This window comes from Palaemon carinicauda, chromosome 10 (assembly GCF_036898095.1).
Source record: "Palaemon carinicauda isolate YSFRI2023 chromosome 10, ASM3689809v2, whole genome shotgun sequence".
Classification (NCBI taxonomy): Eukaryota; Metazoa; Arthropoda; class Malacostraca; order Decapoda; family Palaemonidae; genus Palaemon; species Palaemon carinicauda.
Window position 1 is genome coordinate 81,143,460 of NC_090734.1, and position 125,568 is coordinate 81,269,027.

At 44.7% G+C, this 125,568-nt stretch overlaps 1 protein-coding gene across 1 annotated transcript; it reads right to left on the reverse strand.

Moving 5' to 3' along the window:
- Nucleotides 1-42,036: 42,036 nt before the first annotated feature.
- Nucleotides 42,037-117,844, reverse strand: LOC137648657 (S-adenosylmethionine-dependent nucleotide dehydratase RSAD2-like). The gene is made up of 8 exons (XM_068381661.1): nucleotides 117,710-117,844; nucleotides 105,099-105,282; nucleotides 104,400-104,503; nucleotides 82,659-82,820; nucleotides 73,259-73,395; nucleotides 70,727-70,819; nucleotides 46,372-46,554; nucleotides 42,037-43,133 (listed from the first exon to the last, which is right to left on the reverse strand). The coding sequence occupies exons 1-8, from the start codon at nucleotides 117,774-117,776 to the stop codon at nucleotides 42,975-42,977; spliced, it is 1,089 nt and encodes a 362-aa protein (XP_068237762.1). The 5' UTR covers nucleotides 117,777-117,844; the 3' UTR covers nucleotides 42,037-42,974.
- Between the last annotated feature and the right edge of the window lie 7,724 nt (nucleotides 117,845-125,568).

Below are 125,568 nucleotides of genomic sequence, written 5' to 3' on the forward strand. Positions count from 1 at the left end.
CCTTTCCCTCTGTTTAAACCTTAGGCTTAACTCTAGTGGTTTGTTTGAATTAATTTTCAAATATATCTATGCTGGAGTAGTGCTGTACCTTCCCGTTCCAACTGAATTGGTTCAGAGGGGGACAGTACAACAGTGTTTAGTCTGAGTCCGGGTTGGTCTGGCATGGGGCAGAGTCTCCCTTGCTGACTGACACGGGCATAAGGGGTTTATTCCCCTTGGTCCACCTTGTTGGGTTCCAGTAGTGATCCCTTCGCTCGGTGACCCCTCAGACTTGTCCTCTTGCCGTTCCGGATTCGGGATATGTTCCCTTTTCTGGAATAGCAATTCCTTCCTTGCCGTGGTTTTAGGGAGGCAGCCAGTAGTGCCGGCCTCCCCCTTGGGTTTTTCTCTGGCTGAGATGAGCTGTCTTAGTTGGGATGACCCTTAACCAAGGCAAGGTTGGATAGGACCCTCTGTCCTTCCCTTCTATTTTCCGTTTCTTTGTGTCAGTCGTCCGCATCCGTACCTAGCCTAGGTTAGGATGGGGAACTGACGTGGTCCCCTGTTGGCTGGCAGAGTGTGCCGACTGGCAGAGACCCTTTCTTTGAGTGCTGCCCGGTCCTTTCTTGGTCCCTCCACCGCTGCCGTCTGTAGATTCAGTAAGCAGCGGTTAGGAAGCCTGACTTAGTGTCTCCCCTTCCTTTCGGCACTCTTTCGGGTGCCGGGCACAGAGGCTCATAGCCTCTTAGCCCGGCACTCATTCTGTTGTCTTCGTATGTGTTGTCCTTGCCGTCTGCCGGCCTACAGGCCGGCCGCCGGTGGGGGGGGTGTTCTCCAATTCTCTTGCTGTCGGTCGGCGATGGTTATATACCTTTGCCGGCCGGTCTCTTGCTCATCTGCCGGCCACTATAAGTGGGGCCGGCAGCCGAGCGCTACCTGGTGAGGAGGCCAGCCAGCAGGGTTTGCTTACTGCTGCCGGCCGGCCTGCTACACTGCCCGGTTAGCTGGCCACTAAGAATGATGGCCGGCAACGCAGTGCAAACCGGGTGGCTGCGGACCGGCAACCACTGCCGGCCGGTTCAGGCATGGGATCTGGAGTTCTCCCCAATAGGGGTGATCTGATGTTGTGTACTTGAGATCTACCTTTCGATAAACGGGGGGGGGGTGCTGACCGGCAATAGCCGGCCGGCACACCACCCTCAGGTACTGTATCAGTCCTTTCTTTGGTGGTGTATCCAACCAAGGGAGTCCATGATATAGTAGGTTACAACACTGTCTTTTCTAACTTACTTGTGTTACTTGTGCAATCACTTGGTGTCGCCTTACAAGGATAAAAGAGAATTCTTTTCATCCCTGGCCGGAATGGTAAAATTCTACCTTAGGTGTGAGCTACACCTAATTTCCTTTGGAAATATGCTCTCTGGTTATTCTAGTAAAGACTAACTACGTGACTTTGGCTGGTGGGCTTCCACAGGTGTTTGTGTGGGTTTCACAAGTAGGTGTCTTTCCCTTATTCTTGGTGAATACTCATTTTTACATGTGAATTGAAATTCACTTGATATTCATGGAAAATTTCTTCTTTTACAGGAGGAGCATCCGAAGTGTGATAGTGTCTTCTGCAATGTCCGCAGTAAGAACTTTTGCGGACATGTCTCGTGTAGGAGGCACGCGGCTTGCGCAGCCTCCAATGATGACCATCGCTACTGGGATCCGCAGGTATGTGCTGTATGTACTAACCTGCTTTCAGAGGCTTTTGAATCCCCTAGGTCGGCGGAGTCAAGAGATGCAGCGAGGGAGAAGCTTCGCTTATGGGTAAGGGGTTTTCAGAAAAACACCACTGGACCTTATCTTCCTAATGAGAAGATGAGGGCATACCTTTTTCCCAAGGCTTCCATTGACGCTGTTGTTCCCCAGCCTCGGCCGGAGATCCCTCTCGTCCAGATCCCAGTGGAGGAGGATGTTGCTGATGCCATGCAGGACATTCAGTTGGATGACAAGATGTCTGACTTGTCCGATCGTGCGGAACAGGATCTCCTCGCAGAAGGTGAGGAGGAGGATCGAGATCTTATTGCCGTGGAGGAAGAGGTTCCCGTATCTTCAGACGTGCCGGTTCAGATCCCTGAACCTATCCCCTCTACCTCGTCCGCTCTTCCAGCAGAGCTAGGACAGGCTCTCTCTTCCATCGTTGGTATGATCCAACAGATGCAGAGGGAGAATAATCAGAAGGCCGCTACTTTGGAGCTCCAGATGCAGAAGATCACAGCATCACGTGGACCCCCAAAGAAGCTCAACGTGAAGGACCTTCCTCTGTGCTCGGATGCCAACCCGTGGAGATATGCCGAGCACATGCCGATGACGATCGGGAAGATCGTCATGTCGGAGAAACTGGGCTCAGTCCCCCTTGAGGAGGTGGAATTCTGGCCCAGTAGAGGGGCCTACCCGGACTGTTATGTTCGTTTGAAGAAGGAGCCGGCCTCGAAGGAGGAGACGGAACCGAAGGAGGTGATTATCCTGGATCACTCCAAGGCTCAAGCTACTCTAACAGCTGCATTGAAGGAGAGGGGGTTCTCAAACTCTAAAGTTGCCGCTTTGAGTAAGAAGCACCCCTCCTTTGTATCCTCCCCGGCTAGGGCCTTCCCCTTTATGCAGAAGGGGTTCGCGGCCGTCTTGAAGGCGGTTGAAGCTGGCAAACCGTGTCCATCTCTGGAGGAATGCAAACCTCTGTCGTTGGCCTTGCCGCTGGACAATAAGGACTGGAAGGAGGTGCACCTCACTTTCTCGGTTGGGAAGTTGGACGCCGACATTGCAGGTCAGCAGTTCGGCGAAAACCTTCCCAAGTTGTCGGAATTCCTCCTACGGAGGGAATTGGACACAAAGGAGCGCCTGGCAGCCTCGATGTCTCTCCAGACCAACATGGAGACGATGGCTAGCGACCCCAAGATGCCGGAGATGTTCATGGTAATGGCCAAGATCCATCTGGCCACGGTGACTAAGGACCTCTATTGCTTTGTTAAAGCAAGGAGGGCCTGTAGAGAGTTTGTTTTCGTCTCGGCCACAGTGAGGCATGAACCCAAGAGGCTCATTTCATCCAGCATCTGGGGTAAAGATCTCTTTCCCAAAGACGTGGTCAAAGAGGTGGTGGACAAGGCAGCCACTGAGAACCGTAATCTTCTCCTGAAGTGGGGCCTGTCCCTTAAGAGGAAGTCTTCTCCGGATGAGGGCCCTCAGCCGAAAGGAAAGGCGAAGAAATCAAGGTTTTCCTCCGGTCCAGCCAAGCCTTTCAAACCACAAAGACAGCAGCAGCAGCAGCCAGCTTTGCCTCCGGTACCACAACTGGTAGCCCAGACCCCGACCACCTTCCAATGGGTACCCCAAGCCGTGTCATCAGCTTCCCCGGCATTCAATCCAGTGTTCGAGGGACAATCGACCACGTTTCGTGCAAAGCCCAGAGGTGCAGCCAGAGGTTCGGCGAGAAGCCCCTCTAGGGGACGAGGATTCAGAGGTGGTCGCGGCCAGGGAGGCAAGACTGCAGGGCAGTCTAAGTGAAGTGTCGCCGGTAGGTGGGAGACTTCAGTATTTCCGGGATCGCTGGACCTTCGATCCCTGGGCCCACAGCCTTCTCAAAAATGGACTGGGTTGGAGTTGGTACAGTACTCCGCCCCAGTGCCCTCAATTTTTCCAACACTCCACCCCCGTTTTGGAGGAGTACATCCAAGATCTGTTGGAGAAAAAGGTGATCCGGAGGGTAAAGTCCATCAAGTTTCAAGGGAGGCTGTTTTGTGTTCCCAAGAAAGACTCGGGGAAACTCAGAGTCATTCTGGACTTGTCACCACTCAACAAGTTCATAGTGAACCACAAGTTCAAGATGTTAACGTTACAACACATAAGGGCCTTACTGCCCAAGAGGGCATATACCGTCTCCATCGATTTGTCAGACGCATATTGGCACGTTCCAATAAGTCGCCGTCTCTCCCCCTACCTAGGATTCAAGCTACAACAAAAACTTTATGCTTTCAGAGCGATGCCCTTCGGGCTAAACATAGCCCCAAGGATCTTTACGAAGCTTGCGAGCGCAGCGCTCAAACAGTTACGCCTAAAAGGGTTCCAAGTAGTAGCCTACCTGGACGATTGGTTGGTGTGGGCAGCATCCAGAGCAGAATGCTTGCAAGCTTCCCTACAAGTGATTCAGTTCCTGGAATATCTAGGTTTCATGATCAACAGAAAGAAGTCTCGTCTTTCTCCAGCTCAGAGGTTCCAGTGGTTGGGAATTCACTGGGATCTAGTGTCACACCGTTTTTCCATTCCGATGTCGAAAAGGAAGGAAATAGCGGGGTCTGTCAGGAGACTTCTAGGTTCCGAGAGGATATCAAGACGCGAACAAGAGAGGGTTTTGGGCTCTCTTCAGTTTGCATCAGTAACAGACCCAGTGCTAAGAGCACAGCTAAAAGATGCAGCGGGAGTATGGAGAACCTTTGCATCGAAAGAGCGAAGGGACTTGAAGAGACCGGTCCCACTTCGACTACGTTCTCTTCTCAGACCGTGGTCTCAAGCCAGTCGTCTAAAGAGGTCTCTACCTCTTCAGCCATCCCCCCCGTCAGTGACAATCCACACAGACGCCTCAAAGGTAGGGTGGGGGGGTCACTCCCATCGGAAAAAAGTGCAAGGGACCTGGTCCAAGCTATTTGGGACTTTTCACATAAACTTTCTAGAAGCTATGGCAGTGCTTCTTACCCTGAAGAAAGTATCCCCACGTCACTCGATCCATGTAAGGTTGGTACTGGACAGCGAGGTGGTAGTGAAATGTCTGAATTGGCGGGGATCGAGATCCCCACCTCTCAACCAGGTAATGTTAGCCATATTTCGACTGGCGGAGAAGAAGAAGTGGCACCTGTCAGCAGTTCACCTTCAAGGAGTCCGGAATGTGACCGCGGACGCTCTATCCAGGGTTACACCGATAGAGTCAGAATGGTCCCTAGACGCAGGATCATTCTCCTTCATCTTGAGACAAGTCCCAGAACTGCAGATAGACCTCTTCGCGACGAAGGACAACAAGAAGCTACCGAAATATGTGTCCCCATACGTGGACCCATTGGCGGAAGCAGTAGATGCGATGTCCCTCGATTGGAACAGATGGTCCAGGATCTACCTGTTTCCCCCTCACAATCTGATGTTGAGGGTCCTCAACAAACTGAGATCCTTCAAGGGAGTAGCAGCAATAGTGGCCCACAAGTGGCCGAACAGTGTATGGTTCCCTCTAGCTCTGGAACTACAACTGAAGTTTCTACCACTCCCGGACCCAGTTCTGTCCCAGCAAGTCCAGAAGTCGACTGTCTACGCTTCATTACAGAAAACCCGGACCCTGCAGCTCATGATTTTCTCTCCCTACCGGTGAAGAAACGGTTCGGAATCTCGAAAGGTAGCATCGACTTCCTGGAAGAATACAAGTGTAAGTCTACTAGGAGGCAGTACGAATCAGCATGGAAGAAATGGGTAGCCTTTGTCAAAGACAAGAACCCGCAAGAGATTTCTACGGAGTTCTGCCTATCCTTCTTCATCCACCTCCACGGACAGGGGCTGGCGGCTAACACGATTTCTACATGTAAGTCAGCTCTGACAAGACCCATTCTATATGCCTTCCAGGTAGACCTCGCTAACGAGATGTTTAATAAGATCCCGAAGGCCTGTGCTAGGCTTAGACCATCAGCTCCTCCAAAGCCTATTTCATGGTCTTTAGACAAAGTCCTTCATTTTGCCTCATTACTGGATAATGAGGAGTGTGCACTGAAGGATCTGACTCAAAAAGTGATCTTCCTTTTTGCCCTTGCTTCTGGGGCCAGAGTTAGTGAGATTGTGGCCCTCTCGAGAGAGGAGGGCCGGGTTCAGTTCCTGGATGGGGGAGAACTGAACCTGTTTCCGGACCCTACGTTTCTCGCTAAGAACGAGTTGCCCACCAACAGGTGGGGTCCCTGGAGAATCTGCCCTCTGAAAGAAGATGCATCTCTATGTCCCGTAGAATGCCTAAAGGTCTATCTTCGTAGAACTTCAGACTTCCATGGGGGCCAACTATTCAGAGGAGAAACATCGGGCTCGAATTTATCTTTAAATCAGCTTAGGGCGAAAATTACATATTTTATTCGCAGAGCGGATCCTGACAGTTCACCCGCATGTCATGATCCGAGGAAAGTTGCTTCATCCTTAAACTTCTTTAACTTTATGGATTTTGAACACCTTCGTTCATACACTGGCTGGAAGTCTTCCAGGGTATTCTTTCGCCACTATGCTAAGCAAGTGGAGCAGCTAAAGAGGTCTGTGGTAGCAGTTGGTTGCGTCGTTAACCCTGCTGTTTAACTCTGCGAGGAACAGTGGAATTATTTGGGACTTTGATTCTTGGGTGAGTGGTTAGTTATATGCGTTGATATAACTAGTAGTGAAGGCTCTGAGAGCCCACAGTGACTGTTCCAGCGTTATGGTGATGGTAGCACAAGTACAGACAGGTGTGCCGAGCGTTGCTAACGCTATTGTCAACAAAGTAGTAACATGGACGTTAACTTTGATGCCTTGGTATGCGGCAAGTGACCTAATTGTTTTCTTTCAGATAACCATTCATCCATGCACTACGGTACTTGTGTAAATTGTTGGTCATCCACCTATCATATGTATATATTTATGGTGACCATGTCTATTTATTGTTACTCAATAAACTTGTTCTCGGGAACCTTGCGTCTCCTTCACCTATATTGATTTCATGTTATTTATTGAGCATTTAGCCTATGTATATTAATCGGGGATATCTATAATAGCCTATTCCTTAATGCAAAGCCTTGTTGCACTGGTTTATACTTTCCTTAGCATAAAGGACTTCACCCCTCTCTGAGGACGGTGGCGGCAGCAAGTTTAATCCTACGCAGATATAACCTTTTTGTCTAATTTTACTTCGACCAGGGTGCTGGTCGGGATTTTTTCCCTTGGATGCTGTAGTTCCGTAAGACTATGCTTTACTTCATATAGAGTGAGACCACTATATTGTACTGGCTGGCGAGTGATTCATACATAGGTATATGTACTCTTCGTTCGTTTCTAGAGTCTAGTAGGACTCCTCCCTGTAGGGGGCAGGAAGCGCTTTCATGGCTTATGATTAGTGAAAAGATGTATAACGGTAACATCTTAGGTCTTTCAGTCGAGTTAACTAAGAAACATTCCTGAGGAGTACGGCACGTATTGAGAATCCACAGATACAGTAATGCTCTGGTATACTTCCATCAGGACGACATGGCTTGAGCCCAAAAAACGGATTTTGAACGAAGCGAAAAATCTATTTTTGGGTAAGATGGCCATGTCGTCCTGATGGACCCGGCCTGTTCCTTTTCAAAAAAAAAAAAAAAAAAAAAAGTGAAAAGGGTTGTAGGACCCCTCCCTACATACAGTATCTGTAGCACCTCGTGTATCGCTACAAGGAATACAGATGGCGCCGCGAGCGGCGCAGGGCACGCTTTCGAAACGGGGAGGAGAGATGCCTTACGAACGGCTCCCCCCTTTCTTATCGTTTTCGTTTTCTTGCCATTTGACCCCTACGAAGTGTTAACTCTATTCGGGGTATAGATTGCTATGAGGCGTGTCAAGAATACGTCCACTGATATTTACGATATCCCTAAGGTCTTTTTTAGGGATACTCGCTCCAGGGGTTAGAATTCTGGGTACCTGAAGGTAAATTCTCTGGGAATATCGCCGTAGTTGTAATATACCCTAGGAAGCTGCCTTTAAGGAACTTCCATCAGGACGACATGGCCATCTTACCCAAAAATAGATTTTTCGCTTCGCTCAAAATCCGTTTTATATATATATATATATATATATATATATATATATATATATATATATATATATATATATATATATATACATATATATATATATATATATATATATATATATATATATATATATATATGCGTATATAATCAACCACTATCCTCTTCATAATCTTTGGAGTCCAGAGGCATTTTCAAACTCCACCCCCCCTCCCCCCTTATACACTGCTGATTAAGCAGAATGGTTTTAGGACGTTTGGTCATGTTGAGAGAATGGGTGATGAACAGTTAGCGAAAATAATAGATAATTTGGAGCAGTTTGGAGGAAAGCTTTTAGGCGATCAAGAAAATGCTGGCAAGGTAATTTCTTGATATAAAAAAAAAACTTGAATTACTAGAAAAATAGAGAAAAGTTTATGGTGCTTTTAGTGTGCAAGGGTAAACGTGGTGCTGAAGAGCAATCAGAATAGACATGTGAATCAACAGTTTTAGGGAAGTTTTCTGCACAGGATATTCATCCTTGTTTCATCCGTCAGGGTACGATTGTGTCATCGAGTTATTTTAAGACTTTTGTAGCGACACCTTCAACAGAAAACAGTTATTAGTGAGCATATCTATCTAATTAATTACACACACACACACACATACATACATACATACATACATATATATATATATATATATATATATATATATATATATATATATATATATATATATTCAGTCTTTCTGCCGGCGGCAGAACTACAGGGTGAGTAGTCACTCCCCTGCCGGCTTATAGCCCCCGGCATAGGAGGCTAAGCCTCCTTAGGCCGCACCTGAAGTGGTAGTATGAAGCCGCCACCTACTCCCCTGCGGTCTAGAAGACTAATCCTGTGTTGGCAGATCCTAGGCTGAAGAATAGACATTCTTCTGCCACCTAGGACGGCGCCGACACTGAAACGATGTTTCTCTTGTGTTGAGAGGCGGCAGCAGGATTGACACTGCCTTTTAACACCACTTCTGCAGACCCAAGGCTGAAGAATAGACATTCTTCTGCCGCCTAGAATGGCGCCAATATCGAAACCAAGTTTCTGCCTTGTGTGGTAGGGGCGGCAATCTTGCCCCCTTCTTCCACACTTTATACAGGACCCTTTTCCCTGTCCCCTGTCCTTTAGCGATAACTTCGCCATCGCATTCCATGTGGCCGCCGTCCTGCAATCTCACCGCTTGCCGAGGGGTTGCGGGGCCGGCCGGGCTCCTACATAAGCAGCTGTTAGCCACTCAGTCTTTCCCTTATGGACATAAGGATCCGGGAAGGTTGTGCCGGCTATGGCGGCTGCCGGTGGGAGACCCCTCTGCTGGTGAAGGTTCTTCAGTCCTCCCTTGGACTGCCATCCACAGTCCTGCAACCAGCAATGCCGGCAATGGACTTTGTGGCTGGATGGAAGCTTGAATGATGCATTCTCCCCTTCCCTTTGAACCTTCTTTCTGGAGGAAGGCAGTAAGATTATATACTTACATCCTTATTTACTGTTAACATACATTGTAATAAGGCAGTCTTTCACTCCATGCTTTCTTTCTCTCTATCAGCTAGTGCCACCAGCTACTAACCCGGCCGGCAGCATGCTGGCTGGGACGGTGCCGTCAGGTACTTACTCAGTCGGCGGCATGCCGACTGTACCAGTGCCGCCAGGTACTAACTAGCCGGCTATATGCTGGCAGGACTGCGCCGCCAGGTACTAGCTCTGCCGGCAATATGCCAGCTGAACTACAGTATATGATTATACAGTAGCCAGTATATTTGCAGTATATACTGCAGATAGAAAACTGTTGTATTTATTATGCAGTAGTTATTTCCAACATAGTGTATCCTTGCCCAGTCTTTTGCTGAGACCAATCCTATATTGAAAGAATATAATTCCTTCAATATTCTGATTAAAAATCAGTTTACAATTTACCCTACAATATTAAATATTTTAGAAGGGTCAGTGGTAGTACTTTTCTATCCCTAAAGGTTAGAACCCTTATCTTTGAGTTTCCCTGATCAGGACACTCTATAGTTTTAATACTGGAAGGGAAGGTCACAGCAATTGGCTGGGTGGGATACACAAGTATGTGTCTTTTCTAATTTCTAGTCCAGTTGGTGACATGCCGGCCGGACCGTGCCGCCAGGTGCTAGCCATGCTGGCAACACACCGGCTGAACTACAGTATATGATTATACAGTAGCTAGTATATTTGCAATATAGTATATACTGTAAACAGAGAACTATAGTATTCTTATACAGTAGTTAATTTCTAACATATCTTGTGTACCCTTGTACAGGCTTTAGCTGAGACCGAACCTATATTGAAAGAATAGAATTCCTTCAATACTCTGATTGGAAATCAGTTAATACTTACCCCACAATATTAAATAATTAGAAAGGTCAGTGGCAGTGTATACTGTTTCTATCCCTAGAGGTTAGAACCCTTCTCTTTTGAGTTGCCGTGATAAAGGAAACTCTTTATCTTTAATATTGGGGGGAGGTTACAGCCATTGGCTGGGAGGGATACACAAGTATGTGTCTTTCCCTATTTCTTTCTAGCTTACTATCCTAAGCTATAATGATTAAAATATGAATAATTGCATATCTGTTTATCATGTGAGATAAACAATCGTAACCTCATTTTGTTTTCCTTTCTTTACAGGAGGAACCCCAGATGAAATGCAATGCGATCTTCTGCAATCTTAGGAGTAAGTACTTCTACGGTCATAAAGCATGCAGGTCTCATGCCCCCTGCACTATTATTACCGAATCCCTGCAATATTGGTCCCCAAAGTCTGCAATATCTGGCGGACCTTAGTGACCGAAGGTTTTGATGACCCCAAGTCAATGGAGTCTAGAGATGAGGCACGTAAAAAGCTACGCAAATGGGTAAGAGGGTTCCAGAAGAACAGGCAGAGTTCCTTACAAGAAACGACAGCTCTAGTGGCTCGTAAATAGCCCAAGAGCAAAAGGTTCCCTCTATTGAGGGAACTGAGGCTGAGGCTGGCCCTTATACCAAACCCAGCACTATCTCAACGGGTTCAGAAGTTAGCTGTCTTCGATTCATCACAGAAAACCCAATACCTTCATCTCATGATTTTCTCAACCTAGCGGTTAAGAAAAGATTAGGGATCTCAAAAGGCATTATAGACTTCTTAGAAGAATACAAGTCTAAGTCAACTAGAAGACAATATGAATCATCTTGGAAAAAGTGGGTTTCTTTTGTTAAAGCAAAAGGACCGAAATAAATTTCAATAGACTTCCGTCTGTCCTTCTTTATCCACCTTCATAATCAAGGTCTGGCATCTAACACGATAACTACGTGTAAGTCAGCCTTGACTAGACCTCTTCTATATGCCTTTCAAGTGGATCTGACGAACGAAATCTTTAACAAGATCCCGAAGGCATGCGCTAGACTTAGGCCTGTAGCTCCTCCGAAGCCAATTTTATGGTCTTTGGACAAGGTCCTACATTATGCTTCATCGGTGAACAATGAAGATTGTTCTCATAAGGATCTAACCCAGAAGGTTATTTTCCTGTTCGCTATAGCCTCAGGGGCTAGAGTTAGTGAAATAGTAGCCCTGTTAAGAGATGAGGGCCACATTCAGTTCACAGAAGTGGGAGAACTGAATCTTTCCTGATCCAATCTTTCTCGCCAAGAACGAGCTACCCACTAGGAGATGGGGTCCCTGGAGAATCTGCCCTCTGAAGGAAGATGTCTCTCTATGTCCAGTAGAGTGTCTAAAGGTCTATCTTCGAAGAACTTCAGACTTCAGGGCAGGACAGCTCTTCAAAGGAGAAACCTCAGGATCAAATTTATCCCTAAAACAACTGAGGGCGAAGCTCACCTACTTCATTCGCAGAGCAGATCCTGACAGTACACTCGCAGGTCATGATCCGAGGGAAATTGCTTCATCACTGAACTTTTTTCAGTATATGGACTTTGAGCGTCTTCGCTCATATACTGGATGGAAATCATCCAGTGTTCTACAAACACTACGCTAAGCAAGTCCACAAATTGAAGCATTATGTGGTGGCGGCAGGTAGTGTATTAAAACCTGTCGTCTAATGCTGCGATGAACAGTTAATTGATTGGGACTATCAATCAGGGTGAAAAGGTGTTGACACTTCCAGTGCGATACCTTTTAAGTGAGTGTCACCATTGTGACACTAAGACTGTTCAAAATCTCAGGTGTGGGATTATACAGATAACACTTGTGCCTTGTGTACATAGTACAGTGTTTATAGTAGACAACACTTACAGAATTTATATTGGGAAAATTTATCAAAATTTTCAACTTTAGAGTGGCACTCATTATTTCTTCCCTTTCAGGGAGGAAAAATATTTTCTGTATACGTTGCAAGTATAATTCCTTTAACACATTACATTCTTTACACTCGTTTTCCATTTCGTCATTTATTCGAAATAAATGTCTATTAGAATGTAATCGCATCCTATTTCGCCCTGCAATTTGCACATTAAATATGCCAGAGTTCTCTTACTTATTAATTTAAGTAAACCTCATATCATTGTATGCTTACAAACAATAATATATACAAACTGCGAGACCGTTTGTATATCTGGTGGATACTTATGTTTTTTCATACAATATATGTTAACCTTGAGATCCCTTTTCTACTGTCTAGTATGACTCTTCCCTGCAGGGGGCAGGAAGCACCAACATTGTCTATGATTAGTGGTAATGACGGATAACGGTAACATCATTTGTCTCAATGGTCCAGATGACCATAGAAAAATTATCCTAAGGTTAAGGCACCTATGAAAATCCACAGATACAGTACTTTAATTCTCTGGTAAACTTCCATCAGGACGACATGGCTTGAGCCCAAAAACCGGATATTGAGCAAAGAGAAAAATCTATTTTTGGGTGAGATAGCCATGTCGTCCGGGTGGAAGTTTACCAGAGAATTACAAGAAAGTACTGTATCTGTGGATTTTCATTGGGTGCCTTAACCTTAGGACAATTTTTCTATGGTCATCTGGACCATTGAGGTTAATGACGTTACCGTTATCCGTCATTACCACTAATCATAGACAATGTTAGTGCTTCAAGATGGCGGTTATTCCTTGTAGCATTGAGCATGGTGCAACAGATATAGTAGTTTCGGGAGGGATACTGCCAAAGCCTTTTCTATAGAAAAGGAGGGCGGGTCCATCAGGACGACATGGCTTGAGCCCAAAAACCGGATTTTGAGCAAAGCGAAAAATCTATTTTTGTGCGAGATAGCCATGTCGTCCTGATGGATCCGCCCTCCTTTTCTATAGAAAAGGCCTTAGTAGGATCCCTCCCAAAACTACTACATCTGTAGCACCATGCTCAATGCTACAAGGAATAACCGCCATCTTGATACTCAATAGTAGTATGGGAAATAGGGTAACCTTGATAACCGCTCCCCTTTTATTTTTGCCACTCATCCCCCCCGAGGCAAAAACGCTATTCGGGGTGAAGATCGCTGTGTGTCGTATCAAGCATATGTCCCCTGATTATGCGATATCCGTAAGAGAAATTTTAAGGATATTTGCGCCAGGAGTTAGAATTCTGGAGACCTAAAGGTAAATTCTCTGCGAATATCACTGTAGTTCAAATATCCCATGGAAGCTACTTATAGGAACCTTCCATCAGGACGACATGGCTTTCTCACTCAAAAATAGATTTTTCGCTTCGCTCAAAATCCGTTATAAAAGCCAACCATGTTAAAAGTACAAAAAAAAAGGGTAGATAAAAAAAGGTAGGGCAAAATAGAGGGAAATAAGAAAATATAACATTTATTAAAGAAAAGAGATAATGAGATTTCAAAGATTATATAAAACAGGCATGAAAATTATGAGTAAATTTAGACCTGAACTCTCAGTCATTACACATTATTTGAAAAGGTATCTACTTCATTTTTTCATCATGACAGGAAAATCATTTTCATAAAAGATTCAAATTTGTTATAATTTTAGGTTTGAACAGTCAAATTTACAAATAATTTTTACCTTTTTTCTTAGAAAGAAATTCACAGAACCTAAAAAAAAAGGGGAGTTCTTAAGTCACAGATTCCAATAATTTTCTTTGCCTATCACACAAAAATTTGGCCAATCAAATTTTCAACTAGTTCAGACTTGCATTTGTGATAGTTGTGTCAACTCGAATCTGTCATGATCAGCAAAAGAGGCAGCATTTCCTGGCGGAAGTACTACTGTAATTGCTCATTCAAAAAATTACCAAGGACTCGGGTAAAAATATGGGACACTTAATTATGTGGTATGCACTGTTAACTCTAATGAAGATTACTACAATATTGGTGATGGAGCACAAGTATGGGTGTCAGAAGTATGGACAAGATCAGGGTGAGGCCTAATACAGTGTCATCCATACATTCCACATAAAATGAGATTCAAGCAGGATGGCAAGCCACAGCTGCATCACAAACCATAGCCTTTGTTGTAAGAAACTCACAAACTTGAAATGTGGAGAGCAATTAACTACATTAATAAATTCAATGTGAACAACAAATTAAAAAGTACTATATAAAGCATGAACTATAGATTCAAACCATGCCTAAATGGCATTTTACAATGAACAATCCTTACAATTAATATTGCACTGTGTATTAATGCCCTAATTGCTGGTGTTAGTTCCACAGGTTTCTTATAGGTTTCACATACAGTACCTACATATTGTTACTGAGATTCCATACAAAGTACAGGGTAGGACATTGATAGTAACTAGAGATGTGCCAATACCACTTTGGAGGCCGATACCAATAAGCAATTTCTTTCTAGGCCGATACCGATACCAGAGAAATAACCGATACCAATACTAGCCGATACTACGATATTTTGGAAATTCTTTGTGATGATTACAATAAGAGTACAATATTGATTTGATGAGTGACTTTTCAACCTCTTCAGTATGTGCAATGCAGTGTGTGAGACATCATTAAGCCTATTCAGTAAAGAGTACAGGCCAAGCACTTTGTGGTACCTATACGACATAAAAATGTTATTTTTATTAGTAAAATAAATTTTTGAATATACTTACCCGATAATCATGTAGCTGTCAACTCCGTTGCCCGACAGAATTCTATGGAAGGATACGCCAGCTATCACAATACTAGAAGGGGGTGTACTTACCAGCGCCACCTGTGGCCAGGTACTCAAGTACTTCTTGTTGACACCTCCTCAATTATTCCTCGGTCCACTGGTTCTCTATGGGGAGGAAGGGAGGGTCGATTAAATCATGATTATCGGGTAAGTATATTCAAAAATTTATTTTACTAATAAAAATAACATTTTTCAATATTAAACTTACCCGATAATCATGTAGCTGATTCACACCCAGGGGGGTGGGTGAAAACCAGTGTACAAGATTAAAGGATAGCTAAGTATCCCATATTTCATATAACAGTTATCTCAAATAACAATGAAATAATAAGTACCTGGTAAGGAAGTCGAATTGAACCGTTACTCTGCCTCTTTTTTAAGTTCGTCTTCCTTACTGAGCGCAGCGTTCCTCTTGGAGGCTGAATCAACCCAAAGGTGCCAAAGTATATGGGGTTGCAACCCCTACTAAAGGACCTCTACAAAACCTCTAACCCAGGCGCTTCTCAAGAATGAATAGACCACCCGCCAAATCAAAAGGATGCGGAAGGCTTCTTAGCCTACCGTAACAACCATAAAAACAACAATAAAAGCATTCAAGAGAAAGGTTAAAAAAGGTTATGGGATTAAGGGAATGTAGTGGCTGAGCCCTCACCTACTACTGCACTCGCTGCTACGAATGGTCCCAGGGTGTAGCAGTTCTCGTAAAGAGACTGGACATCTTTAAGGTAAAATGATGCAAACACTGACTTGCTCCTCCAATAGGTTGCATCCATTATGCTCTGCAGAGAACGGTTTTTATTAAAGGCCATCGAAGTAGCTACGGCTCTTACTTCGTGGGTCCTTACCTTCAGCAATGCAAGGTCTTCCTCCTTTAAGTGAGAATGGGCTTCTCTAATCAGAAGCCTTATATAATATGAAACCCCATTCTTGGACATGGGCCTCGAAGGTTTCTTGATGGCACACCATAAGGCTTCTGACTGTCCTCGAAGAGGTTTAGACCTCTTAAGATAGAATTTGAGAGCTCTGACAGGGCAAAGAACTCTCTCTAGTTCGTTACCTACCATGTTGGAGAGGCTAGGTATTTCAAACGATCTAGGCCAAGGACGTGAAGGAAGTTCGTTCTTTGCTAGGAATCCGAGCTGAAAAGAACATGTTGCAGATTCGGTCGTGAAACCAATGTTCTTGCTGAAGGCATGAACCTCACTGACTCTCTTAGCTGTTGCAAGGCAGACGAGAAAAAGAGTCTTGAGGGTAAGGTCCTTGAAGGAAGCTGACTGGAGAGGTTCGAACCTAGGTGACATAAGGAACCTTAAGACTACGTCTAGGTTCCAGCCTGGAGTGGATAGACGACGCTCTTTAGACGTCTCAAAAGACTTAAGAATGTCTTGAAGGTCCTTGTTGGAAGAAAGGTCCAAACCTCTGTGGCGGAGAACTGAAGCCAACATACTCCTATACCCTTTAATCGTAGGGGCTGAAAGGGATCTCTCATTCCTAAGATGTAGAAGGAAGTCAGCTATTTGGGTCACAGAGGTATTGGTAGAGGATATTGAATTGGCTCTACACCAGCTTCGGAAGACCTCCCACTTAGACTGGTAGACTCTACGAGTGGAAACCCTTCTCGCTCTGGCAATCGCACTGGCTGCCTCCTTCGAAAAGCCTCTAGCTCTAGCGAATCTTTCGACAGTCTGAAGGCAGTCAGCCGAAGAGCGTGGAGGTTTGGGTGCAACCTGTCTACGTGAGGTTGACGTAGAAGGTCCACTCTTAGAGGTAGAGTCCTGGGGATGTCGACTAGCCATTGAAGTACCTCTGTGAACCATTCTCTTGCAGGCCAAAGGGGAGCAACCAGCGTCAGCCGTGTCCCTTCGTGCGAGATGAATTTCTGCAGAACTTTGTTTATTATCTTGAACGGTGGGAATGCGTACAGGTCGAGATGGGACCAGTTCAGTAGAAAAGCATCCACATGAACTGCTGCAGGGTCTGGAACAGGGGAACAGAACAGCGGAAGTCTCTTGGTTATGGAGGTGGCAAACAGATCTATGGTAGGTTGACCCCACAAGGTCCAAAGTCTGTTGCACACACTCTTGTGGAGGGTCCATTCCGTGGGAATGACCTGATTCCTTCTGCTTAGGCGATCTGCTGAGACGTTCATATCGCCCTGAATGAACCTCGTGACCAGAGTGAGGTTTAGACCTCTTGACCAAATGAGGAGGTCCCTTGCGATCTCGTATAGGCTCCTCGAATGGGTCCCTCCTTGCTTGGAGATGTAAGCCAAGGCTGTGGTATTGTCTGAGTTCACCTCCACCACTTTGCCTAGCAGGAGGGACTTGAAGTTCAACAGGGCTAAATGAACTGCTAGTAGCTCCTTGCAGTTGATGTGGAGTAATCCCTGTTCTTCGTTCCACGTTCCCGAGCATTCCCGTCCGTTCAAGGTCGCACCCCAGCCCGAGTCCGATGCATCTGAGAAGAGATGAAGATTGGGGGTCTGAATAGCCAACGATAGACCCTCCCTGAGAAGGAGGTTGTGCTTCCACCACAGGAGAGTGGTCTTCATCTCTTGGGTGATTGGGATAGAGACTGCTTCGAGAGTCGAACCCTTGTCCCAATGAGCTGCAAGATGGAATTGAAGAGGGCGGAGGTGGAGTCTCCCTAGCTCGACGAACAGGGCCAGTGATGAAAGGGTCCCTGTGAGACTCATCCACTGTCTCACCGAGCAACTGCTCCTCTTCAGCATGCTCATGATGCACTCTAGGGCTTGGCTTATCCTGGGGGCCGATGGAAAAGCCCGAAAATCCTGACTCCGAATCTCCATTCCCAGGTACACAATGGATTGGGAGGGAATGAGTTGAGACTTTTCTATGTTGACTAATAGACCCAGTTCTCTGATTAAGTCTAAAGTCCAATTGAGATTCTCCAGACAGCGACGACTCGTGGAGGCTCTCAACAGCCAGTCGTCTAAGTAGAGGGAGGCTCTGATGTCCGATAGGTGTAGGAATTTTGCTATATTCCTCATCAGATGAGTAAAGACCATAGGAGCTGTGCTTAGGCCAAAACACAGGGCTTGGAATTGGTAGACAACCTTTCCGAAAACGAATCTCAGGAAAGGTTGGGAGTCTGGATGAATAGGAACGTGAAAGTAGGCATCTTTCAAGTCCAACGAGACCATCCAGTCCTCCTGCCTGACCGCTGCTAAGACCGACTTCGTCGTCTCCATCGTGAACGTCTGCTTGGTGACATACGCGTTGAGCGCGCTGACGTCCAGCACCGGTCTCCAACCTCCTGTCTTCTTGGCCACAAGAAAGAGACGGTTGTAGAAGCCCGGGGATTGATGGTCCCGGACTATAACCACTGCCTTCTTCTGCACAAGTAGCGACACCTCCTGGTGCAATGCTAGCCTCTTGTCCTCTTCTTTGTAGTTGGGAGAGAGGTTGATGGGCGATGTGGTCAGAGGTGGTTTGAGGCAGAATGGAATCCTGTAACCGTTCCTCAGCCAACTGACAGACTGAGCGTCTGCACCTCTCTTCTCCCAGGCTCGCCAGAAGATCTTGAGTCTGGCTCCTACTGCTGTCTGGAGATGCGGAGAGTCAGTTTTTTCCTTTAGATGTCCTGGAGCCTTTCCTGGACTTGCTCCTGTAAGAGTCTGGACGGGAGCTTCCTCGGCTGGGGGCTCTACCACGAAAGGGCGGTATGAACCTCGTAGCAGGGGTATCAGCCACTGGGGAGCGATAAGTTTTGGGGACTGAGGTAGCAACCTTAGACTTACGAGCCGATGAGGCTACAAGATCGTGTGTGTCCTTTTGTATCAGGGCAGCAGACAAGTCCTTAACCAGCTCTTCGGGGAAGAGGAACTTCGAGAGCGGAGCAAAAAGGAGTTGTGACCTTTGGCAAGGTGTAATGCTGGAGGAAAGGAAGGTACACAGCTGTTCCCTTTTCTTCAAAACCCCTGATACAAACATCGACGCAAGCTCACCAGATCCATCCCTAATGGCCTTATCCATGCAGGACATTAATAGCATGGCAGAATCCTTGTCCGCAGGAGAGGTCTTCTTGCTGAGGGCCCCCAGGCACCAGTCAAGAAAGTTGAACATCTCAAATGCTCTAAACAGTCCTTTCAGTAAGTGATCAAGGTCTGAGAAGGTCCAGCAAACCTTAGAGCGCCTCATTGCAGTTCTCCGAGGCGAGTCTACCAGACTTGAGAAGTCAGCCTGGGCAGAGGCAGGTACTCCCAAGCCTGGTGCTTCTCCTGTGGCATACCAAACACTCGCTTTCGAAGTGAGCTTAGTTGGCAGGAACATGAAAGAAGTTTTGCCAAGGTGTTGCTTAGTCTGCAGCCACTCCCCTAAGATCCTTAATGCTCTCTTAGAGGACCTTGCTAGGACTAGCTTAGTATAGGAGGACTTAGCATGTTGTATGCCCAGCGAAAACTCAGATGGCGGAGAGCGGGGAATAGCAGAGACAAAGTGGTCTGGGTAAACCTCCCTAAGCAGAGCCAAGACCTTACGAAAGTCAATAGACTGTGGAGAAGGCTTGGATTCATCCACGTCTGACGAGGGATCCAGGTGTGCCTCCTCATCATCAGACGCCTCATCACCAGAGTGTAGCGAAGATATCGGACAAGAATGCTGAACAGCAGAGTCAGAACGAGTAGGAACAACATAGGTGGTTTCCTCTTCAAGTAACTGTTGAGGGAGAACCTGAGGCTCAGACTGCAAAGGCTGAATAACAGACGAAGCAGAAGGAAGGCGCATGGGTGGAGGAGGCTGACTCCTAGCATGAGTGGTTGAACCCAAGGGTTGCGCTTGCTGAGCGGTTGGTGGAAGCGGAGTAGCAAGTTCCTGTTCCTGTGGTGTGAGCGGAGCGTGATGAGGTTGAGGCTGCGCAGAACAAGGTAAATGTCTCGCAAGCTGAGGCTCCTGAGGCGCAAGGCCAAGGTGTAGTGGAGCTTGCCTTGTGGATGGTTGAGCTCGCTGCAGCGAGAGCTGAGGAGACTGACTCATGGACGGGAGAGGTTGTTGTACCTCAGCCGAGAGTTGCACCACTGGTGGAGCAGCAAGGGGAGGCGGAGGAAGAGAGGTATAATCCTCCTGATCCCATAGCAAAGGTTGCCTTAAAGAAGGCGGAGGCTGAACACCACTGGGAACAGCAAACTCAGACCGTGGCTCAACATCGTACGCCTGGCAGGTGGTACTGCGATCAGGCGGAGGAAGCGCAGGCGGAGCGAGCGCAGGCGGAGGGAGTGTAGGCGGAGGCGGAGGCGCAACACTCTCAGCCCGACACTCACGCATCAAGTCCGAAAGCTGTGCTTGCATGGACTGTAGTAGAGTCCACTTAGGGTCGGCAGAAACTACAGTAGGCTGAGGTAAAGCCTTAACAGTCGAGCTCTGTTGTGGCAGAACCTTACTCCTCTTGGGCGGAGTGCAGTCGACAGATGACTGCGGCGAGTCAGAGCTGAGCCAATGACTGCAACCTGGCTGAGCACTCGCGGACTGGACTCTGCGTTTAAGTGGTCTCGAGACCTGAGACCAACGTTTCTTCCCTGACAGATGATCAGCGGACGAGAAAAAGACGGGCTCAATCGTCTGCAGGTGGGAGTGACGGTCTTTGGAAGACACGCCCGCAACCACCGAGGATACTTCTGTACGCCTAACAAGGCCTGCCGAACCCTTATGCCCTTCGACATTGCTTCTCCCCTGGGCTTGGGAGCTTGCAAGAGGTCCCGGACTGGGAGGACGACTGGCTCGCACAGAAGTATCCTCACGCACCACACTGGCACTGACACTAGCACTTGGCACTGCACTGACACTAGCACTCGTCACAGCACTGGCACTAATTCCACCCACTGCACTCTTGACCTTAAGTTCCTTGACTTCGGCCATCAGAGACTTATGGTCACTTACCACTGACTCTACTTTATCGCCTAAGGCCTGAATAGCACGCAAAACAACAGACATATCAGGCGGAGGGCAAACAGTAGGTTCGGGGGTAGCCACTACAGGGGTAGGAAAAGGTAGGGGATCATGAGGTGAGGAAAACAGTGAAGAGTGAGAAGAACTCCTCCTAACTCTACCTCTCTCTAACTTAGATGAATATTTTAAAAGACGGACAAATTCCAGTTCCGAAAGTCCGGCGCATTCCTCACATCGATTTTCTAACTGACAGGGCCTGTCCCTACAGTCAGAACAAGCGGTGTGAGGATCTACCGAGGCCTTCGGAATACGCCTATTGCAAGACCTACATCGTCTATGGGAGGGGGCTTGCGAAATGTCAGACATCTTGAATCCAAAGAGTTAGCCAAAGGGGTTTCCAAAATCAAGCAAAAGATCGTTAACCGTTAATCAGGACTATATAAAAGCTATCTAGCTAATATAAGAAGGTTTCCAGTAAAGCGACAGCCGAAATCTGAGAGAATACTTCACCAATTAGCCGTGAACAAACTCGAAGATCATAAGCGTATCCCAGAACGTCTTGCCGGAAGCACGACAGAGGAATAATTGAGGAGGTGTCAACAAGAAGTACTTGAGTACCTGGCCACAGGTGGCGCTGGTAAGTACACCCCCTTCTAGTATTGTGATAGCTGGCGTATCCCTCCATAGAATTCTGTCGGGCAACGGAGTTGACAGCTACATGATTATCGGGTAAGTTTAATATTGAAAAATAATGCATAAAGTATCCATACATGACAAATGTGACATCACAACTAGAGATGCATATGAGAAAGAAAGCACACAGTTATGTGATAGTTTCCCTCCCAGGATGCTTCGATACTGACAGAATAACTAATTTAAAACTCTGAGTAATTGTACACACAGAAAGAGAACAAGGGAGCAATACTAAAACAATGGTCCCCTGTCATCAAAAAGCTAACTTACAGTATATCTACTGTACTTCTAAAGAGAGAAAAGAATTTCCTCTGGGTGAAATGACAAGCATAGCTCATGGGAAATGAAAGAAAAAATTGTATTCTCAGCATATAAATCAAGCAAAAGCATAACACAAGAAATAAAGTAATAACAATTTGTACTCTAGGCATAGGAATTTACAATTGATAAACATTTTCAAAATACCTTCAGTAACAATTATTCTACAATTAATTATTTTTGTATTATACATTCTTGAGGGTTGAAAACTACTGTACAAAATACTTGATGACTGATGACACTAACACATTAAACCAAGGAAAAAGATCTAACATCAAAGGTAGTCACATTTACACTAACTAGAGTTGCCGCAGAGATAGAGTTGCCGCAGAGATTCCGGGGAAACAAGCCCCACCGCCGAATGATGTCACAGACAATCATATTGTTTCCTATGATAACAACGATCACAACACATCCCCTTAGTAGTTTGAAATTTGTAAGGGGGTGTATGTGATAGACAAAGTCATTGGCTAGGATGTCATCAGGGGGTGATTTTGTTCAGAATCTGTGCAGCTACTATAGGTAAGAAAATTTAATTCCATAAAAAGTTTATTGCCTAAAATCTGAAAAATCTTTTGGTAAAAAGTCTAAACATGTATGCTAAAGATAATCATCTATTCCTTAGATTGCAGTTTAGCTTTTACAATGACCTCGGAGCATGTGAAGCCCTTCTTAAAATTTCCGACAATGTACATAAATCACTTGATTGTTGTTGAAAAAATTGTATAACTTGACCATGATTTTTGTAATGCTTTTGAGTGTTAATCATCAGGTACTTGTATTCAAAGCTTGAACAAAGAGTGTACATGGATCTCTTTCTAACATTACCATTGAATTTTAAAGTAAGAGAGTATACATTAGTCGTTGATGGTTTGCGGATGATTATTTCTCAAAATACTGTACTTAGATATATAGTTTGGCCTAGAAATTATGCTTGTTGCATATGCCTAGAAAATATGCTTGTTGCATATGCCTCTTTGCATCATTCGAAGAAGTACTATACTGTAAGTAGGTTAAAGACTAGCTTCTCAACATACATATCTTTGCACTGTCAATGTCTCTCTCACTATAAGCTACACAGCAGATTTCAAATGTCAAGTATAATTCTTGACTTTAAATCTACTTTTGAGATACAAATAGGATGTTCATTTTCAATTGTACAAAGAACTGACACTGGCAAAGTACTTCAAGAATTTTGGTAAGCAATCTGTTTGGCAAAATTGTTCTAATTCTTTCAATGTCCTAGGTCTCGAGTGTTGTTCTTTTGCCAGGTCTCTGGTTGCTGACTCTCACTTACTTAATTGGAAAAAAAAGTTGAGGTCTTTAATCTTTTTTATCCACAATTTCAACATTAATCTCTGGAACTGTCATTCAATAGTTAGTTTTGTGCATGTTACAGTACATTTTTCATATTTATGACTATCCTTTCCATTTTGATTTTTCCAGACTGTACCATCAAGTTCATGTACTAGGTGTGCAGTTAATTCTAACAGTCCTGCAATCTCCAACTGAAGTCAATACTACACAATTTCTAGAATTATTCCAGCTACGACCATATTGTTGAATTATCTTCTTGACCAAATAAATATTATTTCATGGGATATACATTATTTGACTGGCCTACTTCCAAGTTGTTAGAAATCTTAACATTTTTCATAATAATTAATTCAATAATTCCTCACATACACTTTATTCATACTCCTCTGCTTTCATTCTGCAAAAGGGGCTGCTTTCCCTGTTGTAGCCCTTCAGCTTGCAGCATCCTGCTTTTCCAACTAAGGTTGTAGCTTGGCTATTCATAATAATTTAGAGCAGAGGAACTTTCCCCCACCCCATGGGTGATGCAGTTAACTAACAAAATCATCCTAACATTGCTTTAAAAAAAAATTCACAATGTTTGTATCAAATACAATAATACATGAGATCAAATGACCCAGAAATCAAACAATTCAGTGACAGAACAATATGTTCAAAATTTTTTGCCCCCCCCCCCCCCCCCCAAAACAAAGAAAAATTACGAGGCTGGAGAACCTTAAAGAGCCTGTCTACATGTATCCGTAATTTGTCATTTTTCAATTTAATGTATTTTTTTTGGTTTATCCATACAATGGCAAAAGAGGACATGTGTTTAGATGAGAAAGGATGGGACCCTTCCTCTAGCTCAATGATAAAGAAAATGATGGCAAATTGGGCAGTTAAATAATTTGGTAAAAAAAAAAAAATCCAGATAAGGTAGTAATAAAAAACATGGTGATTTTTGCAAAGCAGAAACAATTTTCTCTCGGTCAGTCTAAAGTAAAAAAAAAAAAGGTTATCAAATCAATCCCAGTTAGTGGCAGAAAAACACCAAAAAAAAAAAAAAAAAAAAATACCCAAAAGGCCAGTCACCCAACAGTAGTATGGGCGACTCCACTTCTCAGTAACAATGCCACCCATTTCTCCTACTCACCTTCCAATTATGCCATCCAATCTTTCTTTTCTAAAGCTAAAATGAAGTTCATAATAAAAAAAATTTCCCATTTTTATATGCTTTTTCATCCAATATTGTATGTATGGTAATATTGTAAACATTGTGTAAAAACAGGTCACTTACTCTTATGAGGAAAACTAATTCAGTGCTTTAACAATATGGTGTCTGAGAAACCACTTTGTACTTCCATTTTCCTTTCCAAATAAAACCTTCATCACTTTTACATAACCGTTCATACATCACCACAAACCTTTCCATGAAAGAAAAAAACTGAATATGACAAATTCGGAGATAATTTGTATTTTTCCTAACTATACAAACCTTAGCTATTTACATAGGGTTTACTTTCGGCGTAGCTGCAATGACGAGCCATTAGATTTTAACGAGGGTTAAACTACCCCCCGCGCTAGTTAGCACGGGGGTAGGGGAGGGGTAGCTAGCTATCCCTCCCCCCCCACACACCGGTGAGCTGCCTCACTTCACTTAGAGGTAGGACTTGTCTTGGGGGACAGGGCTGGTGGGCAAATATGTGTAAATAGCTAAGGTTTGTATGGTTAGGAAAAATACAAATTATCTCCGAATTTGTCATTTGTTCCGTAACCGAAATACAAACCACGCTATTTACATAGGGTGACTTACCCTTAGGCAGGGTGGAAAGTACCCAGCCTTACTGGCTTTGGCTTACATGGGGACTCAGAATCCGAGTGAGCAGCACTCGAGAAAAAGAGTCCCTGCACCTCGCAAGTTTCTTGCTACGCAAGAAACGTGCGGCCTACTCAAGTTGTGTGTGGAGAAATGAAGTGTGACTCGTCCTAGGAAGTTGACCTGAAGTCCTTTAGATGGAATTCTAGGCTAGGACGTCCCAATACCACCTCGTCAGGGTATGGGGGACGCGACAGTATTACAGGTATTGCTCGACTTACGACCTATGCGACATACGACTATTCGACTTTACGGCAATTTTTTCAGGGTGATGACGTCACAAGTTTATCGGAAATACGACAAATATTTCCTTGAAAATAATCTATTTTTTTGTATACATATAAACTGATTTATCTTGGTAAATTATTATTTTCTTTTATTGTTAATATTCAGTCATTCTTCGTAGAGTTTACTGTACATCACGTGTCTTGTGACGTCATGTATCTGGCGGAAGCGCGCTGACAAACCGAATAATTTCCTTTCATTGTTACCGAGTAATCTCATTACAGCATTCCCATCATCGAAACACCAAGTAACGATATCAAGTGTTTTAGTGGTCTGTATCATTAGTTATAAGATTAGTGTAACTTACCATGAATTTAAGAAAAAAAAGTCTGATGACGTCATATTTCTGGCGGAAGGCGAGAGACAAATCAAGTGATTTCCTTCCGATGCGTTACTATTCCCATAATCGAAACATCGAATAATGATATATAGAATTTTTTAATAATTTTCAAAAAAAAAATATGAAGATACAACTGAATTAAAAACAAAATAGAGAGAGAGAGAGAGAGAGAGAGAGAGAGAGAGAGAGAGAGAGAGAGAGAGAGAGAGAGAGAGAGAGAGAGTATTCCTTTTATAACTAATAATAAGGTCTATAAACGAACTGTATGGAAAATGTGATACCCTGTAACATATTGGCGCTGATGTAATATGCAATATGAAGAAATTTCAAATGTCAAGAAAATTATATAAATGTGTTATTCACACTATATATATGTGCTCATAATAGTGATACGGTAGCGTGACCTTGAGATCAGCTGATGCCAACCGAAAGTAAATCAAAAGTATTTGTTGATTATTGATATGCTCAAGAAATTGAAAAATAAAATATAAAACGGATTTTGAGCGAAGCGAAAAATCTATTTTTGGGTAAGATGGCCATGTCGTCCTGATGGAAGTTCCTTTAAGGTAGCTTCCTAGGGTATATTACAACTACGGCGATATTCCTAGAGAATTTACCTTAAGGTACCCAGAATTCTAACTCCTGGAGCGACTATCCCTAAAAAAGACCTTAGGGATATCGTAAATATCAGCGGACGTATTCTTGACACGCCACATAGCAATCTATACCCCGAACAGAGTTAACACTTCGTAGGGGTCAAATGGCAAGAAAACAAAAACGATAAGAAAAAGGGGGGAGCCGTTCGTAAGGCATCTCTCCTCCCCGTTTCGTAAGCGTGCCCTGCGCCGCTCGCGGCGCCATCTGTATTCCTTGTAGCGATACACGAGGTGCTACAGATACTGTATGTAGGGCGGGGTCCTACAGCCCTTTTTCCTTTTTTTTTTTTTTTTTTTTTTTTTTTAAAGGAAAAGGGGCAGGGCGGGTCCATCAGAACGACATGGCCATCTTACCCAAAAATAGATTTTTCGCTTCGCTCAAAATCCGTTTTTTGGGCTCAAGCCATGTCGTCCTGATGGAAGTGTACCAGAGCATTACTGTATCTGTGGATTCTCAATACGTGCCGCACTCCTCAGAAATATTTCTTAGTCAGTTCGACTGAAAGACCTAAGATGTTACCGTTATACATCTTTTCACTAACCATAAACCATGATAGCGCTTCCTGCCCCCTACAGGGAGGAGTCCTACTAGACTCTAGAAAAGAACGAAGAGTACATATACCTATGTATGAATCACTCGCAAGCCGATACAATATAGTGGTCTCACTCTATATGAAGTAAAGCATAGTCCTTACGGAACTACAGCATCCAAGGGAAATATCGACCAGCCCCCTGGTCGAAGTAGAATTGGACAAAAGGTTATATCTGCGTAGGATTAAACTTGCTGCCGCTACCATCCTCTGAGAAGGATGGAGCCCTTTATGCTAAGGAAAGTATAAACCAATGCAACAAGGCTTGCATTAAGGAACAGGCTATTATAGATATCCCCGATTAATATACATAGGCTGAATGCTCAATAATTGGAAAGAAATCAACATAGGTGAAGGAGACGCAAGGTTCCCGAGAACAAGTTTATTGATCAACAATAAATAGACATGGTTACCACAATTATATACATATGATAGGTGGATGACCAACAATTTGCACAAGTACTGTAGTACATGGATATATGGTTATCTGAAAGAAAACAATCGGGATACTTTTCACATACCAAGGTATCAAAGTTAAAAGTCCATGTTACTAGCCACTGACATTAGCGTCAGAAACGCTCGGCACACATGTCTGTACTTATGCTACAATCACCATAACGCCGGAACAGTCACTGTGGGCTCCCAGAGCCCTCACTTCTAGTTATAGCAACGCATATAACTATACACTCACCCTGGAATTAAAGTCCCAATTAAATCCACTGTTCCTTGCAGAGTTAAACAACAGGGTTAACGACGCAACCAACTGCTACCACAGACCTCTTTAGCTGCTCCACTTGCTTAGCATAGTGGCGAAAGAATACCCTGGAAGAGTTCCAGCCAGTGTATGAACGGTGTTCAAAATCCATAAAGTTAAAGAAGTTTAAGGATGAAGCAACTTTCCTCGGATCATGACCTGCGGGTGAACTGTCAGGATCCGCTCTGCGAATAAAGTATGTAATTTTCGCCCTGAGTTGATTCAAAGATAAATTCGAGCCCGATGTTTCTCCTCTGAATAGTTGACCCCCATGGAAGTCTGAAGTTCTACGAAGATAGACCTTTAGGCATTCTACGGGACATAGAGATGCATCTTCTTTCAGAGGGCAGATTCTCCAGGGACCCCACCTGTTGGTGGGCAACTCGTTCTTAGCGAGAAACGTAGGGTCCGGAAACAGGTTCAGTTCTCCCCCATCCAGGAACTGAACTCGGCCCTCATCTCTCGAGAGGGCTACAATCTCACTAACTCTGGCCCCAGATGCTAGAGCAAAAAGGAAGATCACTTTTTGAGTCAGATCCTTCAGTGCACACTCCTCATTATCCAGTAATGAGGCAAAATGAAGGACTTTGTCTAAAGACCATGAAATAGGCTTTGGAGGAGCTGAAGGTCTAAGCCTGGCACAGGCCTTCGGGATCTTGTTAAAGATCTCGTTAGCGAGGTCTACCTGGAAGGCATACAGAATGGGCCTTGTCAGAGCAGACTTACATGTAGAAATCGTGTTAGCCGCCAGCCCCTGTCCGTGGAGGTGGATGAAGAAGGACAGGCAGAAATCCGTCGAGATCTCATGCGGATTCTTGTCTTTGACAAAGGCTACCCATTTTTTCCATGCTGATTCGTACTGCCTTCTAGTAGACTTGCACTTATATTCCTCCAGGAAGTCGATGCTATCTTTCGAAATCCCGAACCGCTTCTTCACCGCTAGGGAGAGAAAATCATGAGCTACAGGGTCCGGGTTTTCTGTAATGAAGTGTAGACAGTCGACTTCTGGACTTACTGGGACAGAACTGGGTCCGGGAGTGGCAGAAACTCTAGTTGTAGTTCCAGAGCTAGAGGGGACCACACACTGTTCGGCCACTTGTGGGCCACTATCGCTGCTACTCCCTTGAAGGATCTCAGTTTGTTGAGGACCCTCAACATCAGATTGTGAGGGGGAAACAGGTAGATCCTGGACCATCTGTTCCAATCGAGGGACATCGCATCTACTGCTTCCGCCAAGGGGTCCTCGTACGGGGACACATATCTCGGCAACTTCTTGTTGTCCTTCGTCGCGAAGAGGTCTATCTGCAGTTCTGGGACTTGACTCGAGATGAAGGAGAATGATCCTGCGTCTAGGGACCATTCCGACTCTATCGGTGTAACCCTGGATAGAGCGTCCGCGGTCACATAAGGTGAACTGCTGACAGGTGCCACTTCTTCTTCTCCGCCAGTCGGAATATGGCCAACATTACCTGGTTGAGAGGTGGAGATCTCGATCCCCGCCGATTCAGACATTTCACTACCACCTCGCTGTCCAGTACCAACCTTATGTGGATCGAGTGACGTGGGGATACTTTCTTCAGGGTAAGAAGCACTGTCATAGCTTCTAGAAAGTTTATGTGAAAGGTCCCGAATAGCTTGGACCAGGTCCCTTGTACCTTTTTCCGATGAGAGTGACCTCCCCACCCTACTTTTGAGGCGTCTGTGTGAATCGTCACTGACGGGGGAGGTGGCTGAAGAGGTACTGACCTCTTTAGACGACTGGCTTGAGACCACGGTCTGAGAAGAGAACGTAGCCGAAGTGGAACCGGTCTCTTCAAGTCCCTTCGCGCATTTGATGCAAAGGTTCTCCAAACTCCCGCTGCATCCTTTAGCTGTGCTCTTAGCACTGGGTCTGTTACTGACGCGAACTGAAGAGAGCCCAGAACCCTCTCTTGTTCGCGTCTTGATATCCTCTCGGAAACTAGAAGTCTCTTGACAGACCCCGCTATCTCCTTCCTTTTCGACATCGGAATGGAAAAACGGTGTGACACTAGGTCCCAGTGAATTCCCAACCACTGGAACCTCTGAGCTGGAGAAAGACGAGACTTCTTTCTGTTGATCTTGAACCCTAGATATTCCAGGAACTGAATCACCTGTAGGGAAGCTTGTAAGCATTCCGCTCTGGATGCTGCCCACACCAACCAATCGTCCAGGTAGGCTACTACCTGGAACCCTTTTAGGCGTAACTGTTTGAGCGCTGCGCCCGCAAGCTTCGTGAAGATCCTTGGGGCTATGTTTAGCCCGAAAGGCATCGCTCTGAAAGCGTAAAGTTTTTGTTGTAGCTTGAATCCTAGGTAGGGGGAGAGACGGCGACTTATTGGAACGTGCCAATAGGCGTCTGACAAGTCGATGGAGACGGTATATGCCCTCTTGGGCAGTAAGGCCCTTATGTGTTGTAATGTTAACATCTTGAACTTGTGGTTCACTATGAACTTGTTGAGTGGTGACAAGTCCAGAATGACTCTGAGTTTCCCCGAGTCTTTCTTGGGAACACAAAACAGCCTCCCTTGGAACCTGATGGACTTTACCCTCCGGATCACCTCTTTCTCCAACAGTTCTTGAATGTACTCCTCCAAAACGGGGGTGGAGTGTTGGAAAAATTGGGGGCACGGGGGCGGAGTACTGTACCAACTCCAACCCAGTCCATTTTTGAGCAGGCTGTGGGCCCAGGGATCGAAGGTCCAACGATCCCGAAAATACTGTAATCTCCCTCCTACCGGCGACACTTCACTTTGACTGCTGCCCTGCAGTCTTGCCTCCCTGGCCGCGACCACCTCTGAATCCTCTTCCCCTAGAGGGGCGTCTCGCCGAGCCTCTGGCTGCACCTCTGGGCTTTGCTCGAAATGTGGTCGATTGCCCTTCGAACACTGGATTGAATGCCGGGGATGATGATGACACGGCCTGGGGTACCCATTGGAAGGTGGTCGGGGTCTGGGCTACCAACTGTGGTACCGGAGGCAAAGCTGGTTGTTGCTGCTGTTGACGTTGCGGTCTGAAAGGCTTGGCTGGGCGGGAAGAAAACCTTGATTTCTTCGCCTTTCCCTTCGCTTGGGGGCCTTCATCAGGGGAAGACTTCCTCTTAAGGGACAGGCCCCACTTAAGGAGAAGATTCCGATTCTCAGTGGCTGCCTTGTCCACCACCTCCTTAACCACCTCACTGGGAAAGAGATCTTTACCCCAGATGTTGGATGAGATGAGTTTCTTTGGTTCGTGCCTCACTGTGGCCGAGGCGAACACAAACTCCCTGCAGGCCCTCCTCGCCTTGACAAAGCTATAGAGGTCTTTTGTCACCGTGGCCAGATGGATCTTGGCCATTACCATGAACATTTCATGCATCTTAGGGTCGCTAGCCATTGTCTCCATGTTTGTCTGGAGAGACATTGAGGCTGCCAGACGCTCCTTTGTCTCAAGTTCCCTCCGTAGAAGGAATTCAGACAACTTGGGAAGGTTTTCGCCGAACTGTTGACCTGCAATATCGGCGTCCAACTTCCCAACCGAGAATGTGAGATGTACTTCCTTCCAGTCCTTGTTGTCCAACGGCAAGGCCAAAGACAAGGGCTTGCATTCCTCCAGGGATGGGCATGGTTTGCCAGCCTCTACCGCCTTCAGAAAAGCCGTGAACCCTTTCTGCAGAAAGGGGAAGGCCCTAGCCGGAGAGGATACGAAGGAAGGGTGCTTCTTACTCAAAGCAGCAACTTTTGAGTTTGAGAAGCCCCTCTCCTTCAACGCAGACGCTAGTGAAGCTTGAGCCTTGGCGTGATCCAAGACGATCACCTCCTTCGGTTCCGTCTCTTCCTTCAAGGCCGGCTCCTTCTTCAGACGGACATAACAGTCCGGATAGGCCCCTCTGCTGGGCCAGAATTCCACCTCCTCAAGGGGAACTGAACCCAGCTTCTCCGACATGACGACTTCCCGACCGTCATCGGCATGTGCTCGGCATACCTCCACGGGTTGGCATCCGAGCACACAGGAAGGTCCTTCACGTTGAGCTTCTTTGGAGGCCCACGTGATGCTGTAATCTTCTGCATCTGGAGCTCTATTGCAGCGGCCTTCTGACTATTCTCCTTCTGCATCTGCTGTATCATAACAACGATGGAAGAGAGAGCTTGTCCCAGCTCTGTTGGAAGAGCGAACGAAGTAGAGGGAATAGGTTCAGGGGCCTGAACCGGAACGTCTGATGGCACGGCATCCTCTTCCTCCACGGCAATCGGGTCTTGATCTTCGTCCTCGCCCCCTGCGAGGAGGTCCTGTTCGGCACGGTCGGACACGTCCGACATCTTGTCGTCCAGCTGGATGTCCTGCATGGCATCAGCAACATCCTCATCCACGGGGATCTGGACGAGAGGGATCTCCGGCCGAGGCTGGGGAACAACAGCGTCAGCAGAAGCCTTGGGAAAGAGGTACGCCCTCATCTTCTCATTAGGAAGATAAGGTCCAGTGGTGTTCTTTTGGAAACCCCTTACCCATATACGGAGCTTCTCCCTCGCTGCGTCCCTTGACTCCGCCGACCTAGGGGATTCAAAAGCCTCAGATAGCAGGTTAGTACATACTGAACATACCTGCGGATCCCAGTAGCGGAGATCATCCTTGGAGGCTGCACAAGCCGCGTGCCTCCTACACGAAACATGTCCGCAAAAGTTCTTGCTGCGGACATTGCAGAAGACGCTATCGCACTTCGGATGCTCCTCCTGTAAAAGAAGAAAATTTCCATGAATATCAAGTGAATTTCAATTCACATGTATATATGAGCATGTACAAAGAATAAAGGAAAGACACATACTTGTGAATCCCACACAATCACCTGTGGAAGCCCACCAGCCATTAAAATCAAATGGTTAGTCTCTGCTAGAATAACCAAAGATAATATTTCCCGAGGGAAATTAGGTGTAGCTCACACCTAAGGTAAGATTTTAACATTCTGGCTAAAGATGAAAAGAATTCTCTTTCCATCCCTGTAAGGCAACACCAAGTGACTGCACAAGGCAACACAAGCATGCTAGAAAATACAGTGTTGTAACCTACTATATCATGGTCTCCCCTGGCAAAATACACCATACAGGGAAGAACTGATACAGTACATGAGGGTGGCGTGCCGGCCGGCTCTTGCCGGTCAGTACCCCCCCCCCCTCCCAAGGTAGGTCTCAAGTATGCAACTTAAGATCACCCAGGTGGGGGAGAACTCCAGTTCCTATGCCTGAACCGGCCGGCAGTGGTTGCCGGTCTGTAGTTACCCGGGTGGCACCCAGCTGCCAGCCATCACTCTTAGTGGCCAGCAGACAGAGCGATGTACCAGGCCGGCCGGCAGTGGTGAACAAACCATGCCGGCCGGCAGCCACACCAGGTAGCGCTCGGCTGCCGGCCGCCACTCATAGCAGCCGGCAGGCGAGCAAGGAGACCGGCCGGCAAAGGCATATAACCACCGCCGACCGACAGCAAGAGAACTAGAGAACACCCCCTACCCGACCGCCGGCCACTAGGCCGGCAGTCGGCAGGGACAACACATAAGAAGACAACAGAATGGGTGCCGGACTAAGAGGCTATGTACCTCAACGCCCGACACCCGAAAGAGTGCTGAGAGGAAGGGGAGACACTAAGTCAGGCTTCCTAACCACTGCTCACTGTATCTACAGACAGCAGTGGGTGAGGGACCAAGGAAGGACCAGGCAGCACTCAAGGAATAGGGCCTCTGCCGGCCGGCACACTCTGCCGGCCGACAGGGGACCAAGTCAGCTCCCCATCCAAACCTAGGCTAGGTACGGATGTGAGACGGCTGACACAATGGTAAAACGGAAAGGACAGAAGGGAAGGACGGAGGGTCCTGTCCAACCTTGCCCTGGTTAAGGATCATCCCCAGCTAAGAAGGCCCATCTCAGCCAGGGAAAATCCGGGGAGGGAGGCCGGCACTACTGGCTGCCTCCCTAAAACCAAAGCAAGGAAGGAAACGCTAATCCGGAAAAGGAACATATCCCGAACCCGGAACAGCAATGAGGACAAGTCTGAGGGGTCACCGAGCGAAGGGATCATAACTACAGAAACCTTCAAAAGCGATCCAAGGAGGATAAACCTCCTATGCCCGTGTCAGGCAGCAAGGGAGACTCTGCCCCACGCCAGACCAACACGGACTCAGACTAACACACTGCTGTACTGTCCCTCTCTGAGCCAAACAAGCTGGAACAGGAAGGTACAGTACCACTCCAGCATAGTTATATTTGAAAATTAATTCAAATAAACCACTAGAGTTAAGCCTAAGGCTTAAGCAGAAGGAAAGGGTTTGCGCCCCTTCCCCGAAGAGAAGGGAGCAAACGGGGAAAACAGTAAAACATATCAATAGCCTAAGACAACCTAGCCTAGGCACTAAGAGAATCGATTACCTAAATCACCGAAACTCACTCCAATACTATCTTGGAAAAACTCGGAATAAGCTTATATGTATAACGTTGCCTAACGATTTAATCAGTTATAAAAATCACACTTGGAAGACTAATTATCATGCAGGAAGTACAAGGGCCAACGACTAGGCTACGAAGACTAGTGTCGGTCAGCCTAGGCAAATCCTTCGCCAGGCGCTATACTACAGCATCATTAAAGAATTCCTAAATAAGCTAAGCAGCTAATTTATTAAAGCGAAAGGGGCTGGGAACGTCGCTCTTGCTAACCAAATAAATCCTATTCTAGCGAGCGACACCGTCCAGGACGCCTCCAGCAGGCAACAGCTCTTGTATCAAAGATAACTCTTTTAATTACTTTAATTTTAACCAAGAGCCTACATTTATACATAAAGGAAATGGTACTCAACTTATCCGAAGCAGAAGAAGTTGGAGAAAGCATAATTGAAAGAGTAAATCCAAGATATTGGTAGAAAACACAGGGAAAACACCGAGTTGTATAGCTACGCAAAAAGGAATACAGATGGCGCCGCGAGCGGCGCAGGGCACGCTTACGAAACGGGGAGGAGAGATGCCTTACGAACGGCTCCCCCCTTTTTCTTATCGTTTTCGTTTTCTTGCCATTTGACCCCTACGAAGTGTTAACTCTGCTCGGGGTATAGATTGCTATGTGGCGTGTCAAGAATACGTCCGCTGATATTTACGATATCCCTAAGGTCTTTTTTAGGGATAGTCGCTCCAGGAGTTAGAATTCTGGGTACCTTGAGGTAAATTCTCTGGGAATATCGCCGTAGTTGTAATATACCCTAGGAAGCTACCTTAAAGGAACTTCCATCAGGACGACATGGCTTGAGCCCAAAAACGTTCTTTAATAAACCACAATTAAACACAATAATGTCTAATGAAATATAAAGGCTTAATATTGAACTAGAATACTATATGAAGCTTTAAAAATGAACTACCCGTATGCGATTGCGAGAGCAAGCGCGCACACACACAGAAAGAGCTACAACGATTTCGCATTATACCTAATGATTAGACGAACTGTATGGAAACTGATTTCCTGTAACATATTGGCGTTGATGTAATATTCATCATGAAGATATTTCTAATAAGTTAAGAAATGATAAAAAAATATGCTATACGTATGTACGCCATATTTTGATACGGTAGGTAGCGGCACTTTCAGATCAGCTGATCATAACCAAAGGTAAACAAAATTTTCAGTACTCGATTGTAAAATGCTTCCAAAATTGATAAATAGAATACAAAAATGCATTTATACAGCATATGATATCCTATGAAACAAGAAAATGGAATAATGATAGACAGTAAGAAAATATTGACAAAATATGATCCAGATGATTGCTGAATCATAACGTATCAAAATAATTCTACAGAAACTTCACTTTTCTAGTTCGACATACGGCGAACTCGACTTACGACTCATCTCTCGGTCCCTATCTCGGTCGTAAGTCAGCGACTACCTGTATTCTTAATACTAGGAACACAAGGAAGCATGGTTTATCTGCAGAGGTTTGAGGTCCGCTATGCAGAGACCCAGGATGCTGCATTCCCCAAGAGAGGGGAGGATGAAGAAAGAAGTGAGGGCCAGACATACTCTTTCATTCACGCAGGCTAAAACCGGGTAACAGTGCCCTCAACCTTCTGCTACTTGTCCATTAAGGAGCCTGAGGATAGACCAGCTGTTGTGCAGCCACCACAGGGCCGATAGAAAAAGTATCGAGGCTCCTGTGGGTCACGTCCTGCAGGTAGTGGGCTGTGAAGGTCGTTTGACACTTCCAGACCCCAGCTTGTAACACCTGCGTCACAGAGAAGTTTCTCTTGAAGGCCAGGGACGTGGCAATGCCCCTGACATCATGTGCCCTAGGGCGACGTGACGGAGGAGGGTCTGGATTCAAGGCATGATGAATGGTCCATCGAATCCAGGCTGAGATGGTATTCTTGGTGACCCTCCTCTTCGTCCTTCCCGTGCTCACAAACAGAGCTTGCACGCGTGGAGGGACTGAAGCTGTTCTCTTCATATAACGCCTCAGACTTCTTACTGGGCTAAGTAGCAGATGATCTGGGTCATCTATTACGGAACGGAGACTCATAACCCTGAAGGAGTCGAACCGTGGGTCCGGCACTCCAGGGTTCTGAGTCTTGGCAACAAACTCAGGGATGAACCTGAACGTTACCTCCCCCCATCCCCTTGAATGGGCGATGTCGTATGAGAGACCATGAAGTTCACTGACCCGCTTGGCCGAAGCCAGAGCGAGCAGAAATACCGTCTTTCAAGTCAGGTGTTGGTCAGAGGCCTGGCGTAATAGTTCGAACGGGGGTCTCTTCAGAGCCCTGAGGACTCGAACCACGTTCCATGGAGGAGGTCTCACTTCCGACTGAGGGAAGCTAAGCTCGTAGCTTCGTATGAGTAAGGAAAGTTCCAGCGAGGAGGAAATGTCTATTCCTTTCAGCCTGAAGGCTAGGCTTAAGGCTGAGCAATAGCCTTTCACCGCCGAGACCGAAAAGCGCATTTCCTCCCGCAAATACACGAGAAACTCCGCTATTGTTGGAATAGTGGCATCGAAGGGAGAGATACCCCTCCCACGACACCAACCACAGAAGACTCTCCACTTCGCCTGGTAGACCCCTGCGGATGACTTTCACAGGTGTCGAGACATCCTTTCCGCAACTTGTTGCGAAAAGCCTCTCTCAGTGAGGAGATGCTGGATAGTCTCCAGGCGTGAAGCCAAAGCGAGGCTACGGCTTTGTGGAATATGTTGCAATGTGGTTGTCTGAGTAGCTCGTGTCGTGGGGGAAGCTCTCTCGGGAGTTCCGTCAGGAGCTGCAGAAAATCCGGGAACCATTCTGCATGATGCCATAGCGGAGCTATTAAGGTCATTGACAGGTTGACCAATAGTCTGGTCTTGTTGAGCACCCTTCTCATCAGACAGAACGGTGGGAAGGCGTACACGTCGATGTTGTCCCACCGTTGATGGAAGGCATCTTGCCAGAGTGCCTTGGGGTCCGGGACTGGGGAGCAGTACAGCGGCAGCTTGAAATTCAAGGCTGTCGCGAACAGGTCCACTGTCGGGGAACCCCACAAAGTCAGGACATTGTTGGCTACTTGAGGATCCAAAGACCACTCGGTACTCACTATCTGCGAAGCTCTGTTCAGACTGTCGGCGAGCACATTCCTTTTGCCTGGAATGAAGCGAGCTGATAGACGTATCGAGTGGACTTCGGTCCATCTCAGTATCTCTACTGCAAGATGGGATAGCTGTCGTGAAAAGGTACCTCCCTGCTTGTTGATATAAGCCACTACTGTAGTGTTGTCGCTCATCACCACCACGGAGTGGCCCGCCAGGGTCTGTTGGAACTGTTGAAGGGCCAGAAATATGGCCTTCATCTCTAGAAGGTTGATGTGGAGGTACTTTTCTGATTCTGACCATAGGCCGGAGGCCCTCTGGTTCAGAACATGGGCCTCCCACCCTTCTTTTGATGCGTCCGAAAACAGCATCAAATCCGGGGGAAGGACGAGAAGATCCACTCCCTTTCGAAGGTTGTCGTCGGTCAGCCACCACCGCAGGTCCGTCCGTTCCGCAGGTCCTATCGAGACCAGAGAGTGCGGGGAATCGATGCCTTGAGTCCACCGGGACTTGAGCCGCCAATGCAGAGATCTCATCCTGAGGTGGCCGTTGGGAACAAGATGGTGATCGCGCGGATGATCTGGAAGCACGCGGCCCCGGCAACTCGCAAGGTTGGGCGCGCTGCGAAACCCGGCGGGAATCACGTTGGGGGTCAAGCTGGCGCTCGTGCGATGGCAAAACCGCTGGGTCGCGCGCGGAGACGAGGGGGTGGGCGCGTGGGCGCGCAGGCGAAGGTGTACGTGGATGCACAGGTGAGGGTGCGCGCGTGTGCACGGGCGATCGCTGGCGATCAGGAGGGCGATGGCGCGTAGGCGATCGGTGGAGCATAGGCGAGTGTAAGCGCGTTGGCGCGTTGGCGTGCTGGCGAGCGATGGCGCGTTGGCGTGCTGGCGAGCGATGGCGCGTTGGCGAGCGATGGCGCGTTGGCGAATGATGACGCGTGGGGCAAGTAGGCGACAGACTGTGCGCAGGCGAGTTAGCGCATGGGCGAGTCGGTGACCTGTGGCGATCAGACGCGTGGGCGGGTTGGCGAGTGTTTGCGCACAGGCGAAGGATCGCGCGGGCGCGTAGGAGAACGCTGCCGTGTAGGAGATCGCTGACGCGTAGGATGGCGCGCAGTAGCGCAGAGAGAAGTTGCCAACTGGGGCGCAGGGCCAGGGGGCGCTGATGTGCTCAAGGGCGAACGCTCATGGGCGGGCTCAGGAGTCAACTCGCGGGCGCGCATGCACTTTAGAAGTGCGCACAGGAGAAAACGCACGGTGGTGCGCAGGCGGTGGTCGACACGAAGGGGAACCCTGGCGAGGCAAAGGATCAATGTCCTTGCCTGCGCCTAGATCAGAAGGTCGTGGGCGAACGTTGGTGCGCATGGCGCGCATCAGGAACTGGGCACGCAGTAGTGCGCTGACGAGCAGGAGGTTGACGGCACTCAGGAGACTGTTGACGCGCAGTGCGCGCAGCAGGGAGAGAAGAGCGCTTGCGCGCAGGCGAGCGCTGGCGAGCAGGAGAGCGCTGACGAGCAGGAGAGCCCTGGCGATTAGGAGAGCGCTGGCGATCAGGAGAGAGCTGGCGATCAGGAGAGCGCTGGCGAGAAGAGTCTGTTGACTCATCCGCAGGAGAGCGCTGGCGAGCAGGTGAACGCTGGCGAGCAGGTGAACGCTGGCGAGCAGGAGAGCGCTGGTGAGCAGGAGAGCACTGGTGATCAGGAGAGCGCTGGCGAGAAGAGTCAGGTGACTCTTCAGCAGGAGAGCGCTTGCGTGCAGGAGAGCGCTGGCGAGCAGGAGAGCGCTGGCACTTGCGCGCTACTGTAGGGCGCACAGGTGTAACCTGATGCGAAAGGGACTTACCTACATTGTGGGATAAGCCCTTCTGCCCCGAAGGGACCGGTGCTTGAATAATCAAGGAGGATCTGGCAGGCGCAGGAGATCGCGAACGATCTACGGAGAGGTCCAGTGATGTCACTGCCACGGTCTGCTCCCGACGATAAGAATCCTTTGCAGGGGACGACGAAGATGAAGACCCGAAGAGAAGGCGCCTCTTAACTCCCTTGTAAGGAGAAGGAAGGCCTCAGCGGCGAAGAGGAGGGCGAGCCTTACGGCGAAGACGACCTCGAGGCAGGGTATCACCGTCGTCGGTCCTCCGAAGAGGAGTCTCTGTCAGTGCACTCCCCCGAGGGGGAGGAACACCCACAGGAGAGACCGTTGGACCCAGCTTTCCCCTCGAAGGATGTTCGGAGGGGGAACCTGAGCCTTCAGCAACATCCGCAACAGCAGCAGCCGGGGTTTGACCCGACCCGTCGGACGCCTCTGCCACAACACCGTCGACAATAGCCAGAGGGTCTACCTCTGGTATTACCGGCGACTGTTGGACAGCTGCCCCCAACTGGATCAGATCAAACAGGGCTTCCTTGGAGGGTGAGCCCTTAAGCCCCAAGGAAGCCCAAAGCTGGAAAAGATCATTGTTAGACACAGTTTGGTCATCAAAATCAACAATGTCCTCCCCGGAGGAGGAGGGGGAGCTGCCTCGCTATGGGAGGCAACACCCTCTCCCGAACCCCGAGATTGGGAAACAAAAGAAGGGCCTACGCTACCACTCGGCGGCCTCTCGCGAGAGACCGAACGAGTGGGAGCTTCGGAGGAGGTTCGGGCAACGGAAGAAGAGTCCTTAGAGCCTTCCTTCCTCAAAGCAGCCCCTGAGGGAGAACGGTCTCGCTTAGAACTCTTCTTACGCCGCCGGGCAAACCTCTCCCACTGGGAGGTAGGCCACTCCCTACATTCCATACAAACATTATCACTTTCACATCGTTGACCTCGACACTGCGGGCAAAATGTGTGAGGGTCTGTATCGATCGCCGACATGAATGTTCCACAGGGGCAGTCGGGGAGTCCAGGGCACTTCCGCATAATGGGAAGAAAAGGTAGAGGCCAACTTCAAACACACAACTGTAAGAAAAAGAAAAACAGATTAAGGCTGTCAACAATGCGAGGACGAGACAGACACGTCTGTACATCGTCCGAGCCAAAAGTGAAGTGAGGCAGCTCACCGGTGTGTGGGGGGGGGGGAGGGATAGCTAGCTACCCCTTCCCTACCCCCGTGCTAACTAACGCGGGGGTAGTTTAACCCTTGTTAAAATCTAATGGCTCGTCATTTCAGCTACGCCGAAAGTAAACCCCATGTAAATAGCGTGGTTTGTATTTCGGTTACGGAACAACTTCCAATTTCAGCTGACAGCTCATGGATGCTGGTTCCTAATGCCAACCGTGAACCATCCTTAGCCGTTCATACATCTCCACAAAACTTTCCATGAAAGAAACAAAACTAAACCTTCCAATTCCAGCTGATGGCTCATGGAAGCTGGTTCCACATGCCAACCAAGAACCATCCTTAGCCATTCATACATCTCCACAAAGCTTTCCAAGAAAGAAACAAAACTAAACCTTCCAATTCCAGCTAATAGATCATGAATGCTGGTTCCACATGCCAACCAAGAACCATCCTTCCTAAAGCAAAAAAAACCAAAACTTTACATTTTCTTCCTGATGTACTCCCTTACGAATCTGACTTGCCACACCAATGTCTACTTATTCATTGCTTGAAGTATTCTAGAGGGAATAGAAAACGAGGAAGATGGTGTTGTCTGGGCAATAAACTCTAGAAAAAAAACAAATACAGTGATACCTCTGGATACGAAAGTTTCTGTATACAAAAAACTCATGATACAAAGGCATACAGAGATTTGTTTGACTCATATTACAAAAAAAAAAAAAAAACCTCAGGATACAAAATGAAATTCGCCCGGCCGCCGAAAAATAATTATAAAATTGGCGAGTCTCACAAATGGTAAGCTCGCCAACATCGTCTTGCTTTCCCACTGGTTATCTTCCTATCCTAATGTTAGTTAACTACTTGAGATCCTGCTCTCCTATTGGTCTGCATCTTTCCCATCATGCATCTACGTATCTGCGTTACTCAACTATTTCGTTTCAGAAATGCTATCGTTTCAGATTGAATTCATGTTGATTTTGATTTTGTACTGTAATTATAGTTTACATGTTGCTTTATTCAACGCGTAATTCTATGGACCTGGATCCCAAGATTGTTGCTGATGTTCAAGGGAAGAAGAAGAGGATGCTTTGTAAGGAGACGAAGCTGAAGATAATCAAGAAATATGAGGCTAGCATGCAGTCAAGTGTGATAGCTATGGAGTATGGCCGAAATCTGTTGCCGATAGGCACCATCCTTAAGCAGAAGGAAGCAACACCCTTTAAAGTGTGAAAAAAGCAAAAATCAAGGGGGGAATTCAATTTTAAATCTTTCATAAAGAAAGTGTCAATGTTTTCTGACATTTGTTAATATTTCATAAAGTTAAGTGCTAATGTTTTCTACCATTTGTTAATCTGTTCCGTAGAGTTAAGTATTAATGTTTTCTGCCATTAGCTTTCCTCCTCTCCCACGTTTTGCTTTCGGACACTGCCTTACTCATAAGGTAAGGTTCCACATTTTCTTATCATCTTCATAATATTTACTTTTATTATTGCATTTCATATCATTTTCATATTATTATTTTCAGATTATTATTTCATTATGTTCTAATACCTACTTCCTTCACAAGTATTAATGGTTTGGTTAGGTATACTGAATCATTCAATAAATTTGTCTCTATTTCATTCTGGTTGCACCCTTATAAAATTTACTGCGGTTTATTCGTAGGGCTCGGAATGAATAACGCGATTTACATGTAAAATGTGACTCATTATACAAAAAAAATCATGATAAGGAAGCCACTCCAGAATAAATTAATTTTGTATCCTAAAATACTATTACCACAATTTATATTTGATTAAAAATAAAAAATTAAAGAGATCCTTCAATGAACTCTGCTCAAAGGATTGGTCCATCAGGTGATTCATGCCTACAGAGAGACTACATGAATAAAAAATTTTCAAAGGATGAAATACCTTCAAATGACATCCCACCCTCATAAACTTTGCTGGCTAAGGCTCACCTGGGAAATTAAACAAGACTACCCTACAGTTCTACACAGTGTCTCTCAAGATGCTGGAAAGTCATCTAAAGATGGACAGCACCAAAACTCATGTAACCCAACATTCAAATATTTGGGAAAAGGCTTATCAAAATGTAGCATAATTTTAATGTAAACCTATCTAAAGTTCTACCTGGAGTATGGCACCTCTAATTAGGTCACCATTGCTTCAACCACATTATCAATAAAATGCCAAAGTAAGCTACAGAGCATTTCCTTGGATATGCCATAGCCTCTGTTGCTTCTGTCAAGATTTCCTTTGGAACCAAGATACATATGCAACCAGCAGAAGCTAGAAAGATTCATTATGCTTCTTCTGTGGAAAGTTTGTGCAGATGCAAGAAAGACTATATAGAACTAATGGGTCCAAAATAAAGAAAATATATTGATATTACATTTTGTAATATCATCAAATACTGCAATAAATACATGTAGCAAATTGATCTCATGTGTTTTTAAATTATATACTTTGATTGTTAAAATGGTTTACATTTTGTCAAATCATCAAATACTGCACTGAATCATGTTACAACTTTGATCTATGTTTTAAAGAATTCACTTTCCATGATAAAATGGTTAATCAATTTTATTAAATTTTCAATTAAAAATGTCAATTATCCTATTAACATAAAAAATTAAAAAAAAATTCAAGGATAAAGAAGTAATATCTCTAAATTACATCACATTTACCATAGATCTTTATAACAGATCTCTACTGCAGGCAGGGCAAAACATGTTCACCAGTCCAGTAACATGTCTGCCTTGCTCCATTGATATTTTCCACCCCTTTTCAAGAACATTCTTTCATCAAAGGCTGCGTAGTTGATGGTATTTTCCACTCCCACATCAAGGATGGACTTAGAAGGCTGCTTGGTGCCTCCATCTAGAAAACGCATCTGAAAACAAAACAGTAATGTATAACAACATTCACAGCCCTTAACCAATTGGGCAAATTCCATTTTTGATAGATTAGACTAGTTAGGCTATCAAACATATGCCACATAGGAAGTTAACTATAAAGTTTTTTTTTTCACCAGAGCAATACTCTCAGGTCTACCTATTTACCAAGGCACTTCCCCCAATTTTTGGGGGTAGCCGACATCAAACAAATGAAAAAAAGGGGACCTTTCCTCTCTCTGTTACTCCCAGCCTGACGAGGGATTCAGCCAAGTTTGGTTGGTACTGCTAGGGGACCACAGCCCACCCTCCCCCATTATCCACCACAAATGAAGTTTCATACGCTGAAAACCCACTGCTGCTACCTCCGTGGTTACCAAGGTCATTCAATTTCTGTCTCTCCGTCACTTTCATTCCCCACAACTCCGATCCATACATCACAGTTGGTACAATCACTTCTCATACAGAACTTTCTTTACATTCACGCCTAACCCTCTATTCTTTACCACTCCCTTCACTGCCCCCAACACTTTGCAATCTTCATTCAAACTGACGTACATCTGCTTCCACTTCACCATTTACTGCAACAACAGACCCCAAGTACTTAAACTGATCTACTTCCTCAAGTCCCTCTCCATTCAACATGATATTCAACCTCGCACCACACTCCCTTCTCATGCATCTCATAACCTTACTCTTACCCACATTAACTCTCAACTTCCTACTCTTACATACCTTTCCAAACTCTGTCACTAATCGACCAAGCTTCTCTTACAAGTCTGCAACCACTACATTATCATCCGCAAACAACTGATTTATTGTACCTCCCATTCATGACCACTCTCGTCTATCAGTTTTAATCCTCAACCAAGCACTCAACCATTCACCTCTCTTACCACTCCATTAACAAACAAGTTAAACAACCATGGCGAGATCACAGATCCCTGTCTCAGCACCCACTCTCACTGGAAACCAATCCCTCACTTCATTTCCTATCCTAACACATGCTTTACTACCTTTGTAGAAACTTTTCACTGCTTGCAACAAATTTCCACCAATTCCATATAACCTCATCACATTCCACATCCCTTCCCTTATCAACTCTATCATACCCTTTCTCCAGATCCATAAACGCAACATACACCTTGCCTTTTGCTAAATATTCTCACATATCTGCCTAACTGTAAAAACCTGATTCATACATCCCCTACCTCTTTTAAAACCACCCTGTACTTCTAAGATTGCATTCTCTGTTTTTTCCTTAATCCTATTAATCAGTACTCTACCATACACTTTTCCAACCACACTCAACAAACTAATACCCCTTGAATTAGAACACTCATGCACATCTCCCTTACCCTTATATAGAGGTACAATACATTCACACACCCAGTCTACTGGTACCATTGACAACATAAAACACATATTTAACAATCTCACCAACCATTCAAGTACAGTCACACCCCTTCCTTTAACATCTCCATACCAGGTGCTTTTTCTACCCTCATTTCATCTGGTGCTCTCCTCACTTCCTCTTGTAATCTCTCTCATTCTCATCTCCCATCAATGGCACCTCAACACCTGCAACAGCATTTATATCTGCCTCCCTATTATCCTCAACATTCAGTAAACTTTCAAAATATTCCTCCCACCATTTCCTTGCCTCCTCTCCTTTTAACAACCTTCCATTTCCATCTTTCACTCTCTCTTCAAGTCTCTAACCACCCTTCCTTACTCTCTTCACTTCTTTCCAAAGCTTCTAATTCTCTTCATATGAACCACCCAATCCCTGACCCCACCTCCAGTCAGACACCCTCTTTGCCTCAGCTACCTTACATTCTACTTCCACATTTTTCTCTCTACATCTTTCACACTTCTCTATACTTTTACTTTGCAGCCATTCTGTGAATGCCCTCTTTTTCTCTTCCACTTTTATCTTCACTCCTTCATTCCACCATTTACTCCCCTTCCTCATGCCGCCTCCAACAATCCTCTTGTCACACACATCACTTGCAATCCCAACTAAATTTTCTTCCACTCCTCCTCTAAATTACCAGTTTCTCCCACTATCACTCATCATATGCCATTTCCAACCTTTCTTGATATTCACCTTTTACTTCAGGTTTTATTAACTCTTCAATCTTCACTACCTCCCTTTTACATCCCCACACTCTATTCCCCCACTCTTTTGATACAACTAATTTTCTTTCCACCAAAAAAGGATCACACATACTGTTAGCCATACCCCTAAACATGTGCACGTCTTTCAATCTTCCAAACATTCTTCTAGTTATCAACACATATCCATTAATGCCCTTTCTACTACTCTTCCATTTGCCACTCTTACCCATGTATACTGGTTATTATCTTTCTTTTTGAAAAAATAGAACTTATAACTATCTCTTGCTCAACACATCTACCAATCTCTCATTACTCTCACTTTCGCTTGGTATGCCATACTTCCCAATGACACCTTTTCCCTCTCCAGCACCCAACTCTAGCATTCAAGTCTCCCATGACAACTATAAAATTCCTTCTACCCAATCCTTCTACACACCTAGTTAATTCATTCCAGAATTCATTCTGTTCTTCACTTTTCTCACAACCTGGCCCATATGCACTAACAAAAACCCAACATTCCCTACCCAACCTAACCCTTACCCAGATTAACCTAGATATCTCCTTCCATTCCACTACTTTACCTGTCATCCATTCACACAGCAATAAAGCCACACCTTCTCTTGCTCTTCCCCTTTCAATCCCAGACACTCTACCCGTTACTTCACCAAACATCACTTCACCCTTCCCTTTTATCTTTGTCTCACACAAAGCCAATATATCCATCCTTCTATTCCTAAACATACTTCCAATCTCACATCTTTTACTCTCTATCGTACTACATCCACACACATTCAGACACCCCAAGACTTGAGTGCGGGAGCAGTCCCTCTCCCCCCGGCTCGACCTCTGTGATGTCTCACAGGAATATAAAATACAGGAGATAACCCCTCGTTCCATCCCTTTTAGTCGCCTCTTATGACACTCAGGGATACATTGGCGCTATTCTAACATACTATGTTTAAAACGGAAAAATATGTATATGAGAGAGAGAGAGAGAGAGAGAGAGAGAGAGAGAGAGAGAGAGAGAGAGAGAGAGAGAGAGAGAGAGAGAGAGAGAGAGAGAGAGAGAGGTATGCCATTAGAATAAAAAAATTATAATCACCATCAGCAACTTACATATTCATCCAATATAAGGTATGAGTAGCGCATGGCCTCATTAGACTCTGGTACAAGACAAGGAACCTCTCGGTGACATTGTAGGAATGTCTGAAAATCTTCGTCACTTATGACATACTTTTCAGCATTTCTCAATGCCAGTTCCCCCACATTTTCTCCATCTATGAGAAGGCACTGGAAGACCTGCATTTCAAAATTGGAAATATGGTAAAATATACACAGGAGACACTTAAAGATTGCGAAGCAAATCAACGCTATGATTATGTAGGACAGAATGCACTAGAATATATAACAGAATAAATAAACTGCAGGTAAATAGTGTTAGCTTCAGACAAAGATGAGTCCAATATAATAACAATATTGAATCTGATTCTTACTGCATCTATTTAATATACAATAATAACCATTAGTTAAAATGAGTCTATTATATAATGTAATAAACTAAGTTTGTCATATAATTAATATCTAAAGTAAAATACATACATACATATACCAAGGCACTTTCCCCAATTTTGGGGGGTAGCCGACATCAATTTTGGGGGGGTAGCCGACATCAACAAATGAAACAAAACAAAAGGGGACCTCTACTCTCTACGTTCCTCCCAGCCTGACAAGGGACTCAACCGAGTTCGGCTGGTACTGCTAGGATGCCATAGCCCACCCTCCCCCGTTATCCACCACACATGAAGCTTCATAATGCTGAATCCCCTACTGCTGCTACCTCTGCGGTCATCTAAGGCACCGGAGGAAGCAGCAGGGCCTACCGGAACTGCGTCACAATCGCTCGCCATTCATTCCTATTTCTAGCATGCTCTCTTGCCTCTCTCACATCTATCCTCCTATCACCCAGAGCTTTCTTCACTCCATCCATCCACCCAAACCTTGGCCTTCCTCTTGTACTTCTCCCATCAACTCTTGCATTCATCACCTTCTTTAGCAGGCAGCCATTTTCCATTCTCTCAACATGGCCAAACCACCTCAACACATTCATATCCACTCTAGCTGCTAACTCATTTCTTACACCCGTTCTCACCCTCACCACTTCGTTCCGAACCCTATCTACTCGAGATACACCAGCCATACTCCTTAGACACTTCATCTCAAACACACATTCTATTTCTGTCTCTCCGTCACTTTCATTCCCCACAACTCCAATCCATACATCACAGTTGGTACAATCACTTTCTCATATAGAAGTCTCTTTACATTCATGCCCAACCCTCTATTTTTTACTACTCCCTTAACTGCCCCCAACACTTTGCAACCTTCATTCACTCTTTGACGTACATCTGCTTCCACTCCACCATTTGCTGCAACAACAGACCCCAAGTACTTAAACTGATCCACCTCCTCAAGAAACTCTCCATTCAACATGACATTCAACCTTGCACCACCTTCCCTTCTCGTACATCTCATAACCTTACTCTTACTCACATTAACTCTCAACTTCCTTCTCTCACAAACCCTTCCAAATTCTGTCACTAGTCGGTCAAGCTTCTTTTCTGTGTCTGCAACCAGTACAGTATCATCCGCAAACAACAACTGATTTACCTCCCATTCATGGTCATTCTCGTCTGCCAGTTTTAATCATTGTCCAAGCACTCGAGCATTCACCTCTCTCACCACTCCATCAACATACAAGTTAAACAACCACGGCGACATCACACATCCCTGTCTCAGCACCACTCTCACTAGAAACCAATCACTCACTTCATTTCCTATTATAACACATGCTTTACTACCTTTGTAGAAACTTTTCACTGCTTGCAACAACCTTCCACCAACTCCATATAACCTCATCACATTCCACATTGCTTCCCTATCAACTCTTATCATACGCTTTCTCCAGATCCATAAACGCAACATACACCTCCTTACCTTTTGCTAAATATTTCTCGCATATCTGCATAACTGTAAAAATCTGATTCATACAACCCCTACTCTCTTCTAAAACCACCCTGTACTTCTAAGATTGCATTCTCTGTTTTATCCTTAATCCTATTAATCATTACTCTACCATACACTTTTCCAACTACACTCAACAAACTAATACCTCTTGAATTACAACACTCAGGCACATCTTCCTTACCCTTATATAGTGGTACAATACATGCATAAACCCAATCTACTGGTACCATTAACAACACAAAACACATATTAAACAATCTCACCAACCATTCAAGTACAGTCACACCACCTTCCTTCAACATCTCAGCTCTCACACCATCCATACCAGATGCTTTTCCTACTCTCGTTTCATCTAGTGCTCTCCTCACTTCCTCTATTGTAATCTCTCTCTCATTCTCATCTCCCATCACCGGTACCTCAACACCTGGAACAGCAATTATATCTGCCTCCCTATTATCCTCTACATTCAGTAAACTTTCAAAATATTCATCAGAAAAACATTTTCTCATATTCTAACATATTTAGAAAAAAAAATTCTCAGTATAATTAAACATTTCAATACGTATTCAAAAGTACATTATATTACAATACTTACTCAAAATTCCATAGTGCTACAATAGATGGCAATAGAACGTCTCTAAAGAAATCAAGATACTGAGTACTACCAAACTAAAAAGACTACCACCTATATGAAATAAAAAAAGGCTAGGCAATAGAATATCTCTAAAGAACGTACGGTACTGACTATTACCCCACTAAAAAGATTTGAGCCTATATGAAATAAAAAAAGGGGTAGGCTGCAATGTCTCTGAAGAACTCGAGGTATTGAATATTGCCCCATTCAAGACACTGCCACCTATTTGAAAAAAAAAATGCTAGGCAAAAATGTCTCTAAAGAAATTAAGGTTTTGAGTATTACCCCTCTAAAAAAGACCTCCCTGTATCTGAAATAAAAAAAAGGCTAGGCAATAGAATTTCACTAAAGAACTCAAGGTACTCAGTATTACCACACTAAAAAGACTTTCACCTGTATGAAATAAAAAAGGCTTGGCAATAGAATGCCTTTGAAGAACTCAAGGTACTGAGCAATACTCCACTAAAAAGACTTTCCCAGCATGAAATAAGAAAAAGGCTAGGCAGTAGAATGTCTCTACAGAACTCAAGGGACTGAGTATTACCCCACTAAAAAGACTTTCCCATATATGAAATAAAAAATGTCTAGGCAATAAAATGTTTCTAAAGAACTCAAAGTACTGAGTATTACCCCAGTAAAAAGACTTCCCTCAGATTAAAAAAAAAAAGGGGGGGGGCTAGGCAATAGAAGGTCTCTAAAGAACTCAAGGTCCTGAGTATATATCCCACTAAAAAGACTTCCACCTAAATGAAAGGCTAGCCAGGATCCAGAGAACGGGTCTGCTAATGCGCATGTCAGAATCTGAGCGGGTAGGATAATGAGCTCACGTAAGCCCTCAACCTCTACCGGACTAGCGTGAGGCAACCCCAAATATATCCCCCGGTTTCTTTATTATATTTATTCTGTCCCTAGAGACTTCTTTGATAGATATTGATTTATAATATGCTTAGAATTCCAGCATACAAATACCAGTTGTCTTGTACTATGTCTCATTCGCAAAAATTTCTTCTGGTAAATGTCACTGTGAAAAAAAAGTCCTGCTTAAATACTTTGTTTTAATATTGTCAGCGCATTGCTGAACATCTGCGCAGTTTTTGGCTACTCTAGTATAAAAAGAAAAGTAAAGTCTTTAGGTTTAGACATAAGTTTCCTTCATTTTCCTTTAAATGAAAATTTTAAGAGATGTCTGGATGCAGGCTTGTTGACGGTCCGATGAAACTAACCCAAATCATGCTGTGATTAGCTCTGTGCATTTTAGCAAGGATGATATTTTCAACAACAATTCGGGGTTCAAGTTTCAAAATAGAAGTATTGTTTCTGGTTCTGACACTCATGAAATGTATAGTCAGGGGATGACAGAGTATAGACTTCCCTATAAGTTAAATAAGTCACTTCAACCTATTAAACAGAGAAGCAGCGCATGAAATGATATTTTCATAATAAAATAAATTTTTGAATATACTTACCCGCTGGTTATATAAGAATGGCTAGTCTCTAGACGCCCAGCAGAAAATTCAAAATCTCGCGGCTATCGCAGATATGCAAGGTGTACACTAGCGCCCTCGCGGTACTACAGGTAGAACTATACCAAACCCTTCAGATCTTCCATGCCCCATGGTCTCTAGAGGGGAGGAGGGTGGGTTTTTAACTTATATAACCAGCGGGTAAGTATACTGTATTCAAAAATTCATTTTATTATGAAAATATCATTTTTAAATATAAAACTTACCCGCTGGTCATATAAGAATGGCTGATAGACACCCTTGGCGGCGGGTCAGAGACAGCTACATAATTGGAAATTCACTTAAGAGTTACATAAACAACTTGAGGGGTTTTCACCTGATAAGGAAGCTGATTGCAATGATACTCTGCCTCATTTTGTCTGTTATCCTTAGGAGATCCAGCGGTCCACGCAGGGGGCTGATGATCTCTAGGAGCTGTCAAACGGTGTAATAACCTATAACATGACAGGACCTCAACTAATACCCTTGTTCCGAGCACACTCCAAGAACAAATTGACCACCTAACAAAACAATAGATTGCGGACGACTGACGACCAATCTCCACATACAACCATAACTAAACAAGTTCCAAGAGAAAGAAAAGGGTATTAGGAAAAAGGGAACGTAGAGGTAGATCATTCACCTACTATTGCATTCGCTGCCACAAATGGACCCAACATTTATTAGTCCTCATAGAGAGTCTGAACATGCTTTAAATAATGAGACGCGAAAACGGACTTACTTCTCCAAAAAGTCGTATCCATCAAACTTTGCAGAGAACGGTTCTGTTTATAAGCCACTGAAGTCGCTACCGCTCTGACTTCAAGTGTCTTCACCTTGAGAAGCCTCTGGTCTGCCTCATCACACTGGGCGTGAGCCTCTCTAATTAAAAGCCTAATGAAAAAGGATAAGGCGTTCTTTGACATGGGCAGTGAAGGTTTTCGAACTGCACACCACAGAGCGTCTGAGTCGCCTCTCAAACTCTTAGTTCTGTCCAAATAGAGCCGTAATGCTCTTACAGGGCAGAGCACTTTCTCCAACTCGTCTCCCACCACATCATAGAGGTTAGGGATCTCCAAGGATTTCGGCCATGGGCGGGAAGGCTTTTCATTCTTGGCCAAAAATCCCAACTGTAAGAAGCATATGGCTTTTCCATCCCGGAAACCAATGTTCCTGCTTAAGGCATGAACTTCACTAACCCTTTTAGCAGTGGCTAAACTAACCAGAAACAGAGTTTTCAAGGTTAGATCCTTAAATGAGGCAGAGTGTAAAGGCTCAAATCTGTCACTCATGAGAAATTTAAGAACTACGTCCAAGTTCCAAGCAAGCGATTCTGGTTGTCCTTTCTTTGAGGTATCAAAAGACTTAAGCAGATCCTGCAGGACCTTATTATTGGAGAGGTCCAAGTTCCTGTGCCTAAAAACCGTAGCCAACATACTTCTGTAACCTTTGATTGTAGAGGACGAGAAGTTATGCTTATTTCTGAGGTCTAGGAAGAAATCTGCCATCTGAGTTATAGAGGCACTGGATGAAGAAACCAAATTAGCTCTACACCATTCTCTGAACAACTCCCACTTGGACTGATACACCTTGATGGTAGAAGACCTCCTCGCTCTCGCAATAGCCTTGGCTGCCTTCTTCGAAAAGCCTCTAGCTCTAGCGAGTTTTTCGATAGTCTGAAGGCAGTCAGACGTAGAGCCCGGAGGTTTAGGTGGTTTCGTGCCAAGTGAGGTTGTCTGAGAAGATCTGGTCTTAAGGGAAGGCTTCTCGGGACATCTATCATCCATTCCAGTACCTCTGGAAACCAGCTTCTTGATGGCCAGAACGGAGCTATCAGAGTCATCCTGGTTCCTTTGTGCGACACAAACTTTTGCATCACCTTGTAAAGAATCTTGAACAGTGGGAATGCATACACTTCCATGTGTGACCAATTCGTCAGGAAAGCATCCATGTGCATGGCTTCGGGATCCGGTACCGGTGAACAGTAGAACTCCAGTCTCTTCGTCTTTGCGGTTACAAAAAGATCTACGCGAGGATGACCCCATAACCGCCACAGAGTCTTGCAGACCTCTGGGTGTAACATCCATTCCGTGGGGAGAACCTGATCCCTACTGCTGAGTCTGTCCACACTTACATTGTTGACCCCCTGAATAAAACGAGTCAATAGTGTCACTTTCCTTTCCTCTGCCCATATGAGAAGAGGTCTCAGCATGTGGGTTCTTCTGATGCAAAGACAGACCATCCTTCAGTCTATGCTCTCTGTTCCACCACTGAAGATGTGACTTTAAGGAATTCGTGATGGGAATGCTTTCCCTGTCAAGACTGTCCCCTTTTTTCCAATGCCAATTGAGGTGAAACTGAAGGGGGCATAAATGTAACCTCCCCGGTCATGAACTTCTCCAATGATGAGAGAGTCCCCAGAAGGCTCATCCATTCCCTTACTGAACTGACGTCCTTCTTTATAAAAGCTCAAAGTTTTAGGAGTGCTGTTTGGATCCTCACTGGTGACAGATAAGCCTGAAAACTCTGACTGTGAATCTCTATCCCCAAATAAAGAATCTCCTGGGATGGAGTCAGCTGTGATTTCTTCGAACTCACCAAGAGTCCCAGTTCCTTGGTCAATTCCAATGTCATTCTCAGATCCTTCAAACAGCAATCGGCTGAGGTGGCTCTTATAAGCCAATCGTCCAGGTACAGGGAGGCCCTGATTCTCCTTGAATGCAGCATGCTTGCAACATTCAGCATGATCTTGGTGAACAATAGAGGAGCTGTGCTGAGACCGAAACATAAGGCTCTGAATTGGAAGACCTTGTTTCCATACATGAATCTCAGATAACGCCTGCAGCTGGGATGTATTGGAATATGGAAATGGGCATCCTGAAGGTCTAATGAGACCATCAAATCACCCTTCCTTGCCGCTGGCAGAACCGTCTTCTGCGTCTCCATGGTAAACTTCGTGTTCTGGACGTAGCCATTAAGAACACTTACGTCCAGAACCGGTCTCCATTCTCCTGAATTCTTGGGAACTATGAAAAGCCGGTTGTAAAACCCCGGAGATGTTAAATCCTGTACCCTCTATATCGCTCGCTTCTCCAGTAACAGAGACATCTGAAGCCGCATGGCCTGCCTCTTTGGCCCCTCCCTGTATCTGGGCGAAAGATCCACCGGATCTGTGACTAGTGGAGGATTTGATAAAAATGGGATTTTGTATCCCTCCTTCAACACTAGGACGGACCAAGGGTCCGCTCCATTCTTCTCCCAGGCCTTCCAGAAGTAATTCAGCCTGGCCCCTACTGCTGTCTGAAGGATACGGCAGTCAGACTCTACCTCGGCCAGCCTTGGCTCCTCTCTTCTTAGGTTTCCTCCCGTCGGACCTGAAGGAACCCCTTCCGGTAGGTTTACCACGAAAGGGCTGAGAGGGTCGTACCCCAGAAGTACCTTCCTTTGGTTTACGGGACGAAAAAGAAGAAGGTAGAACTTTTCTGGCCGTACTGGCCACTAGATCATGCGTAGCCTTTTGGGTAAGAGCAGCGGCAACTTCCCCTACCAATTCTTGTGGGAATAGAGTAGATGACAGTGGAGAGAATACAATGCCGATCTCTGGTAAGGGGAAACTCCCGCTGAGAGAAAGGAACACAGAGTGGCCCTCTTCTTAATCACTCTAGCCGTGAAAAGAGCAGCTAACTCGTTTGAGCCATCCCTCACTCCCTTGTCCATACAGGACATCAAATGAATAAGGCCACTAGTGTCCGTGCCTTTCATTTCAGAGACCTTTTTTCCTAAGGCTCCCTAAGACCAGTCTAAATAATTAAAAACTTAAAAGGCCCTGAACAAGCTTTTAAGTAAATGGTCAAACTCTGTCATCAACCACCACACTTTCGTTTTCCTCAAGGCCAGACGACGAGAAGAATCCACCAGGCTCGAGAAATCTCCCTGGGCAGAGGCAGGAACTCCCAAGCCCAGAACTTCCCCTGTTTCGTACCAAACGCTGAATTTGGAAGCCAATCTTGCGGGTGGAAAAGCAAAGCCCGTTTTGCCAGAGTCCTCTTAGATTCCATCCAAGAACCCATCAATTTTAAGGCTCTTTTAGAAGAGTGTGAGAGCACCATCTTAGTGAAAATAGGCACTTTAGTAGCCTTCCCCAGGGTAAATTCCGGTGGAGGAGAACGAGGAGCCACAGGGGTAAAGTGGTCAGGAAAAAGTCCCGTGAAAATTAACATTAATTTCTTAAGATCTACAGAATGTTGATAATGTTTCTCTTCTTCCTCTTCCGAAATAGCTTCCAATGGTTCGTCCATGTCAGATACTTCCTCTGGTTCATCTTCTGGCAGTGCAGCTGTTGCTGCAGCCTGAACTGAAGGGTCAGTGTTGGAATGAGAACGCTTGCTAAGTTCAACATCTCCTTCTATTGGGCGATCAATAGTTTTCTGTTTAAAATCGCCTGTAATCTGGGAAACTGCATCCAAATGAAGTGGAGAGGTCAAGGTTGACTGGTGTGTGACGCCACGAATGGACTGACGCTCGGCGTCAAGGGTCAACTGCCGTGTGCCGTCGCGTGGACGCTTAGCGTCCGGTTGCTGTTGACGCTGACGCTGACGCTCTATGCCGTCATGAGTTAACTGGTGAGAGCCGTCGCGTGGACGCCTAGCGTCCACTTGATGTTGACGCTGATGCTCCATCGCATCATAAGTAGACTGCCGAGAGCCGTCACGGTGACGCATTGCGTCCACTTGTCGCGTTCGTTACCACCCTGGTCTAGATGAACGTCAACGCTTTTGGCAGAAAAACGTTCAAAAGTCGATTTTTGTCTGGCAACAGCTCCCTGATGCCACCCATCTAAATCAACCTGACGTTGAGCACTGCGACCGGGAGATCGCCTGTGCGATAACATGTCAGCGCCAGAGACAACAGGCCGCCTGTGCGACAACAGGTCCAAAGACTGACGCCCAACCGCAGGTTGATAAGATCGCATCAGCGACGAGAGGTGTTGTTTCATGCCCAAAAGCATAGGCCACTTAGGATCGCCGGTATGCGATACATTAGACTCCTTTTCTAAAGGGATATCACCTTCTTTTTCACTATCAAAACGCTTCCCACTTTCGGGAGACGAAAGCCAGTCAGACGGAAGCGGCGGAGCATGAATCGTCACATTAGCAACAGGCATAAGTTCTGAATCAGACTGTAACACATCGACATCTACAAGACCACGGTCAGAGCGTTTCGCAGGCATGCAAGCGTCAGGAGACTGAAAACCCTCAGGCGTATCCCAGGTACTGCAGCCTGGTCGACGCGTAGGTGATTCGTGTCGTTGAACAACTGCATGAGACTTCCTTTTGAGCGGTCTGGACGCATGACGCCAGGTCTTGCTAAACGAACCTTCATCAGAGGAAGGTGATAACGCACCAACCTCATCTTTTCTATGATGAGGGTGAGCGACCTGTGTTACGACAGCAGGAACGCTCAAGGGGACGTCTGTACGATTGATGAAGCCTCTCATTCCCTTTTGCCATCCGACATTACTTCTCCCATGGGTTCGGGAGCTTGAAAGAGGTCATAGGCTGGGCGAACGACAAGATCGTGCAGACGTACCCTCCACAACACTAAACACATTCGAAACACTTTTCACATTTCCAGAGTCACGACTTTTCAGCACATTGATCTCGGAAAAAATCTGATTTTTATCCGCCGCTAAAGACTCAACTCTTTCACCGAGAGCCTGAATCGCGGTAAACATATCCTTCATAGAAGGTTCCTTCGGTTGTTGATCTACCACTAGGGGGGAAGGAATAAGATCAATGACATTAGGTAAGGACAAATTAACAGAGTGCGATGACCTGCGCCTAACCCTGTCCCTCTCTAATCTTTTAATGTAACGTTCATATGTTACCCACTCGCTATCGATTAATGAAACGCATTCATCACACCAATCCCCAAAAGAACATGATTTTCCCCTAAATTTAATACAAATACTATGAGGGTCCACAGCCACAGAAGCCTTAGGAAGTCGAGTACGACATCCTTTAACACACTTCCGAACTACAGGGGAGGGGTCGGCCATATTGAAAAAGTAAGAGAGACCGAAAACATAAAACAAAGGTTAAATTATTTAAGATAACCCCAAACAAAAAGATTTCAAGAGTAAATGAAAAAGAAATCAATTAAGCGAAAGCCCAAACTCAAAAAACGCAGTACAGGTATTGCTCGACTTACGACCTATGCGACATACGACTATTTGACTTTACGACCATTTTTTCAGGGTGATGACGTCACAAGTTTATCGGAAATACGACAAATATTTCCTTGAAAATAATCTATTTTCTCGTATACATATAAATTGATTTATCTTGGTAAATTATTATTTTCTTTTATTGTTGGTATTCAGTATTCATTTTCAGTTAAAAATACATTAAGAAAAGTTTTAATATCTGTCGAATTCATTTATGTCTGGTGACGTCACATCACCGGCGGAAAGCTTCCGGGCAATACAGTGATTTCCTTCCAATAGGCTAACGATTAATATTAGTATTTCCATTATCGAAATATCAAATAACGATACAAAGTATTTTGAGGGTCTGTATCGGTTGTCATGAGTACTATGTAGCGTAAATTTGACTGTACACTACTTTTTTAATCTCTGATAATGGATCGATGTTTATCTAAAGAAAATATACTATTAGGGCAAATATTTTCTTGAAAATAATATATTTCCTTTAACATTATGAAAATAAAATACTTTTGTTTGTTAAGTTAGTATTTTCTTTTCATTTCTTGCGAGAAACAAAGAAAATGAGTTTACATATTTTGCAAGTCATTCTTCGTAGAGTTTACTGTACGTCACGTTTCTTGTGACGTCATGTATCTGGCGGAAGCGCGCTGACAAACCGAATGATTTCCTTTTATTGTTACCGAGTAATCTTATTACAGCATTCCCATCATCGAAACACCCAGTAATGATATCAAGTGTTTTAGTGGTCTGTATCATTAGTTATAAGATTAGTACAACTTACCGTAAATTTAAGAAAAAAAAGTCTGATGACGTCATATTTCTGGCGGAAGGCGAGAGCCAAATCAAGTGATTTCCTTCCGATGCGTTACTATTCCCATAATCGAAACATTGAATAATGATATATAGAATTTTTTAATAGTTTTCAAAAAAAAATATAAAGATACAACTGAATTAAAAACAAAATAGAGAGAGAGAGAGAGAGAGAGAGAGAGAGAGAGAGAGAGAGAGAGAGAGAGAGAGAGAGAGAGCGTATTCCTTTTATAACTAATAATCAGGTCTATAAACGAACTGTATGGAAAATGTGATACCCTATAACATATTGGCGCTGATGCAATATGCATTATGAAGAAATTTCGAATGTCAAGAAAATTATATAAATCAGTGTTATTCGCACTATATATATATATGCTCATAATAGTAATACGGCAACGTGACCTTGAGATCAGCTGATGCCAACCGAAAGTAAATCAAAAGTATTTTTTGATTATTGATATGCTCAAAAAATTGAAAAATAAAATATAAACGTTCTTTAATAAATCACAGTTAAACACAGTAATGTCTAATGAAATATAAAGGCTTAATATTGAACTAGAATACTGTATGAAGCTTTAAAAATGAACTACCCGTATGCGATTGCGAGAGCGAGCACACACACACACAGAAAGAGCTACAACGATTTCGCATTATACCTAATGATTAAACGAACTGTATGGGAACTGATTTCCTGTAACATATTGGCGTTGATGTAATATTCATCATGAAGATATTTCTAATAAGTTAAGAAATGATAAAAAAAATATGCCATACGTATGTATGCCATATTTTGATACGGTAGGTAGCAGCACTTTCAGATCAGCTGATCATAACCAAAGGTAAACAAAATTTTCAGTACTCGATTGTAAAATGCTTCCAAAATTGATAAATAGAATACAAAAATGCATTTATAGAGCATATGATATCCTATGAAACAAGAAAATGGAATAATGATAGACAGTAAGAAAATATTGACAAAATATGATCCAGATGATTGCTGAATCATAACGTATCAAAATAAATCTACGGAAATTTCCCTTTTCTAGTTCGACATACGGCGAACTCGACTTACGACTCATCTCTCGGTCCCTATCTCGGTCGTAAGTCGGCGATTACCTGTACATCACCAAATAACGTCCAAAACAGAGTAAGTTAACGAGAGAATTTCCAATAGTACAGCCAGCAATGGCGGCAGGAGAAGATCTGAAGGGTTTGGTATAGTTCTACCTGTAGTACTGTACTGCGAGAGCGCTAGTATACACCTGGCATATCTGCGATAGCCGCGAGATTTTGAATTTTCTGCCGGGCGTCTAGAGACTTTAGCCATTCTTATATAACCAGTGGGTAAGTTTTATATTTAAAAACTGCTTATTTCATTCACCTTGTTGATAAGTGGTTTGATGTTATGAATTTTATTTTCAATGTTAGACAACAAAGTTTCACGAAATACTTATGGGATAAGTTATGAGGACCAGAAAATAATTTTACAGAAAATGGTTGATACCATGTAAACAATGTGAGTTGCAAACTCATGATTCAACTGGTTATATAAATTTAAAAATAGAGTAATTCTGTCATATAAGTCCCTTATAGATCTTTATGAAATGCTTAATAAATTATAGTGTAAATTCATACCTACAAGGCAATTATATCAAGATTTCTTGGAACACTTTTCTGGTTGTATTGTATACGCCAAATGAATGTTCCAAATGACAATTGAAATTCAGTAAGTTTCAAGTTTTGCTTAAGGAATTATTTTTTGGAGAAGGAAATTACACATTAGGTGAAAAAAAAACAACTCCAACTGAATGTAAATAAGAGGAATCTTGTGTATCAAGAGGAAAGTTGTCATTTGCTAGGCAAAACACAACACTGAGCAAGAAATATCAGTATAAATGTGCTTGACTAGCATTTTGTTGAAAAAAATCATCAATGAACTTGAAATTGAAGACAAATGTATAATGGATGATTTGGGAGGAAAATAGAAGCTGACTGTGAATGAGGTAGGCAAATTTGAAAAGTCAATTTCATGCCATAATAAAATAGGTCTCTCTTCTTCGCTACATTGCTAAAAATGACAAATTCGTAGATACCTAATTTGTATTTTTCCTAACGATACAAACCTTTCGCTATTTATTAGGGGTATTACTTTCGGTGAAGCTGGATATATTCTAAAGTGATTTCTATTAAAATGTCCTAAATTTAGGGGCCAAGGCATCAATATATAAAGAATGAAAAGGTTCTTGGCTAAGCACTACCAACAAAGGCAGACTATATGCACCTTCTGATGCTTTTACATCTCAGATGTCTACTACGATATTGAGACATTGCGCAGCTCACAGGAAACCTTTACGGGAAAGTAAAAGTTGCATCTTCACTATTATGAATGGGAATTGTCTAACTTTGATGTTCCAAAAGATATGATCAGTTTCTTAGCTAAATTTTTTTTGTATTTTAGAATGAAATACCGGAATAAAATTGCTGTGATTAATAAAATGTAGAAGAATGAGTGTTGAAGCCTGAAAAGAAAAAATAAACCAATAAATTAATAAGGAAATGATATCGAGAAGTTACTTGTCCTTGTTTTGTTCAATAAATCTAAACAATAATACAAAAGAAGAAAATGGTTTAGTTTTTATTGCTATTACTGGATAATTTCATGTTCAGACATTCGATGACTCAGGGTACTTGTGGGTCAACTTAGCATTAACGTGCAAGTTGAAAAGTTTCAAATGGAGATTAGTTTTGTTAAAGGAAATAGATTAAACAATCTATGGTGAATAGGGGCCCACGTAACCACCTGCGCGGAAAAGATTTTATTTTGGTCACCACGTTCGCAGACTGGTTCTTATTTGGATACTGGGCTACGCAATAAAATGTCTCTAAAGAAATCAAGGCATTGAATATTATCACACTAAAAAGACCTCCACCTATATGAAATATAAAAAGGATAGGCAATAAAATGTCTCTAAAGAACTCAAGGTACTGAGTATTACCCCACTAAAAAGACTAATGCCTATAGCAAATAACATAAAAGGCTAGGCAATAGACTGTCTCTAAAGAATTCAAGACACTGCGTATTACCATCACTAAAAAGACTACTACCTATACTAAATTTAAAAAAAAAAAAAGCCTAGGCAATAAAATGTCTTTAAAGAACTCAAAGTACCTAGTATTACCCCCAGTAAAAAGACTTCCCCCAATGAAAAAAAAGGTTAGGCAATAGATTGTCTCTAGAGAACTCTAGGTACTGGATATTACCCCCATTAAAAAGACTTCCCTTATCTCAAATAAAAAAAAGGCTAGGGAATAGCATGTCTGTAAAGAACTCAAGGTACTGAGCATTACCCCACTAAAAAGACTACCACCTACATGAAATAGAAAAGAGGCTAGGCAATAGAATGCTTCTGAAGAACTCAAGGTACCGAGTATTACCCCATTAAAAAGACTTCCCTTATCTCAAATAAAAAAAAGGCTAGGGAATAGCATGTCTGTAAATAATTCAAGGTACTGAGAATTAACCCCCCCCCCCAAAAAAAAAGACCACCCTACATACAAAATAAAAAAGGCCATGCAATAGGATGTCTCTAAAGAACTTAAGGTACTAAGTATTCTCCCACTAAAAAAAACTCCCCCCCCCCCCCCAACCATAAAATAAAAAAAAAAGTTAGGCAATATGATGACTCTTCATAACTCAAGGTACTGAGTAGTACCCCACTAAAAAGACCACCACCTACAGTATATTTGCCTGATTTTTCAAATTATCTGACTGAGCAACTTGCATGATACCATTGGCCATTTAATATTTGTCTTGAGTATCAATCCCTTAATCTCAGTTCTATAACAGATAGAGAATGACTGTGACAAAAATCACAAATTTTAAGTAATTTGAATTTTTCCTAACAGTACTTACCTCGAAGTACTGTCTTAGGAGTATCTGGGATCGCCTCCCAACCGACCAGAGTTTTGTGTAGTTTACCCTACTCCCATTTTCTATGAGGGGCAACCTCAGGTGGTGTGATACGCGCCCTGAGACGGCCCCGGGTCAGAGAGCATGCTTGTTCAGGTCTCGATCCCCAGTAAGTTCTTGATAGCTTAGGTTTCTATGAGGTCCAGCAAGGCACTCGGGGGAGGATGGGTGGGCCATTACCCGAAAGTAGTTCGAGGTAAGTACTGTTAGGAAAAATACAAATTACTTAAAATTTGTGATTTGTTCCAACACCGAGTACTTACCTCGAACTACTTTCTTAAGAGACTTATACCTTAGGAGGTGGGAGTGTCCTTCATGAACTACAGACCATGGGAAGTATATAAGAGGAACCTAGATAGGAGACTAGGTTCTGCTGACCCCAAGGAAAACACGAGAAAATAGGGAAAACTACGCACAAACCCATCTTAGTGTCTAAGTAACTCACCTCTGCAAGAGATACTAGGAGACATGTCCTTCCAACGATAGTGTATCCCATGGCAGTTTCAGGGGACTACTGGAGTCATTTCGGTAAGGGAGCACGGGAAGGAAGAACAAGGGGGGTTAAGGAAGGAAGAACAAGGGGGGTTAAGGAAGGAAGAACAAGGGGGGTTAAGGAAGGAACCTGTGTCTCTTGGACTTACTACCCGCGGTTGTCACTGGGGCTACATTTTTAAACCATTTGGAGCGCGGAAATGACGGGACCTATCGAGAACCCGTCTAGGGACTTCCTCGAGTAGTCCTTCAAGTAGTGAGCTGTGAAGGTCGACTGGTTGGACCAAGTACCTGCCCTAAGGATCTGGCCCACTGCCATATTTTTCTCAAATGCCAATGAAGTACTTAGACCCCTAATGTCATGGGGTCTGGGCTTTCCTAGAAGGGGGACCCCTGCACTACAGTAGGCCCTGACGATCACCTGCTGTAGCCAGAAGGAGATAATATTCTTGGAGACTGGCTTCTTCACTAGTCCCGAGAAGACGAACAGACTCTTGATCTCGAGTCGAAGTCTGGCTGTCCTTTCTAAGTATTTTCGTACTGCCCTGACAGGGCACAGCAGCAAGTCCCTCGAGTTGTCCGAACGAGGAATTGCCGGCACTGAGAACCCTTCAAACTTGGGATCCCAAACGGCTGGATTCTTGGATTCTGAGTCTTTTCCACGAAGGATGGGACGAACCTGAAGGTAGCCTCACGCCAACCCTTCGAGTGAGATACCTCGTACGACAGTCCGTGCAACTCCCCTACCCGTTTTGCTGATGCCAGAGCTAACAGAAAAACTGTCTTGAGGGTGAGTTCCTTGTCCAAGATGTCCTTTACGGGTTCGAAGGGAGGTTCTGACAGTATCTTCAGGACTCTGGCCACATCCCACAGGGGCACCCTACTGGCTTGAGGGGGGCACGATTGTTCGAAGCTCCTGATGAGCATTGAGATATGTCTGGAGGCAACCATGTCGATGCCCTTCAGGAGGAAGACTTGACCCAGAGCAGCCCGGACTCCTTTGATGGCTGGGATGGACATGTTTACCTCGTCCCTGAGATAGACTAGGAAGTCCGCTATCTCTGGAACAGAGGCCCTCAATGATTTGATGTTCATCGAGACGCACCCCTTAGTGAATGTGGCCCACTTTGCCTGGTATAGTGCCGCTGATGAACGCCTCAGATACCCTGACATCCTTGCTGCCGTTCTCGAAGAATATAGCTTCCTTTCTCAGGAGACACTCGATAACCTCCACGCATGAAGGCAGAGGGACCGAGGGTTCTCGTGGAACCTTTGAAAATGGGGCTGCCGGAGAAGGTCTGGCCTGTCCGGAAGGGGCCAAGGTGGAAGGCGCGCCAGTTCCTTTAGATCCGCGAACCACTCTCTCTCCGGCCACTAGGGCGCTACCAAAGTCATCCACAGGTTGTCCGCTCGCCTCACCCTGTTGAGGACCTGTCTGAGCATCCCGAAGGGAAGGAAGGCGTAAACATCGAGGTTGTCCCAAGGATGCTAGAAGGCGTCCTCGAACGCCGCTTCTGGATCTGGCACAGGAGAACAAAACACGAGAAGCTGTGCGTTCAGTCTTGTTGCGAAGAGGTCCAACACTGGTGATCCCCATTTCTGAATGAGGGTCTTGGCCACTTCCGGGTGCAAGGACCACTCGGATCCTACCACTTGACCCATTCTACTGAGGCCGTCGGCCAGGACGTTTCTCTTCCCTGGAATGAACCTTGCTGAGATCTTGATCTGTTCCCCTTCGGCCCATTCCAGCAGTCTCAACGTGAGGACGCACAACTCCTTCGATTTTAGTCCTCCTTGTTTCTTTATGTAGGCCACCACCGTGGCGTTGTCGCACATCAGTGCCACGGTGTTTCCCCGGAGCTGATGGACGAACTCTAGGCATGCTCTTCGCACTGCCATCATCTCTAGTACGTTTATGTGCTGGTTTTTCTCTACGTCCATCCAACTTCCTCTTGCTGTCCTGCCGAGGAGATGGGCACCCCACCCCTCCTTGGATACGTCCGTGAACAGAAGCATCTCCGGAGGGTCGGCTGCGAAGGGCATTCCCTTGAGGGTGTTCGATCTGGCAATCCACCACTCCAGGACCTCCTTCGTCTCCGGGAACACCGGGACCACCTTGTGGGGGGAGTCTCTCTGGTTCCAGGTCTCCTTCAGGTTCCATTGGACTCCCCTGGGGGACTAGCTTCTCCAACGACACGAGGTGGCCTATCAGTCTTTGCCAGTCCTTGGCTCTCCTGGGCTGGTCCGACAGGAAGGGCCGGAGGATCTGGTCCAAGTTGTCCAGTCTCTCCGCGGAAGGGAAAGCTCTCGCCAACCGGGAGTCCAGGACCATTCCGAGGTAGGTCATCCTGGTGGAGGGTATCAGTTGGGACTTCTCTAGGTTGATGATGATACCCAGGACGTTGCAGAACTGCAGGAGCTTCGCGCCTTGCTCCCTTAGTACTTCTCCTGAGGCTGAAAGCAACAACCAGTCGTCCAGGTACCGAATCAGGCAGATGCCCTGTTCGTGTGCCCAGGCTGAGACTGTTGTGAACACCCTCATGAAGACCTGAGGGGCTGTGGACAGACCGAAGCAGAGGGTCTTGAACTGCAACGCTTGGGCACCCCATTTCACCCTTAGGCACTTCCTGCTGGAGGGGTGAATAGGGATTTGGAAGTATGCGTCCTTGAGGTCTATGGACATCATGATGTCCCCCTCCCTCAAGGCCGCTAGGAAAGACTTCGGTCTTGCACACAAACTTGTTGAGGGCTGAGAGGTCTATGACTGGTCTCCAGCCCCCTGTTGCTTTCTCCACCAGGAAGAGTCTGCTGTAGAACCGCGGGCCCGGGTTCTTGACTGGTTCTATCGCCCCTTTCGCCAGCATCGCAGAGACCTCCTCTTGTAGGGCCGTCATTCTCAAGGGGTCCTTGGGTGCCAACCACTCTGCCTGTTGATCTGGCATTAGAGGTGGGGGGTCTGCCAGGAAGGGCAACCTGTACCCTTCTTTCAGGACTGCTACGGTCCACGGATCTGCTCCGTGGTCTCTCCATGCTTGCCAAGAATATTTGAGGCATCCCCCCACCTGAGGCTTCGGCAGGAGTAGGGGGCCTCTCCCTATCTCCTTCTAGAGGCGCGGCCTGAATGACCTCTTCTGGCTGCTGCATAGGAAGGTCTGAAGGATGATTGCGTTGAAGACGTTCCTCTAAGGGAGGGCTGAGAAGACTGAGACCAGGCCGTAGTAGGGGCGTCTCTCCTGGGTTGACTAGGTGAGGCGCGAGGAGGATGGGAGGCGTCGGAGGGCGCCCTTCTATGGGTAGGTCTTCTCGCTGGAGGGGGTCTGGAGTCTACCATATCCTTCAGCTTCCTGACCCTCTCTACCGTCTCTTCCACTGCCTTCAGAGGGAAAACTGAGTCATCCCACAGGGGTAGGCTCCTCAGGGACCTCTCTTCTCTGTCGGGGAGCCTCCTTACGAGCTTAGTGAGCACCGTATCCCTTTTTCGCAGAACCCAGTTGGCGGCCTGCGCGACGGATTGATACGAGAGAAACTTAAGGGCTTTACCTCCCGAGCTAATCGGCTCCTTCAGTAAGGCCTGGTTCTCCGGGATAGTGAGGTCGTAGGAGGACTGGAAGCCTACCAGCATGGAGGCCCACCAATCCAGCAAGGAGGAAACGTTCACCAGGTCCTTGGCTATCTCCTCCATCATGGCAGCTTCTGAAGGGAAGAAACAGATCGGGGCGGTAGTAGCCCTCTCTTCAGCTGCTCCTTGCCCCAGGATGGCGATTGCAGGTTCCACAGTAGAGGGACCCGCATGATGCCCTTCAGGAAGGTAAAACCGGCTCTGGGATTTTAGGCCTTGAAGAAGCTTGGAGGAACTCTGGGTCTTGGGGCTTCTGCATGGTTGGCCACGATCTTGTCCACGTGAGCCCTACCCAGCCTAACATCCCAAGCCAAAGGCAGGGCTAGCGAGGGTCTCTGCTGCACTGGGCCATCAACCAACCTGCTGAGGCTCGAGAGCCAGACTTCTTCGGAGGAGTGCTCGGGTTCGTCCAGTCTGTGATGCCTGCGAATGAGTCCTATTACCCTCCTGTAGACCGAAACTTCTGCTGCTGAACCTTCTCTGTTGTCGTCCATTTCCTTCGTAGGACATTCCGCTGCCTGTGACGTAGGTCCTCTGACGGAGGTCGCCGTGCGGGGGGGAGGAAACATCTTGGACTGGTCCAACTTCGGCAGCTCAGGGCGTAGCATGGGCATCGCCGTCAGGATGGAGGCCTCCGTCCTGGACTTATCCCTGCTTACGGAGGTCCAGGTAGATGCGTGCTTGCTCGTCGAAGGGAGTTCCTTGTCTCGTTCCTGCCGACTTGACGTTGACATGGAGGTCGGGACGCGGCTGCCAGACCGAAGGGGCAACTCTCTTCGCTGGGCGGATGGAGTCGGAACCTTCGCGGACTTATGCCTGTCCCCTGGGACCTGAAAAGACGACTCCCTCCGTCGATCGTATCTGCCGCTGGATATGTACCTTACTGGTGAGCGAGCCCTTGGGAGCCAGTTCGAGGGGCCCGGAACTGCTGACATCTAGAATTTTGCTACGAGGGATGACGACCCATTCTTCCCCCGAAGAGTCACTTCTCCTAAACTTCCTCCTGGGGGATCTAGAGTGCCTACCCCATGGCGGGATCTGGAGCGGGAGCGAGAACAAGAACGTCTCCTGCGGGACCTCTCACGACGTCTCCTATGGTCCCTAGGGGCTCTGTCTTCCGAGGAGCAAGAGTAGGCTTTGACCGAGGAGCCCGACGACTTGCATGTTCTCACCGGCGGGCCCGACTCGTGCCGCGTTGTAGATGGGTCCATGCGGCGCTCGATGGAAGAAGAGGGCTGTAGGAAGATGGACAGAAACGTAGCTAAAGGCGCTGGAGGGGAGCGTGGAAGTTCCTCGATGGGGGACCAGGTTTCAAAACCTTCCTCCATCCTCAACGGAGACCTGAAGGGCGTCTTCGGCGGCGCCCACACGAGGGAGTCCAACGGCGGCGAGTCTTCCTTCTCGGTGGAACCCTCGGCTGCGGAAGCACCTGAAAAACACACCCACGAGGCGGGAGAAGAGGTAGGCACAGTTTTTCCCCACATAGGATCATCTGAGGAGACGGGCCCTGCTTGCACCAGGGTTCCGTCCCCCGAACACACTCCCGTCCCTCCCTCAGGCCCCTCACTTGCCTGGAATGATGCCACAACACCACTATCCTACAATTCAGACTCCTGGGAAAGGGTCATAGGCCTCTTCCCCGCAACCAACTTACCTCGTCCCCTACTCTGGGTAGGGGAAGGCGGCAGCAAGGCTCTGTCTGACGAAATGCCCGGCGAAGCAAGAGGAGAAGAGATGTTCAGCTTCTTAGGCGATATCTTAGACGCCTTCTTTTTGGTGCCGTAACGCACCCACTGCACCTCGTTCCAGGACTCGCACTCCGGACACGTGGCTGTAGGGGAACACACACTGGCCCTACACGAAGAACACAAGGAGTGCGGGTCAACTTCAGGTTTCGACAGGAAAGCACCACACGATCTTCCGGCCATAGGCCCAGGACAACGGCGGGAATGCTCCATTACGCACTAGTAAAGCACCGTGAGACACAGGAACACAAGGGAAAGGATAAGGGGGAACACAAAGGTACCACGTGGGAACCGCGTGAGACACAAAGGGGGTCGGGGACACAAAGGGTCGCACTGGATAAGGAGAGCGTCGTGATGTTATCGTGACGCGACCAGAGAACTTAGTGGGGATCGAGACCTGAGCAAGCATACTCTCTGACCCGGGGTCGCCTCAGGGCGCGTATCACACCAGCTGAGGTTGCCCCTCATAGAAAACAGGAGTAGGGTAAACTACACAAAACTCTGGTCGGTTGGGAGGAGATCCCAGATACAGTAGGGTCCCGAATTACACGTGTTCTAATTACGCGATTCCTCAATTACGCGATCGATAGTTTTTAAAAATTAATTTTCCTGTATTTGCGAGGAGCATTCTAAATCCGCGAGTCAAGCACCGCGAAGCGTAGGAAATCTATTGTTTTCTTAATTGTATTGGGGGGGGGGGTGATGGTTCCCCGATGTCTGAGAAGGGGGGGGGGAGAATGTGAGAGAAAGATTTCTGTTCAAACATTTTAAGACTAGTTTTGGATGAAAAATGTTAAGGTTTGCCCATCTGTTGTGTGAACTTGTCGCTAGGCCTAGCCTAACTGTCCAACACCTATATGTATAATATTCCATATTTGTACTAATTAATTTTTATACTTACGTTGTGATTATGGTGAAAAATCCTTATTCATTAAACTTTAAATTAAAAACCATCAAAATAAAGACTATTTTATATCATGCTACTGCCAAACATGTCACCACAACCAAACCCATTACTTTGTTTAGTACGTTCCATCGCCGATCATAACGAACTCGCTAACCAATTTTAACATCTGTCTATAGGTTAACTTTTGCGGCAAAAGATATCTTACCAGGTACTATGTAATAATAATGTTATAATTAATGTTTTATTTATCCTTAGAAAATCAAAATATATGAAATATGAGCAATTTTGTTTCGTGTTGTTTTTTTTTCCTAAAAAAACGCCTTCTTAAAAGGAAAACGTTTTTTTTTTACGTTTCATCGTCGATCATAAACGCATTTACTCCTGAAAGTGATATTGAAGAGCTTTTACTAAAGATGTTATAAATAAAGATTATAAATAGGTGGTAAAATATCTATAATTAAAGTGTAGCAGCATCAAGAAATGTTGGGGTTCGCCCTTTACATAAGAATGTAGGCTACTGTACATTGGATTAGACAGAACGTAGAAAAAATCAATTAGGGAAAAATCGGTATTCGATATCCTCTTCATCAGCATCGTCATTCGTCAATCGGGCTTTTTATTTTTTTTATTCTCAGTCGCTAACTAGTTATCGCACTGCCAAGATCTGCACACATTCCGATAATTCACATTTGAAGGTTTTCTGGGAGAGGATGGATAGAGAAAATACCGAACTATATAAAATGTTTTTTTTAACCTGTTAAGCGTCACCCACGTGATAAACCGTTCACCACGATCTACTCGGTACCACCTTCAACTGTATATTCCGTTCATGACTTTAATTGCCTTTTACAAGCCGTCAGTCTCGTGATGTTACTTTACTCGTATAGTAAGTATAGGATCACCACTTGGCAACACTCTCAGCATATGGGGACTGTGAATAGAAACTTATATGATGTCTGGCAACTATTTTTCTGAAGGTAGCTTGATGTTACAAAACTCTGGTTTGAACTGGTTTCCTATCAGTGCGCTCGGGCGTTCATGCATAAGTGGTTATTTGTTGTTCCTTTTGTAATGAAAGGTCTAAAGAGGAAGGTTATTTCTTTAGATGAAATAAATGATATTCTTGTTGTGGAATTTGATAATGATAACCTGTTTGATAATGAGAGCACTAGTTCTGAATCCTCCATTGATGAGTATATTGAAGAAACAAAGTTTTCTTTCGATGTCGAAAGCGAAAATGACTTCTCATTACCGAATGACTGGACAACGAAATTTCACAAAACTATAAAGGGAAAGGAAACGCCGAGAGAGAGAGAGAGAGAGAGAGAGAGAGAGAGAGAGAGAGAGAGAGAGAGAGAGAGAGAATAAAGTGGATAAATAATGTACAAATGTATGACGAACATATTTGAAAACTATACAGGAAACGATATGAAGAGAGAGAGAGAGAGAGAGAGAGAGAGAGAGAGAGAGAGAGAGAGAGAGAGAGAGAGAGAGACTTATCCCTTTCCATTTGTTGCTTATCCAGGCGTAAGATTTACGATTGAAGATAAAAAGAACCCATTAGAATATTTAGTATTATGTAGCCATTTGAAATTAAATAATAGTAGTATTAATTGTTTTTTTACTCAACCATTTAATTAATATCCCTACTTTTAACTATAATTACGAATTATAAGCATAAAGAAATTATATTAACTTTGAAAAATTATCATTAGTGAAATGACCGCTCAGGGCAAAAAAAGCGTGATTATCGTACAGCAGCCTATTGCACACTTGCGCCTAGTGGCCGTGTTTACGTGTGGGAGTGTCATTATGGATATACAGTACTATACTGTAATTTTTAACTATTGCTAGATACTGTATCAAACCTTGAAAACCCTTTTTTGTTTTTTGTATCTATAGGAAATAATTCTACATCATTCGGAAAATACTGAAAACAGTAAGCTATGCATAGTACAGTAGTAAATACTACAGTCATAGAAAATTATCAAAACTTTAACAACTTTTTATTGTTTTATTTATCCATAAAAGAAATTTTGTACAGTATTTTATAAAAAAAAAATCTATAAGAAGGATTTCTTACAGTATTGTTAAGATAAAAGCTACAGTATATATATATATATATATATATATATATATATATATATATATATATATATATATATATATATATATATATATATATATATATATATATATATATATATATGTTTTATATATATATAATATATACATACATACATACACACATACATACACACACACAGTGTATATACAGTATATATATAGCTAGAAAGCTAGAAATGGAGTGAAAAAAAAAATTGACGGGTAGGTTGCTGTTTGCCGCCATGATGTGTTTCGAAATATACGAATTTCCAATTACACGAGGCCTTTCATCGACCAAATTCTCGCATAATTCGGGACCCTACTGTACTCCTAAGAAAGTAGTTTGAGGTAAGTACTCGGTGTTGGAACAAATAAAGAATTCAAAAGTAAGGAAACAATTTTTCCTCTCTCATTACTACATAATTGTACTCACCTTCCACCGGCAGGGGTTCAGTTCCATTATGTTTGCAGACATATCTTCTTCCTTATTATATATGTTCACCACTGTGTTTAGTTTGAACGCAACCTTGGGCAAGAGATAATCCTGTTATTCAATAACACATTTAATATGTACTTAAGTAAATGTGACAACAATAATAACAACTACAATAATAACAGCCAGTTATTTGCTGGAACACACTTGTGTAATATGTAAAAGGGTTGTTGAGACTTATATTGCCTATCATCATGGCTCAAACTTTGCAGTAGGCAGGTCGCCAGAAGCAACTAGTTAGTTTAGTTACCAGCCAACCCGTTTGGCTAGTTGAATATATATTTTCTAAAAAGATTCAGGCTTGTTAGCTGAAAAAATATACATTAAAAGCGAACATTTAAAAACAGCGTTAACAAAGCCTCCAAACATGAAACAAGTCAGATGTTTAGAAAACAAATGTGTCGATTTTATTACCACTGCTCATGTATACATATAAGTCATCTTATTGAATCTCAGGCGATATGACAAGTGGATTTCAGTACTCGAAACATTATCACTCATATAAGCACGTGTTTTTGGTAACATCTTCAACTGTCAAAATAGCTTTGCAATGTGGAATTTCCTGATAGGTGTTAAACTGCCAATTGAGAGGGGAAAATGCGACTTAGTAGAGAAAAAGCGGCCTAGTAGGTTGGAAGAAGAGAAAAGCAGCCTATGATATTTGATAAAGGAATGTTTATTAAATATATTTGGTACAAGTCTACAATGATACCCGATTGTTGACATGAGGCGAGGTGAATTTAAAGCATTGATCCTGCTAAAAGAAAATCCAGTCACTAATGGACTTGGTCCTTTGTGTTCCTGCTCAATCAGCTGACTGAGAGAGGATACAGCGAGATAAAAGCCATCAAAAGTGATTGGAGGAGTTGCCCTAAAGTCAATACTCTTTTAGAACTGATTTTAGTAAAGTTACATCTTCCTGATGCTTCTACATATGACCCAATTGAGGCTATCCATTTGTGGAATTCCATGCTTTGTCACAAAGGAGGCCAACACAAGTGCCCAGTGGGAAAAGCAAAAAGGTTGTTTTGTCTAAGTCTGACTCGGATAAATCTGATGTTGAAGTGATTGATGAACATAATTAATTTAGTCTTCTACACAAATCATTGCTCCACCAGTCATTATATTATATTTTTAGTGTCATACATTTTTAATTATTCAATATTATGGTGTTTAGGATCATGAACTAAGAGTATTTTTATGCATGGAATTACATTGTTGTCTAGTCAGTTTCTAGTCCAGTATATATCAGTAAAGTAAATATTGTTTTTAATTAATGCATCTTTATAGCAACATGAAAGTGACAGTATTCCCCACTTGAATGCATGGCATTCTGTTAACTGATTCTGGTGCTCTATTATATTTGCTTTCATTTAATACTCATTTGCCAGGTTTTGCAATATATCAATTATTTTTTATTTTATTGTGGTTCTGAGTTGGTTTATTATGGTGCTTCAAGTTGTTTTGATATTTTATTGAACAACGGCATCAAAATACTCTTGAAATACATGCATATTAGTTATGAATTGTATAATAATCTTCTGTATCATTTTTACCAAGGGTTGAACTCATTGAAATCAGTTACATTTTGGCTAGTTGATTTTCTGATTGGTTAGTAACTTTGTCAGGTAACTAGTCTGGCTGACTGGTATGAAAAAGTATGAATTTCTAGGCCTGCCTATCATACATGTTTAAAAATAATTCTCCACGCAATAATTCAAACTGAATGAGATTTTGACTATCTAATTTTTACCAAGTCATATATTAGTGACAGACTCCTGTGTTTTCCTGATTTCTGTGTACACTCACATCTGTACTGGCTATACAGGACTATTTCTAAATTGTGAATACTTCTAAAAACTCATTTCTTGAGAGCACTTCTCATACAATCTATATCTCATTCACACCGATAAGAACAGCTTCAAGCAAAGAACAGTTTTGAGGAAAAATTCATAAGATTACAGTTGTATCCTTAATTAGACTAGAAGCAGAATGGGTGGCAAAAAATTTGGACCTAATATGTTACCTATATTTACAACTTTCATCTCCAAGATGAAAGTAAAGGTGAAGAGAAATTGTACAACAAGAAAGAAAAACTCAGAAGAGAAAATTAGAGGGCTAAAATTTAAATGCTACCAGTGAACATAATATCAATGTAAAGATCCTATTTAATGACAAGTGCACTGATGAGGTGCACTGCTTGATATTCACTAACAATAATAGGTCTGCCAAACCAGTGTTGAAACTAGCAAAGTTGAGCTCTAATTTTACACTGTTATATTCAACTTAACTTTTATTTATCTTGATGAAACCAAGTTCATATAGTAAAAATTCAAAACCAATACACTATATGGATACAGGGTTGCTATTAAAACAAGAAAGAAGAGGGAAAATTCCAGGAACTTTAAATTTGGCATAATCTAAATGAAAATCTAGTCTCAAAATATGTTTTAAAAATGGTTATTGACTTACTTTATATTCAGCACACCAGTGCCTTACTCTCTTCAGACTCTCTAGGTGGTTCTTCTGTCCTTGCTGTCGACCAATCAGAGCATTTGTTTCAGGTACAAAACTGTCACAGGATACTGCCAGAATATCGAGGTCATCTCCTGTTTCATGTGAGATTAAATATTAGTTGAACCAGTACACTAAAGGTTATTACACATATACACCTCGTTATCTGTAGGTACTGCATTCGAGATCACCCTTGGACAAAAGAACTTTGTGACAGGTGGGAAACCCTAAAGTTTAAACATGTTAACTATATTTTCCTTGTAAATATACCAAAGAGTACCACAACTGTACTGTAAACATGACAAATTCATAGGTAATTTGTATTTTTCCTAACTATACAAACCTTAGCTATTTAATATGGGTAATTACTTTCGGCATGGCTGAAATGACGAGCCATTAGAATTTTAACAAGGGTTTACTACCCCACCGCTACTTAGCGGGGGGTAGGGAGGGTAGCTTGCTACTTCCCCCAACCCCCCCCCCCCCCACCTCTACACACCTGTGCTGAGCTCACTTAGCTTAGAGGTAGGACTTCACGGGGAATAGGGCTGACGGGCAAGTTTGATTAAATAGCTAAGGTTTGTATAGTTAGGAAAAATATAAATTACTTACGAATTTGTCATTTGATCCGTAATTGAAATACAAACCACGCTATTCAATATGGGTGACTCACCCCTTAGGAAGGGTGGTTAGTCCCTGCCAGTACTGGCTTCTGGCTTTAACCGGGGACTCAGTATCTGAGTGTGTCAGCACTCAACAATAAGGAGTCCCTACACCTCGCTAGCACCTTGCTGCGCAAGGGCTGCGGCCTATGTAAGCTGTGTGTGAAGGTTTGAAGAGTGACTCGTCCTAGGAAGTTGACGTGTACTCCTTTAGATGGAAACTTTAGGCTAGGACTCTCCCAATACCACTTCGTCAGGGTATGGGGACGTGACTGTATTAGCTTAATACTAGGAACACAAGGAGACATGGTTTACCTGCAGTGGTTCGAGGTCAGCTATGCAGAGAACCCAGGATGCTGCTTTCCCCAAGAGAGGGGAGGATGAAGAAAAGAATAAGGGCCAGACAAACCTTTTCATTCATGGAGACTAAAACCGGGTAACAATGCCCTCAACCTTCTGCTACTTGTCCATTAAGGAGCCTGAGGGTTAAACCAGCTGTTGAGCAACCACCACAGGGCCGATAGAGAACATCGAGCCTCCTGTGGGTCACGTCTTGCAGGTAGTGGGCTGTGAAAGTCGTCCGACGCTTCCACACCCGTGCTTGTAGAACCTGCGTCAATGAGAAGTTCTTTTTGAAGGCCAGGGACGTAGCTACGCCCCTGACATCATGTGACGGAGGAGGGTCAGGATTCCATTACCCTATGAATCCATGCTGAGATAGTATTCTTGGTAACCCTCCTCTTTGCTCTCCCAGTGCTCACAAACAATGCCTGCACTTGGGGACGAACTTCAGCCGTTCTTTTGAGATATAGCCTCAGACTCTTTACTGGGCACAGTAGGAGATGGTCTGGGTCATCTGTTACAGAACGAAGACTCGAGATCTGGAAAGAGTCGAACCGAGGGTCCGGCACTCCCGGATTCTGAGTCTTAGCAACAAACTATGGGACGAATCTGAACGTTACCTCCCCTCCATCGCCTTGAATGGGCGATGTCATACGAGAGACCATGAAGTTCACTGACTCGCTTGGCCGAGGCCAAAGCTAGTAGGAACATGGTCTTCCAAGTAAGGTGGCGATCTGAAGCCTGGCGTAATGGTTCGTAGGGAGGTCTCTTAAGAGACCTGAGGACTCGAACCACGTTCCATGGAGGAGGTCTCACTTCCGACTGAGGGCAGGTAAGTTCATAACTTCGTATGAGTAGGGAAAGTTCGAGTGAAGAAGAAATGTCCACTCCTTTGAGCCTGAAGGCTAGACTTAAGGCTGAGCGATAGCCTTTCACGGCCGAGACTGAAAGGCGCATTTTTTCTCGCAAATACACTAAGAACTCCGCTATTACTGGAATAGTGGCATCGAGTGGAGAGATACCCTTTCCACGACACCAACCACAGAAAACTCGCCACTTTGCCTGGTAGACCCCTGCGGATGACCTTCGCAGGTGTCCAGACATCCTGTTCACAACCTGTTGCGAAAATCCTCTCTCTGCGAGATGCTGGATAGTCTCCAGGCGTGAAGTCGAAGCGAAGCTACAGCTTTCTGTGAAAGATGTTGGCGTGTGGTTGTTTGAGTAGCTCGTTTCGTGGAGGGAGTTCTCTCGGAAGTTCCATTAGGAGCTGCAGAAGGTCCGGAAACCATTCTGCGTGATGCCATAGCGGAGCTATCAGGGTCATCGAGAGATTGACCGATATTCTGGTCTTGTTGAGTACCCTCCTCATCAGACAGAACGGGGGAAAGGCGTATACGTCGATGTTGTCCCACCGTTGTTGGAAGGCATCTTGCCAGAGTGCCTTGGGATCCGGGACTGGGGAGCAGTACAGCGGGAGCTTGAAGTTCAGTGCTGTAGCGAACAGATCCATAGTCGGGGAACCCCACAAAGTCAGGACTTTGCTGGCTACTAGATGATCCAAAGACCACTCGGTACTCACTATCTGAGATGCTCTGCTCAGACTGTTGGCGAGCACATTCCTCTTGCCTGGAATGAAGCGAGCCAATAGTGGAATCGAGTGCACTTCGGTCCATCTCAGTATCTCTACTGCGAGATGGGATAGCTGCTCTGAAAAGGTATCTCCCCACTTGTTGATGTAAGCCACTACTGTGGTGTTGTTGCTCTTCACCACCACAGAGTGACCTGCAAGGTAATGTTGGAACTATTGAAGGGCCAGGAATACGGCTTTCATTTCTAGCAGATTTATATGGAGGCACTTTTCTGACTCTGACCACAGGCCTGAGGTCCTGTGGTGTAGAACGTGGGCCCCCCACCCTTTCTTTGAGGCGTCCGAAAACAGCATCAAATCCGGGCGGAGGACGAGAAGATCCACTCCCCTTCGTAGGTTCTCGTCTGTCACCCACCACTGAAGATCCATCCATTCCGCAGGACCCATAGGGATCATTACGTCCGGGGAATCGTGACCTTCATTCCACCGGGACTTGAGTCGCCATTGCAGAGATCTCATTCTGAGACGACCGTTGGGAACTAGACGGGCTAAGGATGAGAGGTGACCGAGGAGACATAACCACGATTGGGCTGGGAGCTCTTCTCGTCTGAGGAAAGGACTCGCGACCCTCCTCAGACTTGCTATCCTATTGTCTGATGGGAAGGCTTTGTGGAGATTGGTGTCTATTAGCATGCCTAGATATACCAGTCTTTGAGCAGGAAGCAGAGAAGACTTCTCGAGGTTTACCATGATCCCCAGATCTTGGCAAAGTCCCAGATGTTTGTCTCGGTGTTGAAGAAGGGCTGACTCCGAATCTGCTAGGATCAGCCAGTCGTCCAAATAACAGAGGAGATGGATGCCGATCCTGTGGGCCCACGACGATATTAGGGTGAACACTCTGGTGAAAACCTGAGGTGCTGTGGAGAGACCGAAACACAGCACCTTGAACTGGTAGATCTTGTTGTCTAGGCTGAATCTTAAGTACTTCCTTGAAGAGGGATGGACTGGGATCTGGAAGTACGCGTCCTTCAGGTCCAGTGTACACATGAAGTCTTGCAGTCTCACTGCAAGTCTGACCATGTCTGCTGTCTCCATGCTGAACGGGGTCTGCTTGACAAACCTGTTCAGAGCTGAGAGGTCGATGACTTGTCTCCAGCCTCCAGACGCCTTCTTTACAAGAAAGAATCGACTGAAGAAGCCTGGGGACCCGTCGGGCTTGCCCCCTTGCCGATCCAATGGCAAGGGAGCTCAACGACACTGGATTTGCTGTCAGGGGAGGTAGAGATGTTGTGAACGGGACGCGATATCCTTGACTGATTACGGAAATCGTCCAGGAATCGGCCCCGAGTTGCTGCCACCTGTTTGCGCAACTTTGTAGGCATACCCCCACTGGTGGACATGCAGGGGGACTGCCAATTCTAGCGTTTGCGGCCTCGGCCACTCCCTCTAGGATTCTTTCCTCCCCTTGAGGACTTTTTGCCTTTCTTGTCCTTGACAGGAAAGGGCTTCGACACCATTGTCTTCGCTGCAGCTGCCGGTTTCGTGGTCTTGGTAGAACATGGTTGCTGGGTTGCTGGAGATTTATAGGGCTTCGATGTTAAAGCCCTATGTAGGAGAGAGTCCTGGTTGGACTTCCTCCACCTCTCAGCTGCCTGCTCCACGTCCTTAGGCTCAAACAAATTCTTCCCCAAGATGGAAGAATGTCTGAGCCTGCTGATCTCGGTACTGGGGATCTTCTGGTGGAATCTCTCAGACACTGCATCTCGACGCTTCAAGATGTTATTAGCCCACAAGTTCGAGACTTGGTGGGCTAGAAACTCGATGGTACGAGTGCCTGAAAGTAGAAAGGTCTCCATAGCCTTCCTGGTACTCTCCTTGGACAAGTCCTCAGATCGTAACAGGATGCCCAGAGACCCTAGCCAGATGTCCAGCCACAAAGTTGCCTGCATGGCACACTTCGCCACCTTCTCCTGGCTAAGGATCTCCGTAGCCGAGAACGACACTTACCGGTTGGAGAGTCTCTCTAGAGGGACTCTCCCTGGTAAACTCTTCCAAAGAGTGGTGTAAGGGAAGAGCTAAACAAGTCTCCTCCATGATCTCAAAGTACCTCCTCTGATGGACACGAGGAGGCAGGAGGAGTTTGTTACCGGCGCTAGATCGGCTGGAGGAGGCAAGCTCGGAGAGCGGGCCTTCGACCTTATCTCTGGCACTCTTAACCCCTTGGGACCAGGGCAAAGGCGCACTGGCCTTTGAGGGTTTTTGAGTACCAAAGACTCGGTCCAAGACCGTGTCCTTGCCCTCACGAGGGGGAATCTCTGGATCTGCGAACCTTTTGAGATTCCTCATAAGGGTCAGAACTTGCCAGAACGCATGCTCTGACTCCTGTAACTCTTCTCTTGAAGGGCTGGCAGCGAAGTCTCCTGTCCCCAAAGGCTCTTCTTGGGGGGACTCGTGGACGTTCTCTGAGGGCTTGGCTGGCTCTGGTCTAATCCTTGAGGACGACTTCGGTAAAGTCTTGGAGTCCTTCGACTCCCTCCTGGGCGGGATGCAGGACTCCAACAGTGATGGTGGGAGGCTCTTCTCCACCCCTACCTGAGAAGATTTCTCTGCGCGAGGTGGGGTTTCCCTCATTGGTGCGATGGGGGAACGCCTCACCTCACGTGACTCCCCTGAGGACGGGAAATCTTCGTACGAAGGGGAGGGAGAGAAAGTCTGGGGGGGGGGGAAGGAGGCCTTCCTCAAAGACTTCCGAGGAGTCAGCTTCGCCCTTGGAGAAGTTACCACGTCAGCTACTCCTCTCTTCCTCTTCAAGGGAGTCAAAGCTGCCACTGATTTGTGGCCCAGCTCAGAGAGAACAGGCTTAAAAGCCTGCATGACCGCGCTGACAAGGGACCCAATCCAGGGCTGCCGACTGACAGCACACTCCCCCTGGAGGGAAGGGGATTGTTTGATCCCTAGGAGGAGTTACCAAAGTAGGGTCTGCTTGAAAGGAAGATGAAGGAGAAAAGTCCCTGGACCTATCCGGAGTTCTCCCTCCCTCCGGCGAGCGCGCTGTTCTGCGCTTGCGGGGGGGAGGGGAACGCAATGACGATAGCCATGGTCGCGCAGCGTCCTGCAGCCTCGCACGTGCGATCGCACTGGGGGCACTGGGGGTCGTTCTGGCGCTCACGCGATAGAATTTTGCCTGGATCACGTGCGGGCGATTGTTCGCGTGCGTGCGGGCGATTGTTCGCGCGCGTGGGGGGGATTGTTCGCGCGCGTGCGGGCGATTGTTCGCGCGCGTGCGGGCGACTGTTCGCGCGCGTGCGGGCGACTGTTCGCGCGCGTGCGGGCGACTGTTCGCGCGCGTGCGGGCGACTGTTCGCGCGCGTGCGGGCGATTGTTCGCGCGCGTGCGGGCGACTGTTCGCGCGCGTGCGGGCGACTGTTCGCGCGCGTGCGGGCGATTGTTCGCGCGCGTGCGGGCGACTGTTCGCGCGCGTGCGGGCGATTGTTCGCGCGCGTGCGGGCGATTGTTCGCGCGCGTGCGGGCGATTGTTCGCGCGCGTGCGGGCGATTGTTCGCGCGTGCGGGCGATTGTTCGCGCGTGCGGGCGATTGTTCGCGCGCGCGAGGGCGAGCGATGGCGCGCAGGCAAGCGATGGCGCGCAGGGGCATGTTCTGGAGATTGCAGAGGGCGCGCAGCAGGCTGAATGAGCGCTCGCACGCGCAAAGGCGATTATTCGCGGGCGCGCAGGATCCCGAAGAGCCTGTGAGGGAGATAACGATGGGCGCACGCGCAGGAGATATATCCCTTGCGCGCCCGCCCCTTGCGCGCGGGCGCGCATGAGGGCACACATCTGGAAGAATAGGTGGGCGCGCAGGGCGCGCGTCGGAGACTGAAGGATGGCGAGCAGGCGGGGTACGATGGTGCGTCGGCGTTTGATGGCGCGTTGGAGAGCGCTGGGGAGCAGGGGAAGAGGTTGTCTTCCCCTTTGCGCCCAGATCAGAAGATCGTGGGCGTGCAGGAGATCGTTGGCGCGCATAAAGAGCGCTGGCGCATAGACGAGCAGGAGAACGTGGGCGCGCATCAGGATGAGGGCGCACAGTAGCGCGCTGGCGAACAGGTGAGCGCCGGCGCGTAGGTGAGCGCTGGCGCGCTATAACAGAATCAACAGCAGCTGGCGAGCGCTTGGGCGCAATTGTGCACTGGCGAGCGCTTGCACGCAATTGCGCACTGGCAAGCGCTTGCGCGCAATTGCAGGTGAACGATGGCGGGCAGGGGATACCTGGCGCGTGAAAGTCCCTTGTGCCCCGAAGAGACCGTTGACCATTTAAAAACAGGTTGAGTAGGCATCCACAGTGCATCAACGGCGCGTAGGTGAGCGCTGGCGCGCTATAACAGAATCAACAGCAGCTGGCGAGCGCTTGCGCGCAATTGTGCACTGGCGAGCGCTTGCACGCAATTGCGCACTGGCAAGCGCTTTCGCTCAATTGCAGGTGAACGATGGCGGGCAGGGGATACCTGGCGCGTGAAAGTCCCTTGTGCTCCGAAGGGACCGTTGACCATTTAAAAACAGGGTGAGTAGGCATCCACAGTGCATCAACGGCCAGGAACAGTGACGGCAGGTCAGCAGGTCTGGCGGGTGGAAGGTCGGCGTGTCCTTTGCAAGGACGACCTTCCACCGAAGGAGATCGCGAACGATCTGCGGAGAGGTCAAGGGATGTAGCTGGTAGAGTCAGCGAACGACGGCGAGGTTCCTCTGCAGCGGACTACGGAGATGAACCTTGTGAGGTGAAGGAAGGCCTCTACGGCGAAGAGGAAGACAGGCTTTATTATTATTATTATCATTATTACTAGCTAAGCTACAACCCTAGTTGGAAAAGCAGGATGCTATAAGCCCAGAGGCTCCAACAGGGAAAATAGCCCAGTGAGGAAAGGGAAAATGGAAAATAGAATATTTTAAGAAGAGTAACAACATTAAAATAAATATCTACTATATAAACTATAAAAACTTAAACAAGAGGAAGAGAAATAAGAGAGAATAGTGTGCTTGAGTGTACCCTCAAGCAAGAGAAATCTAACCCAAGGCAGTGGAAGACCATAGTACAGAGGCTATGACACTACCCAAGGCTAGAGAACAGTGGTTTGATTTTGGAGTGTCCTCCTAGAAGAGCGGCTTACCATAGCTAAAGAGTCTCTTCTACCCTTACCAAGAGGAAAGTGGCCACTGAACATTTAGTGCAGTAACTCCTTGAGTGAAGAAGACATGATTGGTAATCTGTGTTGTCAGGTGTATGAGGACAGAGGAGTATATGTAAAGAATAAGCCAGACTATTCAGTGTGGATGTGTGTAGGCAAAAGGAAAGTGAACCGTAACCAGAGAGTAGGATCCAATGTAGTACCATCTGGCCAGTCAAAAGACCCCATAACTCTCTAGCGGTAGTATCACAACGGGTGGCTGGTGCCCTGGCCAATCTACTACGCCTTATACGCCCTCTGGGGGCCGTGGGGTCAGCAGGCTGACCATCAGCAGTCGTCCGAAGAGGAGGAGTCTGTGAGTGAACTCCCCCGAGGGGGAGAATCACCGACAGGAGAGACCGTTGGACTTGGTTCCTCCCTCGAAAGATGTTCGGAGGGGGGAACTAAGCCTTCAGCTACATCAGCAACATCAGGAGCAGAGGTTTGATACAACTCATCGGAAGCCTCTGCCACAACAACGTCGACGATAGACAGAGGATCAACCTCTGCTAAAGTCGGCGACTGTTTGACAGCTGCCCCCATCCTGATCATGTCAAACAAGGCTTCCTTGGAGGGCGAACCCTCAAGCCCCAAGGAAGCCCAAAGCTGCAACAAATCATTATTAGTCACATTTACATTTAAATCCTCCCCCATGGGAGGAGGAGGAGCTGCCTCGCTATGGGAGGCAACTCCCTCTCCCAAACCCCGAGATCGGTCAACAGAACTGCGGCCTACACTACCACTCAACAGTTTCTCGGAAGAAACCAATCGAGTGGGAACTTCGGAGGAGGTTTGGGGCACGGAAGAAGAGCCCTTGGGATTTTCTCCTTTCAAAGAAACCTTCGAAGGAGAAATATCCCGCCTGGACTTCTTCCGGCGCCGGGAAAACCTCTTCCACTGTTAGGTAGACCACTCCCTGCACTCTCCACATACATTACTCTTATCACACCGTTGGCCCCTACAGTAAGGACACAAGGTGTGGGGGTCCGTTTCGACCGCCGACATATAGGTACGACAAGGGCGGTCAGGTAAACCAGGACACTTACGCATCGCAGAGGCAAACTTCACACACACTCTGTCAAAGAAATGGCAAACAAAAGATTAGTAATGGCTGTCAAAGAAGGCGAGGGTGACAGCAGACACGTCCGACTACCACCCGAGCCGAGAGCAAAGTGAGCTCAGCACAGGTGTGTGTGAGGGGGGAGGGTAGCAAGCTACCCTCCCCCCCCCCCCCCCCCCCCCCCCCCGCTAACTAGCGGTGGAGTAGTAAACCCTCGTTAAAATTCTAATGGCTCGCCGTTTCAGCTACGCCGAAAGTAATTACCCATATTAAATAGCATGGTTTGTATTTCAGTTACGGAACAAATATGCAATGCACTACAGGCTGCACGTGTATTTTAATTTAATGTATGTATGTATGTATGTATGTATGTATGTATGTATTTATGTATGTATTGAATCATTTAAAACTTACCATTCTATAAATATAATACAGTAACATTTCAATATTAATGCATGTAAATAGCAATTTAAACCAGAAAACTAACCATATTGCTTGAACCAGCGTTCCGTAATCATACTGCCATTAGATACTATCGTGACAGATGGTAAATGAAGCTCCCTTTTGCAGTACCGCACCATCTCCCCAACATAACGTCCACGATCTTGCAAAAATGGTTCCCCACCACTGAAATTCACTTTTTCCATGCCTGAAAAATATGATACAATTCAAATTGCTTTCCTTTTAGACCAATCTTACATGATTTGAATTACTGTTCAAGTAAAATTTTTAATTCTAATACTTACAAGTACCTGAAATTTGAGTGCAAATACTTCAAAGATAGGGTTTGTTAAGCCATAACAAAATAAAAAGGAAAATCTCGTTCATAACTTGGTACACTAGCTGCAACTGGGAAGAAGAGAGCCACTTTAAAGACTAAGCTTCTCCAATCTCTCATGCAATAATTAAATATTTTGAAGCTAAAACTTAAAATTCAATCCTTTACATAAATTCACCTGAATTTTGTGTGATCATTACATTATACAGTATACAGGAAGTTTGGATAGTGGTAAATATTAGCAGGGTTATAAGTTATCTTCTTGCACATTTCATTACTAAAACCATAGCATGGGTGACATATACCCATTACTTGATATACTAAGAAAAAGTAAAGATCAATGTCTAGATATGAAACCCACTGCATTGAGATAAGATCAAATGCTACCATAACAAAGATGTAAATTCCCTTGAGGTCAAGTTCCTATAATCTGTAACGCAAGTAATTTTCCTCTTGCTGTGAACAATAATAAAAAATATGCACTTCCTAGCCCTATAAAATAAAAATCTTATTTCAAAACATTACCCTGCTTTAAAAACGACCAATTTCTCTTGATTATTAAATGATAAGAAGCAAACACAGAATGATGACTTCAATCGAGCTGTTTCTTACCAAACCTAAGAGTGTTTTCTTACACAGAATAGATGGCATTCTTAGATAGGTATTAATTAAGAATTCTAACCGGACCTAAGACTTTGGACATAAGTTTGGAACTTTTCAAAAACTGTACAACTTTAAGGCTCTCACCCCAAAAACTCTTTTCCTCATTATTCTGTCCCAAACCAGCTTGAGGGCTTCAAATTCAGGCATACCTAGGCAAGCTTTCCCCTTTGTCATTCTTGGCTCTAAATTTTGGTAAAGAAAAATTGCAGAATATCTTTATGACAAACCCACATGGACTGATAAGGGTTGTAACACAAATTCTCTTGGCAGAGGCAAATAAAATGAACAGTTTTAATCATAAAACTCCTAAAAGACCTTTAAATGAACAGTTCAAATGGGTTTCCAGTAACAATCTTCAACATATTGAACTTCAACATATTGAAGTTTCATCTTAATAAATTGCATGGGGGAGGTTTCTCAGAATAAAAGATTTTACATTAATTTTTAACATTATTATTGACAAAAAGTACATACCGTACAGGTACTTCAACACCCTTTTTGTGTCTAAGAAACCTAATGAATTTTATATTGTTGAAAGTAGTAGTCTTTACCAAAACATTTTGTGCCTTTCTACACAAATAATAAACCACTACTGTTGATATAGGCTATTAGTGTATGATCTTTCAGTCAATTATATTTACATTATCGTTAAGGAAATTCTCTGGTTATTGAACAGTTAGATGAAACATGTGAAGATTTTGATGGATAAAGCAGGTCTTTGAGTAAATCTGTTCTTGCTGGAAGTTTGAGAAGAGGTTACATTATAAGAGGCCACATATCTGGGGACTACTTCCTTTTGAGGCCAGAATGGTGTCAATTGGTTTACAATTAATGAAACTTCGGGAATTTTTTGTTCTTAACTTTGTATGCTGCTGAGAATCCATCTAAACATTGTCTTTCTTGTCTTAGAAAAGCAAGAATGTACGAATTTGAGGTGTAGCTTCTGCTCCAATATTGATTAAATGGATTTTATCCTCAACCTTATGTGGTAAATTAATGTTTTAGGTGATGCCAATGGCCTGATGAGGCTTGAAACATTCTCTGATGTTCCAAATTTCCTTGATGGGAAGATAGAAACTCTTTGGACTCCTCTCTGACACAAAGGCCCAAAACGAAATTAGCACTATTGACAACACAAATAGATAATTAGTCAATGATTGAGAACCAGTTTCTAATTTCCCAGGTCTACCCAAGGAGTTAAGAATCAGCCAGTCCTCAATAAACATTAGAACTCCAATGGTTCTAACAAGCAGCCGTTCCACATGTAACTGTCTTTAAACTTCTGAAAACCTTGTAAAAACTTTGAGAACTCTTAATTCTCTCTTTCAATGGCTGCTAGTACTGGAAAAACCATCCAATCCTCCCTTTAAATGACTGGTAGCCCTGACAAACTGACAAAGGACTTTCCATGGACAACTATGTTACATGTTAAGAGAAACTCTTAAACTGGAGATGTTCAGAACTGGACACCATCCAGCTGATGATTTTGATAATAGGAAAAGACGACTGTAATTTCCTAGATGAAATTAGGACCTTAACCATAGCCTTCTTCTTCTGTAATGGCTATAATTACAATTGAAAGAGTAAAAATTTATTGGGATTGTTGATATTGGATGAGTACGAAACTTGGTCAATTGCAAGGGGTGGGGAGAGAGAAGGAATAGGTAAAGGGTAGCCTCCTTATAAAATCTGCAAGACCTCAAGTACAGCAATACCACATTAACACACATGAGACTATAAGATCCAGATGAAGGAGACTCCCAAGATTAAAGAAAGAAATCAAGCCTTGCAAACAAACTGGCCCCCCTACTATACTTAATCTGCATGTGCATAAGAGTGACTTGGAAAACTTGCCTTCTCTGACCAGTCAGTCATAAAGGTAACGTAAGTTATCATATCACATTAGGACTTAGAAGATAAAATGCTTCCATGTCGTCCTGATGGAATGTTCCTATTGGTAGCTTTCTAAGGGATATTTGGCTACAGTGATATTCCCAGAGAATTAACCTTTAGGTCTCCAGAATTCTAACTCCTGGCACGAATATCCTTAAAAATTCACTTAAGGATATCGTATAATATCAGGGGACGTATATCTTGATACAACACGTAGCAATCTTCACCACGAATAGCGTTTTCGTTTCGAGGTGGGAGAGTGGCGAAAATAGAAGGGGAGCCGTTATCAAGGTTACCCTTCCTCCCGTACTTTTACGAGTATCTAAGATGGTGCTCATTCCTATTTTTTAGCGAATTCGCACGGTGGTGTTCCCTGTTGATCTAACGTTTGTGATCGTTATTTTTAGGATTCATAATGCATTCTCCAGCTTCTTCTGCCTCTGGAAAGTTGAGTATTTATTCTTTACAATGTATAATTTTTAGCCCCAGCATCACAGAGAAATTAGTGTAATCTAATGTGTTCAGAGCGTGGCCGATCACCGGAGGCGCCATGGGCGCTGTCGTTCATGAGGCATGTGTTATTTAGTTGGCAGAACAACATTCCCGGTTGTAATAGCTTTAATAAATTATGAAAGCTATTTAGGCACTATTATACTAGTAAAGATATATTTATGCATATAAAATTTCCTCTTCCTTCTGTCAATCGTATACGTTAGAGTTTCGGCGATTTAGGTAACCGAGATCTCGCCCTGTACTAGGCTACCTAGCCTATGCGCTTTTGTATACTTTCATTATCCCCGGTTACCCTCATGTATCATTTTATCAATTCAACAGGAGATAGTCTATCTCCTAGAATTAATTATATAACTCGATACTCATCTCCTGTGGAGATTTAAGGGTAATCTCTCCTTCCCGCTTAGTCTTGCCATAGAGTAGTTCACTCAGGCTTGACTGGGCTAGGGTTTTCTGTCTCCCACCCTTGCCGGCGAGTATGCCAGCTTGGGTTTTTGACAGAACCTCAGAGTATTCAGTCTTTCTGCCGGCGACCGAGCGGCAGGGTGAGTAGTCACTCCTCTGCATAGGAGGCTAAGCCTCCCTAGGCCGCACTTGAAGTGGTAGTTTGATGCCGCCACCTTCTCCCCTGCGGTCTAGAAGACTAGTCCTGTTTCGGCAGACCCTAGGCTGAAGAATAGATATTCTTCTGCCGCCTAGGATGGCGCCGATACTGAAACAAAGTTTCACTCTTGTGTGGAAGTTGCGGCAATCCTGCCGCCTTCTTCTACACTGGATTACGGCAGACCCTAGGCTGAAGAATAGACATTCTTCTGTTGCCTAGGATGGCACCGATACAGAAACAGTTTCACTATTGTGTGGAAGTGGCGGACACTCTGCCGCCTTCTTCCACACTGGATACAGGACCCTTTCCCTGCCCCTCTCTGTCCTTTAGCGATGGCCTAGCTATCGCAATCCTGTGGCCATCGTCCTATAATCTCACCGCTTGCCGGGTAGATCATGGTGCCAGCCGGGCTCCTACATAAGCAGATGTATAGCCAATCAGCCCTTTCCTTATGGACGCATAGCTCCGGGAAAGGCTGTGCCGGCTGCCGGTGGGAGACCCCCTCCGCTGCCGAGTGTTCTTCATTCCTCTTTTGGACTGCCATCCACATTCCTGAAACCGGCAATGCCGGCAACGGATCTTGTGGCTGGATGAAAGCTTGAATGATGCATTCTCCCTTTCCATTTGAACCCTCATTTTAGAGGAAGGCAGTAAGGCTATATACTTACACCCTTATTTTTTGTAACCATATATTTAAATAAGGCAGCCCTTTTCTTCATGCTTTCTCTCTCTCTGTCAGAGAGTGGTGCCAGGTACTAACCCAGCCGGCAGCATGTCGGCTGGACCGGTGCCGTCAGGTACATACTCAGTCGGTGGCATGCCGGCTGGACCAGTACCATCAGGTACTACCCAGCCGGCGACATGACGGCCGGACTGTGCCGCCAGGTGCTAGCCCTGCCAGCAATATGCCGGCTGAACTACAGTATTTGATTATACAGTAGCCAGTATATTTGCAGTACAGTATAGTATATACTGCAGACAGAAAATTATAGTATAAATTATACTGTACAGAAGTTATTTTCCAACATACATTGTGTATCCTTGCACAGTCTATTACTGAGACCAATCCTATATTGAAAGAATAGAATTCTTTCATTACTCTGATTAGAAATCAGGTAATAACTTACCCCACAATATTAAATAATTTAAGAAGGGTCAGTGGTAGTATACACTTTTTCTATCCCTCGAGGTTAGAACTCTTCTCCTTTGAGCTTGCTCTGATCAAGGAAACTCTATGACCTTAATATTGAGGGGAAATCATAGCAATTGGCGGGAAAGGATACACAAGTATGTGTCTTTCCTAATTTCTTTCTAGCTTACTATTTTAAGCTATAATGCTTAAAATATTAATATTAATATTTTGCATAATCTGTTTATTGTGTGTGATACAACCGCATACTCATTTAATTTTCCTTCCTTTACAGGAGGAACCCCAGATGAAATGCGATGCAATCTTCTGCAACCATAGGAGTAGGAACTTCTACAGTCACAAAGCGTGCAGGTCTCATGCCCCCTGCACCATCATTACCAATACCCTGCAGTACTGGGACCCACAAGTCTCCAATATCCGCCGGACCTTTGTGACCGAAGGTTTCGACGACCCCAAGTCAACGGAGTCGAGGGATGCGGCACGTGAAAAGCTGCGCAAGTGGGTACGAGGGTTCCAGAAGAACTCTCCGGGACCATACCTACCTAACGATAGGATGCGTAGCTTGCTGTTCCCAAAAGCTGATAATGAAATTGTCGTGCCCCAAGCAAGACCCGGACCTCCCGGCGTCCAGATTGCCATCGAGACGGATGTCAGCAAGGCATTACAAAGCATGGACATCCACCAGGAGGAAAGGGTGTCGGAAGTGTCTACGGACACTGAAAAGGATCTACAGTACTAAAGAATGATCCCGAGGAGGAGTCTACTCTACCTCCGGAAGAAGATGATGATGTCGAGTCGGAGTTCCTTCCGTCTGTGCCGGCACTGGAGCCGTTACCCTCGACATCTTCAGCTTCTAGCCCTCCATTGGACAACATGAGCCAGACACTGGCCCATCTTACGACCTTAATGGAAAACATTCGCAAGCAAGGCGAAGCAAGGGAAGCAAGACTTGAGAGAGAGCTCCGTGAGGCTCCACTTACCGTCTCCCAAGGGTCATACAGGTGACCCAGAGTCCAAGATCTCCCAACCTGCTCCAAAACCAATCCCTGGAGGTATGCGGAGTTTATGCCGATTACTAACGGCAAATTCTACATCTCAGAAGATGGGAGCCGTCCCCTAAGACGATATCCAGTTTTGGCCAAGTTTTAACGCTTACCCTGATTGCTTCATTCGACTGAAGCATGAACCAACGCCAAAAGAGGAGACGGAACCGAAGGAGGTCATGGTTTTCGACCACGATAAGGCACAGGCTCTCTTATCGAGTAGCCTAAAAAAGGCGGGCTAATCAAATTCGAAAGCGTCCGCCTTGAGCAAGAAACACCCTACCTTTCTTGTTCCTGCTTCAATAGCCTTCCCCTTTACGTCGAAGACATTTAAAACTGTCGCCAAGGTAGTGGAGGCAGGCAAACCATGCCCTGCACTAGAGGAGTGCAGGCCTCTGTCATTAGCCTTGTCCATGGAGGAGAAGGAATGGAAGGAAGTCCACCTTACCTTTTCAGTAGGGAAACTGGACGCAGACATCGCTGGATGACAGTTTAGCGAGAATCTCCCTAAACTTTCTGACTTTCTCTTGCGCAAGGAACAAGAGACGAAAGAGAGACTTGCTGCATCCTTATCCCTACAAAACTGCATAGAGATGTGTGCAGGCCAAAGAAGTACCCCAGACATACTCATAATCCTGGCCAAATTGCATATGGCCACCCTAGTAAAGGACCTATATGCTTTCATGAAGGCTAGGAGAGCCTGTAGAGAGTTCGTGTTCGCTGCTGCAACAGTGAAACACGAACCCAGGAAGCTGATATCTTCTAACATCTGGGGTAAAGACCTCTTCCGAACAAAGTAGTCAAAGAGGTAGTTGAGAAAGCCGCCACGAAGAATAGGAACCTTCTCCAGAAGTGGGGCATCTCCTCAAAAAGGAAGTCTTCCTCGGATGCGGGTTCCAAACCTAAAGGGAAGACGAAGAAGCCTAGACTTCCCTCTCGGCCTGCTGAACAACATCCCTCAGTCACCATGACTGCAGTGCTCCAAGTGGTGGCCCAAACACAGACCACTTTCCAAGTGGTGCCTCAACAGCTGGTTACCCAGTCACCAGTATTCAACCCTGGGTGTGAGAGGCAAACCACTACCTTTCGGCTGAAAGGTAAAGAATCCAGACGGGGCTCCTCTAGACATCCCTCAAGAGGTAAGGGAGGACGCGGTCGAGGAGGTAAACCCTCCGGACAATCGAAGCAAGGAGATGCTTCCGGTAGGAGGGAAGCTCCAACATTTTCAGGATCGTTGTACCTTCGATCCTTGGGTCCTCGGCCTAATCAAGATTGGACTAGGATGGAAACGGAACAACTCTCCACCATCATTTCCTCAATTCTTCCAACACTCCACCCCCTCATTAGAAGAATATACCCTAGAGCTCTTGAGCAAACGGGTTATAAGGAAAGCAAAGTCCATCGAATTCCAGGGAAGGTCTGTCTGTTCCGCAGGACAAATAGGGACGAGAATGTCAGGGAAATCGTGGCCTTGATTCCACCGGGACTTGAGCCGCCATTGCAGGGATCTCTTCCTGAGGCGCCCATTTGGAACTAGACAGGCCAGAGAGGAAAGGTGACCGAGGAGACGTAACCACGATTGGGCTGGGAGTTCTTCTCGTATGAGGAAAGGATCTGCGACTCTCCTCAGCCTTGCTATCCTGTCGTCTGATGGAAAGGCTTTGTTGAGATTGGTGTCCAAGATCATACCTAGATATACCAGTCGTTGAGATGGAAGGAGAGAAGACTTCTCGAGATTTACCATGATCCCGAGATCTTGGCAAAGTCTCAGAAGCTTGTCTCGGTGTCGAAGAAAGGTCGATTCCGAGTCTTCCAGGATCAGCCAGTCGTCCAGATAACGAAGTAGACGAATGCCGATCCTGTGTGCCCACGAAGATATCAGGGTGAACACTCTGGTGAAAACCTGAGGTGCTGTGGAGAGACCGAAACACAGCACCTTGAACTGGTAGATCTTGTTGTCTAGGCTGAATCTTAAGTACTTCCTTGAAGACGGATGGATTGGGATCTGGAAGTACGCGTCCTTCAGATCCAGTGTACACATGAAGTCTTGTGGTCTCACTACAAGTCTGGCCGTGTCTGCTGTCTCCATGCTGAACGGAGTTTGTTTGACAAACCTGTTCAGAGCTGAGAGGTCAATGACTGGTCTCCAGCCTCCAGACGCCTTCTTTACAAGAAAGAGTCGACTGAAGAAGCCTGGGGACCCATCGACGACCTCTTGGAGAGCATCCTTCTTTAACATAGTCTCGACTTCTGCCCGTAGGGCTAGCCCCTTTGCCGATCTAATGGCATAGGAGCTAAACGACACTGGATTCGCTGTCAGAGGAGGAAGAGATGTTATGAACGGGACGCGATATCCGTGACTGAATACAGAAACCGTTCAGGAATCGGCCCCGAGTTGCTGCCACCTGGTTGCGCAACTTTGTAGGCATCCCCCCACTGGTGGACATGCAGGGGGATTGCCAATCCTAGCGTTTGCAGCCTCGGCCGCTCCCCCTAGGATTCTTGCCTCCCCTGGAGGACTTCTTGACTCTCCTGTCTTTGACAGGAAAGGGCTGCTGTTTGGACACCGATGTCTTCGCTGCCGCTGCCGGTTTCGTCGTCTTGGACTGGTGAGGTTGTTGTTGAGGTGCTGGAGGTTTGAAGGGTTTCGATGTGAGAGCCCTTTAGAAGAGAGAATCCTGATTGGATTTCCTCCACCTCTCAGCTGCCTGTTCTACATCCTTGGGCTTAATCAAGCTCTTTCCCATAAGGGAAAAGTGTCTGAGCTTGCTGACTTCGAAGGTTGAGACCTTCGAATGGAACCTCTCAACCCCGCATCACGTCGTTTCAAGATCGAATTGGCCCACAAGTTCGAGACTTGGTGGGCCAGAAACTCAATGGTGCGGGTGCCCGAGAGGAGGAAGGTCTCCAGGGCCTTCCTAGTGCTTTCCTTGGACAGATCCTCGGATCGCAAAAGGATGCCCAGAGACACCAACCAGACATCCAGCCACGAAGTAGCCTGCATGGCACACTTCGCGACCTTTTCCTGGTTTAGGATCTCTGTCGCCGAGAAAGTCACTTGCCTGCTAGAGAGTCTATCAAGAGGAACTCCCTTAGTAAGCTCTTCCACAGAGTGGTGCAACGGAAGAGCTAAACAAGGCTCCTCCGTGATCTCAAAATACCTCCTCTGGTGGACACGAGGAGGAGGGAGGAGCTTGTTGCCAGCAGTGGAACGGCTGGAGGAGGTGAGCTTGGAGAGCTAGCCCTCAACCTTATCTCTGGCACTCTTGACCCCTTGGGACCAGGGCAGAGTCGCACTGGCCTTAGTGGGTTTCTGGGTGCCAAAAACTCGGTCCAGGACCGTGTCCTTGCCCTCCGAGGGGGAATCTCCGGATCCGGAAACTTGTTGAGATTCCTCCATTAGAGTCAAGACCTGCCAGAAGGCATGCTCTGACTCTTGCTGCTCTCCTCCTGGAGAATCGGCAGCGAAGTCTCCCGTCCCCAAAGGCTCTTCTTGGGGGGACACGTGGACGTTCTCCGCAGGTCTCGTTGGCTCTGGTCCTCCGAGGGGGAATCTCCGGATCCGGAAACTTGTTGAGATTCCTCCATTAGAGTCAAGACCTGCCAGAAGGCATGCTCTGACTCTTGCTGCTCTCCTCCTGGAGAATCGGCAGCGAAGTCTCCCGTCCCCAAAGGCTCTTCTTGGGGGGACACGTGGACGTTCTCCGCAGGTCTCGTTGGCTCTGGTCAAATCCTGGAAGAAGACTTCGAGATGGTCTTAGAGTCCTTCGGTTCCCTCCTAGAAGCAATACAGGACTCCACCAACGAAGTCTGAGAGCTCTTCTCCGCCCCAACACGGGACGATTCTCCTGCTCGAGGTGGGGTTGCTCCCTTTGGTGCGGTGGGAGAAAGCCTCACCTCGGAACACTCCCCTGAGGACGGAAAAACCTCGTCCACAGGGGTTGGAGAAAACGTCTGCGGGGGGGAAGGAGCCTTCCTGACGGACTTCTTGGGAGCCAGCTTGACCCAAAGAGAAGTCACCAAGATCTCTACTCCTCTCTTCCTCTTCAGAGGGATCGGAGCTGCCCTTGGTTTGGGGCCCAAATCAGAGAAGGCAGGCTTAACAGCCTGGACGACAGCTCTGATAAGGGACTCAAACCATGGCTGCTTACTGACAGACGCAGTGTCAGGGACTCCCTCTGGAGGGAAGGGAATCGGGCGATCCTTTGGAGTAGAGACTACAACATGACCTGCCTGGAGAGTAAGGGAAGAAGATGGGTGCCTGGACCTATCTGAAGATCTCCCCTCCTCCTGTGAGGGCGCTGGTTTGTGATTGCGGGGAGGGGGGGGAGCGTGAAGACGACCTAACTTCTCTCTTTCCTAACGACTCGTTCGGTAGCTCGCGTTAAACCCGGTGGGAATCGCGCTTGGGCTCACGCGAGGGAATAATCCCAGGTTCGCGCGCGGGCGCGTGGAGATGAAGGCGAGGGAGCGCGCGAGCGAGGGCGCACATGGGCGCCCGGGCGAGTGTTGGCGAGCAGGCGAGCGATGGAGGGCAGGCGAGCAATGGCGCGCAGGGAGTGCAGGTGTGCGAATGCGCACAGGTGACGGTGCGCGTGGGCGCGTAGGTGAGCTACGGCGAGCAGGCTCGTGGGCGCGATTGCGTGCTGGGGAGTGATGGGGCGCAGGAGATGGTGCGAGTGTACGCGCAGGAGATCGATGGCGCGCAGGGGTGCGGTCTGGCGAAGACAGAGGGCGCGCAGAAGGACCAGCAAGCATGGAAGCGCGAGGAGGAGACTGCTCGTGGGCGCGCAGTATCTCGGAAGCCTCTGGAAGGGCGCACGGTAGGAACTGAAACCTGTGCGCGCAAAGGTGACTGCGCGCGATGGTGCGCAGGCGAGGGCTGACGGGTGGGCGAGTTCCGAGGGCGCGCAGGAGATCGCTGGCGAGAAGGCGAGGGGCGAGTGTTCTTTCCTGTGCTCAGATCCGGAGATTGAGGGCGCGCAGACGAGCGATGGTGCGCGTTGGCGAGCAGGAGGGGAGCACTGGCGAGCTGGAGATTGTGAGCACGCAGGAGATCGTGGGCGCGCGTGGCACGTAACAGGATCAGGGCGTGCAGCTGTGCGCTGGCGAGTAGGAGATCGCTGGCGTACAGGAGATCGCTGGCATGCAGGAGAGTGCTGACGAGCAGGAGATCGGTGAGAGCACTGGCGCGTCGACTCTGCAGCAGGAGCTCGCTGGCGCGTTGTCCCTGGCATAAGATGTCTCTGGGTTGTTGTCTCAGGAACATCAGGAACAGGCGAGCGTTTGAGCGCAATTGCGCACGAGCGCGCAGGAGAGCGTGGGCGCACAGAGGATACCTGGTACTTAAGGGACTTGCCCACATTGTGAGCAAGCCCCTTTTGCCCCTAAGGAACCGGTGCCCGTTTGAAAACGGGGTGTGTGGGCGCCCACAGCGCGTCAGCTGCCAGGAACGGTGAAGGAAGGTCAGCAGGTCTGGCAGGCGGAGGAGATCGCGAACGATCTGCAAAGAGGTCCAGTGATGCGGCTGCAACGGTCGAAGCACGGTGAGGAGGATCCTCTGCGGGGGACTGCGAATGCGAGGAGTCGAAAAGGTGCCTCCTAACTCCCTTGTGGGGAGAAGGAAGGCCTCGACGGCGAAGAGGAAGACGAGCCTTGCGTCGGATACGTCCTCTGGGAGCATCAGGAACACCAGCGGCAGTCCTCCGAAGAGGAGTCTCTGTTAGTGAACTCCCCCGAGGGGGAGTAACACCTGCAGGAGAGACCGTTGGACTTGATCCCTCCCTCGAAGGATGTTCAGAGGGGGGAACCAAGCCTTCAGCAACATCAGTACCCAAGGCAGAGGTTTAACCCAACTCGCCTGAAGCCTCTGCCACAACAACGTCGACGATACACAGAGGGTCAAACTCCGCTATCACCGGCGACTGTTTGACAGCTGCTCCCAACTGGATAAGGTCAAACAGGGCTTCCCTGGAGGGCGAACCCTTAAACCCCAAGGAAGCCCAAAGCTGCAATAAATCATCATTAGCAACATTAGATAAATCCTCCCCCAGAGGAGGAGGAGCTGGCTCGCTATGGGAAGCAACTCCCTCTCCCGAACCCCGAGGTCGGTCAACACAATTACGGCCTACGCTACCACTCGATGGCCTCTCGGGAGAGACCGATCGAGTGGGAGCTTTGGAGGAGGTTCGGGCAACGAAAGAAGAGTCCTTGGAGATTTCCTTCTTCAGGGAGATCCTTGAAGGAGAAAGATCCCGCTTGGAATTCTTCTTTCGGCGCCGGGAAAACCTCTCCCACTGGGAGGTAGACCACTCCCTACACTCACAACAAACTTTATCTTTATCACACCGTTGGCCCCTGCAGAACGGACACAAGGTGTGAGGGTCCGTCTCGACTGCCAAACATATAAGTCACACAAGGGCGGTCTGGTAATCTGGGGCATTTCCGCATGATAAAGAGAGAGGCCAACTTCCAAACACACAACTGAAAGAAAAAGCAAAAAAGATTAAGGCTGTCAATACGCGAGGGTGAGAGCAGACACGTCTGTTCATCACCCGAGCCAGAAGCAAAGTGAACTAGTTCACCAGTGTGTGAGGGGGGAGGGGTAGCTAGCTACTCCTCCCCTACCCCCTCGCTAACTAGCAAGGGGGTAGTAAACCCTCATTAAAATTTAATGGCTCGTCACTTCAGCTACGCCGAAATTAATACTCTATTTAAATAGCGTGGTTTGTATTTCGGTTACGGAACAAATAGATTTTTCGCTTCGCTTCAAAATCCGTTTGTTAAAGACCCTAAAAATTACAATTTTCCAAATAATTTGTATTTTCCTAATACAAACCTGTAGCTATTCATTAGGGATTATCTTTCTGCAAAGCTGGAAGGTTAGCCATTTAGACTTTTAATGCAAGGTGGCAACCCTACTCGACCACTATAGTGGGGAGGGTAAGGGGTGGCTGGGGGGTACCCAGCCACCTATTTCAACTCGCACATAAGTGAACGATATCACTTTCTTTATTGCTGGCAGAACCTATCGGGGAACAGGTGAGGCGGGACAATTTGCATAAATAGCTACAGATTTGTATTAGGAAGAATACAGATTATTTCCAAATATGTCATTTGTTCCTTCACTAACAAACCTTACCCTATTTATTAAGAATGGCTCACACTTAGGTGGGTTGTGAGTCCAACCTCTGGCTTTGGTCATTAACTCAGGTTTTCTCTGTACAGTGTTAAACTGTAGCTAGAAGAAAACCTTGAAACCTTGCTAAAGTGATACATAATAGGAGTATTGATAGCGGCCTGAGAAACCTGTGTGGTCATGAGAGATAGTATACAAATATCTAGATAAGCATATTCAGAGTTTAAAAATAGGAATACTTAATTGTACCCATAGATGTTTCTCAATGCTTATCTCGCGGGAAGCATTGGGGATGTGTGCACAAGTATAAAATCTATACAAGGACACACAAGGGAAGTGATTCTTACCTGCAAATGGGTGAGGCCAGCTTGCAGAGGGACCAATGGCGCAGTTCCCCAAGAGAGTGAAGATGAAGAAAAGAAAACAGCCAGTCATTCTTATTCATTCATCCAAGACTTAACCTGGGTAACCAATGCCCCTCAACCATCTGCTACTTGTCAAACAAGGAGCCTGAGGTATTCTTAAACCATTTGTTGTGCAGCCACCAGAGGACGGATAAAAAACGTATCAAATCTTCTGTGGATCACGTCTCTCAGGTAGTGGGCAGTAAAGGTTGTCTGACGCTTCCTCACGCCCGCTTGCAATACTTGCATCACAGAAAAGTTGCGTTTGAAAGCCATTGTACCAATGCCCCTGACATCACGAGCTCTGGGTCGTCAAGCTGGAGGGTCAGGATTCAGTGCCAAGTCTATGACTTTACGAATCCAGGCAGAGATGGTATTTTTAGTGACCCTCATATTAATCCTACGTGAACTGACAAAGAGAGCTACCAGCCGAAGACAAGTTGCTTAAGTGCATTTAAGATAATGTCTCAAACTTCGCACTGGGCAGAGTAACAATTGATCCAGATCATTGGTTAAAGAACGGAGGCGCTTAATCTGAAAGTGCCCAAATCTAGGGTACATCACCCCCAGATTTTAAGTCTTAGCAATAACTCAAGAACAAAGCAGAGTGTCACTTCCCATCATCCCCTTGAAGGGCAGATATCATATGAAGTTATGGTCTGTTGCATGGAGTAATAGTTTGTAGGGTGGAACCTTTAAGGACCGCACTACGCAAACCACGGTCCAATGAGGAGGTCTTATCAACGACTGGAAGCAAGTGATCTCATAACTCTGTATGAGGAGAGAAAGCTCCAATGAAAAGGAAAGGTCTCATCCTTTCAGTCTAAAGGCGTATTGATGAGAGCCTTTCACCACCGAGACCAAGAGGAGTTTTTCCTACTGAAGGTATACAAGAATTTCTGCTATTGTTGCAATAGTGATATCAAGGGGAGAGACCCCTTTCCACGACACCAACCACAGAAGACAGTCCACTTTGCCTGGTAAACTGAGGCCAGAGATTTCTATAGGTATCCAGACACCCTTCTTGCAACTTGTTGCAAAAAAGCCTCTCTAAGAGAGGAAATACTGGATAGTCTCCAGGCGTGAAGCCGAAGAGGCGGAACAGCCTTGTGGAAGATGTTCTCATGTGGTTGTTTGAATAGATCTTGTCATGGAGGGAGTTCTATCGGAAGATCTACTAGGAGTTGCAGAAGGTCCGGGAACCATTCTGCATGGTGGCACAGAGGGGCTACGAGTCATCAATAGGTTGTTGCATACTCTGGTCTTGTACCTTTCTCATCAGACAAAACGGGGGAAAAGCAAAAAAAAATGCATCTTGCCATACAGCTTGAGGGTCAGGGACTGAAGAGCAGTATAACAGGAGCCTGAAATTCAGGAACGTTTCTAGCAGATCTAGTCAGGAAACCCTACAAAGTCAGGACTTTGTTGGCTATCAGAGGGTTCAAAGACCATTCGGAACCCACTATCTGATTTGTTCTTCTCCTCAGGTTGTCTGCAAGCACATTCCTTTTGCCTGGAATGAAGTGAGCTGATAGGTCGGGATTAAAGTCTTGCGTTCCCTGAAAGAAGCCCCTTATGAACCATTGAATCACCCGTCAGATTATAACTTGACCATTGAAATCTTTTTTCTCCTCGCCCCACTATCAGCTTCATCCCTGAATTTATCGCTAAAAAACCCAAAATCAGGCATTAGCAAAATACTTTCTTACCCCTTCCGGATTCAATCTTCGGGAGGTAAACGATGATAAAGGTCAATTGCTACTATGTCCTGTGGGGCACTAAGGCACTATCTTAAGCACACTTTACAGGCTTACCCATACAACAACTAAATGCTTGTCAGTAAGGACAGGATCAAAAGGAGGACTACCAAGAACACAGTTTCCTGCTGGATTAGGCAGGTCATTGACCCTGCCCTCAATCGTTGCTCTCATCAATACGCAAGGTGACCCAATGATCATGAAGTTAGGGGCATAGGCACATCCCTAGCATTCAGAAAGAATTTTTATATAGAACTTTTCTGTGGAGCAGGTGTTGCAAGCAAGCGTGTGGAAGCATTACATGACACCAATACCTGCAAGAACGCAACACAGGTCCAAGACACATTCTCTCTTGGGAATGTGGGGATGCTCAACAAGTTGCCTACAGGACAATTAGCTTGGTCGAGAGCAGAGGGTATGGTATTAGACGGGGTGAATGTACAGCATCCAAGGCACTGCTAACTGGCTCCCACCAACTGCAGGTAAGTGCCTTTTTCCAAGTTGCCTGAATATATATTTGTTCCTATTGAATATAATGCGTTGCTTCTCACATCTCCTGGTGAGGGTGGAGTTTCGTTGCCTAGTGTCAGTGTGCATAACAGACCCATGGTAAATACATAACCTAGATGTAGTCACAGAGGTGTTCATCACTCACTGACCAATACTGCTCAGGCTGTCACTTTCTTGTATTATCAAACCAGCAGGATCATATGGCTTCCTCAAGCTTGGATGTTGCAATACCTGGCCCAGGACAAAGTTTTCAGCCAGTCGAATGGACTTTCACCCACCTATAGGGGAGTTTCCTATGTAAATAACGAGGGTTTGTATTAATATCGTAACAAGTGTGTGGGTGGACCAGGCTTCCTACCACCGACCCAGTTACTGCCAGGAGGTTGTTGCAACCTTGCTGAAGTTTTAAATGGCAAGATCATCAGCTTACACGAATCTAACTCCTACGTAAATTACTTCAGGTTTGTTTACTGTAGTTAGGAAAAATACAAATTACTTCCAAATTTGTCAACTTAAAACATTATCGCAACTTGACTTTTTTACATTTTCAAAGTTAATTGTACTTACTAAACCACTGTTGTATTTCAATTTTCTGTTTCAGGTGCATTTCAACAATTACCGACTTTTTTTAAATTTTGACTGATCAGCCCATCCCAAGCTGCTGCTATCAAGAATACTGTATGCGCAAATATGAATAACAATATGAATAACAAAGAGTATCATTTATATGATATCTCAAGTTATTCAAAACATTTTCAAAATGGATATTACAACAGAACCAGTATTTTATAGCCTATAGTAGTTTTCATACAGCTTTACTATTGTACTATATACAACTGTAATGCAGTGATAGTACTGTATATATATTACAAAATTATACACTATAGTATCAACTAGTGTTGTAAGTGTACTTAAACATAGGGTGGAGTGGTGATGACTGATGATATGAGCCATCTTACCTTGGTACTGAAGCTGTGTTAATGATATACAATTACTTCTTTTAAGTACAGTATTGATATCACACGAAAAGAATGTAATACATGTAATACAATCAGTTACCTTGTGTTAGTCAATTGTGCATATGCAGTGGTCTGTATTGGGGGGGGAGGTTATGAGTTGACCCACCCTAGATTAGACTTACGCTCTTTGCAGGTGTCTCTATTACCTAACAACCAAACAAACCCCCTCAGAGGGCTGATTGTATTAAATTTTTCCTGCAATTTTTACCTAGCATTACCTTAAGGTTTTTCTATAACCAAAACTATATAGCATTTACTTTTATCTAAACATTATTTTACAAATATAAGTCATGTAAAGCCCCCTGTGGCCGCGGGGGCATAAAACAATTAGAATAGCGCCAACGTTATCCCTGCGTGTCGTAAGAGGCGACTAAAAGGGACGGGACGAGGGGGCTGGGAACCCCCTCTCCTGTATAAAAAAATCCTGTGAGACAGCAACAAAGAGATGGAGCTGGGGGGAGAGTGACTGCTCCCCGCACTCTAGTTTTGGGGTGTTTGAATGTGTGTGGATGTAGTACGATAGAGAGTAAAAGATGTGAGATTGGAAGTATGTTTAGAAGTAGAAGGATGGATGTATTGGCCTTGTGTGAGACAAAGATGAAAGGAAAGGGTGAAGTGATGTTTGGTAAAATGTCTGGTAGAGTGTCTGGGATTGAAAGGGGAAGAGCGAGAGAGGGTGTGGCTTTATTGCTGAGTGAATGGATGACAGGTAAAGTAGTGGAATGGAAAGAGATATCATCTAGGTTAATGTGGGTAAGGGTTAGGTTGGGTAGGGAATGTTGGGCGTTTGTCAGTGCGTATGGGCCAGGTAGTGAGAAAAGTGAAGAAGAGCGGAGTGAGTTCTGGAATGAATTAACTAGGTGTGTAGAAGGACTGGGTAGAAGGAATTATGTAGTTATCATGGGTGACTTAAATGCTAGAGTGGGCGCTGGAGAGGTAGAAGGTGTCATTGGGAAGTATGGCGTACCAGGTGAAAATGAGAGTGGTGAGAGACTGGTAGATATGTGTGTTGAACAAGAGATGGTAATAAGTGCTAGCTTTTTTAAAAAGAAAGATAAAAATAAGTATACATGGGTAAGAGTGGCAAATGGAAGAGTAGTAGAAAGGGCATTAATGGATTATGTGTTGATAACTAAAAGAATGTTTGGAAGATTGAAAGACATGCATGTGTGTAGGGGTATGGCTAACGGTATGTCTGATCATTTTTTGGTGGAAGGAAAATTAGTTGTAGCAAAAGAGTGGGGGAATAGAGTAGGTGGATGTAAAAGGGAGCTAGTGAGGGTTGAAGAGCTAATAAAACCGGGGGTAAAAAGTAAATATCAGGAAAGGTTGAAAATGGCATATGACGAGGTGAGAGTAAGAGAAACTGGTAATTTAGAGGAGGAGTGGAAGTTAGCAAAAGAAAATTTTGTTGGGATTGCAAGTGATGTATGTGGCAAGAAGGTTGTTGGAGGCAGCATGAGGAAGGGCAGTGAATGGTGGAATGAAGGAGTGAAGGTAAAAGTGGAAGAGAAAAAGAGGGCTTTTGAAGAATGGCTGCAGAGTAATAGTATAGAGAAGTATGAAAAATATAGAGAGAAAAAGGTGCAAGTAAAGCGCAAGGTACGTGAGGCAAAGAGGGCAGCTGACCTGAGGTGGGGTCAGGGACTGGGTCAGTCATATGAAGAGAATAAGAAGAAGTTTTGGAAAGAAGTGAAGAGAGTAAGGAAGGCCGGCGCAAGAATTGAAGAGACAGTGAAAGATGGAAATGGAAGGTTGTTAAAAGGAGAGGAGGCAAGGAAAAGGTGGGCGGAATATTTTGAAAGTTTGCTGAATGTTGAGGATAATAGGGAGGCAGATATAATTGCTGTTCCAGGTGTTGAGGTGCCAGTGATGGGAGATGAGAATGAGAGAGAGATTACAATAGAGGAAGTGAGGAGAGCACTAGATGAAACGAGAGTAGGAAAAGCATCTGGTATGGATGGTGTGAAAGCTGAGATGTTGAAGGAAGGGGGTGTGACTCTACTTGAATGGTTGGTGAGATTGTTTAATGTGTGTTTTGTGTTGTCAATGGTACCAGTAGATTGGGTCTGTGCATGTATTGTACCACTATATAAGGGTAAGGGAGATGTGCATGAGTGTGGTAATTCAAGAGGTATTAGTTTGTTGAGTGTAGTTGGAAAAGTGTATGGTAGAGTACTGATTAATAGGATTAAGGATAAAACAGAGAATGCAATCTTGGAAGTACAGGGTGGTTTTAGAAGAGGTAGGGGTTGTATGAATCAGATTTTTACAGTTAGGCAGATATGCGAGAAATATTTAGCAAAAGGTAAGGAGGTGTATGTTGCGTTTATGGATCTGGAGAAAGCATATGATAGAGTTGATAGGGAAGCAATGTGGAATGTGATGAGGTTATATGGAGTTGGTGGAAGGTTGTTGCAAGCAGTGAAAAGTTTCTACAAAGGTAGTAAAGCATGTGTTAGAATAGGAAATGAAGTGAGCGATTGGTTTCCGGTGAGAGTGGGGCTGAGACAGGGATGTGTGATGTCGCCGTGGTTGCTTAACTTGTATGTTGATGGAGTGGTGAGAGAGGTGAATGCTCGAGTGCTTGGACGAGGATTAAAACTGGTAGGCGAGAATGATCATGAATGGGAGGTAAATCAGTTGTTGTTTGCGAATGATACTGTACTGGTAGCAGACACAGAAGAGAAGCTTGACCGACTAGTGACAGAATTTGGAAGGGTGTGTGAGAGAAGGAAGTTGAGAGTTAATGTGGGTAAGAGTAAGGTTATGAGATATACGAGAAGGGAAGGTGGTGCAAGGTTAAATGTCATGTTGAATGGAGAGTTACTTGAGGAGGTGGATTAGTTTAAGTACTTGGGGTCTGTTGTTGCAGCAAATGGTGGAGTGGAAGCAGATGTACGTCAGAGAGTCAATGAAGGTTGCAAAGTGTTGGGGGCAGTTAAGGGAGTAGTAAAAAATAGAGGGTTGGGCATGAATGTAAAGAGAGTTCTATATGAGAAAGTGATTGTACCAACTGTGATGTATGGATCGGAGTTGTGGGGAATGTAAGTGATGGAGAGACAGAAATTGAATGTGTTTGAGATGAAGTGTCTGAGGAGTATGGCTGGTGTATCTCGAGTAGATAGGGTTAGGAACGAAGTGGTGAGGGTGAAAACGGGTGTAAGAAATGAGTTAGCGGCTAGAGTGGATATGAATGTGTTGAGGTGGTTTGGCCATGTTGAGAGAATGGAAAATGGCTGTCTGCTAAAGAAGGTGATGAATGCAAGAGTTGATGGGAGAAGTACAAGAGGAAGGCCAAGGTTTGGGTGGATGGATGGTGTGAAGAAAGCTCTGGGTGATAGGAGGATAGAAGTGAGAGAGGCAAGAGAGCGTGCTAGAAATAGGAATGAATGGCGAGCGATTGTGACGCAGTTCCGGTAGGCCCTGCTGCTTCCTCCGGTGCCTTAGATGACTGCGGAGGTAGCAGCAGTAGGGGACTCAGCAGTATGAAGCTTCATCTGTGGTGGAAATGTGGGAGGTTGGGCTGTGGCATGCTAGCAGTACCAGCTGAACTCGGCTGAGTCCCTGGTTAGGCTGGAGGAACGTAGAGAGTAGAGGTCCCCTTTTTTGTTCTGTTTCTTGTTGATGTTGGCTACCCCCCAAAATTGGGGGAAGTGCCTTTGGTATATGGATATGGAAGTCATGTAAACTATGTTTTCCCATTTTGTTTCATTTTAATCATTGGGAAAGAAGCAGTAGCAGTTCTCATATTGCTTGCTAGTGTTTTCTAGCACTGTATTCAGGGTTTTAATTATGTAAACCAATCCTGAAAAACAAAAGCATGTTAATCTCAGCTACTCGTTTTGACATATACCACCCTTTTTGGGCATACTAAAGTAATTTTGTATACAAATTGGTATGACTTTGCCTAATTTTATGCTTTGGGAAACATATTCACGCTACAGTATATTGTACGATCACCTATAACAGACCCTTTCCCCACTATTAGTCCAATTTTGAGATGATACTCCTGTGGCTACTATAGTACTGTAATCTTACAGGGAAAGGTGGGGTCTCCCTTACCCTTAAAAATTCCTCAGTTGGGCAGAGACCCAGAGGACCATGAAGAGATAGAGATGGCTTCAAACTCCAAGATGAAAAGGAGAGCTTCTTTGGCATCAGTTTGGATATTGCCAACTCAGATGACGATGAATCACTCTCAGACTTCTTCCTACACTTCGAGAACTCCGCCAACTGAAGAGGAAGCCACTCCATACCCTCATCATAGGGGAAAACCTGCAAGCAGTCATGTCAGTACAGCATTGCTGCTGAAGTCAAGAGGACCAACCCTTCCTTGCCAGCAATTATGCTTGCCTTCTTTAAAAGCTCAACAATAGTTCGAGCTTTACCGATTTTATTCTGTACAGGTACTCCTATAGATAGACAATGATTTGTATTTCATGTAGGAACAAATGAACATCAGCGGAGTATAAAAATAATATATTTTATCAAAAGAGACTTTAGTTTTGTGGGGAACTGACATTCAAGATTAGGTCATTGGTTTTACAAAATTCTTCAGACTAAATCCTGGTAAACTACTTATCTAATAACATACTGATATCAATAACCTGCTGAGCTATCGCAGTGAATGAAGAAAACAGTTTGCACTCTACAAAAATGGGATTATAACTGATAATTATAGGTACAAACAATTTGCCTTTCTACAGAAATGGGAGTGTAACTGATAATTATAGGAACAAATAATTTGACTTACCTGCATCTCTGAGCATTCTAAGACCCCTTTTGGCTTCTTCCAAAGGAAGGACAAAGGAGGTCTTGGCTGTGTGAAAGCAGAAGCCACATTTGTAATTGCATTGCCTGATTGAATAAAGAAAAATAATTTGGCTATAGAAATATTCAACATCAGGCATGTGGTGCACAACAACAGGATTAACATTTCTAGTAATATAAGCATCCAAATACATGTGGTAATAAAACTATTTTGCTTAAAGACCATTACTGAAGCACTTAAGTCATTTTGAACAATCCATAACAAAGATTTTATCATACAATATTTGATTTAATAAACCTTCATATATTTGATGGAAATTTTATAAAAAAGTTGTATGTTACCAATATATTACAATACAATGTTCACACTTACATTCCATACTCTAAATATAATATAAAGAGAGATTACTTGACATATCTACAACTTACCTTGACTGAAATTTATGGATTTGGGCTACATAGACAAGGCTGGGCAATGTGACATTAGTTAGCGGTCAAACACATTTTGGGTAAAATCATAAAGTCACACTATTGTACAAGATGAAAGTTATGACTCTGAACAAGATAGAAGAAAGGAAGCAAGTCCGAAGGTAAGGTAGAAGAATATAATGCATGTGCCACTTAGGGCAGAAGGAGAGCTGCAAAGACCATTACATAAAAAAAAAAAAAAAAAAAAACTAACCTTGTGAAATGATAGTTTACACTTGTGGGAACTGTTCTTTTAGAGCCATTGTGTTCTCTCTTATTCTTTTCATCTTTGCCACTCTTGATCTTTACTGCCAGGAGCCAATCTCCACATTTCTTGCCGATAATGCAGATTGATATCACCATGCATAACTTTAGAGTGAAGGGTAATATTTGGAACTCTGTAAGTGATTTGAAAAAAAATTAGTTAACTATCTCAAATGTATATTGTTACACTTACACTAAAATGACAAATTCGTAGATAATTTGTATTTTTCCTAACTATACAAACCTTAGCTATTTAAATAGGGTATTACTTTCGGCGTAGCTGAATGATGAGCCATTAGATTTTTAACGAGGGTTAACTAACCCCTCGCTAGTTAGCGGGGGTAAGGGAGGGGTAGCTAGCTACCCCTCCCCCCTCACACACCGGTGAACTGATTCACTTCGCTTAGAGGTAGGACTTCAAGGGAGACAAGGCTGGCGGGCAAGTATGATTAAATAGCTAAGGTTTGTATGGTTAGGAAAAATACAAATTATCTACGAATTTGACATTTGTTCCGTAACCGAAATACAAACCACGCTATTTAAATAGGGTGACTTAACCCTTAGGTACGTGGCTTTGGCTTTGCCCGGGGACTCAGAATCCGAGTGTGTAGCACTCGAGATAAGGAGTCCCTGCACCTCGCAAATCCCTTGCTCTGCAAGGAATGTGCGGCCTACGTAAGCTTGTGTGTGAAGGAATGAAGTGTGACTCGTCCTAGGAAGTTGACCTGGAATCCTTTAGATGGAATTCTAGGATAGGAAGTTCCTAATACCACCTCATCAGGGTATGGGGGATGCGACAGTATTATCTTAATACTAGGAACACAAGGAAGCATGGTTTACCTGCAGTGGTTTGAGGTCAGCTGTGCAGAGAACCCAGGATGCTGCTTTCCCCAAGAGAGGGGAGTATGAAGAAAAGAGTAAGGGCCAGGCATACTTTTTCATTCATGCAGACTAAAACCGGGTAACAATGCCCTCAACCTTCTGCTACTTGTCCATTAAGGAGCCTGAGGTTTAGACCAGCTGCTGTGTAGCCACCACAGGGCTGATAGAGAACGTATCGAGCCTCCTGTGGGTCACGTCCTGCAGGTAGTGGGCTGTGAAGGTCGTTTGACGCTTCCAGAACCCAGCTTGTAGAACCTGCGTCACTGAGTAGTTTCTCTTGAATGCCAGGGACATAGCAATGCCTCTGACATCGTGTGCTCTAGGGCGACGTGACGGAAGAGGGTCTGGATTCAGGGAATGGTGAATGACCCTGCGAATCCATGCTGAGATAGTATTCTTAGTGACCCTCCTCTTCGTCCTTCCTGTGCTCACAAACAATGCTCGCACCCGAGGACGAGCTGCAGCTGTTCTTTTAAGATAGAGCCTCAGACTCCTTAATGGGCACAGTAAGAGATGGTCTGGGTCATCTGTTACAGGAAGGAGACTCGAAATCCGGAAGGAGTCTAACCGTGGGTCCGGAATCCCTGGATTTTGAGTCTTAGCCACAAACTCAGGGACGAACCCGAACGTTACCTCCCCCATCCCCTTGAATGGGCGACGTCGTACGAGAGACCATGAAGTTCGATGACTCGCTTGGCCGAGGCCAATGTGAGTAGGAACACCGTCTTCCAAGTCAGGTGGCGATCAGAAGCCTGGCGTAATGGTTCGAACGGAGGTCTCTTAGGAGACCTGAGGACTCGAACCACGTTCCAGGGAGGAGGTCTCACTTCCGACTGAGGGCAGGTAAGCTCGTAGCTTCGTATGAGTAGAGAAAGTTCCAGCGAGGAGGAAATGTCCATTCCCTTCAGCCTGAAGGCCAGGCTTAAGGCTGAGCGATAGCCTTTCACCGCCGCGACTGAAAGGCGCATTTCTTCCCGCAAATACACAAGAAACTCCGCTACTGCTGGAATAATGGCATCGAGGGGAGAGATACCCCTTCCACGACACCAACCACAGAAGACTCTCCACTTCGCCTGGTAGACCCCTGCGGATGACTTTCGCAGGTGCCGAGACATCCTTTCCGCTACTTGTTGCGAAAAACCTCTCTCTGTGAGGAGATGCTGGATAGTCTCCAGGCGTGAAGCCGAAGCGATGCTACGGCTTTGTGGAAGATGTTGCAGTGTGGTTGCTTGAGTAGCTCGTGTCGCGGAGGAAGTTCTCTCGGGAGTTCCGTCAGGAGCTGCAGAAGGTCTGGTGGGAACCACTCTGCATGATGCCATAGCGGATCTATTAGAGTCATTGACAGGTTGACCGATATTCTGGTCTTGTTGAGCACCCTTCTCATCAGACAGAACGGTGGGAAGGCGTAAACGTCGATGTTGTCCCACCGTTGTTAGGGGCCAGAGTGCCTTGGGGTAAGGGACTGGGGAACAGTACAGCAGAAGCTTGAAGTTCAAGGCTGTCGCGAACAGGTCCACTGTCGGGGAACCCCACAAAGTCAAGAATTTGTTGGCTACTAGAGGATCCAAAGACCACTCGGTACTCACTATCTGCGATGCTCTGCGCAGACTGTCAGCGAGCACATTCCTTTTGCCCGGAATGAAGCGAGCCAATAGTGGAATCGAGTGGACTTCGGTCCATCTCAGTATCTCTACTGCAAGATCGGATAGCTGTTGTGAAAAGGTACCTCCCTGCTTGTTCATGTAAGCCACTACCATGGTGTTGTCGCACATCACCACCACGGAGTGACCCGCCAGGGTTTGTTGGAACTGTTGAAGTGCCCGATATACGGCCTTCATCTCCAGCAAATTTATGTGGAGGCACTTTTCTGATTCTGACCATAGGCCTGAGGTCCTGTGGTTCAGAACGTTGCCCCCCCACCCCCCCACCCCCTTCTTTTGAAGCGTCCGAGAACAGCATCAAATCCGGGGGGAGGACGAGAAGATCCACTCCCTTTCGGAGGTTTTCGTCTGTCAACCACCACTGGAGGTCCATCTGTTCCGCAGGACCCATAGGGACCAGAATGTCAGGGAAATCGTGGCCATGATTCCTACGGGACTTGAGCCGCCATTGCAGGGATCTCATCCTGAGGCGGCCGTTTGGAACTAGACGGGCCAAGGAGGAAAGGTGACCTAGGAGACGTAACCACGATTGGGCTGGAAGCTCTTCTCGTCTGAGGAAAGGATCTGCGACCCTCCTCAGCCTTGCTATCCTGTCGTCTGATGGAAAGGCTTTGTGGAGATTGGTTTCCAATATCATGCCTAGATATACCAGTCGTTGAGATGGAAGCAGAAAAGACTTCTCGAGATTTACCATGATCCCTAGATCTTGGCAAATTCCCAGAAGCTTATCTCGGTGTCGAAGAAGGGTCGATTCCGAGTCTGCCAGGATCAGCCAGTCGTCCAGATAACGGAGGAGACGGATGCCGATCCTGTGTGCCCACGAAGAGATCAGGGTGAACACTCTGGTGAATACCTGGGGTGCTGTGGAGAGACCGAAACACAGCACCTTGAACTGGTAGATCTTGTTGTCTAGGCTGAATCTTAAGTACTTCCTTGAAGACGGATGGATTGGGATCTGGAAGTACGCGTCCTTCAGATCCAGTGTACACATGAAGTCTTGTGGTCTCACCGCAAGTCTGACCGTGTCTGCTGTCTCCATACTGAACGGAGTTTGTTTGACAAACTTGTTCAGAGCTGAGAGGTCGATGATGGGTCTCCAGCCTCCAGACGCCTTCTTTACAAGAAAGAGTCGACTGAAGAAGCCTGGGGACCCGTCGACGACCTCCTGGAGAGCATCCCTCTTCAGCATGGTCTCGACTTCTGCCCGTAGGGCTAGTCCCTTTGCCGATCCCATGGTATAGGAGCTCAACGACACTGGATTCGCTGTCAGGGGAGGAAGAGATGTTGTGAACGGGACGCGATATTCCTGACTGATCACGGAGATCGTCCAGGAATCGGCACCGAGTTGCTGCCACCTAAATGCGCAACTTTTCAGGCATCCCCCCACTGGTGGACATGCAGGGGGATTGCCAATCCTAGCGTTTGCGGCCTCGGCCGCTCCCTCTAGGATTCTTGCCTCCCCTGGAGGACTTTTTGCCCTTCTTGTCTCTGACAGGAAAGGGCAGCTGCTTGGAAACCGTCGTCTTTGCTGCCACTGCCGGTTTTGTCGTCTTGGACTGGCGAGGTTGTTGAGGTGCTGGAGGTTTGTAGGGGCTTTGTTGTAAGAGCCCTTTGGAGAAGAAATCCTGGTTCGATTTTTTCCACCACTCAGCCGCCTGTTCCACATCCTTGGGCTCAAACAAACTCTTCCCCAGGAGGAAAGAGTGTCTGAGCTTGCAGACATCCACGGCTGGGACCTTCGAGTGGAACCTCTCGGTCACCGCATCACATCGCTTCAGGATCGAGTTTGCCCACAAGTTCGAGACTTGGTGGGCCAGAAACTCAATGGTGTGTGTGCCCGAAAGGAGCAAGGTCTCCAGGGCCTTCTTGGTGCTCTCCTTGGACAGATCCTCGGATCGCAGCAGGATGCCCAGAGACCCCAGCCAGACATCCAGAAATGAAGTGGCCTGCCTGGCACACTTTGCGACCTTCTCCTGACTCAAGATCTCTGTTGCCGAAAATGTCACTTGCCGGCTGGAGAGTCTCTCAAGAGAGACTCCCCTGGAAAGCTCTTCCACAGAGTGGTGGAGTGGGAGAGCTAAACAAGACTCCTCCATGATCTCAAAATACATCCTCTGTTGGACACGAGGAGGTGGGAGGAGCTTGTTGCCAGCAGTGGAACAGCTGGAGGAGGCGAGCTCGGAGAGCTGGCCCTCAACCTTATCCCTGGCACTCTTCACCCCTTGGGAAAAAGGCAAAGCCGCACTGGCCTTAGTGGGTTTCTGAGTGCCAAAGACTCGGTCTAGGACCGTGTCCTTGCCCTCACGAGGGGCAATCTCAGGGTCCTTGAACCCGTTGAGATGCCTCATCAGAGTCAAGACTTGCCAGAAGGCATGTTCTGACTCTTGCTGCTCTCCTCCTGGTGAACTGGCAGCAAAGTCTCCTGTCCCCAGAAGCTCTACTTGGGGGGACACGTGGACGTTCTCCTGGGGTCTCGCCGGCTCTGGTCGAATCCAGAAAGAAGACTTCGGGATAGTCTTCGAGTCCTTTGGTTCCCTTCTAGGAGGGATGTAGGACTCCAGCAACGAAGTCTGAGGGCTCTTCTCCACCCCAACACAGGACGATTCTCCTACTCACGGTGGGGTTTCTCCCATTGGTACGGTGGGAAAAGGTCTCACCTCGGTAGATTCCCCTGAGGACGGAAAAGCTTCGTCCACAGGAGAAGGAGAGAACGTCTGAGGGGGGGAAGGAGCCTTCCTTACAGATTTCTTAGGAGCCAGTTTGACACCGGGAGAAGTCACCACGATCTCTACTCCTCTCTTCCTCTTCAGTGGGGTCGGAGCTGCTGTTGGTTTGAGACCCAAATCAGCGAAGGCAGGCTTAACAGCCTGGACGACAGCTCTGATAAGTGACCCAAACCATGACTGCTTACTGACAGACGCAGTGTCAGAGACTCCCGCTGGAGGGAAGGGGATCGGGCGATCCTTCAGAGTACTGTAGATACCACAGGGCCTGCCTGAAAAGAAAGGGAAGAAGATTGGTGCCTAGACCTCTCTGAAGACCTCCCCTCCACCTGCGAACGCGCTGTTCTGCGCTTGCGGGGGGGGGGCCTGAAGAAGATGACCTGACTGCTCTCGCTCTTGAAGACTCGCTAGGAGGCTCGCGTTGCGAAACCCGGAGAGAATCGCGCTTGGGCTCGCGCTGGCGTTCACGCGATGGAACAATCACAGGTTCACGGCGCGAGGGCGTGGGGGCGCGTGGGCGAGTGTTGGCGACCAGGAGAATGACGGCGCGTAGGTGAACGACGGAGCGCAGGCGAGCTATGGCGCGCAGGGCGAGCAGGTGAGTGACTGTGCGCAGGTGAGGTTGCGCGTGGGCGCGCAGGTGATCTTCTGCGAGCAGGCTCGTGGGCGTGCTGGAGAGTGATGGCGCGCAGGCGATAGGGCGCGCAGGCGATAGGGCGCGCGGACGCGCCGGAGATCGCTGGCGTGCAGGTGCGCGATCTGGAGAAGACAGATGGGGGGCAGGATCAGCAGGCTTAGAAGCGCGTGAAGGAGACTGCTCGTGGGCGCGTCGTGTCCCTTCCACCTCTGGAAGTGAGCACGGTAGGAGCTGGAACCTGTGGGCGCGAAGGTGACTGCGCGCGATGGCGCGTAGGCGAGGGTTGACGAGAGGGCGAGTTCCAAGGGCGCACAGGTGAACGCTGGCGAGAAGGCGAAGGATGAGGCTTCCTTCCTATGCCCAGATCCGAAGATCGTGGGCGCGCGGGGGAGCGATGGCGCGTAGTTACGCGCCGGCGTGCAGGAGAAGTTCACTGGCGAGCTGGAGATCGTGGGCGCGCAGGAGATCGTGGGCGCACAGGAGATCGTGGGCGCGCAGGGCGTGTATCAGGATCAGGGCACGCAGATGTGCGCTGGCGAGGAGGAGATCGCTGGCGTACAGGAGATCGCTTGCGAGCAGGAGAGCGCTGGCGAGCAGAAGATCGATGGCGAGCAGGAAAGCGCTGACATGTCGACTCTGCCATAGGAGATCGCTGGCGCGTTGTTTCCGGCACAGGATGAATCTCAGCAACAGCAGGAACAGGAGAAGGCTTGCGCGCAACTCGAGATCGTGTGCGCACAGGTAAAACCTGGCACTTAAGGGACTTGCTCCCATTGTGAGACAAGCCCTTTTGCCCCGAAGGGACCGGTGCCCGTTGGATAACGGGGTGCGAGGGCGCCCACTGCGCATCAGCTGCCACGAACGGTGAAGGAGGATCAACAGGTCTGGCAGGCGTAGGAGATCGTGAACGATCTGCAGAGAGGTCCAGAGATGCGGCTGCAACGGTCGACTCATAACGAGGAGGATCCTCTGCAGGGGACGGCGAGGGCGAGGAGCCGAAGAGGCGCCTCCTAACTCCTTTGAGGGGAGAAGGAAGACCTCTACGGCGAAGAGGAGGGCAAACCTTGCTACGGATACGTCCTCTGGGAGCAGGAACACCATCGTCGGTCCTCCGTAGAGGAGTCTCTGTTAGTGAACTCCCCCGAGGGGGAGAATCACCTGCAGGAGAGACCGTTGGACTCAGCTCCTCCCTCAAAGGATGTTCGGAGGGGGGGACTGAGCCTTCAGCAACATCAGCACCCAAGGCAGGGGTTTGACCCGACCCGTCAGAAGCCTCTGCCACAACAACGTCGACAGTAGACAGAGGGTCAACCTCCGCTATCACCGGCGACTGTTTGACAGCTGCGCCCAACTGGATCAAGTCAAACAGGGCTTCCCTGGAGGGCGAACCCTTAAGCCCCAAGGAAGCCCAAGGCTGCAATAAATCATCATTATAAACAGAAACAGATAAATCCTTCCCCGGAGGAGGAGGAGGAGCTGCCTCGCTATGGGAGGCAACTCCCTCTCCCGAACCCCGAGGTCGGTCAACATAAGAACAGCCTACGCTACCACTCGACGGCCTCTCACGAGAGACCGATCGAGTGGGAGCTTCGGAGGAGGTTCGGGCAACGGAAGAAGAGTCCTTGGAATTTTCCTTCTTCAAGGAAACCCTTGAAGGAGAAAGATCCCGCTTAGACTTCTTCTTCCGTCGCCGGGAAAACCTCTCCCACTGGAAGATAGACCACTCCCTGCACTCACTGCACACTTTATCCTTATCACACCGTTGACCTATGCAGAACGGACACAAGGTGTGAGGGTCCGTCTCGACCGCCGACATATAAGTCCAACAAGGGCGGTCGGGTAAACCAGGGCATTTCCGCATGATAAGGAGAGAGGCCAACGTCCAAACACACAAACTGAAAGAGAAAGCAAAAAAAGATTAAGGCTGTCAATGCGAGGGTGAGAGCAGACACGTCTGACCACCACCCGAGCCAAAAGCGGAGTGAATCAGTTCACCGGTGGGTGGGGGGGAGGGGTAGCTAGCTACCCCTCACCTACCCCCCGCTAACTAGCAAGTGGGTAGTTAACCCTCGTTAAAAACAGGAATTCTAGTACCTTAGACCCTAACCACACAAGTTCTTTGCAATGTTTTCAGACTCTTGGGTAGAAATGCTTCTCCAAAGCTGAGTAGTATGAGACTGTGCCCAACCAGTGATCATACCAAGACCTGGGATGCAAGGCAGACATGGGATGCAAGGCCGACATGAGCTGCAAGGCTGACATGGAGGCTGTTTCAAAGTTTAGGATCTCAGGCCCTGATAAAACCGTCGACTGCTGAGTTTCAAATGAGACCCCATGGGTCAAGGATGCCACATCAGAATCCAGAGGCTACATACTAAAATATGCCCCCTTCTTACATAACACTTTCAGAGTTTAGACCACAGGGAGAATTAACTTTGACCACTTCGCCAACTTAAGGGAGTCCCTCAAGGGATGAGACCTGTTATTCAATCTAATGGACAACCTCGCTGCCTTAAGAGAGTCTTTTAAAGGCAGGAGACCTGTTGTTCAATCTTACAGATGGGGTCCTCCGCTTCTCGTGACCAGGGTTGTTCCAACCTACATCTAGAACTGGGGTTTAGGGTTGATCCCATCAATGAACATCTTCCCTCCTACGTACAATGCTGGAAGGGCCTCACCATGATCGTCTAATTTCAGGGATGATCCCATCAATAGACATCTTCCTCCATACGTACAGTGCTGGAGGTGCATCATCTAGATTGTCTAACCTTTGGATCAGCCCCCAAGACCCAAAAAAAAGGACAACTACTCACCCAGATCAGCCATCAGAACTTCCAAAGGTCCAAAGGATCTACCTTATGCCCCTAGGATCTGAGGAATCTATCTCTACAGTGACAGCAGATAGGTCCTCAATCATAATTATAAAGGGTGAATCAGAGTGGACTACCCTAGCCCATTTACCTGGTGGAAGAGCAACAGCATCTAACTACTTGACTACAGGGCGACGATGCTTGCACCTTTCAGGAATGCCTTTATGTTGGCTTCCCAAGTCAGATGCAGAAACAGGGGAAAAGGGACTGTGACCAAACCTTGGGTTCCTTTTACCTCTTCTTGCCAAACTACTGCCACTGGTAGGACTACCACTCTACACACTCCTCACAATGCAAGGACTACATACAGTAATGGAAAATACAAGAGGGACATGTAGAATGGGTTTCCACATAAGGCTTTGTCATGAAAGTCCTGCAATGTTTATCAGGAATTCCAAGGAAAGACTGCATGCCCACAAATTTTTTTTCTATAACATGAACACACTATCAAAATGCAAAGAAATAAAAAGCATTAATAAGCAAAGTGTGTTTGCTGAGAGTATGTCTGTACTGTACTTCTTGACAGCTAAAGTTATTGTGGTTTCTCAGCGAGATGCAAGGGCGGCGGGGGTTCTTCGCTACCAGCAAGTACCTATCGACATCTCGTTTAAAATTTTAACAGCCGAGTATTTCCAGCTACAATAAAATCATACTCCTATTAAAGGACAAGGGTTTGTATCCATATAGGAACATATTAGGATAACCTAATGATTTCAACTTTCATACATCTGTAACCTAATACCAATAAAAACACCAGGAACATATTAATTCCATTACAAGGGAAATGGCTACACTACTTGTTTAGGATGGTATTAAGAAAATTGTGCTTAAATGGGTATTTACGGAAGAAATGTTTCAAGCGTGTGACATTTGGAGAAGCGGATCTAGTATTAAAATGGTTGGAGCTCATATCAAAAGGGGTGGAACTGGATACTGGCCAAGAAAAGGTCACATGACAGTAAAAACATCTCTAATTGGAGCTTGCTAATTGGTATTAGTACAGTTCTACTAGAGAAAATAGGAAATGCCATAAAACAAATGTGAAATAAATGTTTGGACAGGAGCATAACCTGTAAGGAATTTCATGAACTATTCTCAGGAGCTTCTAATGTCATGGGAGATCAAACCAAAAAGTCAATTACCCAATAGTAAGAATACAAGGGGAGTTTCTCACAGATATAGGTATCTGGATTACCTCAAATTGTGGGCTATTATTACCATTTTGAGGTTCAAACTAGTGTTTTGGCAGATCTATTCAATTGTGTTGATCAAAATCTTTCAACTGTACAAATATTGTATTACAGTAAGGTAAAACATACATTTGTTACAAGACTTAATTAGTCAATCGCCTACTTCTATTACAAATGTACTAAGGTTCTTCCAACAATGGCACTTTCAAAGCAGTTCTGCTTTGATACTTATTTAGGTAAGATGTAAGGTACCTCGAATTACTGGAATCCCACGGATTTACTGGAATCCTCAGGTAAATACTGGAATGCCCTTGAAAATTACCGAAATCTCCTACAATATCACTGCAAACCCTTAATCAATGAATAATGTTTTTATTACAAAAACATTATTTTTATGTTTTTAGCATTTATATTTTCTATATATTTGTAGGTAAACCTTGGCTAGGGGTTGTGACCTGGGAAGGTTTATGACCTGGGAAGGGGGTCCAGGACTTACCCAGGCTGGGGGTTGTGACCTGGGAACTACTAGGTCAGGTTAGGTGGGTTGGTTAGGTTCTGTAACCTTTTATATAGTGTAAAGGATATAAAGAAAAATGCTTTAAAATACACATTTTATTTAAATAAATTACTAAAAAAACAATGTAAATTAATAAAAACACATTATTTATCGATTTATATGGGTTTGCAGTGATATTGTAGGGGATTTCGGTCATTTACACTGATGTGTTTATAGATGTTTTGAACAGTTTAGAGGTCAGTAATCATTGGACACACTTATTTTTCAAGTTTCCTAGACGGGTTAAACTAGTAAATATAATGGCATATGAAAGACCTAGTTTCAAATGGGATGCCACCCACACAAGAAGTAAACAAAAGCTTGCAACTTATCTTAGGCTAAGCCAATGATAAAGTGGTCTAAGGGGGTTACAGAACTTGTTCGGAGTGAACTTTAAATTAGGTTGTCTACTTGTTTCTTTATTCCCTTTCAAAATGTGGATTTAAAGCCTTAACTTTGCTGTGCGTGTCTACTCTGTGTTGTCACGAACATTGAGCAAGCTATAATCGTACAAGTTCATTAAATCATTTGATCTAAAAGTTCTCCCGATGTTTCATAAAGAAAACCTAATGAAGGAGAGAACGTTTAAGGGGGTAACAATAATATTCGGAAAGGGCAATATACGAAAGGAAGAAAAAGTGCAGAAAATTTCTTCACAACTGGTCAATTTGCAACGACTACCATTTCAAAGTGTGACTTGGGATTTGGGAAGGTTTGGTTAGAACATTTCTTTTTAGAAAAATGATCTGCTGTCCCCACTCAGAATTCATAATTTGCCCCCACGAATTTAAAGGTAATAGCTTCAATAAAGTACTATTGATCTATTTATCAATCTACGTACCTTACATAAAATATTTACATCAACTTATTGTTATTGTACCAGCAGCATATAAAACATTACAAATCCTGCAATGAAATATCTATCGGATATACTTCCAGAGGTAACCCTAACAGACAGACGTAAAATAATCATAATCACAATTTCCCTTGGGTAGCCTACACCTCGAACAGAATAATAATAATAATAATAATAATAATAATAATAATAATAATAATAATAATAATAATAATAATAATAATAATAATAATAATAATAATAATAATATTATTATTATCATTAATAATAATAATAATAATAATAATAATAATAATAATAATAATAATAATAATAATAATAATAGCAACATTAATAAAAAATAAGAGCAATTAATATTATTATTATTATTATTATTATTATTATTATTATTATTATTATTATTATTATTATTATTATTATTATTATTATTATTATTATTATTAATAATATGAACAAAAACGATAAAATACCATATATATATATATATATATATATATATATATATATATATATATATATATATATATATATATATATATATATATATATATATATACTCTATATATATATATATATATATATATATATATATATATATATATATATATATATATATATATATATATATATATATATATATATATAATATATATATATATATATATATATATATATATATATATATATATATATATATATATACATACATATATACATACATACATACAAACATACATACATATATATTTCTGAAACTATTCATTTGCGACGGGAACGAGTGTCATTTTCGACGAGAGCGTAATTTTTTCTTTAAGAGAAAGTAGTTTTTTCCTACGTTACATTGCCATGTAATACAGTAAAATAATACCATATATATATATATATATATATATATATATATATATATATATATATATATATATATATATATATATATATATATATATATATATATATATATATATATATATATATATATATATATATATATATATCTTACGATAATGGGGGAGCCCCAGTGGGAACTCGGGGTTCATAATAATAATAATAATAATAATAATAATAATAATAATAATAATAATAATAATAATAATAATAATAATAATAATAATAATAATAATAATAATAATAATTGTTGGGCCTAGACTTAGTAGACTATAGTATGTATAAATATGCAATACTTTACCCATGGAGTTACTGATATTTATAGCCAGTCTTCTAAAATGACTTGATAAAACACTGTAAATCAACATTGTTGAGACTTCTAGACTCAGCTGCTTTAAAGTTGTGTCACCGTTCCTTAGTTACAACTGAATAGAAACCTTGGTTACGTATTGCTTATATACATGCTTAACGATTTCCGATGCCAGGGAGCTACACTTTGACGTTCATACACGTATCAGTCGGCTGTTCGTTGAGTACAAACAGTATTAACTTACTGTATTTGACAAAATTATTACCAGAATTTACACCTTTTCTATAAGGAATTGTCGTTAAGTATGCATCATTGTATGATGATAGAAGAAAACATGCAAAAATGTCATTTGTTATAAACATATTTTCAGTACGTATCATAAGCGTACAGTTATCAAGGCGTCGTCCGGCTCCGAACACGTATGGTTGACTCATAATTGTCCCAAGTTATTTCCAAATCCAATACTTAATCTGTTACGTAATATGATGTTACCAATTTACTGCAAAGAAAAAACATCTTTAATTTAGATGTGAGGATTTTGCATCTCTGAATAACAGATATTCGAGAGACTAATATTTAATCAGAAGGGAATAATAATCAGATAATATTTAATCAAAAGGGTAAGAAATGTTTGCTTTGAGCCGTGACACATAAAAAGACTAATAATCCAGTTGGGGGTCATGATTCAGAATTGGACTCTAAATAATATCTTAATGATTATTGATTAGCAAATTCTCGAATGCTACCGGTATGCTGCCAAGATAGCTCAACGAAGGTCACACAGAAGAAATCTAAAGATTGTAAACCACTCCAATCCCTCTAAGTAACGTAATTTTGTATAATAAATTTTCACACAAACTAAACAGCACGTAGGTACTTACATACTTTATTTGACACTATCCTCTCATGTCTATGTTGCAAATATACAAAATACGAGTAATTTTCACCAGCACCGATGTAAACAAAAGATATAATCTTAATACTAGATGGTATTGTTATTGTAAAGATCTGTCGACTTCTTCGACAGATCTTTCTGCCACATGAAGCGATGGTAATTGGTAACAATGATCATTTGATACACTACCAGTCTGTATCAGACATTTTAATCATTTTTTCCACATAGACGATTATATATTATTATTTTACATAGAATATCAAAGGAAATGAAATAATTAATTCGTATCCATAGATTAATCAACAAACCCTTCTTTTACAATTGCGATTTCGCTTTATGTTATAGTCGACAAGATCTATCTACCTTCACAGCAGTTTCCACATATAGCATATGATACACACACACACACACACACACACACACACACACACACACACATATATATATATATATATATATATATATATATATATATATATATATATATATATATATATATATATATATATATATATATATCACACACACACACACACACATATATATATATATATATATATATATATATATATATATATATATATATATATATATATATATATATATATATATATATATATATATATATATATATATATATATATATATATAAAAGCACTGACTCATCAAGTTATCAGAATCGGACGTCCAAAATACCTGAAAGAATTGTATACATCGCACAACCAACGAATCATGCCAACAAGAGAATAGTTATAGTTATTGGATAAACGAGTTATCTCTAATGTAGGTTATAGAGTTTTCAAATGTGTGGCCCCAAGGCTAGACAGCAGCTTAACAAGCTTTCACTAGACATCCGAAAGATTGAAGATATTAAGGCTTTGAAGAAGATATATAATAAAATTGCAGAAGATTTCTATACAATGCTATACAATAGTGATATAAGAAGTAACTGTGCCAATAATAGGATATAAGGGAAACACCTGAGCCGGTACCAAACGTAACAGTAGGAGAAGTTAGGAAAGAATTGAAAAGTATAAAAAAAAAAGGCAAAGCACCGAGAGAAGATGGCCTAAAAATTATTTAATAATGGATGGAGGAGATTTCTTGGTAGTGAAATTCGCCGAACTTTAGGCTACACAAAATATCTACAAAAATGCTTTATATACTCACAGCTTGGAAAAACTTTATCATCATACAAATTCACAAAAAGGAAGACACAAAACACCTGAAAAATTACCGCCCAATAAGTTTACCCTCAGTGATATATTAACTATTTACAAGGATCACTTTGGACAGAACAGAAAGACATCTAGACTTTGAAGACTAGAAGAAGTTTTTAGAAATTTAAATTGGGAAAATGTAGGAATTGATATTACTGGGAAATACCTTGACAACATAGATTTTCAGATGACAAAGTGTTGTTTTGTAAATCATTGGAGGAATTGCAAAAGAAGACTGCAGATTTGAATAGAGAAAGCAGAAATGTAGGACTGAAAATGAATATGAGTAAAACCAAGATCATTTCCATTGGAAATGAACCTCTAAATATTGTTAATTGACATACGCACTTAGTAAAGACAGTGTGTTTCCCCAGGTCGTGAGACCGAAATTAAAAGAAGAATAAGCATACGATGGGACGTTTTGAGAAATAAAATGAGATTATTAAAAGTAAAAAGTCCCCTTCTTAAAAAAAACAATCAGATGATCCTACCGGTATTAACTTATGCATCAGAAACTTATAGACTTGTTAAAGCAGTAGAACATAAGCTAGTTACAACTCAAAATGATATAGAAAGAATAATGATGGGAATAATACTAAGAGACAGCAAAATAGCAACATGGAAGAAAGAGCAAACTAAAGTAGAGGATATTCTCACAACGTGTAAGAAAATAAATGGACATGGACAAGACATGTAATGAGAATGACAGACAACAGATGGATATCAAGAATAACAGAATGGGACACTAGAGATTATAAAAGAAGCAGGGGAAGGAAGAGAAGACGACGAATTGACGAACTGAGAAAGTTTACAGGTGTGGACTGGCATAGAGAGACCCTAAATAGACGCGAGTTCAAGGACATGTCTCAGACCTTCGTTCTGCTGGGAAATAGTAACGGCTGATGATGATATATGAATATATACATACAATTATATTATATATACATAAGTATATATATATATATATATATATATATATATATATATATATATATATATATATATATATATATATATATATATATATATATATATATATATATATATATATATATAATTTATATGTCCCTTTCTGCGTGAGGATATGTTAACGTGGTGAAAGGATTTACGCATCCCCATGATCAGCAAATCTGTACTTGTCATGGCCTTCCATACTAAGTTGGTTTGCTGTATACGATCAGAAGAAATCTCTTACCATCACCAATCCGCAGTGGCCAGCGTATTAAGGAAAACTGGTAGAATCCCAGACATTAATTGATGTTTCTGAGGCCTTTGTCCTATAGTTGACAAGAAACGGCTGCATATGTTGTTGTTGATATATATATATATATATATATATATATATATATATATATATATATATATATATATATATATATATATATATATATATATATATATATATATATATATATATATATATGCATATATATATATATATATATATATATATATATATATATATATATATATATATATATATATATAGATAGTGTGTGTGTATATAGGCTATATATATAGATGTATATATACATACATATATATGTATATATATATATATATATATATATATATATATATATATATATATATATATATATATATATATATATATATATATATATATATATATATATATTTATATATGTGTGTATATATATATATATATATATATATATATATATATATATATATATACATATATATATATATATATATATATATATATATATATATATATATATATATATATATATATATGTATATATGTGTGTATATATATGCATACGTATATATATATATATATATATATATATATATATATATATATATATATATATATATATATATATATATATAATTTTGCTTCACAAATTAAGATGTAAGTCAGCAGCTGAAGGCTAGACAAGAGAACACAAAAGAAATTGTAGAATGAGAGAATTAAAATATCTCCTCAAAACGCTTTCTCAATATGCATTTTTTTTCAATTAAAGAAGAAGAAGATAGGATTTGTTTCTCAAAAGTATATTCGAAATTATAATTTTAAATGAGTTATATACCGTTAAAGAGACATTATCGATGAAAAGGTCTGTATGTTGAGGAGCTACTGTCCTTGACCTACTTACAATCATCCTTATTGTTCTATTAAGGTACAACTTCGTCAGCTATAATTTGTACCATGCACTAATTTCAAGCAGATTTCCACTGAGGGATTCAGTCACCACAGGTCTACATTCAGAGGTGGGAGTGATGCTAACACAGTAGAGTCATATGCATAAAAAAGATAAAGGAAGATTCACTCTTAAAACCGACACGACCCTAAAATCAATTACCATTTATTTCCAATAAATATCTTACGAGGCAGCAAGATTTCATGGGAACAACATCCCGGCTCGGTTGCAAAGTAGACATTTGTTACAGTATAACAAAATGCAATATTAATCACATATAGTTTTATCTTGAATAAATTGTAAAATAAAAACAGTAATCTAATTTGGAGACTGCTTCACGTAACATAATATTTTTGTGTGGTTACTGTTATATTAGTTGCTTATTACTGAAACTACTTAACGGATTAACTTATTAAAATAAACGTAATGTTAACTAAATAACTTGCTATGGGAGCAGGGAATAAAAGAAATGAGGTTAATTGTACACGTAAGTCCATTAAGGGCTCACAATAGCTTCAATAAACAATTATAAGTATGCAGTCGAAAATACTACTACATACCAGTTTCTCAAATATTAAGCAGCTTGATGACGTCATGTCATTTTTATGTTACATGACAAATATAGTTACAAAATATCAATGTTTATTCCACCGTCTTTGGGGGTGTTATTGCTTGTGGTCATATTTTGGCTGACCACGTTGGGTCTCGCTAATAAATAATTCTCAACAAATATATCAGTAAATGATAAATTGTGTCCCTTTAGGATTAGTTTGAAAGCTTTTGGGTAATCAAGAGCCATGGGAGCGAATATGGGGGTCACCAAGGCCACTGCCTATGTCTGGGGACATGCAGTCTCCCAAGGTACACCCATAAAAATTCCATTGGTCTATGACAGAGAGAGAGAGAGAGAGAGAGAGAGAGAGAGAGAGAGAGAGAGAGAGAGAGAGAGAGAGAGAGAGAGAGAGAGAGATAAGCCTTTAATCAGGAAAATTCCGTAACAAATTTTCTCACTGATATGATAATTGCATTTTTGATGGAAGTTTATGGCTTATACAAATTTAAACGTATTTACATCATTGGTTAAGGGAAGAATAAATTTGTTCGAATGACCATAACATCGCAGCGAAGAATTATCAGATTATATCAGGATAAAATTAAGTGAAACAAGAAAGTATCATTCTTCATTAAAAGCATTAAAAGTATTGAAATTACTATTTCCACTACGTATGTTTTCACAAGGATTATATGATTGTTCATTGTTCAGTCAATTGAGCTTACTCATTTTTCATTCGTATCGATGATCTAATCGATACCAATGAAAAATGAGTAAGCTCAATTGATTGAATTCTTTGAAAATATTAGCCAGTCCTTGAAAAAGACGAAGTTACTGGTTCAAATGCTATTTAGCATTAGAACTATTCGCTTTTACAAAATGTAAACTGCACGCCTGGTCTGAAATTTAAAATACAATAATTGGAACAGCTAGACGTCTATGCTTTGAAGTGGTTACATAATTGTCTTGGGGAAGAAGAATAACTGTAGGCTAATGTTATCAAACTGTGATAGGAATCCGGGCAACCATTAACAACATTCATGGTAGTGGGCTAGCCAAGGCACCAGCCACCCCTGGGATATTACCACTGGAGAGTTGCTTGCTTGCTTGTTAGATTATCCAGTATTTTGCTGGACACAGGTTCTTGCACTGGAGAGTTAATGGGTCCTTTTAACTGGCCAGATAGTACTACATTGGATCTCTCTGGTTATGACAATATTTTTCCTTTGCCTACGCATACACTAAATAGTATGGCCTATTCTTTACACATTCTTCTCTTTCTTCATACACCTGACAACATTAAGATAACCAATAATTTACGCTTTACTCAAGGGGTTAACTACTGAACTGCAATTGTTCAGTGGCTACTTTCCACTTGGTAACGGTAATAGAGACTCTTTTAGCTATGGTAACTCTTCTAGGAGAAGGACACTCCAAAATCGAACATTTATTCTGTAGTCATGGGTAGTGCCTTAGCCTCTGGGCCATTGTCTTCCGCTGTCTTGGGTTAGAATTCTTTTGTTTGAGGGTACACTCAGGCACAGTATTTGATCTGTTGCCCAATTTCATTTCTTCATTGGGTTATTTATCCCTGTTGGTGCACTTTGCCTTATAGCATCTTGCTTTTCCAACTAGGGTTGTATCTTAGAAAATAATGATAGTAATAATAATAACAATAATGATAAGATAAAAATCCATCCTCTGCTATCGCAACAACACGTAATCATTTCCAAGCGTGCAGTCATATTTTGTAAAAGCGATTAGACTTTAAAATGCTATTTCATAATCATCAAATTTTTATGTTAAAGAAAATTATGTAAACATGGGCATTTCTGTTTACGATGAGTGCTAGTATTTATTTCTGATGATGTCTGTTCAATTCTGTTCCATGCTGTGGATGAACCTGTCAGTTGGTAATATGTTGTACTCAAACAAAGAAGATCCACAAAGGGTTTTCAAATTAAAGTTTATTCCGAGTAAACAATGAGATAAAAGAGGCGGAAACAATAAAGTGTTTTTTATTTAATCTTTTTTTATCACAATGTTTGTACTGACGGAAATTTCTATAATACAGTAATATTTATGGAAGACTCGCGTACCTTTAGAATAAAACTGGATCTGGGATAGCTTCGTAGATGATATCAAAAAGAGGAAAAGTGAGTACATAACCTGTCTACAAATATCGTTATTCAGTAACAATATATCTGAAAGGAACTATCCGGGTGTTTTATATGATACAGGTGTTCAGGTATTTGCAGTCCTCTGATTTGTTCAGAAACCAGTTTTAGAAACTCCTTTTTTGTATGAAAGAGTATTCTTCTATTCCACATTAACGGTGTGTGTGTGTGTGTGTGTGTGTGTGTGTGTGTGTGTGTGTGTGTGTGTGTGTCTGTGTGTGTGTGTGTGTGTGTCTGATTCAAGCTCAAAGTCTTGAATGTCATTTCAACAATTGCAATTATGCATTTATGATAGGCGTCGTCCCTACTTCTATTATATCTGCTGCTGATATTAGTTGTCCTCTTTCGTGAGATTTGATGTACTGCATGATGCATAGACATGTAATGAAACACTAGATTTATACGCCATATACAAATGATTAGATTCTAGCACTCAAGAGAGACCATTCCCTAATTTGGAATATCTATATTGTATGCTAAGTTTTTCTTATTCATGAAGAAAGTTTCACTTTGTACAGATATATTTTTCTTCTCTTTTTCTGCCATTGCTCAAAATATTTCAATCAAGTGAGAAATTCATTTAAACTTCAACGCATTTCATTGCATATCACGACATCCATCTATCCTTGAACACTAAATATAATATACTAAAGTAGCAGTAGACATGCAACGGAAATATTTATACCCTTTTTGACAAATCTAACAGACCGTGACATTTGATGAATTCGTTTTGAAATGAGTGCGGCTCTACTAGGTAGAAAATTACTTCTTAGTTATAAAGTGTCCAGCATCTGGTCCTTATGTGATAAATATTACAGTTTTAGTAGCTACAGA

What these genes read in the sequence shown, in the direction of transcription:
- LOC137648657 (XM_068381661.1), bottom strand. Translation starts at nt 117,776, where the DNA reads ATGTTGATTTACAGTGTTTTATCAAGTCATTTTAGAAGACTGGCTATA. An exon ending in AAATATCAGTAACTCCATGG is followed by an intron (nt 105,283 to 117,709) that starts GTAAAGTATTGC and finishes AATCACTTACAG; the next exon opens with AGTTCCAAATATTACCCTTC. An exon ending in TAGAATGCTCAGAGATGCAG is followed by an intron (nt 82,821 to 104,399) that starts GTAAGTCAAATT and finishes CATATTTTTCAG; the next exon opens with GCATGGAAAAAGTGAATTTC.